This window comes from Diadema antillarum, unplaced genomic scaffold (genome assembly GCF_040938485.1).
Source record: "Diadema antillarum isolate AM-2024a unplaced genomic scaffold, OU_Dant_1.0 scf00000023, whole genome shotgun sequence".
NCBI lineage: Eukaryota > Metazoa > Echinodermata > Echinoidea > Diadematoida > Diadematidae > Diadema > Diadema antillarum.
Window position 1 is genome coordinate 36,599 of NW_027270912.1, and position 144,179 is coordinate 180,777.

At 38.4% G+C, this 144,179-nt stretch overlaps 3 protein-coding genes across 3 annotated transcripts in view; all 3 read left to right on the forward strand.

The window, feature by feature from the left end:
• The first annotated feature begins 27,217 nt into the window (after nt 1-27,217).
• LOC139731802 (guanine deaminase-like) lies at nt 27,218-80,220 on the forward strand. The gene is made up of 13 exons (XM_071642680.1): nt 27,218-27,450; nt 30,797-30,885; nt 38,811-38,982; nt 43,456-43,543; nt 44,513-44,615; nt 52,731-52,866; nt 54,741-54,848; nt 57,632-57,729; nt 60,559-60,626; nt 63,314-63,475; nt 73,304-73,434; nt 74,825-74,852; nt 79,958-80,220. The coding sequence occupies exons 1-13, from the start codon at nt 27,313-27,315 to the stop codon at nt 80,050-80,052; spliced, it is 1,416 nt and encodes a 471-aa protein (XP_071498781.1). The 5' UTR covers nt 27,218-27,312; the 3' UTR covers nt 80,053-80,220.
• A 23,079-nt stretch (nt 80,221-103,299) lies between these two features.
• On the forward strand, nt 103,300-109,808 carry LOC139732071 (uncharacterized). The gene is made up of 2 exons (XM_071642949.1): nt 103,300-103,957; nt 109,570-109,808. Exons 1-2 carry the CDS (start codon nt 103,300-103,302, stop codon nt 109,806-109,808), a joined length of 897 nt encoding a protein of 298 aa, XP_071499050.1.
• A 9,565-nt stretch (nt 109,809-119,373) lies between these two features.
• Nucleotides 119,374-144,179, forward strand: part of LOC139731811 (uncharacterized) — a 137,120-nt gene continuing 112,314 nt past the window's right edge. Inside the window, exons 1-2 of the mRNA XM_071642690.1 lie at nt 119,374-119,764; nt 132,179-132,276. Of these exons, the coding sequence (XP_071498791.1) occupies nt 119,410-119,764; nt 132,179-132,276 (453 nt within the window). The 5' untranslated portion in view covers nt 119,374-119,409. The remainder of the gene's footprint in view (nt 119,765-132,178; nt 132,277-144,179) is intronic.

The window sequence follows — 144,179 nt, forward strand, 5'->3', positions numbered from 1 at the left end:
CTTTGCAATTAATAAATGGTATCAATAAACATAAACAAGCGTTTATGATATTCAGTGTAAATAATAAACAACAGGAAGTTTATTTTGATGATACTATTTTATAGGCAAAATGTTCAATAGTAATCGACATCAAAATATACTGCTACCTTAATAAAACAAGTGCGACTGTTTCAAGTCGATAAAACAAGCAAAACATGCATCAAATTGCACCATTTACAACATCAAAATGCAAAAGGTTCTCACCGTGGGAGGGGGGACAACCCCCATCCCACACCCTCCCCCTTGCTCGCAGCAGTTCGATCGGGCTCGGTCGCTTAGCTCCGCTAGTATACTAACAGCCCCCCCCCCCCCCTCCCAAAAAAAAAAAAAAAATGAAATCCTAGCTACGCCGCACAGTGGGCCAGAATGAGCTCAAAGTGCGCCAAAATTATATCCCATGGTTTCTTTTTTCCCAAATTTGGTGTCATGGGGTAATTTGGGGCGTAGAATTGATTGAACATAATTTCAAACTCATATGACGTCACTGTAATGCTGATTTTTCATTGGCTACCAAAAATCGGTCTGTAAATGACGCATAAAGCAATGCAAATCTTAAGGTGTTTTATTTTCTTTAAAGATTAATTTGAAAAGGGGTTGATTTATCTTTCCACATTCACTGGCACTGCTTATCTACTACCACTGAATACAAGATGCTTACATATTATTATGACTCAGAAAGTGTATAAACATTCGGCAATTGAATTCATGCTGCGCTGGAAATTCCATAATTTACCCACGTACTGCAAAATCATACTGCTGTCCGTGTAAATTAGAATATAAGTTTATGATGTATGCTGTACTTTTGGGTGAATTTCTTCACTCTATTCTAGCAGGACATAAATGTGTGATATAAAATCATTTTCTCTACTTTATAACCTTAGGTCTCTGCCATATCAATTTATACAGGCGCAACACTCGAAACTTAACCATTTTGTCTAATTTTACTGGAAAGATAACAAATTGTGAAGTCAGTAATCAGGAAAATAAAAGTTTATGACTTAACAAATTGTGAAGTAAGTAATCAGGAAAATACAAGGTTATGACTTAGCAACTAAGAATGAGTCTGCCTTGTATGAAAGTTTACTTGAAAAAGCTATAATAACAGATTTTTTAATGAAAAATCTATCGGAATCACTATCATGTGAAATTATACATTCATCCCCGTTCCACAAGGATTTTTTTTTTCACATCAGTCAGTCGTCGGAAGCAAATTTTTTTGCTTCCGGCAAACCACCCAAGTATATGGGATCACAGTCCGATGAATCTGACTTGTGTAAGTCGTCTATCAGGTCAATGTCAGACAGGTCGGGCAAGATCCGATGAGGCAAGATCGTCCGATGAGGATCACGCGAACAATGTCTGACACTGACCTGACAGTCGGATTCATCAGACTGCGATCCGATACACTTTGGTGAGCAGTCGGATAGCAACAGACTTTGCTTCTAAAGAGTAACCGATGGGAATAAAATATCTGTGTGTAGGTGTATGACGTTCTATCTGCATATATTATGTCAAGAGTGGGATCGAAGTATTTAGGTGTCCATACAGTATGTATCGCAGAGGAAATAGCTTGTTTACAGTAGTGGCTATGACAATATGGACAATATGGCTATGACCTTGGCTATGTGCAGTTATGTACTCTTTTATCTTTGGAAGAGGGGTCTGTTAGGTGCCGGACCCTTACGAAAAAGTCCTGTGGTACTCCTGTGGTAATTACCACAGGACGGTACCACAGGACAGTACCACAGGACAGTACCACAGGAAAGTACCACAGGACAGTACCACAGGAATTGTCCTGTGGTATTTTGGGACATACCACAGGACAGTACCACAGGAATTCCTGTGGTATTTTGGGACGTACCACAGGGCAGTACCACAGGAAAGTACCACAGGACCGGTACCACAGGACAGTACCACAGGACAGTACCACAGGAATTCCTGTGGTATTTTGGGACGTACCACAGGGCAGTACCACAGAAATTCCTGTGGTATTTTGGCACGTACCACAGGGCAGTACCACAGGACTAGTACCACAGAACAGTACCACAGGAACTGTCCTGTGGTATTTTGGGACAGTACCACAGGGCAGAACCACAGGTCGATCATTACCACACAGCATTACCACAGGGCAGTACCACACAGCATTTCCATGGTACCACAGGAGAGTACCACACAGGATAGATCGAAAAAAAATCTGGGAAACTTTTAGCCACATATTTCAAGGAATATTCCTGATAGGTGAGTGATGGATTTCAGGACAAATGGTCCTACTTAATAACCTGTCCTACTCCTAGCATATAACCTCAAACGAGAGTCTAATGGCCAAGTGCCAATCTAGTCCTATAATAGATCTATATAGTCATATTCTATTCCGAGGTAGCCATCGACCCTATCAGTACATATATATATGGCCGTCTATCCGTAAAGCATTAAGGCATGGTTACTAACTCGATTATACTTTATTATCAAGATATGAAATTACACTTTCATAACAATATCTATGATATTGGGAATAACATAACATAATTAGACAATCTTTCATAAAGTTCAAAGTAAGTTCCATCATTAATACTTTGACTTTTTACCCACGCCGATGAAAATCGGCAGGGGGTTATGTAAAGGGTTCCGTATGTTTGTTTGTTTGTTTGTTTTTTGTTTGTTTGTTTGTTTGTTTGTTTGTTTGTTTGTGTACAAGATAACAAGAGAACGGGTAAACGGATTTGCACGAAATGTTCAGGGAATGTTTGGATAATGACAGGAAAGAATCGATTAGATTTTGGTGATAATCGGTTGACCCTTGCAAATTCTGTGTGACCTTGAAGTTTTGACCCCATGGTATAGTGACCATTCCGAAAATTTCCCGTTTCTCACTTTGCGATTTTCCGCTACCATACGAACACATAAACTCCCCAACGATCCGACTTCGCTGCTCAAATGTTCGTAAGAATTCCGAAATTTACGTTTAGGCCTATTTGAGGGACTATGTCCTTCTAGATTTATGAAAGTTCGTTCTCCGTCATCACAAACTGGCCCGTATTTTGATGATTTTTCAAATTAACATTGATTGTTTTTTTCGTTGGAGGAGCATTTTGCTCGGTCGCAGTCACACTGCACGATATGCGTGCTCAATGTCAATGCGTGTGCAAGGCCGCTGAAAATGCATCGCGCTCTACACTGTTGGTGCAAAATTGCACCGGGGACGTTGCGGCGCTCGTTGGTGGCCGAATACTGGTGCAGTAGACATTTGCATTCAACCCTTGCATTGAATAATTCCCGTAGACACTAATCATAGGGGTAATTGCCTAGGGGGTACGTAAATTTTGTTTTTCTTTTTTGCTTTTGTGGATACCATCAAAGATCGTACACTCATACGACCTTTGATATTTGATGATTTTTCAAATTAACATTGATTGTTTTTTTCGTTGGAGGAGCATTTTGCTCGGTCGCAGTCACATTGCACGATATGCGTGCTCAATGTCAATGCGTGTGCAAGGCCGCTGAAAATGCATCGCGCTCTACACTGTTGGTGCAAAATTGCACCGGGGACGTTGCGGCGCTCGTTGGTGGCCGAATACTGGTGCAGTAGACATTTGCATTCAGCCCTTGCATTGAATAATTCCCGTAGACACTAATCATAGGGGTAATTGCCTAGGGGGTACGTAAATTTTGTTTTTCTTTTTTGCTTTTGTGGATACCATCAAAGATCGTACACTCATACGACCTTTGATATTTGATGATTTTTCAAATTAACATTGATTGTTTTTTTCGTTGGAGGAGCATTTTGCTCGGTCGCAGTCACACTGCACGATATGAGTGCTCAATGTCAATGCGTGTGCAAGGCCGCTGAAAATGCATCGCGCTCTACACTGTTGGTGCAAAATTGCACCGGGGACGTTGCGGCGCTCGTTGGTGGCCGAATACTGGTGCAGTAGACATTTGCATTCAACCCTTGCATTGAATAATTCCCGTAGACACTAATCATAGGGGTAATTGCCTAGGGGGTACGTAAATTTTGTTTTTCTTTTTTGCTTTTGTGGATACCATCAAAGATCGTACACTCATACGACCTTTGATATTTGATGATTTTTCAAATTAACATTGATTGTTTTTTTCGTTGGAGGAGCATTTTGCTCGGTCGCAGTCACACTGCACGATATGCGTGCTCAATGTCAATGCGTGTGCAAGGCCGCTGAAAATGCATCGCGCTCTACACTGTTGGTGCAAAATTGCACCGGGGACGTTGCGGCGCTCGTTGGTGGCCGAATACTGGTGCAGTAGACATTTGCATTCAACCCTTGCATTGAATAATTCCCGTAGACACTAATCATAGGGGTAATTGCCTAGGGGGTACGTAAATTTTGTTTTTCTTTTTTGCTTTTGTGGATACCATCAAAGATCGTACACTCATACGACCTTTGATATTTGATGATTTTTCAAATTAACATTGATTGTTTTTTTCGTTGGAGGAGCATTTTGCTCGGTCGCAGTCACATTGCACGATATGCGTGCTCAATGTCAATGCGTGTGCAAGGCCGCTGAAAATGCATCGCGCTCTACACTGTTGGTGCAAAATTGCACCGGGGACGTTGCGGCGCTCGTTGGTGGCCGAATACTGGTGCAGTAGACATTTGCATTCAGCCCTTGCATTGAATAATTCCCGTAGACACTAATCATAGGGGTAATTGCCTAGGGGGTACGTAAATTTTGTTTTTCTTTTTTGCTTTTGTGGATACTATCAAAGATCGTACACTCATACGACCTTTGATATCATCACACTCTCGGCTTGCTATAATCAAAATATCCCGCAAGAAAACGGCGTATTTCTCGATTTTTAGCGCTTTTTCCGCGACCCGTCGCGTAGACAATACTCTTAAAACTGGACTTAATTCGCGCGCGCTTGGAAAAGTTCCGATTCTGCACTTTTGACGGTGGAATTTGGGATTTTCGATGGATTTTTGGAGGAGACTTAAGGACTTTCCTGTACGTGAATGAGTGTTAATACCGTATGTGTAATGATGTGATTTGCGTGTGATGTGACTGAACCAAAGATCGTACACTTCAGTGTACGATCTTTGGTAGAACTCACTGGCTGGTGATAAAGCACACTGGCAATTAAGTGGCCGAATTCTGGTAGATGACCGAATGCACATTATGTTTACCCCGACTTTGTACTTAGGCTTGGGTCTGCCGCCTTTGACGGCCCCTCTCTAGTTAAGTCATATATGTGTTTTCTAAAATCTAGAGTGCTTTTTATGAATATTCATGAGCTATGTAAAAATTTGTACCACAGGAGTACCACAGGAGTACCACAGGAGTACCACAGAAGTCCTTATGAAATTTCTCATGCTTTACATCAGCACTTTCACTAAATAGGTAATACTGTAGGAGTATAGGACAGGATAAGTAATGGCAAATCAATTGTTATAATTCACAGCATAACTCATCTATCAATTAATTGAGGAATATTAATATGTGCTTTTTTGTTTGTATTTTTGTTATAAATTTCAGTTGATTCTGCCTTACAATTTTCCTGTGTGGTGCTCCTGTGTGGTACTGCTGTTTGATATTCTCCTGATGTGATAGTCCTCTGGTATAAAATGTTTAGAAAAAAAAAAAGAATATCCTGTAGCATTTTTCTGTGGTACTTATGAATTTGATTTGCTGTGTGGTACTTCTGTGTGGAATAGCACCATATTATGATTTTCCTGTGGGATTTTGGACAGTTCCTGTGGTACTCTCCTGTGGTATACATCGAAAATTACCACAGGAATTCCTGTCGTACTGTCCTGTGGTACTGTCCCAAAATTCCACAGGACAATTCGTGTGGTACTGTCCTGTGGTACGTCCCAAAATACCACAGGACAAGTCATGTGGTACAGTCCTGTGGTACTATCCTGTGGTACTTTCTTGTGGTATTGTCCTGTGGTACTGCCCTGTGGTACTGTCCTGTGGTACGTCCCAAAATACCACAGGACAAGTCGTGTGGTACTGTCCTGTGGTACTATCCTGTGGTACTGTCCTGTGGTACGTCCCAAAATACCACAGGACAAGTCGTGTGGTACTGTCATGTGGTACTATCCTGTGGTACGTCCCAAAATACCACAGGACAAGTCGTGTGGTACTGTCCTGTGGTACTATCCTGTGGTACTTTCCTGTGGTACTGTCCTGTGGTACTGCCCTGTGGTATTGTCGTTTGGTACTGCCCTGTGGTACTATCCTGTGGTACGTTCCAAAATACCACAGGACAAGTCGTGAGGTACTGTCCTGTGGTACTATCCTGTGGTACTGTCCTGTGGTACTGTCCTGTGGTATGTCCCAAAATACCACAGGACAATTCCTGTGGTACTGTCCTGTGGTATATCCCAAAATACCACAGGACAAGTCGTGTGGTACTGTCCTGTGGTACTTTCCTGTGGTACTGCCCTGTGGTACGTCCCAAAATACCACAGGACAAGTCGTGAGGTACTGTCCTGTGGTACGTCCCAAAATACCACAGGACAATTTCTGTGGTACTGTCCTGTGGTACTATCCTGTGGTACTGCCCTGTGGTACTGTCCTGTGGTACGTCCAAAAATACCACAGGACGAGTCGTGTGGTACTGTCCTGTGGTACTATCCTGTGGTACTTTCCTGTGGTACTGTCCTGTGGTACTGTCCTGTGGTACTGTCCTGTGGTACGTCCCAAAATACCACAGGACAAGTCGTGAGGTACTGTCCTGTGGTACTATCCTGTGGTACTGTCCTGTGGTACATCCCAAAATGCCACAGGACAATTCCTGTGGTACTGTCCTGTGGTACTATCCTGTGGTACTTTCCTGTGGTACTGTCCTGTGGAACTGCCCTGTGGTACTGTCCTGTGGTACGTCCTAAAATACCACAGAACAAGTCGTGTGGTACTGTCCTGTGGTACTTTCCTGTTGTACTCTCCTGTGGTACGTCCCAAAATACCACAGGACAATTCATGTGGTACTGTCCTGTGGTACTGTTGTGTGGTATACGTCCCAAAATACCACAGGACAATTTGTGTGTATACTGTCTTGTGGTACTGTCCTGTGGAACTTTCCTGTGGTAATGTCCTGTGGTACTGCCCTGTGGTACATCCCAGAGTACCACACGAGCCTGTGAGACAGTACCACACAGTTCCTGTGTTAACATATATTTGTGTGGTACATTGTGTGGTACCAACCAGTACCACAGGGAGTACCACATGAGCCTGTAAAACAGTACCACACAGTTCCTATGGTAACATTTATTTATGTGGTACATTGTGTGGTACTGATAAATACTACAGGGAGTTACCCTACAAGCCTGTGGTACAGTACCACACAGTTCCTGTGGTAACATTACAAGTGTGTGGTACATTGTGTGGTACCGACAAGTACCACAGGGAGTACCACAGGACTTTTTTGTTAGGGGAACTAGCCCTATTCATGTATTTCATAACTCTGTTTACCTCTTATTCAGTGTTAATCATGTTTCTTGGCCTTTAACGTGCAAAAAAAAAAAATGATTTAAAATATAATGCCGCCCTCATGCGGCGCCGTATGATAACATAATTCCTGGTCCAGGTCCAAAATAGACGTAATGTGCCGCGGAAAATCAGCTCTAACACAAAAAGTGGCAAAAGGTGGCAGCCAAATCTGGTATCAGCTTAAAGCTGAGACTTCAGAGAATGTGGTGGTTATAGAATTTAGTTGGAAATCCGTGGCAATCTAAACTTTTCATTTGGATATATTAAAAAAGACAAATATTACCATCTTTTGAAGGATATTTACCAAAAAATATTCATGAAGATTAAGTTTCTTTGCATTTTTACGGCATTCATAACGTTAAATAAACTCTGAGAAATATGTGGGAAAAATTACAGGTTGATATCTCAAAAACTACATGTCGAAATTACTTATTTATTAAAGAGGTTGCAATTTGCTTTGAAACTCTTAAAATGTTGTATTTTGCTACTTCAGGTAGGAAATATATCCCTTTAATGTACATATCTGATTTAGATATTTTAAAGGGACACAGTCCTCACGAAATTAAAAAAAAATATGTTGTTGTTGGTACCTCCAATGAACTACTTTCACCAAAAACAAACTTTAAAATCACCAAATAAGCTCGTACATTTTGGTTGCAAAAGTGTGACTTTGCATGGTGAATATGCTAATGAGCAAGTCTTGGCGGAGAGTCATACGTCGTCGATGCACAACTCTTCCCAGCCGTGTTCTGCTCGTTATCCGTACGCTCCCTAGTTTACCCGGATGCATGAAGACGTCGGTGGCTACTCCGACTCGTATTTGACATTGTTTCTACGTTGTGTGTGTGTGTGTGTGTGTGTTTGTGTGTGTGTTTGTGTGTGTGTGTATGTATTGTGTATTATATTCGCACGTGTGGACGGTACAACTAGATGATAGATCTACGGTAGATACGCGTAGGTCCCTACGCACCCCGTACGCGGTTTGCCCTTCGCACTTTTCCAGTCTCAAGCGCAGCTGCAGCCCTACCTGTCGCCGCTCATGCATGTTCTATAGTACGTACAGAGTGTACATATTTGTAGGTAGAAACGATTCTACACAGGCCTGCTAGTACACTACAGGGGCGACCGCATTCAGCGTCGTCTGGTCAGGCTATCTTACATCAGTAGTTTTGCTCGAATCGTGCAGAAAATTTCCCAGGAAAATCCTTTTTTCCGTCCCAGACCAACAAAAGTATCGTGAAAGGTGAGCTGTATGGCTGGGAAATATCGGTACAACGATGCCGAACATAAGAAACTTAGGGCCTACAAAATCTCGAAATCGTGTTGTGACCTACCTGTGCGTGGACAATTTGTGAAGCGATGTTTTTACGTGGACCGGCAGGCTGTGGCCCTCGGTTATAAACCGAGAAAACTCCTGAAACCAGATGCAATCCTGACCATTTGCTCACATGAGTTATAAAACAGAAACACCTCGAGCATCGAATTCGAAGAGAACCGAAGGAAAAAAGCGTAGAGAGGTAAGGAAAGTGGCTAGCTATGTTTAATTGATAGATTAAACGAGAACTTACCTGTTTGTAGTTTGATCTCAATTATATGAGTAATATTACGGAAGGGATTACGTTGACAAGAGAGAGACCCGCTGACGCATGCGCAGATTCCCCAATATTCGTAGAAAACCGGTCATGGCTAACGAAAACATAGATCAACGAGAACTTTCCACTGTAGTTTGAATACACAGGGAGGGAAGGGAGGGACGTAATCCCTTCCGTAATATTACTCATATAATTGAGATCAAACTACAAACAGGTAAGTTCTCGTTTAATCTATCAATTATACTTCGTAATTCCGTCAGGGATTACGTTGACAAGAGATTTTAAAGCCGTTAGCCATGAACGGCCTATGTAAATTAATGGCTTATCTATGCAGTAGGTATTTACCTGCATTAAATGGCCCTGTAGTCAATGTGGGGCTGGCTGCCATTAATTCTGGTGGTACAGCTGTGGATTGCTTTTGCTCAGGATCACAGCTGCAGCATAACTTCTCCTCGTTTCCAGTGGTTTGTTGTAGAAATTTCTAAATGTCCTTTCTCCAGCCCAGCCTGCTTGTGCCAGAATTTGACTGATGGGCAAATCCGCACACCTTGCGGCTGATGTCGTAGCTGCTCGGGTAGAGTGGGCTGCGTAAACCTGAGTATTTATCCCTGCAGCTGAAAGCGTGCTCTTGATCCACCTGGCTATGGTTTGTGATGTCACGCGATGATGAGGCTTCTTGAAGCTAATGAACAGGTAGCGCTCCTTGCCTCGTAATGTGCTTGTTCGCTTGATGTAGTGCTGCAGATAGTTCACCACACACAGTCGTCTGTCTGGTGGGAAGGCCCTCATCGACAAATTGAGGTTAGCGTTTCCTGGCCTGCTGTGCTTTAAGAGGTCCTTGAAAACAAATTGCGCACCGCTGGTTTTTAGCTGCATGTGGTCGAGGTGAAGATTGTGCAGCGACTGTACTCTCTGCGCAGAAACTAAGGCCATTAATGTGCACAGTTTCCAGGTCAACACTTTCAAAGAAAGTGTCTTTGCAGGTGCCCACCTACGAAGTTTATTAAACACTATGTTCACATCCCAAATCTCACGATATCTGGGTAACGGTGGGCGAAGATGAATAACACCTTTAACGAAACGCGAAATGAGTGGATGTTTTCCAACTGGACAATTATCCTCCAATATCAAAAACGAAGAAAGTGCACTACGTGCACTGTTGATAACACTGTAACTACAACTTTCATCATAAAAAAGAACACTTAAAAATTCCAGCACGTCATTTGCTTGTGCTGTTAGATAGTTCAAACTACGCTTTGTACAAAAGGACTTCCATTTCCTGATGTAAACCCCATACTGCTTTTTTGTAGATTTTCGCCACGATGCTGCGATGATGTCAACTGTTCTTGAATTCAGTCCATCTCTGCTTAGGGGTTTTCGCAGCACCTGAAACAGAGCAGATCAAGTCTGTCATGCAGGGGGTGAGGTTCTCCCGTTCCCGGGAGCGTAAGCAACTCTGCACTATGTCTTAATAACATTGGTCTTTCAGTGGTCAGGGACATTAATACAGGGAACCATGGTTGGGTGGGCCAGTTTGGTACAACTACGATGCCTTTTGCTTTGTCCTGCCTAATTTTTTGTAGGCATCTTGAGATAAGACAGAAGGGAGGAAAGGCATAGAAATCCAATGGACCCCAATCGAGTGTGAAGGCATCTACATTTTCTGCCTCTGGGTCTGGCTGCCATGCTACATATCTTTCTACTTGTTTATTTAGCCTTGATGCAAACAAGTCGATTTCTGGGGTACCATAGTGACTGGCAATTTCCTGGAATTTTGCTGGATTTAGCATCCATTCAGACCCATCGTTAAACTGTCTTGACCTGTGGTCCGCTTCTACATTTAATTTTCCAGGAATGTGGGACGCAGTGATCCAAATGTGCTTATGTATGCACCATTTCCAAATTTCTTTTGCGGCATCATTACAGTTAGGGGACTTAACGCCTCCCATGTTGTTTAGATATGCTACAGCTGTAGTGTTGTCTACACGCAGCAAAACATGCACATCTCTTAGTTCTTTGCAGTACGACTTGAGACCATGCCCAGCCGCAACTAATTCAAGATAATTGATGCCACTATGCTTTGCATTATGTAGTTCCTTCTCACTCCATCTTCCCCCAGTACTACTGTGGAGGTTTGTGGCGCCCCATCCTGCCCCACTGGCATCTGAGCGCAATTCTAGATCTGCTTTCTTTCTTTGGATTGGTGCTAAGGCAGTGTGAATGTTCTCTACCCACCACTGAAGCTCCTGTTTTGCTTCGGTGGATAGTTCCATTTTTCTATCAAAGTGACCTTTGTTTGCCTTCAGAGCTTGAATTTTGTCTTTTTCCAGTTCACGATAGAACAATGGACCATACTGTACTGCCGGAAAGCTTGCTACAATCTTTCCGATCACTCGTGCTACTTGCCTAATTGAAGGTCTATTCATATGTAGCAAGTTAGCGCACAGATCTCTGATTTCTGTCATTTTTTCTTCTGGCAGACTGATAGACATTTCTACAGTGTCAAGCATAAAACCAAGGAATTTTATTTTCCTGGTCGGATAGAGCACTGATTTTTCTGGGTGCACCACAAACCCAAGATGTGTGAGAAGGCTTACTGTTGTAGCTATGGATTCCTTCAGTTTCGCTTCACTTTCACTGATCAGTATGGTATCGTCAAGATATCCAATAACGATGTGGCCCAATCTTCTCAGTGTTGCAAACACTGGTTTCAGTATTTTAGTGAACAAACGGGGGGCTGAGCTAAGCCCATTTGGCATTGCTTTGAATTGCCAACACTGGTCACTGAAAGTGAAACGTAGGAATTTTCTGTCTCCATCATGTACTGGGACTGAATAGTAGGCATCTCGAAGGTCGACTGAGGCTAAGAAATTGTTTGGAGATATCAATTCCAGTACTTTGTGAATATTGTCCATCTTGAAATGACGATACACAAGATACTTGTTTAACTCTGACAAGTCCAGAATTAACCGTATGCCCCCATTCTTTTTGGGGCGTGGGAATACATTGGAGATGAACTCTCCTTCCACATGACTGCATTGCTCAATAACATTTTTTGTCTGCAGATTTCTGATTTCTTCATGCACACGAGCATTGTGAATTGAATTTCTCCGAAAAGAGTGAGGATTTCTTGTGCTTGTAGGGGGGAATTTTCCCTCCTTAAATTCCAATTTCATGCCAGAAATTGAGTTCAGAATGAATTGATCATGTGTCACTGTCCTCCAGTTATTTCTAAATAGCCTCAGTCGACCTCCAATAGGCCTATCGTGTTTCAATGTACTAGATCTAGTGCCAAGTCTAGTGTGATTAGGTAAGCAGAGATTACTCACCGTTTCGGCGGTATCAGCTCCTACTCCTCCGATGGGAGTGCCCCCCTCGCTGGGCTGTCTGTTGAGTTGCCTGGCTCGACGAGCTCAGCGTTTGTGTGTGAGGTGGTGGCTGCCTGCCCCTCCTGTTGTAATTCTGGCCTAAAAAAGGTCCAGCAGTAGATCCAGCTACCGGTCTGTTATATGCAGCATGCTGAAAACCGCGTCCTCTCTGTGGATACGGCCTACTGAGCGAGCGCTGATACGCCGCGATTGGTCTCGCCCTCCCTTGCGATTTCATGACTCCAGCTGCCGCTAGCTGTTGATCTTTCAAGTCCTTGACTTGTTTTCCTAGATCGTCTCCAAACAGTAGACGGGTAGCAGGGAGTGATGGCTTACACAAATGTGCAAATCTAGAGTTTATGTCTGGTTTGATCAGCTCCTTACGGAGACAGTTGAGCTCGAAATTCGCGTTGCAAATCAGAGCGAGGGCATCTTGCTGCGTATCAGACACGCGACCTGCTGAGAGCGATCTTGTGAACGCATTTAATCCCTTTGTAAGCGATTTTTGCACCCGTTGTAGCTTTAAATCCCGACTCTTGGTCGCTGGTGGCAGAAAATCCCAGATAGGCGGATTCACTTTGGGCACATCGATGAGTTGACAATTGTTTGGAGAGGGATACTTTCCAACCACATCCTCCAGAACTTTCAGTTCGAGTTGGTGAGTCATGAGATAGGTAGTCGACTTTGCCACTTCATCGTCTATTGGATCCCCAATGTCAGTGGGCATCGCGAATTTAGCTGCTATGGTGGGGATCTCAAACTGTTCCACTTGGGACTGCGGGATCTGCTCTGCGTGGTCGAATCCAGACGCAGTATCGTCGTCATGATCTATCATGTACATATCCAGTTGCCCAGTGGGCGAGTTATCCGGCAAGTTCATGTCCGCGTGTGGCGCGGTTGGATAGTATGCACCCCGCGTACTCATATCTTGCTCGCCACTGCCCGTGGCGGTCGCCATGTTGGCCGGCGAACGCGATGAATTTGCGGTCGCTTGTGGTAGAGCTTCGATAACTTTGGAAAGCAAACTTTCCATTTTGTCAAGCCTTTCGGCGAATTCAGTCATATGAGCAGAAGTTTTTTGCTGTGAAGATCCCGCTACGGTTTTGGCAGCACCTTTCTTCACCTTCGTATTACTGACCGACGAAGCGATCGTCTTCTTCGCGGTGTTACTGATAGCTACTGCGGCCTTACCGCTTGCGTGTTTTTCTACCGGGATACCGACCTTGCCGGTGCCCGGAACCAGCGGGCCAGCTTTAGCGGGCGCCGCTGGGGTTTTGGGAGAGGCAGCCGTGCTCGCCTCCATACCGATCGTTAATTTTTTGATAACGGAAACGTGAAATATAGTCTCGAAAGTGACTTACACTTCGACTAAGAGACTTTAAGTTTCAATATTCCACTAAAGCGCTAACCTATTCTTGAGGATCGCGCCGATATTTTCAGGGGAAAAAACGGGCATCCGAAGCCGTGCTTCAGTGCAAATGCGCCGTCAACGAATTGGGGAATCTGCGCATGCGTCAGCGGGTCTCTCTCTTGTCAACGTAATCCCTGACGGAATTACGAAGTATAATTTACCGTGGGCCTGCAGCCGGGGTTGGACTGCAGTACAGTGCCACTGAGCTAGCTGCTGCCAGTGCCGACTGGACATGCACGGCAAAGTGGAGCGAAATCATATCCCTACGACCCCCTGTGTTTACCCTTCCCGGCTCACGTCATATTTTTTTTTCGAGGAAAGGCGATTATCTGACTACTTACAGAAATATTGAGATACAAACAATATTTTCTTTGAAGAATTCGACTCTCTCATGCGCAGGTTATCTTCGGTTTGAATGCCAAAATCGACTGGACGGAGTCGAGTCACTCGAGTGTACTGTGTATGTATACATTGGTATGGTAAGGATTTGCGCGCGAGAGTGGTTTCTACGCTAAGAAGTATACAACACGGACGGAAGCTAGAAAACGACCGTGCCTATTTGATGTCAAGTTCATGGTATATTTGGTTTAAAAATACATATAAATTTATGTTTACAATATTAATTTTTCGTAAATTATATATATCTAAGCTTGAAATATTTTGTTTGAAATTATAAAACCACAAACTTTCACATTATATGATAAAATTGCAACTAATCATTTGAACACTTAAATTGGTTTTTAGAGGCACGGCTGTCAACTTGGTGAGTAGGGCATGCACCACAGAACTCTTACACATAGAAGAATCACTCGCCACCCGTTTTGTCGCCGTCGCTCGACTCATTGTCACGTGACGTCCGCCATTTTGCTTAGCGGAACTTTTTTGCGTGCAAATCCCAGCAGACGCTATCCACATACAGTTACTGCATGTTGTACCGTGTTTTTCTGACGTTCCGAGACCCTGAGCGAGGCATTAAAATGCCATATTGTGCGGCTGTAAACTGCACAAATCACTTGACAAAAGGATTTGGAAATAGGTAAGTTTGACACCAAGCCATGATGAGAATAAGAAGTAAATTAATTCCCCAAGTAACGTTACAATTAGGCGGATCGGTCGTATGTTGGCTTTCTTGTGAGCGCAGTAGCAAAGGTAGTCCCAGACACTGGATTTTGTGTTTGCCGTCGACATATCTGTTTACCACCGAGTACTATGCAAAATAAAAAAGATCAAGTAGGCCTAATTTAGGCCCTGGGGCTATATTACACTCTGTACGTTATGTGTTGGGGCAACAGCTTTGTACATGAAAAAAAGTGTAAATTTATGTAAATTTGAGCTTAGGTGTAAACTTTACGCGTAAATTTATTCTTGTCTAGCTAGTTAGAGTCATAGTCATAGTACCAGTGGTGGGCCAGTGTCAGTGTCAGTGACAACACTACAGTCGTTTAGATACTAGATTGTCTAGACTGACTGTGTACTCTAGTATTAAAGTAACCCCGGGACATTGCTTTCGCAATATGCAATATTTGTCATACATGTATTTGCGAGACTTGTCTTGCCTACATATTGTTGCCACGTTAACATTTCGTACTATACCGGTACCATATAGTATGTTTTCACACTCATAAGGATTTCATTTTGAATTGTGCTTGAAGCGAACAAGTGCAAGTGAAATCTTGGATTATACAGTATTGCCTTTTATATTTTTTATATTCTTGCCAGTGTCCATTATTCATGGTTTTATTTTGCTGCCGTATTGTATGCTAAGTGATTGTACATGCATTTGCTTTCATGATATATAGGGACCTACAATACATGTAGTTGTCTTATTTGTGACGCTTGTTTTGCCTACATGTACATACTTTGAGATGCAGTGTAGTATGTTTTCACACTCTTTAGATTTCACTTTGAATTTCGTTTGAAGCAAATGGGTGCGTGTGAAATCTTGTATTATACAGATGTTCACGGATTGCCTTTAGTTGATATTGTTATGCCAAGAATGCATTTGATATTCTTGCCCGACAGTGTTCATTCTTATGAATCTTTATGGATTTTATGTTGTTGCTATATTGTATGATAGTTGATTATACAGGCATTTGCTTTCGTGATATACAACATTTGTTGTATATCTGTGATACTTGTTTTGCTTACATGTTGTTACCAAATTATGTTTTCATACTACACAGTGTATGGGATAGTGTTTGTTAAACTCATTACTAAGGATTTAATTTTGAATCATGCTGAGCTAAGTACAAGTGAAATCTTACATTTACAAATGTATTGCCTTTGTACTGTTGCCAGGAATGCCTTTGGTGTTCTTTTCAGTGTTTATAATTCGTAGATTTATATTGCCATAGTGTATGCGGATCAACACAATATGTTTTCATACTATACCATAGTGCGTTTTTACACTCATTAGGATTTTCTTTTTGAATCACGCTTGAAGCTATCAAGGGCAAGTGAAATTGTGCACTATATTGATGTATTGCCTTAGATAATCTTGCCAGACAGTGTTCATTATTCATGAATTTTATGTTGTTGCCCTATTGCATGTCCATTATAATTTATAGATATGCATTTGATTTTGTGATTACAATAGTTGTCACAAATTTGCGACACTGGTGGTCTTGCCTATCATTTGCATAATATGTTCCTGACGCATGTACTGCCTGTGATTATAGCCGCCATATTAGGTATGATAATGGTACGTGTACTTCAAGCAAATGGTATATCACTGTACTGTGGTTGATTCTCAGCAATCAACTTTGACCTTGATGAATGTCAAATAAATTGTAAAAAATCAGGAAAATTAACTCTGTCCAACTTAACTTTATGTTTTTTGTGGAAGACAATCTTGAAAGGAGTTCATGCTTGTAATGTGTGTGTGTGTGAGTGTGTGAATACATATATATGTATATATGTATATATATATATATACATAGATAATTATATATATATATATATATATATATATATATATATATATTGATTGAGTACCAGGTAGTCTACATGTTGGTGCAGCAATATCATGATATCGAAAGTAAAACAGAAACCAATTTCATGTTGATCACCAACAATTTATTTACAGCACACAAATTTGAGCGATTCGCTCTTTCTCAAGTGTTGTTGCAAATCGCTCAAAAATTGGTGTGGTGAAATAAATTGTCGGTGATTAGCATGAACTCGATTTCTGTTTTATTTCATGTATACAGATATACAGTGTATACATGCCTATAGGCATATTGCTTCCTATACCAATATGTGCAATAGTGGTAACTACATTGTACTACACACTACTAATGATAATGATAACAGCAGGAATATAGATAATTAAGGTGATGTTGTCTTCCAAATTTCTAATATGTTGAACGAGTGTCAGATGGGGAAGATGTATTACATGATCATATCCACAAATCATTGATTTTTACAACTGGACTGACTGGAAATTTAATTTGACCTGTTTAGTGGGAGAAAAATCAAAAGCACGAACACACATCTTCTTACAATATCATTGGAGGGGGGAAAATGCAAGACATAGGGGCCGGGTGAGAGGGGTATCAGAAAAATGGCAGGACACAGACAAGGACAGGCGCGCGTCTTTGATTATTTTATACCAAAGCAGATCACGTCTCCGAAGTCAAATAGATCTATCCGAAAGGTGAAAAAACACCTGTTTCAATACAGACAACTTTCAGAGAAGAGTGTGAAATAAATAACATAAATGAGTACATGAATCTGTGGTCAACGCTGGATTGAGAAGTACCAGTTTGACAGTTTACAAGTTCAAGTAAATATCAAGGGCTATAGCGGCTGTCATACTGTCCGATCAGTGAGTTGACCGTACCGTACTCGCGAGGAGCTGCGGAGGTACCGCTAAGCAACATGGCGGCGTGTGCACTGAGGCGTCACATCCGGGGTGCGCGGTGGCGACACCGAGCTCAGCGGGTTGTGAATGGGTATGATTCTTCTATGTGTAAGAGTTCTGTGGCATGCACTACGTAGCATCTTTTTGCCGGCTCTTTCACGATCGCTTGCAGGAATTATTTTTCAAAAATCGCGTACGGAGACAATTTTTGATGTCCAAGCGTATAAATTGGTGAACGTTTATATTTTTTACTCTTCTTAATTATCAGTACAGTGAAAATCTCAGGACTGCTTCCCTTTAAGGAAATATTCTTCAAAGTATTTCCTCTCAATAGCGCATGTCAAAAATTTAAAAATCCCAAGTGCCCAAAATGACTTTTGGCGCACTTTGGTATCTCTCTGGCCCACTGTGCGCCGGTGCCCTTTCCCTGCTTGGTTTCCCTAAAACCCCTAAAAGTCTGGGGATTGAGAGCTTCCTGAATTCCCAATGTCTGTCCAAAATATCTCGTTACGTTAGTGTCAAAACGCACCCCCCCCCCCCCTTGAAAAAAAAAGCTGGTGACGCCCCTGTATCTGGCAATACGAATAAACACATGTTTTAATGCATTCAATACAAAACAAAGAAATGGATGCTTCCCCCGAGGGTTGTTTGACGGACCATTCTGGTCACCGTGATCTCACTATCATTGTTGTTTGACACGAATTCCATAAATTGTTACCATTGTCATGGCAAACTTACCGGTACGCATTATGTTGCTCTGAATACGAGTGAACAGCCTAACCATCTGAGAATAAAGAAAGGTCATTTGTACCAACGTGCACATGAGGTAATTGCGAACTGGCTTATTCTACAAGCTTAACTTCCCAATTGATCCTTATCCAGTCTTAAATATATAAGATATAATTTCCTTTAACGGACTTACATACAATGTAATTTTGTTTACTTGTTGGGGCATCAGTAATGTTTGTTGTAGATTAGTGATGGTTTTCTTCGACTTGCAAGAAAAAGTATATATAATATATATATATGATTACCATCCTCTGGTTAGCTGAGAAATAGAATTTCCGTCCTGATGCTACAGATTTGCATATTGGAACAATACAATAATTGCATATGAACAAAATGGCACTGATCGATGACATTTTCCACCCCCCCCCCCCATTAAAAATTGGAGTCATGATTCGCGTAGAGAGAGTTTTCATCAATTCGTTTTGTGCATGTCGATGTACTAAAACATATTTTCATTAACAATTTTATGGCAATATTGAAGCTATTTTGTATGTATTAAGCAAAGTTGATCAAGGCACATGTTGAATAGATGTGATAGATTAGATGTTTTTATGAATGGTAAACCAGTACAACAAGTAGACCATGTTAAATACCTCGGTTTCATTGTTGATAATACATTGAAATGGGATGTTCATATCGAGAATTTATGTAAAAAAGCAGGGAAATTAGTGAAGTATTTAGGCAGACTTCGTCATTTCATCAATGAATCCAATCTGAAATTGATTTACCAGTCGATTATCTTACCACTTTTTGATTATGCTGATATTATATTTGAGTCAAGTTATAAAAAGTATCCTTCAAAATTGCGCTGGGCGAATTATCATGAAAACAAACCCTTATGAACATGTGTCTAATTTACAAATTCATTCTTGTTTTAAATTGGTCTTCTCTTGAATCCAGACGTAGGAAGCATTTCAACATGTTTGTATTTAAATCAACTCATAATATGTTATCCTTATCTATGAATGATATATTCCAGCCTTCCCGTTACTCATTTATCTTCGTAACGCAGGTAACATATTCTTCTCCCAAAGCCTCGTACTGATTATTGTAAAAGAACAACACATTTTATAGGGGATCGATGCAATACAATGCACTGCCTTATGCCTTGAAATTGACCTCAAGTCCAGATATATCTTTAAAGGGATTAGAAAATTGCGTTTCTCATTTTACTTGATTATTGTTTATGTAACGTGTAGATGTATATTCCGCATTCAGTTTCGTTCTCTGTTGAATGTACGTTGATGTCTGGTCTTTTTTTGTGCGTGTGTGTATGTGTGTTTATATTTCATCATCGAAGTTTATCATTGTATATAATTCACAGCTGAAATACTTCTCTGAATTTCTGTATTTTCTTCTTACAAATAACTGCGTAGATGCCTGTTTTTTGTGTTTATATATTTACCATCGAAGTTTATAATTGTATATAATTCACAGCTGATATATTTCTCTGAATGTTTGTATTTTCTTCCTATGTAAGGGACCCCTCTGTAAAACAGCGCTGTTACGATAACAGAGCTGAGTAGGGTCATCCCTCCGTTGAAGGTCTGTTTTATGTAATATATCTTTGTTTTGTATATCTTTTTAATGACGGAAAATAAATACAATACAATACAATACCCGCTGTATGCTAAAGGATTAGAACCAACGCTTGCTGTCGGGCGAAAGCTCGGTGGTCTAGTGGAAATGACGCCTGTCCGGTGATCGGGAGGTCGTAGGTTCGAATCCTGCTCGAGTATGTACGCCCATGATTTTTTTATCATGGCTGCTACTAAAACACTGATCAATTCAGTGCATATTTACGTCGATCGCATATTTACGTCGATCCGTTGACATTTATATACTTTGTCATTACTTTTGCCGATTTGGAACGTTGTGCTTTTGCATTCGTCGCAGCTGAATACCAAAATTCAGAGCGTTATGTAACTGACCCGGTGTGAAACTCATTGTTTTGTACAAGTCTACTTTTAAGTTCAGGCCTGTGGCCTTGCATTCGGCTCGGTTCATGCTACCGATTTGACTCGGTCTTGATAAATGTCATTATGGATTCCAACAGCTCTCTTTATGACCATAATTATTATTTGCAGAATGTTGAGCTGTCACGGATGTGTACTATGTATTCATTGTTCATTTAAAACATAGCTCTGGGATCGCCACTCTGGTTTCCCTCACGGTATTCCTATTATCCAGGGCTCGACACTAACAGTGGCCCGGTGGCCCGGGGCCACCAAAAATGAAAGTCGGGCAACCAAATTTCAAAAAAGGGCAAATTTGGTGGCCCGCCTCGGGCCACCAAATTTTTTTGAAAAGTATATGTCAATAAATTCGTAACTTTTTGCACCGGAAATTAGCAGTTAAATTTGTTCATTAAGGATGGATGAAAAGGACTGAATGAATGCCTGAGAGTTAGTGTTGCAAGTTTGTTGAAGTTTATTTATGAGTAGATATGTCCAACTTCTAATTCTTACTATCATAAATCTTAAATATTTGACTCATTAAAAAAAAGGACTTTTAATGTTTTTTATTGGGTTTTTGAAAAATTTGAAATTTAGGATTTTGGTGGCCCCATCGGGCCACCAAACAAAAAAGTTAGTGTCGAGCCATGTATTATCGATTTGTTATGTTTGCTGTGGAGCCATCTGGCATATTCTAATTAAGTATCTGTCGTCCCCTCGCTGGTTTTAATTTGTCACATGTTTGTTGGGGGTTTTTTTATCATTAAATGTACGCTCATTATGTGATCGTGTTTGTGTATAATGCAAATAAGTCAAACATCATATGGTAATTTCTGTGAAATTCTGCATAAATTTATAACATAGTGCGAGGGATCTCGTGAGACAATCCTGTGTATCAGCATTATACCCTGTTCAGTCCGACATTGTTTGCATTGTTTGGATTGTCTACACATGCTATTGTTATCATTTCGGAAGCCCACTGAGACACTTCATGTATCCTTGTCTACTTGTTGTGTGTGTTCCATGTTTGTCTTCTTCAATGTTACTGAGTCTTCTCGTCTACTTTCGGCGTGTTATTAATGAAGAGAAGATTAATGTTTTTAAGCAAAAGTTATCTGACGTTAATTGGTCTTGTTTGTATGATTTGTATGATGCTAATGACTCTTATGAACAGTTTATTAATACTTTTTTAATACTATATGATTCAGTTTTTCCTTTAGTTGAGAAGAAGTCAAAGAAAAAATGCAGAAAACCATGGATTACCCCAGGCCTCCTGAAATCTATTTATCAGAAGCATAAGTTGTACTCTAGGTTTATTAAAGATCGAAGTGATGCAAACTTTAAAAAGTATGTGGTATATAAAAATTTGTTGACTTCTGCTGTCCGACAGAGCAAAAAGAGGTATTATGATAATGTTTTTCGGTCTACTCAATATGATATCAAGAAGACATGGTATCACATAAATGAATTATTAGGGAGAGGGAAGAAACCATTAATTCCGAGTGAAATGTACCATAATGGCATTACACTTCAGTCAGATTTACATAAAGCTGAATATTTTAATAAATATTTTATTGATTTGCCCTCAAAGATAACCAATGATATACCCGCTGCCAAAAGTTTAATTCTAGAATATTTATCTGTGCAAAGTCACTCCTCATCATTGTATTTTACTCCAACATCTGTTCATGAAATTATAAAATTTGCTACTGCCCTAAACCCATCAAAATCATGTGGGTCAGATGATGTATCTCCAATGGTTGTAAAGAGTTGTATACATTATATTGCTGATCCCTTGTGTGATATTTTCAACAAGTCTCTTTCACAAGGAATTGTTCCACAAAAATTGAAATTAGCAAATGTAATCCCTGTATTTAAAAAGAATGATAACAAATGTATAGAAAATTATAGACCAATTGCTTTGTTGCCCATTTTCTCAAAGATCCTTGAAAAAATTGTGTATAAAAGATTGGATGATTATCTTCAATCATATAGTGTTTTGATTCCACAGCAATTTGGTTTTCGGAAAAAATGTTCCACGAGCATGGGTGTCTTGAATTTAGTGAATACTGTCGTTAATGCTATTGATAGTGGCAGGTATTGTATTGGTATATTTTTAGATTTGTCGAAGGCTTTTGATACTATTGACCATTCGATACTCCTGTGTTAGCTTGAGCATTATGGTATTCGTGGGGTAGCTCTAGCTTGGTTTAAAGATTACTTGCAAAATAGACAGCAATGTGTAACGGTAAATGGAGTTAAATCACAGTCGAGGCAAGTAACATGTGGTGTTCCACAGGGCTCAGTCCTAGGCCCTTTATTGTTCCTTATTTATATTAATGACATTATCAATTCATCTAGCTTGTTTACTTATTCGCTTTTTGCAGATGACACTTGCTTACTTGCCCACCACAACTACAGTCAAACCTGTCTATAGCGGCCACCCGAGGGATACGGAAAAAGTGGCCGTTATAGACAGGTGGCCGCTATAGACAGGTAATCCAACTTTGTGTGCATTGCCTACATGTACATGTATCATCGTTGTATATACATGTACATTTATGTGTGTACGTATGCACACGTGTGTATCATGCATATCTAGAACAATGCCGGTGTTTATGAAATTGTTGCACAGTACACTAGATGTAGCATGTGCACAGTCATGAATTAGTGCATTATTGTGACTGAATAAGTGATGAATGCAACGGTGGCGATCACTGAATGTTGCCCAGAAATGACTGGCACGGCTAAAAAGCAGAATTATCAGCTCGGCTACGGCTCCATCGGGTTTTTGGCCGCTATAGACAGGTTAAAATCTACCGCGGGAAACAAAATTTGTGGCCGCTGGCCGCGTTAGACAGGTGGCCGCTATACACAGGGTCTTTAACATGGCTTTTCTCTCGGGGGGATTTTTCAGTGGCCGCTATAGACAGGTGGCCGCTATAGAGAGGTGGCCGCTAAGGCAGGTTTGACTGTATTTGTTACCCTTAATAAACTCTGTAAATGATGAAATTGGTAATATATTTGAATGGTTTTGTTGTAATAAACTATTATTGAATACTAGCAAATCTCAATATGTTGTATTTAGATTAAGAGGGAAAAGAATCCAAAATGACATTGTTCCACTGGTTATAGGCGGTAACCAGATTGATCGAAGCCAAAATGTACGATTCCTAGGCGTTAAAGTCGATGAATATTTATCGTGGAAAGACCACGTCAGTTACGTCTGTACTAAAGTTTCTCGTAGTGTTGGTATCATATCCAAGTTACGTCTCTATTTACCAAAAGAAACCTTAATTACTCTGTATAATGCCATAGTTATGCCTCATTTAATGTAATATTTATACTGTAATGTAGCTTGGGGAAATACTTATAAGACTCATATAGATAAGTTGATTGTTCTTCAGAAAAACGCTGTAAGGTATATTACAAATTCAAACTATAGAAGTCCAAGTTTGCCATTGTTTATTCAACTTCATATTTTGCCATTTGAAAAATTAGTTATCTTGAGTTGCTTGATTTTTATGTTTAAGACACAAGGTGATCCGAAATCTTTCATGAAGGATGCGTTTGTGTTAAATTCTACCGTTCATGCTTATAATATACGCGTAAAAGTAATCTCATTCATCAACCCTTTGCAAGAACTCAAACTGCCCAAAATTCATTTGTATATGTTTGTATCAGAGAATGGAATAATTTGCCATTGAGAATTAGGTCAGCCTCATCACTATCCAACTTTAAACGTACATGTCGCATCTATCTTGAGGGAAATTTGTAAAACAAGAATTGATCAGGGAAGCTTAATTTAAAAGTATAGTAAAATAGAAAGTATCTTTCTGCAATTTCATGTGAATTATATGTATGTGCATGAGCGTTTTTGTGACGCGTGTTTGTGTGATTGAATGTGTGCGCGCGTGTGTGTGTGTGTGTGCTTGTGTTGCATCTGTCCCATGTAAATATGTTACTATTATACTTCTTGTTAATATGTTTAAAACTTTAGTACACATGTTTTGCTTTGTTTTATATGTTTATCCGGGACCCCTTTTTAACAAGCTCTGCTTCTTTTGGGGTCCCAAACCATTCATTATTCTTAATGCTGTATCCTTTTGTAAAATGTCAAATGTTTAATGAATTGGTTAAATAAACTTGAACTTGAACTTGAAACTTGAACTCTTTTCCATTTTTCCGTTCTACTCCGCAGGGTTAGCTTGTTCTGATTCTGACGCCGTTCATGTCCGTCAATTTCTCTCGTATTCTGCCACATTTCTTTGGCTGGTTATTTCCTCTTATCACGAATTGATTCATGTCACTATAGTTTTATATGTAAAGCTGATTCTAATACATTTCCCCCCGCATCTTTAATGGCTGATTTATATGACATGAATGCGCCGTTTCATTCCGTTTCAAATAATGACCTCTTTGAACTATTTAGGCATACAATGTCTGAATCTGGTTCATTTAGTGGGACAGATAGTACACGAATTACCCCTTATGATAAACTTGTCGCTGATAATTGTGACCGTGCACCTCAAAACGAACATAAAGTCACACACACTGATTTTGCGTGAGGACTGAAAATAAGTGAAATGGGTCAACCTAGCCGAACTTGACTTTTTCATATTTTCTGAAAGAGCGGGTCTTCTTTTACATTATGCTAAACTTTGGTATCATAAAACGGGCAGGAAAGTGTGTTTTTTTAGCAATTTATCTCTAACATTTTTGGTAGAATAGTGTGATTAGGTGTGTCTTTAGAATCCCCTTTTCATTTCTGAAAAACCTTGTCCACATTCTTCACTTTCAACTCTAATAACTTTTGAAAAGATAGTGCTACTGCTTTGAAAGTTGGCATTAATTATAGACAGAATGTGTTAATGAGGCATGCTTAATTTCAGTTTAATCTCATAATCTCTTCATTGTTGTTACTCTGGTGGTTAACTTCCTGTTTTTTTGTCCCATTCATCGCACAGCTAGCACGGTTTGGTAAGGCGCTTGAATAGACACTGTACTTCAGAGCCTCTTTTCTCAGTTCACACTTTTCCTGAGTTTGTGCTTTCTTTCCAATATTTAAATAGGTTAGGAGAGTCCATTTGATTTGAGTTATACAACATTTTAAAGCTTAAGGTCTGCTCTTTCAGAATATGGTCTTAACTAGATATTCATGTCTGGCGACTTTTTGTTTGTTTTGAGGTGCAGGGTCACAATTTGAATTCTGATTTAACTCAGAACGTTTTGTGTAATTATATCACTGTGAACCAATGTAAAGATAATTATGTACACTAATTTTTTTCTAAAGATACGTTTTCCTTGCTGCATTTGAATATAAGGGGTATAAGTAAGCATTTCGATGAGTTTAGATTTTTACTGGAATCTGATATGAATCAGCCATTTTTAGTCATTGGACTAAGTGAAACTTGGTTAACTTCTAATTCTGGAAATTCTTTTGCAGTTGATGGGAATAGCGCTGATAGCGACCCGGGCTGGCCAGAAAATACGCAAAAACGGCCCATGTTGATGATGGGTGATGACCAAAGAAGTTCTAGAACCTCTTTGGTGATGACAGTCTGTTTCAGAATCTCCAAAATTGCGGCAATATATAATGCAGCGATTTTTTTTCTCCCTTATTATTTGAATTTGCGTTCTTCAAAGAAAAAAAAAGATATTAGTAGGACCCTATAAATTTCAGTAGGTATTTTAGGCGTAAATATTCACAACTGAATGACACACGCCTTAAAAAAATCAAAATAATAACAACAACAACAAACGCGGACTGAACTGACCCCGCGACGAAGGCAAAGGCTCTGCAGGACAAAATAGGCGTAAATATTCATTACTGAATGATACACACGCCTAAAATTAAGATAAGAACAAAAAAAAAACAACAACAACAACAACAAAGAATTCCGTGTGTAGAGTTCTGTGGACACAAAACTACAATTGTATGTTCGATGTTGACGCCGTCAATATCCAGATGAATAGCGAAATACTGAGTAGTACGGGCAGAGTGTCTGGAAGCCAGACTATTTTTAGCCGGCATTTAATTTAAATTAACAACAACAACAACAACAAACGACGGCCAGGATGGCATAGGCATGCATGCAGGAGACGACTCTCCTCCCCTGATACTTTAATACCTACTGTACAATAAAAGTGATCTAGATCGTACGTGCATTTTTACGCACGAGTTCCCTGGTATCCGGCCTTGTCCTTGATTGTCGCAAGGTTGTGGTTTTCTTCTATAATCTGCTTTAGTTTTGATTACAATGGTACAGGGTACACTAGTTATGTTGTAGCATACTCTTGCCTGCGGTATCTCTACAGACTAGGAGGATAGCAGTAGACAGTTCGCCTCGCTCCGCAGCAATTTTAGCAGGTCGCGCGGTATTGTACCACGGACTCGACTCGACTCTGCACGTTGCACTCATCTCAGCGTATTGAATTTGCTGCTCCTCAGTGCAGATCCTGTGTGCAGATCTCGTGCGGGTGCGTGCGTGGATGCGGCAGACCAGAAACGTTATCACATGGGATAAGATCTAATGTCATGAGTAATGGAGGCGTCTGACCTCCCTGGTCTTTGTCTAACACCGAACAGCCAACAAGCTTTCTTCAACGCTATATAATAAAAAGAACAGAACAAACGCCATTTGCCATTGACACTGACAGGCCGCATTCATCGAAATACAGTGTAGCACGTACCGTCGATGAAGACCGGATTTCGTCTGCTGCGTCCAACCTGCTACAGCATCCTGACGGTGGATCAGCCGGACGGTTACGGGCCGGGCAAGCGTGCGTACGAGCTACGGTCGGCCGATCGGTGAGACAAGTCTACATGAACATGGCAGACACAGGCCATGCCAATACTAACGCCACCACAGTGTTTTGTGGCACTCTGGTCCACTCAACTGCCTCCAAACCACTGGACGTTCTGGGTAATTTCGCCATCGGTTTTGAACATCGAAATGGCAAGGTAAAAAAACAAACAAACAAACAAACAAAAACGATTCTGTCTATCGCATTGGGATTGCCCGATCGGTCACTACCACTGCACATGCACTGTCTATCCTAAACTGCAACCATGACCAGCCGGCCCTATATAACGCGAGGTGCTCCCCCCCCCCCCCTCCCCCGGGGCCTATGGGGGTTATAACTTACCATATTACTTGACTATACAGTGCACTCCCGTTATAACGAAAATGCTAGGGACCGGCAGTTTTCTTTCGTTACAACGAAATTTTGTTATAACCGAACAAATACAATATATAACAAAAACAAGGAATCTGTTCTCTGAATACTCATCATACACTGGAAAGCTCTAGTTCTATAACGTGATGGGATAACTGTATACACTTTACAGTAATAAACCCATCAAGTTCCCCTCAGAAACTGTGCGTGACACAAGGAGGGAACACACAATGGTGTGAAGCGTTCACCCATGCAGAGACGCTATAAATGCTTGTTCCGCTACGTATTTTCGAAAGCAATTCGCATTTCGTTATATTTAAACGGAGCACATTTCTTTTGTTTTTCCTTGTCTGTGGCACTCGGAAAAGACTTTGTTATACAAATGTAATGGAAATTTCGCTATAACCGTGTTCGTTATAAGCAAATTTTGCGCCATAGACTTTAATGGTAATATTAACATTTTGGGACCAGAAGATTTACTTCGTTATAACGAAATTTCGTTATAACCGTAATGGGAGTGCACTGTAGTATGTCTACCCGTTCATTAACCCCGTCGCGGGGCGCTGTAACACAGTACGTATTTGTCCGTATGGGGTCGCTGCTGCGGTTACCCGTTCATGGGATCTACTGTAGTATACAATTAATAATGAATGGTCACAAGTGCAATGGTACCACTACCACTACCAGATTTCGCAAGAGGTGAAAGATAGAGGCGCTCTATTCAACGAGGCGAAGCCGAGTTGAATAGTGCACCTCATCTTTCACCAAGTGTGAAATCTGGTTCCATTGCACGCGTATAGACCATACACTACAGTCAAACCTGCCTTAGCGGCCACCTGTCTATAGCGGCCACTGAAAAATTCCCCTGGAGAAAAGCCCTGTTGAAGACCCTGTGTATAGCGGCCACCTGTCTAACGCGGCCAGCGGCCACAAATTTTGTTTCCCGCAGTAGATTTTAACCTGTCTATATAGCGGCCAAAAACCCAATGGTGCCGTAGCCGAGCCGATAATTCAGGGGTTGATGTTTTTCTGTTTTGTAGCCGTGCGGGGCAGTAACGTTCAGTGATCACCACCACTACATTCATCCCTCATTCAGTCATAATTTAATGCACTAGTGTCAAGCTTTCTTCACAACAATACACATACTGTGCAACAATTTCATATACTCCGGCATGGTTAAATGCATGAAACACACGGTGTGTGCATACGTACACACATACAATTACATGTAAGGATACAATGTGATACATAGTAGGACCTACATGTGAGCAATGCGCACAAAGTTGGATTACCTGTCTATAGCAGCCACCTTTCTATAACGGCCACTTTTTCCGTCTCCCTTGGGTGGCCGCTATAGACAGGTTTGACTGTATTTGTTTTATACAACACCTCGAACGTCAACAGATTTTGGTACCGGTACTCACAGATTCTTGAATTTAGCACAGAAATGGCAACCATTTTCCGTGAAAGACGAATGAGTAGCCTCACAGTTGCAGTCACTGTATAACACTACATGAGTTGTTCGTACAATGCGAAACGAAGTTGTTTACAAAAATGAGTGACAAAAGTACGCGCTTGTAAGCGCACTTGTAATTGTTGAGTGCACGTGGCACATGTTTATTTATTGTGACATCAGAGCGCGTGCAATAGAACATTTTGGTCGAATCATAATTGCACGGTTTAGACAGCCGGAGCGTGTAATAGAACCTTTCACTAAATGTCACGTGATGGGCAATCGACCAATCGGATAGCTACACTCTAAATAGGTGTTGTATGATATAAGTACTAGCCTACTCAAGTCGAACTTAAAATTTACAATTGGCTAATGGTACGCTGTGTGTGTCTTCGCTGTTGCTCAACTTTCGTTCTTATGAAAATGAAGATTTTTTTAGACTTCTTTCATGTTGCCGTCATCACGATTACTAGTACTGTTAGGCCTAATACAAGATAAAATATATAAAGACAATCAATGGAATTATTGTATGTGTTTTGTGGACTTTGAAACTGTATTACAATGAAAAATTGTTGATCAGAGCTGGTAGTTGATACAATATATTACATTGTAAAACTGCAATTCATTTGAGACATATGACATGATAATTTGGTACAACAACAAATCTCTTGATCATTATTTTACCAAAGTTCAGCTACAAATACATTAAGTTGGCAAGTGGTTTCACTAGTTTACCAGTACATTCTAATCTTACAAAGTAATAAGCACATTATTCATTGACTTGATTTTGTACCCATGGTTTAACAAGTGAGCACATGAATGAGTCTGTGGTGCAGAGTGTATTCCCCATGCTGACCCGGTATGTACATGTACTACACAATCAGTGGTATGGCCGAGAGCTGAAACAAAAACCTTTACATAGTCTCTTGCTATCAAAAGAAAATACATAAAAGATGATTATAAAGACATTTACAATGTATGAGAAGAATTGCCTTATCCACAGTTCTGCAGTTCATGTGTCTTGCAAAAAAAAAGAAGAAAAGAAAGAAGAATGTAAGCATTGTGATGTTGGACAGATTAGCATTGTATTGAAACACAAAGTCTTGCAAAGCTTGCACTTGTAGACATAATATCCTTGGCTTCTCAAAAGTGTCCAAACAGAAATGGTGTTGAACAAATACAACATCTACAATATTATGGCAGAAATTAAGTCACAGCAGAACTGCAGTCTATTATTTTGTAGATTACTGCTCAGTGTATAAAACTATGCTGTGTAGACATTGTGTTGCTATTAAACATCATCAATATTACAGATACTTGTCATAGTGACACAAAAAACAACAACAACAACAGAACCAAGAATTATTGTGTACATGAATTGAGCTCAGTTTTGTGCTGATCCACTCAAGGGCAAGCAACATGGAGATCAAACAGTCAATACTTAAATGGCATCATCATAACATACTGATGTTTTGCAGTTGTACACTCCCTCATGACACCATTAGGTTTTCTTTTGTAATACGTAGTACTCATTGTTATCTCTGAAAGTTAGTTACCAATGAACAGAGACAGTCTTATCCCTCTCATCTCAGATTATACATAAAAGTAAAATATTTTGCCTAATCTGCCTATGAACACTGTCAAAGTTTGTTTTCATATTTGTTGTTTTGTTTTACAGATTCTGTTCATTACACCAGAGAGTGATCTCGATGAAGAACTCAGAACAAGGTGTCTTTCAGCTGATTGTGTCACATACTTGACAGATTTGTAAGTTTGGATTGGCAAGGAGGTCCATCATAAATCTATTTACACAGTTTAGTTTACAATCTCATATAATGTTGAGTGAAATGTGTAGAGATTTTATGATCAGTATCAGATTAGACCTTTTTTTTGACAATGGCAGACAGTCATGTACTTTGTGCCTACACTCAATAGGATTTTTAAAGGATTTCATAAGTGACTTTATTCCAATTTAAAGATTTGTGGTTTATGCTGAAGTTCATAGTAATTTATTAACACAGGTACAATGTATATGGGTCATTCTTCGCTAAGTGTAAATTTTTGGCCTTACATATTATTGAAGGAAAAAGTGTCTCAGAAATTATGGAAACTCTTTCAAAAAGTTTGAAAATCATGATGAATGTTGACTTCAGTAAATACAGGTGCAATCTTTATGAGGTGTTTCTTCACTTAAGATAAGGGCAAGTCCAAGATAACACGCGCGTTACGTATGGGACATTCAGAGACTTTTATGACCTGAAAAATAGTGTTAATGGCTTTTGATCATATTAAACTTTATCACGGTGATTGATATCTAGGAGAAGTATAATCATGCAAAAAATGGAGAAAAATGACCTTCACAATTATATTCTGGAAGAGAAAATAAGTGCCGTTACGTATGGGACCAGAAAAATTTTGTTTTTTTGAACATTTTTTTCAACCTCAAAACTCTCTGAAAGTATTTCATTCTACAACTTGTAACTCACTGTGATGAAAGTCACAACACTCAAGATTATCACAGGTAAGTTTCGTGTCATTAGGTAAAAAGCTCTAATTACAGGTTCTAATTAAAGACAGACATGACGTATTACGTATGGGACAGTTACGTATGGGACAGTTTGTCCCCCATTCATTTAGTGTGTGAAGAACCATGTTTATGGGTATTTTGCATAATTATTGAAGTAAAATCAGTTGAAACTACTCAAATACTGATCCAGATTGTCAAGGAAACAATATTCCCCAAATATTCACCATCCTAATCATATTCAATCATATTTTTATATTTTTATGACCAACCTGAGTATGCATGCCCTTTGTCCCCCATTCGTTTAGTGTGTGGAGAGACATGTTTATGGGTATTTTGCAAAATAATTTTGCAAAATACCCATATAATTTTTTTTTGCATAATTATTGAAATGGAATCAGTTGAAACTACTCAAATACTGATTCAGATTGACAAGGGAACAATATTCCCCAAATATTTACCATCATAGTCATATTTAATCATATTCTATATTTTTATGACCAACCGGAGTATGTACACGTGTATGCCCTATTTCTATCAGGATAGTTACTATTGAAAAATTGAATAGTTTAAAGTGTTTACTTCCATTGATGATGGGCAGTTTGCCATTTCGTTTCAATAAAAAGCAACTTGACACAAGAAATATTAATTTTTATAAATAAGCAATACCTGCTGCGTGGAACCTCAGTGATCGAGTAGATATATGATGTCTGTCTAGCAGTCAGGTCATTGATTCGAGTCACACCTCAGTATGTATACCCATGAATTTTGTCGTGGCTATTATTGAAACCTGAATAAGGACAATTTTTGTATCACTTGCAATAAAAAAAAAATCATTTTACTTTATATTTTTTTAAAATATTTATATCACAACCATTTCAAATTGGATCTCCATCACTAAACTTTGAATTCCTCTTGTCTTAGGATTGTATGCTCTTTAGTAATTCATATAATTGGTTTCCAATCATCTCAGTAAATGTTGAAAACTGAATCCCCGTTTCTACAAAAAACTATACCATCCCTTTAATGCTGATTTTTCATTGTGTATTTTGCCATTTTCCACTCCCCCTTTCTGAAAATTGATCAGTCAAGTACATGTATTGTTTAAAGTGTCTATAACTCAAAAAGCAGTTACAATGTTGGGATGCTTTCTTCAGGATGATTGACCATTTGTGTACTGAGAGAAATTCCCAGCTAGCTACATGCATTCACATGCATTATGTATGAGGATGTCCCATACGTAACGCATTTGTCCCATACGTAACATTATTTCAATGCCTCATAAAAAATATTCCTTTTGCTGTTTTTTCTTTTTTCTCTGGTATTTAATTTCTCTAAACAATAAATTAGAACTTTCCAAAAGGGCATTAATATAACCTTAGCAATTTCAGAAAAAACCTAAAAAAATGACCTCAATTTGTTACGTATGGGACATCTCATGATAGGACACGAGCTAATTTGCATAATCATTTGCATAATCCCTAAATTTTCATACAAAGTTAAACTATTTGATCAACTTCTTATGTCCACATATTAATCAAATATCATTTGCTTTCCGTTTAATTAATATGAATTTTTATAAATGTCCCATACGTAACGCTGTGTTTCACAATTATGCAAATGAAGCCCTTGAAATTTGCATAAATTTACGTAATATAATTTTTTCCTCCATGGAAATCAAAACTTCAACTCATAAGCTTCAAAATGAAACCAAACATGTCAATATTGAGCAAAGATGAATTTTTGCCTTCTGAGGGGACCTTATCTTGGACTTGCCCATAACTATCAATTTTTAGCACTGCAGTAGTGAATAACAAATGCAAAATCTAACGTGGCAAAATCTAACGTGGCGGAGATGACGTGATGGAGATGACATTTTGTAATCTAATATAGCATTAAACAAATTTAGAGTTAGATTTTATATTTAATGCAACTGAACATAAGATAAACAGAGTGCTCAGTTATTAAAGGACTTCCAATATGATTAACACCATGCATTTTTGTTATCACTTTATTGTTATTTTAGAAAATGAATAAATTCCGTCAACGTCATCTCCATCACTTTTCATGACGAAGATGATGGGCCCAACGATTAATGGCCTCATATCATCTTCCTAATCCATTCACCTGCTGTAAGAACCATGTGTGCTGATAGAGGGTGCTATGATCTTCTCTCTTGTTACACATTTATGCCACCAAAATTAAAGATTGATTTGATTTGATACAATGTAATTTTGAGCGGTCGGAGATGACACTGAGTGAAGCTATGACCTGGCTCCCCCAAAATTATAACTCTCTGGATTAAAATACAATGTATGGGGAAAACAAGGTGAGTCACCTTCAGCGTATAACTGTCATACATGTAGAACTAAAATCGATACCTAGGTTACCCAACACTTTTTGTTAGTGGCGCCCTAAATGTTCATGACTGAGATGACGCAAAATTGCGGGACACACAATTTTTAGTTTTGAATTTAATTTTTACTTAAATAGTTTGATATTGGTATATCTTGTGCTAACAATGTAATACATGCTTGTGTTTATAGTTACTCTTTGAAATTACATGTAATTCAAAAAGCATTCCAAAACGTTTCAACATGCTTCAATCTTGAAATACAACGCTAGAATTCTTGTTTGTGACCCTGCACCACAAAACCAACAAAAAGTTACCAGTACATGGATTTTTAGTTAAGGGTAGATTCTGAAAGAGCGGACTCTAAGCTTTAAAATGGGTCTAGGGCAATTACCCCCTGGGCAATTACCCCGCACCCTTTCCCTGGCCCTAATCCTAATCCTAATCCTGAACCTAACCCTAACCCTAACCCTATTCCAAGCTCCTAACCTAAACCTAACTCTAACCCTAATCTTTACTCTAACCTTACCACTAACCAGTATTTGGCCGGGGGGTAATTGTCCTCTGGGGGTAATTGCCCAGATACGTTTAAAATGATGTACAGCGTAACTGAAATGGACTCCCCTAACCTACATGTATCTACATACTGGAAAGAAAGCACACACTCTGGTAAAGTGTGAACTGAGAAAAGAGGCTCTGAAGTACAGGGTCTATTCAAGTGCTTAATCTTTATCAAACTGTGCTAGCTGACCTGTGCGATGAATGGAACAAAAAAACAGGGTGTAAACCACTGGAGCAACAACAATGAAGAGATTATCAGATTAGGCTGAAATTAATGCTTTATTAACACATTCTAGCCATGATTACTGTTCACTTTCAAAACAGTTAGCATTATTCCTTCAAAAGTTATTAGACTTGAGAGTGAAGAATGGGCAAAGGGTTTCAAGAAATGAAATGGGGACTCTTTAAAGACATACCTGATCTCACCACTCTACAAAAAAGGGGTTGTAGAAAAACTGCTGAAAATGCACTTTCCCATTCATTTTATGATCCCAAACTTCAATATTAAATGGAGAAGAAGGATAGCTCTTTCAGAAAATACGAAAAACCCAATATTGACTTGGTTAACCTGTTTCACCTCATGTAAAATTAAGGGGTGTGACTTTTTGTTCGTTTTGTGATGCACGGTCACATTTGTAGTATCACCGGGACGTGGGGTTTTTAGTGGTACAGATCCAGAAAATTAAAAAATAAGTCAGGATGAACAATTCATCCCCTTTTTTGTATGTTATCCTAATTACAGGAATGAAAGTCATCATAAACAGAATAGAAAGTAATGAAATGACCTTTTTTATTTGCATACTGTAAAAGTGGATGTTTTCGCGCTACCTACTCATTTTTCGCGCTTGGCCGGGTGAAAAAAGTTTCGCGTGTTCTTAATTCTGCAGAATCAAGACATGGAGTACAAGAACATACGGCAAGCAAAAATATTTGCATGCTTTTATTTTCGAGCTAGTTTGTGGTTGCGCGAAATGCGCAAAAATTTCAACACTGCGAAAATTTCCACTTATACAGTATTACGTTAAAAATAGAGGGATACAGAAATATACACTTAGCGAAAAATGACCCATATATCATATTGGAAGTGATATATAACAATCAGGGTACTAGTATGCAAATGCATAATATCGGAAAAATGAGAAACATGGTGAAGATGTGTTTTTTATGCCTACGCCACGAAGTGTCGCCGGAGGCATTATGTTTTGGGATTGTCCGTCCATCCGTCCTTCCGTCCATCTTTCTGTCTGTCCTTCCGTCCGTAATCAATTTTGTGGATAGCGTAACTAAAAAAAAACGTTTGAGATATCGTAATGAAACTTGGCATGTATTAGTGGGCAAAGTTGAGCCTATCAATTCTTTGGTGCCCATGCTCAAGGTCAAAGGTCAAAAGGTCAGGGTCAAATACTGAAAATTTCACTAATTCCTCCATATCTATGCAATGCCTGAAGGTATTTTCTTGAAACTTACATGTACTACCACATAAAGATTACCCAGAGAGAGTTTTGGGTCATGAGGTCAAAGGTCACGTGAAAAAGTTAAACTTTCACTTTATTTTTCTCCATATCTTTCCAATTGATTGTTCTTTGGTATCTCCATGGAACTTGGTACATGTGCGTGTTGATACTGCTTGGTAGTGATTGTCAAGAGAATTTCGGGGTCAGAGGCCAGGGTCAAAGGTCATGGTCAGCTCCTCAAAATTTCACTACCGTGGTATTTCCCTGATATTCATGCAATGCCAGCAGGATTTTTCTTCAAACTTGATGTACTATGCATGTATTATACCCAGTAGAGATTTCAGGGAAGTTTCATGCCAAAAGGGGAGACTACTGTAGGTGAAAAGGTCACAGCTCAAGTGGAAGAGCTAAATTTCACTTTTTCCTTATTCAAGGAAAGTGAACATTCAACACGTTTGTGACAAACCTGTCTTTTCAATATTTTGCCGATTATGTGAAACTGTCATCCCACATTGTCAAGACATTGTCCTATAGACCTATAGGAGAACCATGCATCATGGCGGAGGCATATCAGTCACCATAGTGACATTTCTAGTTGCTGTTTGTTTTAGCGGAGTGTGCAAATATTCATTTCATGTTAAAGAAAAGAGTCAAAATTTTACATTAAAATGAACATAGATTACAATGTAGCATTGTAATTACTTAAGGGTGTCAAATAACATTAAAATGACTAATATGTATGGTACAAATAATTAAAAAAGAGAAATTTGGTGGGGTTTTTTTTCGTACTGATATTGCCGTTAGATGTTCCTGATAAATACCCCTTTCATTTGCCACGATATAAGCACATAACCATGACATATCACTAAGTATGAATTAATGTCATATTTTGGTGATCAATTTCATAGGCATTACTTTAAATTCATATAAAACCACTTTCATATCAAAAATAATATCACTTTTGCCAAAGAGTGAAGGAGATGAAACTTTCAGGAATCCATGTACGTAAGAGACATACATTGTATACTGGTCATTATTAAAAAGTTTTATGAAAATAGGGCTGGTATGTTGAAAGATATGATATTTTTCATGAAAAATTTATCTTTGCAGTTTTACCTTGAGTATTCATACATGTGCACTTAGTGTTTAGATCCATTCTTACGTATTTGTAAACACAGATGGAGTAATGAATGTGAGATTTATGTCGACTTGAGTTGATATCCAAGCGGTGACACTCAAACAATGGTGTATTAAGCCAAAATACTATGTTTTTTGCTTAAATGATACCTTTAAAAAAGGAAAAAAACATTGAAATAAGACACTAAACACTCATCATAATGACCTTGATGCAGTAGAAAGTGGGCATGGATCATTTTTATTCTTTCTTGCAGCAATTTGTTAATATATAAAAATGTAAGTTCTTATTGCTCAAATTTGCTAAAATTTTCACAAAATAAATTACTACAAATGTACAATTCAGGGCTAAAAACCAATGATATTCAAGAAAGAAACAAATTCTCTAAAGTTGTCAAATTAGGATATACCTTCATGAAAATACTAAAAATGGCTGCACTTATTTTCCTCAGTGTTTGAAGATGGCTCAATACTCAAAACTAGGTGAACCTTCATTGGCAAACTGCACACTACGTACATTGTAGTGTATCTTCAGTACTTTCAGGAAAAGCAGTAAAATGAGCTGTTTCTCCATTTACAACATGGGTTGAAAGGTCACAATATCACAGAAATAAGCCAGCATTATACCTATGATATCATAACAGGACTTTGGACCTTCTAACTTTCTCCAGCAGAAAGGACCACTGTTTTTTCTTTTATTGCATGCAAGCAATGGCAGGAAAAAAAAACCAAACAAACAAATGCGTCAATTTGATACCAAACACTTCGAGGTAGACTTAGAATTTGTACCTCAAATCTTGATTTTACATTTAAAAGTAGTGAAATGTTGGGGGTTTTTTCTCTTTTGTTTTACACATAATAAGGGTTTGGGGGACTTTTTGGTAATTAATCTTCAGTAATTAACAGTAAATGAGAGGAAATTAGCTTGATGCATTGCATTGGTTTGAGGGACTTTGTGGTACAGTAATTGATCTTCAGTAATTAACAGTAAATGAAAGGAAATTATCTGTTGTATTACCACATGTGATTTTTTTATGTCTACGTATGCCTCGTGTGAATTTTGTTGTCAGTTGGTGCATTCTTTAGCAAGAAGTTTCAACAGTTGAAAGTGAGAAAACCATGATTGCATACCCTGTTTGTGCTTATAAACAAGCCATGAAGTTCAGCTGAGTGATATTGTACTTTTCCTTTCAACAACAACAGAATAAAGTAATGGCTTTTTTGACATGGGAAAAGATAAGAACAGTTTTCCAAAGTTGTAACAATTGTAATGTTTGTTGTAATTTGTTTGAATTAGAGAAGAATATTCTCATTTTTGCATAATATCTGCAATAGTCTATCCTACACATTGTTCAAACATACTTTGTAATGTCCAAATTAACGAAAAAAAGCAATACCGGTACTCGGTCTGAAAGTTGCTCTTTTATCCCTAACTTTGTAGTTCCAAGCAAATGCTCTAATCATAAGTCTTTCTGGTAATTGAAGACTGCAAACATGTGGAACATCATAAAAGGTGGACAAAAAATGAATAATCAGCATCTGGTTGTCAAGTTACTGTTGGATGCTTCATGTCAAAATGATAATTTTTACTTCTCTCAATGTATCAATGTTTTTAACTTCTCTTTTTTTTTACATTTTTTTTTCACAATTTGTGCATACCTTGCAGCCAGTTTCTAATGCCTGGCCTGGTTGATACCCACATCCATGCACCACAGTATGTCTATGCAGGCACGGCTTTAGACCTTCCTCTACTCGACTGGCTCAATAAGTACACCTTTCCTGTAGAAGCCCAATACAAGGACATCAAATTTGCATCAGAAGCCTACAGGAGAGTTGTTGTAAGATGTTTGTCAATTGTTAAGCTTGACACATTCAAATTAACCATTATAATAACTGGCAAAGACTCTGTCAAGTGTAATCTTCAACTTTCTGGTTGTTTCTTTTTATTTGTGTGTAATTGTCTTCCTCCCCTTTTTTTAATGCCTCTACCATGAAATGTTGTTTTGGGGGTGTCTATGTGGGGCCGGGATTTGTAAGAATGCCAGATTTTGTAAAAAAGCAGAGAAATGTAAACATTTCTCACCGGGAAATGTAAGAATGCTGTTGGGAGATGTAAAAATCATGTACTAATTTCAATGGTATTACCTACCCATATGAACTCAATGTCTAACTTTACCATTTTCATTTCCTTGTAAACTCCACAATAGATCATCACTTGCCAGATAGCATGTTTATGGTGATGTGAAAACCATTTGAGGTATCGTAATGCAATTTGTGATGTGTGTCTTTCCATCGGCTTGCATTGGGGCACAAAACATAGCATCTTGGTCAAAATTTCAACATGAGTTTATTCAACTCAAATTGAGTCCTTGGAATCATTAGTCATTCTAAATATTAATTTCAAGTGAATTTCAAACAACATACTTCATTTTGGAGTTTATGGCTAAATATTGAAATTCATGAATACCTGTATGGGGACACTATTTTTGTCGAGCCCACCAGAGGTGAGGGGAGACTAAGGGATCGCCTGCGGTGTCTGTCTGTCCGTCGTCCTTCCATCCGTTGTCCGTCGTCTGTCCGTAACGCTACAAAAACTTCAATAACTCTTTGCTCTGGGCTTCAATTGCAATCAAACTTCGAGGGAAGAGGGGTCATACAAAGTTTCACATTTTGCCATATATGAAGGTCACCTCAAGGTCAAAGCTCACAGGCAGGGGTCAATGAACTTTAGGGCCCAATGTTAAGTTTTTATGGCGCATTTCTATTTTGGAACATAACTTTTGATCCATAACTCCATTTGTGACTAAACTTGGGTGGTAGATGTCCTTTGGGGAGTCACGGAGTGGATGGTCACCATAAGGTCAATGGTTACAAGCATGGGTCAATGAACTTTTAGAGCCCAATGTTAAGTTTTTATGGCGCGTTTCTATTATGGGTCATAACTTTTGATCCATAATTCAATTTGTGACTAAGCTTGGATGGTAGATGTCCCTTGGGGAGTGGATAATCACCACAAGGTCAAAGGTCACAAGCAGGGGTCAACAAACTTTTAGAGCCTAATGTCAAGTTTTTATGGCGCGTTTCTATTTTGGGTCATAACTTTTTATCAATAGGTCCGTTTGTGACCAAACTTGGATGGTACAGTCTGTAGATGTCCCTTGGTGAGTGGATTGTCACCACAAGGTCAATGGTCACAGACAGCCCTGGGTCAACAAACTTTACGGGCCCAATGTTAAGTTTTTATGGCATGTTTCTTTTTTGCCATAAATTTTTACCTTTTTATATCTCTTTTTGTCTGTTATATCTTTTTTTTTATCTCTTATATCGCATTCGAGTACAATTTCTTGTACGCGAATTTGTGAGACACATTATGGCACTTGCCCTGTTTTAACTCTTGAGGGATTATTTGGTGAGAATTCCAAATGAAATTGATTAGAACATTATGTCCGCAGAAATGCAAGTTAATATAATGTACATAGCATTTCAATGTGATGCAGTTTTCAAGACTGACTTCTTTATTTTTCATGAAATACTGAGATGAACATGTCAGGGTAGTATCACTAAGTGCTCTTCAAATTCACTATCAAACTTTAATAAGTAGGAATGAAAAAACAAAATGGTTTGTTATAATTTTCCTCTGCATATATTTTGCATGAACCAAAATGGAAAAATTTCAATTATGCAAGTTTTTGATAAAGATGATTTTGGTTCATTAGTCCTTTTTATAGTAAATGGATATGAAGTGAAGGTTACCTATGTGATGTGGACACCGTGTCTGCATCACATAGGTACAATTGTTCAGAGAAGAATTTCATAGTTAACAAAATCTTACTGTTTCAGCAGCTATGCATTCTTAACCCTAAAAAGACTGGGCTATTTTGATGCCTCGCAGGACTGAGGAGAGAGGATCTTGGCCGTTGACCGCGTGATCGCAATGAAAATCGCACGCGCGTTCCACACAAGGTAATCTACCAATTGAATAGGAATTAATTCACAATTATTCAAATTTATTTTTGATAGACTGATTATGCTAATTTATGCATTAAATTTTTTTTAAATGGTTGTAAATCTGTGATTAAAGGTCAAAAACTGCTAATTTTTGGTCTAGGTACTCTTTGTAGGATTCTTATGAATGTATATTAAAAAAAAAGGAGGTATCAAATTTTTTATGCCTCCGCCAACGAAATGGCCGGAGGCATTATTTTCTTATATTTTTTTTTTCATTTCTTATGTATTTCCTTGTTTTCGACTTTCTGTTTTTTATTGTTTTTTTCTGATGGAAATCATTGGCAAAACTATTCCGATCATAAACAACATGAAATTAATTGATTTTGATCAGTAAAAGTAAAAATAATGATCGCTCAATACCTTTAATATGAATTTTGGTCAGCAACAGAATTTGCATTGGATTTGTACATGAAATCACGTTTTTGAGCAATTTCGGGTCTGACATGCACTTACAAAATATTGCATGATTTCAGAACCGTGTACCCGGGTGTCGCGAATGTGGTCTCAAAAGTTGCGCAAGACTTAAAAGAAAAATAGTAATAAAACGTTGCAGCGCAAGATTATCGTTTAAAGGGTTATCGTGAAAAATATCGAGGGGGAGCCCAAAAAGCCCCCCCCCCCCCCCCCAGTCTTTTTAGTCTTTTTAAATAGAAGTGACATTGTGCAAAGAGTCATGAATAGAACTTAAATGTATCACTGTCACAGTGGTGAGTTGACCAATGACATTTTGGTGGATTGTGTCTACATCACATAGGTACTGATTTCAGGTGGAAGGAGGTCAAAGGAGATCTACAAATGGTCTTTTGAGATATGTAGAATAAAGTGATCCTAATGAAAAGTGTGACCCACTTTTCATTAGGGTCGTTTTGTTTTGATTTCATTGTTGTTTGATATCTCAGCCATTTCAAAACTGATTTTTATCAAATAAACTTTGAATTCTTCTAAGAATTGTATGCTTTTTAACATTTGTGTCCCGCGACAACAGTTTCAGGCAAAAGTCGCAAGAGCAAATTCCCTCCTTTGTGGGGTTCAAGGATTTTGATCATTATTTTTGTTGATTTAGTTTTTTTGCAGAAATGGAATCTTCAATAATCTACATCTACACTAAATTTCATAGCATAAGACTATTAAGTTTTTCCTGTATCGAAAATGTAATTTTTAACACCCTAAGTTGGATCGTGGGATCTTGGCCATTGACAACATGATCGCAATGAAAATTAGCATGTGCGTCCCCCACAAGGTTATCTACAAAACTGAATGGGTAATTATTTCACAATTATTCAAATTTATTTTTAGTAAATTAATTATGTTCATTTATGAATTAAATTTTAAAAGCTGGCTGTAAATCTGTAATTAAAGGTCCAAAACTGCTAATTTTTGGTCTAGGTACATGTACTCTCTGTAGAATTCTTACTGAATGTACATACAAAAAAGGCAGTATCAAAATTTTTCCCTTATGTATTTTATTGTTTTTTAAATTTCTTATGTATTTCATTGTTTTCGACTTTCTGTTTTTTTATTTTTTTTTATGGAAATTATTGACGTCACTATTCCAATCATAAACAACATTAAATTGTTTTTGATCAGTAGAAGCCAAAATAATGATACCTTTATGAATTTTGGTCAGCAACAGAATTTGGATTGGATTTGTACACGTTCTTTAGCAATTTTGGGTCTGACATACACTTACAAAATATTGCGTGATTTCAGAACTGTGTACCTGGGCGTCACAAATTCTGCCTCAAAAGTTGCGCAAGACTTAAAAGAAAAAAGTAATAAAACATTGTGGCGCGAGATTAACGTTACAGAGTTATCGTGAAAAATGTCGAGGGGGGCCCCAACCCCCCCCCCCCCCCCCCCCAGTCTTTTTAGGGTTAAAGATTTAGATAGAAGTGACATTGTGCAAAGAGTCATGAATAGAACTTAAATGCATCACTGTCACAATGGTGAGTTGACCAATGGTGTCTACATCACATAGGTACTGATTTCAGGTTGAAGGAGGTCAAAGGAGACCTACAAATGGCCTTTTGAGATATCCTATAAATAAAGTGATCCTAATGAAAGGTGTGACCCACTTTTCATTAGGATCGCTTTGTTTTGCTGTCATTGTTTTTTGATATCTCAGCCATTTCAAAACTGATTTTTATCAAATAAACTTTGAATTCTTCTGAGAATTGTATGCTTTTTAACATTTATGAAGTAGTTTCTAATTATCGTGCAAAAATTTAAAAAATTTACTTCCCACCTCATTCCAATACTATACCATCCCTTTAATTTCACTGACATTTTAAATCCTTGCACAGAAACGAACTTTGGCAAGCGGCACTACCACAGCGTTGTATTTTGCAACTCTTCACAAGGAGGCTTCGCTGAAATTGGCTGAGATTGCAGGTGCCATAATTTCGTTTCATAGACTGATATATCAGGAATTTTCAATTGTTGTTTCTGTCTCTCTCTCTTTCTCTCTCTCTCTCATACTTCTGTCTAAAGGGTTTACTGTCAACATTTTGGCAGTGGCATGACTATTAGGAGCATAATATTTTTAGGTGTGCTGAATGAGGCCATTTTAAACATGTTTTTATTAAGTCTCTCCTGTCACTGCGGACATTCAAGTACAGTAAGCATGTCTGGTTGGTAACTCCATAATCGTTTAAGTTCTGAATTATAAAAATCAGTGAGAGAGAATATGGTACATTTATGTTGTTATTTGTGTTTGCAGTGTTGTTGAAATATTAGCAGACACAATTTGTGTGATATCAGGCCTTTCCTATAAAATGCTCTGTGGTCCACTTTGTACGACTGTTTCATTATTCATGTAGACTTATCGCAGGGCACAAGAAATTATGCAGTGTTTATACCTTAACATGCCATGTCTGTATATGTCTGACAAGCACTAGAGTGCCAGGTATCATTATCAACACATGGCATAGCCCCACCTTCATGTTGTCTTGTAAACTGCTTGCATTGTTAAGCTTAGTGATCTTTGCAGGTCTGATTTTGATGAATATCATTTGATTGAAGTGTACATGTATATATGAAGTGATGCCCAAGAGTCCTACATGTAGTTTACTTGTTTGCCTGTTGATGTGTCATTGCCAGAGGCAGTTGCCATCATTTCTCCCAAGTCATCAGGTAATTCTGGTACTGGAGGACTTAATTTTCTTCAGCACTTCATGTTACTTGGTGCTTTTGGGTACAGTGATTAATTTGTTTGTGTGATGTTTATTATCTGACATACAAGATTTGTACTTATCTGTCAGACATGCCATGTAATAGTTTTCTGGAATCTCTGTTGCTCAAATTTAATAATTTTTTTTCATACCCAGCATCTACTGTTCTATTTTCATTTCATCTATGCAGTTGAACTGGGTCAAAGGGCTTTTGTAGGTAAGGTGAATATGGACCAGAATTCACCTGATTACTATGTAGAAACCACCGAGCAGTCACTCAAAGACACAGAGTGGTAAGGACACTGACTAAGATGTTGTTATTTGTATTCGTAAAGATTGAAATATTGTTGCTGCTAAAGTTATCTTCTCTTTAAGTTCAAGAACAATTATGGGGCCCAATGGTCACATTTTCAGGTTTTTTTTGAAAACCCCATGGTGAATTTTTTACCAGAAGTAAATGTGACCGTGAATTACAAAATGAACAAAAAGTTGCAAACACTGCTTTTGTGTGAGGACTGAAAATTGGTGAAATGGGTAAACCTAAATCAATCTTGACTTTTTCTGAAAGAGCGAGTCCTCTTCTACATTATGCTAAAATTTGGGATCATAAAACAAACAGGAACATGTGTTTTTAGCAGTTGATCTTGAAAACTTTTGTTTTAGAACAGTGTTATTAGGTGTGTCTTTAGAGTCCACTTTTCATTTCCTGAAAATCTGTGTTACGGCACAAATTGTCGCCCCTCCATGATTTGTCGCCTGGCGATCAATTTTACTGCTTGTGCAGTTCCTAATTTTTGACCTCGATAGGGACAATTTGTGCTGTCAAATTGAAGCGTAGCTGCACAAATCGTCGTCGGCCATTATGGTTGGGATGGTTGGGTGGAGTGGGTGGTAAGATGTGCTTGTGTCTGTGTGGGTGGGGGCTGCATGGTACAAAATGTATGTGCTGTGTATGATTTGTAGGTGCATATTATGTGACTTGTGTATGCGTGAACTTGCGCATAGCTGTGTGTGTGTGTTTGGAGTATAATAATACAAAGTGTATGTGGAAACTGTGCATGTGTGGTGGTTTGCTTCTCTGTGTATACGTGTGCCTGTGTGCGTACGAAGTGTCTGTGTTTGTGTTTTGATGTTTGTGCGAACTAATTTTTGGACGGCAGCAGACACTACTGTGGCACTGGAAATGCCTTCAACGTGTATGAGCACGTGTTTATATAAGAGTTCACAGCAGCGTTGATTTCAAAATAGTATGGGTGTGTCAATTTCAGTGGTGAGGCGGGCTAGGAGAGAGAGACTGAGAGAAAAGGCATACGAGGGAGGTACCCTCCCTAAATGTTATCTGTCTTTCATTTTTTTTTCACTGTATTTATATTCTTCCATCAGTATTAACTTCAACTTCCATATCACTATATTCTTTGTACCAGAATAAGTTTGGCATACTTTATGCATGAGCGAATAATTTGAACCTCAACACACATTCTTCCATAATATGCAATAACACTCGCACACACACACGATAGAACACTTGCAGTTATTATGTGCGCGCGCATATACATGTACACACTTCCTTGAAACCTCACCGTGACTTTTTACATGGCTTGTTTGCATGGATATAGCCATGTAAGTTATGTGTGTGGCAATTCAATGACCATAGTCAAGGCGCAGGGACCCAGAAAAAATGACTTTGTTCAACCCAACCAGCAGAAAAGGTTTGACTGCATGGGGTGGCTGGTTGGACCCTCTGGAACACCCCTAGGTAGTATGTGATGCTAAATTGTGGTATCAATAAAATTTTACTGGCCATTTTAGTTGCGACAAGTGCTTATTGTTTGAAAAAGGGTCTGCGCATGCCAAGACTACTACACGCAATACTGCTACAGGCGCTAGGCACCAGTGCTAGTGGTGCGCATAGTAGTCTTAGCGCATGCAGACTTTTTCTTCGACAAACAAGGGGTTTTTTTTGCCTGCAACCTTACTTTTCATGCCAAGCTGGGGTCAGTGTAGTATAGTTTCTAGATGTATTTATTACGTCTGATGCCCGAACCGTTTTTTTGTTCGTTTTTTTTTTGGGGCGTCGCAATCACTGGGTATGGGCCAGCGGGCTTCTGCACATACATGTACACAAGGTGCAAGAGAGAAATAAAGACGAAATAAAAATGGCTAGAAACTAGACTAGGGCCGATGACGCTCGTCGCTATAAAATGACAAAATAATCAAAATTTTTACATAAATATTACTTCATGAAGAATTCATCAAAACTCCATTAAAGCATATATGTACATGTTGCTAGAGATGTCAGCAATACAATGGGCTACATTGTAAGTTAATATTGTGCATGGTTACCATGGTAACCAGATGCCTACAGGTGATTGGTAACCCCAAAATGCCTACTGCTGCAAACTTTGGTATTTTTGTTCATATTTTTTGATAGATGCAATGAAAAAAAGCTGATGTTTTTAATGATTAAAATGTAAACAAAAAAAAATCCTGTTGCAATGGCTACCAGTACTATCCAATCAGCTCTCAATAACTTACAAACTAAAGCCCATAATTTCAGAAAGCTTGATAAGCATGTCCTTCTGCATAAGTGTACCGCATATGGAATGAAATTATTGAAGCATTTTCAAGTTACAGCAAAATTTCTAAACAAAGTCATATGAAAAAAAAACATTTTGAGTAAACGGCCATTGAAAGGAAGATATCATTTTTGAATAGTAAAATGCATGAAAAAGTTGTATCCGCCGTACATTCAACACAAATTTGACTTCAAAGTACACGCAAATGTCGTTTTTAGCAATGTATGGACACAAATTTCCCTCAAAAATATTATGTGAATACAGAGAGCAATTGAGCCAATGATATTCTAATGTTAGCTCTTTTGAGTATTTACAGAGCGATGGTTATTCGAAACAACCTTGGAAAAGAGCAGAGGAAAGGTCCCTGCAGATAACCCGCACATGACAGTACCTAGTATGAATCTCGCCCGTAGTTACCCGGAGATGCGCACGCAAGTCCCATTTTCCCGCAGTCAAGTTGAGGCCCTGTCACCTTTCCGGGCAAGCTACGCGGGCTTGTTACGTGTGGGGATTTTCCTGCATGCAGGACAATTTTTGCGGGCGGACAAGGTTTTGGGCGAGTTTCATGTGCGTCCTACATACATGCTGGTCAGACCCATGCAACTTACGTTCGTCTTAAGCAAGTGCATTTTCATGTGACCTGCGTGTCAGGCGCATGGGTGGCAAATGAGGGCTGACAACTTGGTGAAGGAATCCTTCTAAAGGAATTTGATCTGCATAGATTCACAGGCAACTTACGTACTTCAAGTGGATCAACTGCTTGCGACTTGCGGCAGCTACGGGCCTCCTACTAGTGTTCTGCAGGCAATCTCCGCGATTCACTCAGAAAATGTTTTGGTCATGCTCAAAACTTGGCTGCGGGTGAATGTATCGGATTAGCGTCCGCACCTCGGGGCAAATACGGGCAAGATACCAGATAAATACTGCCAGGTGCGGGCCAACTGCGGGGAGCTCCGGATAGCTTTTTTTCCCCGCAAGTCAACTCGCAAGGCTTCTCCAGGCACGGTTTGACAAGGTCTTGAGCATGCTCAAAACTTGTTGCGGGTGAGTCGCGGGGGTTTGCCCGCAGAGTTACACGCAGAACACAAGTAAGAGGTCCTTACTTGCAGACCTCACAGGCGACTCCAACGCAGGTACTTTGCAGTCCCCGTATGTCGCTCGTAACTGAAGAAGGGTCGGTTTCGAAGCTTTTATGCAGGTCACACGGAATACACTCAAGTAACAGGTAAGTAGCACGTGTCTAGTAGGTAAGACACAAGTACGGAACTCGCCAACACCCTTGTCCGCCCGCAGAAAATTCTTCTGCTTGCTGGAAAATCCCTACTCGTTATAAGCCGGCGTAGCTTATCCGGAAAGGTGTGACAACTCCGTATAGTTTGCAGGCACAAACCTTTTTTTTTTGTCGAAAAAAGCCTGCGTCAAGACTACTACACGCGCCACTGGCACTGTGCGTCCCATAGAGCTTCCTGCAAGTGCCCGTGGTGCGTGTAGCAGTCTTGGCGTACGCAGCCTTTTTAACGTTTGTTCCAACATATAATGATGAAAAGTGGCCTGTAAAATTTTAATGATACCACAATTTGGAATCACATACTACCTGGGATGTTCATGGAGGTCCCATCTACCTCTCTGTGTGGTCAAACCTTTTCTGCGGGGTGGGTTGAACGAACTCCTTTATTAACCCGGAGGACGAGTCCCGAGTATACTGGGGCAGGTGTCTATGGGAAATGCTTGTTGTACTAGCAAAATCAAACTTTCCTCAACACTACTGGTTAAGCCCCTTATAGGAATTAGCGCCTTGACTACTATGTCAAAAATGATATTACCAGCCAAAATGTGCTTCGAGGGTGGGTGACAATTTGTGCCGTCAGCTCCATGCACAAATTGTCACCTGTTTCAGGGGGCAACAATTTTTGACGGGGTGACAATTTGTGTTGCAACACCCTGTCCACACTCTTCAATTTCAACTCTAATAACTTCAGAAAGGATGATGCTACTGCTTTGGAAGTTGGCATGAATCATGGACAGAATGTGTTAATAAAACATGCTCAATTACAGCTTAATCTAGTAATCCCTTCATTGTTGTCATTCCAGTGATTTACATCTTAATGTTTGTCCTATTAATCGCACAGCTAGCACATAGTAAAGATTAAGCGCTTGAATAGACCCTGTACTTCAAAGCCTCTTTTCTCAGTTCAGACTTTTCCAGAGTACTTGCTTTCTTTCCAGTATTTAGGTAGGTTAGGGGAGTCCATTTGTATTGAGTTATATATCATTTTAAAGCTTTGAGTCTGCTCTTTCAGGATATGCTCTTAACTAAAATCCATGTCAGGCAACTTTTTGTTGATTTGTGATGCAGGGTCACATATTGTAGCATCCCCAGGGTGATATTTTTGTTGAAATTAGTTGAAACAGATACAATGCTACCCCCCCCCCCCCCCCCCCCCCCCCCGCCCTGGTTCTCCTGGAACTAGAAGTGATAGAGCTATATACTATTCTGTAATTACATTGATGACATTATTTTCAAGTTTGTTCATGATGGGTTTTGTGGTGCAGCTTCTTAAAAATGAATTAAAAAATATATGTCATGATGGATATTCACCAAATATGACATGTAAAATCCCTAGGGTGATAGCACCTTTTTTTTTTTTTCAAATTGGTCCCATACCCAGCCCCCCCCCCCCCCCCATCCTGTGGACTAGGGGCCCAAATACCCAATTTAATTTAGCTTTAGTGCTGTCATTGGTGACTGTAGCATCAAGCTTGTTCATGATGGATATTGGGGTACCCCCTCTGGGGCAATTTTATCTTCTCCTTTAAAAATACATGGTCAAAGTTTAACCAAACTTTGCAAGAATTTGTCCCTGTTGGCATTGTGCCACATAATACCCAAGTTTGAGAATCTTTAAAAGAGTCGCTGTCTATAAAACCAAAAATGCTGAGAGTAAATACAATTTACATTGATGTAGTGAATGTACAATTTACTTTTGAATACGAGCGTATGTTTATGGCAGATCCTGGGGTGGCCTCCTTGGGGTCAGGACCAAATTTGGGACCCCTTTTTACATTTTGCTCTTCTTTTTGAACACACATGGTCAAACTTTCTGCAAATTTGGCAGGTTTTATTGTCAGTATGATATAGGTTTTAAGGTCCAATATCGACAATATCAGAGCAAGGGTAACATGAGGAATTCTGGGGGGCATTTCATGAAAGGTCTTGTCGGATAAAATATCTGACAAGTTAATTATATCCGACAAGTTTTGAAAAATTCTCTAGTCTGATTGGCTGATTTCTCTGAACTTGTCGGATATAATTGACTTGTCAGATATTTTATCCGACAAGACCTTTCATGAAATGCCCCCCAGATGTCAATAGGGAAATGAAATGCCCCCCTAGAAAAACCGATATCCATTCAAGTAAATGAGATATACATGGCTAAGCCAAATATCCACATAATAAAAATGGTTGTGTGATTTCAGGTTAATGAGAATATCTCATCAGTCATAGGTAATTCAACTGTCACGTAGGTACTTCAAATATCAGTTGACTCCAAAACACAGGAAAGGTGAAAAGAAAAAAAAAAGAAAAAAAAAGATGAGCACTGATAAGCATTTTATCAAATGACGACGGTGACATTATAATGCAGAGACAAGCTCTGATGACTTATGTAACAGAAATGACCAAGTTTTTCTTTTGCTTTTTTTCGTTTTTTTTTAGAGAACACAAAAGGGTTCATGATTAAATATTTGTTAGAAATCTGAAACTTGAGAAATAATTTTGTATTTTTCACAAAAATGGCAGATATGTATTTATTTATAACCTGCAACCAAATGACCAAAAGAGTACAAGAATCTTTTTATACTCTATAGGATGATGCAAAAGAGGTAGGCATCAGTCTCAAGAAAAATTAATTCTTCGTATGTTTTTCAGATAAAGAAAATGAATAGCCACAAGGGGAGTTAAATATCTATTTGTGTGAAACATTGCATGTTTGGAAGTCATATTGTACTATATATTCATAGAAGTGATTTGATTATTTGTACAGTGTGCATTTATGCAAAGATTTTAAGGAATTTCATATTTCTTGCCACCGTAGTCTGGTGTTTGATGTATGGGGCTGTTTACATGCAAGAAAATTCTCAACAATATTATGTTTGTCAGATGTATGCACTGTTTAAGACTGGACATTTGAGATCATTAATTGACTTGATTTTCCTGTTAATTGGACATTGCTGAACCATGTTTTATGTTTATTTGGCTATGCAATATTTCAGCTGCCTATTCTGATATTTGATATATACCGCACTCTCCTTGGCCACACTCCAAGTTCGGGGTGTGAAAAAAAAAAGAAGCTATTGTCATATTCCTCAACCGCGCACACATGCACAGTAATGGGACAAAAGGCATATTCCAGGGAGGTTGCCGTGAGATCACAAAGAGGTCGCACAGTGGGCATTGAAGAGATCACATCCATAATGAGATCGTGCCAACTTGCGGCAATCTGCTGCGAGCTCAATGTCAATTTCAGCTTGTGCCAGATCGCAGGCTTAGGTCGCAACAGTGGGCATTAGGCTTTAGATGGAATGCAATGAGTGGAAAGTACGATGTCGGCTGCTGTAGTGAGCAGGCCTGCAAGTCTTTCATTTCAATGTAATCTATTTGTGACCGTGCATCACGAAACGAACAAAAAGTCGCAACCCTTGATTTTACGTGACGCCTCAAGAAAGATGACACGGGTCAACTAAGACTCAATATTTGGTCATCCATACTTTCTGAAAGAGCTACCCTTCTACATTATTCGTAATTTTGGGATCATAAAATGAATAGGAAAGTGCATTTTCAGCAGTTTTTCTACAACTCTTCTTTTTTAGTAGAGTAGGGAGATCAGGTATATTTTGGAGGCCCCTTTTCATTTCTTAGTAACCCTTTTTAATACACACTTTCAAGTCTAGTAATTTGTGAAGGGATGCTGCTACTGCTTTGAAGTGGCATTAATCGTGAACAGAATGTGTGTTTATAGAGCATGTATAATTTCAGCATAATCTGATAATCTCTTCATTGTTGTTGCTCAAGTGGTTTACACCCATGTTTTTGTCCCATTCATCACACATCTAACACACTTTGGTGGAACATTAAGCGCTTGAATAGACCCTGTACTTCAGAGCCTCTTTTCTCGGTTCACACTTCTCCAGAGTGTGTGCTTTCTTTCCAATATTTAGATAGATTAGGAGTGTCCATTTCAGTTGAGCTATACATCATTTAAAAGCATAGAGTCTGCTCTTCAGAATCTGCTGTAAACTAAAAATCTGTGTCTAGTGACTTTTTGTTGGTTTTGTGATGCAGGGTCACATTTGGAGCGCAGATCAAGATAGACACTTTTCCGGTATTTGGTTATCAAAGCTACCTACACTGAAAGGTGACAAATTTCATACCCTGGTAACATAGTGAGGGTTGGGCTCATCTGTGAAACAGAAACTACAGTTTACATGTAACCTTATGTCTGTTTAGTACCGGTACTCACATTAGAAAAATGCTTATGCAGAGAATATGTGGCACAAATTCTTAGAGAACATTTCATTTAAGAAACAGAGACAAAGGGGGAAGGTTTTGCTCACTATAGCTGTGCTATTGCCCACAATGTGAGTCCACCGATGTTAGTTTATAGCACTTTGGGTATTTCATCCAAGAAGAACGTGGGTTATTTGTAGCAACAACTGATATTGTGATCCATTGTTAGTTGTCAGGTGGGCATAATATTTCATCATCACAGACAGAATCCTATGTGGGCTTCTATAATTTGTGTCATTATGTTCCATTATATGCATGTTTTGAAGGTTTGTAAAGCAAGTGCAAGCTCTTCAAAATCCTCTCGTCCAGCCAGTGGTAACCCCTCGCTTTGCTCCTTCGTGCTCTTCGACACTCATGAAGGGCCTTGCTGACATTGCCAAGAAACATCAACTCCATGTGCAGGTTGGTGACAACAAAAAAAGTAATAAGATGTAAAGAAAATAAAAGACTCAGAAAGAAAAGTACATTTAATATGTACATTTTTTTTTTTTCATATTACATGTGTACTTCATCCCACTGAGGCAATTCAGATGGCATTTGTGTTTTGCTGATCTTGTAACTACTTTGTTGTGTATATAATTTCAGACTCTCAGGTTCTATGTATAGTTATAATTACCTCACATCAGTACACCTCTCCTGTACATCAAATATTGCATACAGTACATATCCCTCTTGCCAGCACTTATTTCAACAATCAAGTAAAGTGGTTAGTGGTCATATGGTGTTAAAATTCTGCAGGTTATGTTTTCTTCTTTATTGGTATTCCCATGCCTCCATCCCAGGGATATGAAGCTAACCACTAATTACATACAATACTTAGAGATCTTTTTACCTAGGAATGATCAGAATCTTGGCAATGTTTAGTACCGGTTTGTGGGCATTTCCACAGTAAAAGGTTACTTTTCAGGGGTGTCTCTTTATTTTCTGTTTCCAATGTGCAGTACCCCCGAATACAATCTGATCTTCCAGAACATAATAAAAGATAACTTCGCCCCAAAATTGCTTCAAACTGTTAGAATTTATGCCAACATGAAAAATTTTGGGTGAAAACGTGTGATGCTGGACAGAAATCTTATGTTCTAACATATGAAGGTCACATTATGAATGTTCATTTAAACTCTGCTGTTTTTCAATTGAATGGCTTAATTTTGATGAGAGAAGATAATAACAGGTGTAAAAGTGTATCGAACCTTGTGTTTTTTACCATTTCTAGACTTAGTGGTGAATGCACGTAACATGGACAGACCAAAATGCGACAAGTCCAAGCAAGGAAAAAATAGACTTCAGCGCAATTTTCTGGTGCCAGAAAATTCACCCGTTGAGGACAAGTCCTAAGTATACTCGGGCAGGTGTCTATTGTTGGTATAAGTTTGATACAGAGGAAATTGCACAGACAATAAAATACAAACGAAGCAATTTGAGTACAGCCATTTTTTAAATGTTCTATCACAGTGTTAAACCTTGTTGCAGTACTTTTTTTCCACTGAAAATCCTGTGGCTTACATGAGCATACAGTGCACTCCCGTTATAACGAAGACGGTTATAACAAAATTCCGGTTACATCAAAATAAATATCCAGGTCGCAAAATTATCAGCTCTATGACTTTTTATTGTTTATTTGTTAGGTTATAATGAAATTACAATAAAGCGAAAGAAATCTGCCGGTCCCGAGGAATTTGTTATAAGTATGATGGGAGTCCTCTGTATTAGACCAAAATACCAATTTTGTGCATGATTTTGTTTGATTATTAAATCAATTACTAATTAACCAGTAGAGGGTGAATCCCGAGTATACTCATGCAGGGGTCTATGGGAAATGCGTATGTACTGTAGCAAAATCAGTTCGTCCTCAACGGGTTAAAAATGAATTCATTTCTGAATATTGTAGACTACATTTCAGGCAGTATGCGTTCCAAATTTGACGGCTGTAGCGCTGAGATCTCAGGGATCCTTCGTCACCCCCCCTCCCCCCAATAGCATACCAGGCAGCCAAAACTAGCCTATTCAATTCATGACATACACGACTGCGCCATCAAGGTGTACCACAGAAAGGTATAAGTTTGCAACAAGTTCAGATCTATTTTGAAGGCTAGATGCATGTTAAGCCTCAAAGCTGTTGTCATTTTTTACAGAGCCCTATGCAATAAATAATTGCATTGGGCTCACTTTGCTGATGCCATATTGCCTGTAACAGTTGTAATTGTTGTTTTTCTCTTTGTCATCCACAGAAAGAGAATCATGTTGTAATCTTTATTTTTTGTTTATGCCCCACTCAGAGTCACATATCAGAAAACATTGATGAGGTGGAATGGGTTAAAGAATTGTTCCCACAGTGTGAGAACTACACAGATGTTTATGACAAACATGGACTCATGACTGACAAGGTTAGTGTTTAATTCACTCTAAACTTTCGAATGAATTAAAGTCAACAAAAAGGAATGCATACTGCTGCATAGAGTGTAGGCTGTCTCATATGTGATCAAGCTGGTTCCTTTCCCCAGTTTTGTCTCTCTTTCTCTTTATTTATGCCTGCGCCACGTAGTGTCATCAGAGGCATTCATGTTTTCAGGTTGTTCCGTCCATGTGTAATCAATTTTGTGGACAGCATAACTAAAAAAATGTTTGAGGTATCCTAATGAAACTTGGCATGTACATGTATGTATGAGTGGGCGAAGTTGTGCCTATCAACATTTTGGTGCACATGCTCAAAGTCAAAGGTCAAATGCTCAAAATTTCACTGTTCCCCCCATATCTGTGCAATACCTGAAGGTATTTTCATAAAACGTAGTGTATATTATTATTATTATTATTAATGATATCTTTATTCAACAAATTATTGATTGCAGCCAGAGGCTGAATTACAAATGACTTTACTAAAATGAGAAATATACATGTACATGTACAGTATTACATAAATACAAATGTAAAATTACATAATCAAGATAACATGCAGGCTCATACCAAAAAAAAAAAACAACAACCTCTGGCACTGCATACATATTAGGGAAATAATGAAAGATTGAGTTGACCTTTGACCTTGACCTTTGACCTTTGACCTTAAAGTTCCCAAGACAATCACTGCCAATCAGTACATGCATATTCATTAAGTTCTTCTATAAATGAACCTTGAACCATTTCTGAGATATGAAAAAAAAATGAAATTTTAACATGACTTTGTACTTTAACATATAAGCCTACATGTACATACAGTATATGTGTACTACCAAATAAAGATTATCCAGAGAGAGTTTTGGGTCATGAGGTAAAAAGTCAAGTGAAAATTTCACTTTTTTTCTCCACACGTTTCTCACAAATGGTTCAAGGCACCTTCATGGAGACTTTACGGTTGTAATGCATGTACTGACTGTCAGTGATTATCTAGGGAATTTGGAGATCATGGTTTAAAGTTCAGGGGTCAAAGGTCAAGGTCAACTCCTCAAAATTTCACTATTTCCCTCATATCTATGCAATGCCTGCAGGTTTTTTCTTGAAACTAAATACATGTATTACACAATAGAGATTCTCTGGGAAGTTTCTTCCCAAACAGTCAAATGTCAGGTGAAAGTGCTAAATTTCACTTCGTCCTCCATATGTATCTCAAAAGTGATTCAAAGTATCATTATGAAACTCAGTACATATTTATGTATGTTCTACTTGATGGTGATTCTCTTTGGAGTCTTAGGGTCATAAGGTCAAGGGTCAGAGCCTGGTTAAAATACTAATATTTTGCTATTTGATACTGAAATTGCACTTTTTCTCCATTCCTTGAAAAAAATTACCCAATGCTAAAATTATACGTAAAAGGGTCAAAAGTAAAAAACTCTTCAAATCCTGCAATACTTGCACTCTTAGACAACATTGCCATTTATCCAATTAAACCTAGTTCAAGGAAAGTGAACATTCAACACATTTGTGACAAACCTGTCATTTTAGTATTTTGCCATTCATGTGAAACTGTCATCACACATTGTCAAGACATTGTACTGTAGACTTAAAATGTATTAGGAGAACCATTCATTATGGGGAGGCATATCAGACGCCATAGCGACATAAGAGTGATTGATTTTTCATGAAATTTGATACATGTAATATGCTTTTTGTCAAATATGCAACATTATTTGTTTGTGCAAAATGTACTAGCAGTTTATTGAGTAGTGTTTGTGTAGAAAAGCAGACTCTGATAAGCAGCATTGTGAATCTTTAGACCTGTAATGTTTGCATTAACTCTTTATGTGCCATGGTGTAAACCCTCTGTGTGCCACATTATTCTGAGAATGCAACGTACAATGTACCTAGTCATACTTTGGCAAAGTGTTCTGTTTTTCAAGTCTACGTAACTTTTAATAGATTTTTATACCCTGGTCGTGTAATGAGCGAAGTTGTGGAGAATATGCCCAGCTTTTCTTCAATGTAAATTGTATGACAAATCTATGATTGTTTTTCATTCAAATGACCAGTAGCTACATTATTGTAGAGGCATGACTTTTGCACTCAGAACAGTTAACAGAAACCTAGAATTTATTTGCAAATCCAGTAGGGAAAATCCTTTGATAGTCAATCGCCGCATAAAATGCAAGCTACATGTGACAGGGATAGAATCACAAGAAAGACTTTCATTGTGCTGTGGCATTTGGCAATTTATCAATCAGTTTGGGTGGGTTTGTGCGTTTGAGCAGAATATGTGAGTTGGCGCACCGCCAGGCGTTTGAACACAACACACAAAGAGTTAATGAACAGGTTGGAATGTAGAAGCCATTCAGTAGATCACATAATTATTAGTTTATGCTTTGAGACTACAGTAGAGGTTTATATGTGAATTTGAAGCATGAGGTGCTCATTCTCTGACAGCTGTTGTTCTTGTTGGGGTCTTCAAGGGGTCTTGTGGACCTTTTCAAGTAAACTTAGCACTGGCCGCCTGATGCTATGGTGTTCAAACACAGATGGACACTTCTTGTGAGAATGACATTACAGATGTAAAATTTGGCAATAATTGTGAAATTTTTGTGAGATGACAAAATATTGCATTGTGTTTTTTGACAGAGTAAAATCTAAATTATGATACACTTGCCTCAAGTCATGAAATAATCATAGATCTGACTCATTTTTCAAGATATCTTTTCTGGAAACTAAGGTGAGAATTTTTGTTTTAAATTTCTTTGCAATGGAGACTGTGATGGCGCACTGCATTTACCTGGACGATGGAGAAATTGATGTGTTCAAGAATCACGGCACGGCCATGTCTCATTGTCCTTGCTCAAATTTCTCGTAAGTGGATAACATTTTGAAATTCATATGGGCTTGGTGTTTGGGCTGTTGTTTTTTGTTTATTTGTTTTTTCTTCTCTTTTTTTGCTTGATTAATCTGCACACTAGTCTTTGTGGTTTCTGTCACATATTTTGCCAGTGGAAATTTAGAACTTGAAGAATTTCTCTAATGAAATGACTTTCCAGTTTTTAGGAGAGACAAGGTACACACATGCCTGTAGGTGCAGGTGGCATAGTCTACATCTCTGCTTCTTGATTAGTTTTTGTATTGTGCATACATGTACACTGTGTATACATGTATTCATCTATATTTACCGGTACTCCAGTATTCATGCATAAAATGCCTTCATTTTTCAGTTAGTGATGAATCATTAACCATGCTAAGTGTGATTGAAAGTTGTCCAATGAGAACACAAAGAAAAGTGTAATTTGGAAGTCAAGCAGTCAAGTATACTTCAAACTCAACAATGAATACACTACAATTAAATGATAGAGAGATTCAAGGAGTTAGCTGCAGATGTATTGAAACAAAACAGAAAAAATCTCATTTACATGGATATGGTGCTTGATTTCCAAGTGTTTTTGATTCCTTTTTCCCTCGTTTTAGAAGGGGGCAGGAGTGAATGAATTGTTTTGACCAATGTCAGTGACTGTTGTAGTCAAACTTTGATGTGAGAAAAGGGGGAAATCATGGACCAATGTGACTTCCAGTTTCTGAAAGAACTGAGAACTTTACTGAGATTTTTTTGTTACTGATGCTTCCCATACAATGCGTCATTGTCCATTGCTTTGTGAGCCCAAAGCTCTTCTTCAAAGCTACAGAAGTATTCCTGTTGAAACCAGAAAATGCCCTCCTTTTAACACTCTTCCTATCTCAACCAACAAGTGTTCCCTTTCAAGGCTCTCCCTATCTACACACACACACACACACACACACAAATTTCCCCCTTCGAGGCCCGCATTGTCGAGATTGGAATTTGCCCACCTTTAAGGCTAACCTTTGAATATCTACATCAGAAAATGTCCCCCTTTAAGGCTCAATTAGAAAATTTCTTTTGAATGCCCACCTTATGTACATCAAACTCAGGAAATTTCTCCTTTCAAGACCCTTGTTAACTACATCAGAAAATGTCCTCCTTCAAGATTTTTCCTACAAGCTTGTTTCTATTAGGAAAAAAAAAAATCTTCGCTACAAAGCTCTTCCTAACTATGCCAGAAAATTACCCCACTTCGAAGCTCTCTGTATCTACATCAGAAAATGTTCTCCTTCAAGATTATGCCTCTCTAAATCAGAAAATGTGCTCCTTCAATATTATGCCTCTCTTAATCAGAAAATGTGCTCCTTCAAGATTATGCCTCTCTAAATCAGAAAATGTGCTCCTTCAAGATTATGCCTCTCTAAATCAGAAAATGTGCTCCTTCAAGATTATGCCTCTCTAAGTCAGAAAATGTTCTCCTTCAAGATTATGCCTCTCTAAATCAGAAAATGTGCTCCTTCAAGATTATGCCTCTCTAAGTCAGAAAATGTTCTCCTTCAAGATTATGCCTCTCTAAATCAGAAAATGTGCTCCTTCAAGATTATGCCTCTCTAAATCAGAAAATGTGCTCCTTCAAGAGTATGCCTCTCTAAATCAGAAAATGTTCTCCTTCAAGATTATGCCTCTCTAAATCAGAAAATGTTCTCCTTCAAGATTATGCCTCTCTAAATCAGAAAATGTGCTCCTTCAAGATTATGCCTCTCTAAATCAGAAAATGTGCTCCTTCAAGGCTCTTTCTATCTGCACTACAAAAAAACAAACATAAAACAAAAAACCCCAAATCACAGAAATTCCACAGAATCAAAACATAGAATAGTTTTACAGTCATGTACCAAGCCAAAACATTCACTGTACTTTAATTTTTGTGCTATTTTCTTGTCTTGAGAAATGCACAAAAATCTCTGACACTGCAAAAATTTCCACTTTTGCAGTATTTTTCTTTTAATCACATGACTATAAAATCAGGAATAACTCAATCTACATATTTATGTCCACCACAAAAGCACTAATATGGTCTTAGTTCAATTACAAAGTATTGCATTGCCATTTTCCCTTTTTGCAAACAGTCTCACAAATATTTCTTTATATTTTATTTTTTTTATTACAAATGAATGCTTCCTCCTTGAATCTATTTTCTCATTACAAATGACATGATGGGACATTTGGCATGTTTACAAAATCATCAGAGCAAACTGCCATGGTCAAAGCTGCTCCAGTTCTTACAAATTGCATTAATTAGCAAGTATATACAACTTATATCATACATAGAAGTATACATGTTGTTTTCCTGTTTCTATGAATCAAACTGACTTCTTACCAGCATTCTTGCTGTACAACTGAAGACAGGATGCAATGTTAGTTCAGGGCTCACTTTTACATGTACAGCTGTACCAGGTAGTTGACTGTTAGTCATTGATGTGTAGCAGGGTTGTATGGATGTAGGAAGAAGCTCTTTAGAAAACACTCTTACTGTTTGTGGCTCTATAAGTTCTTCTTTCAGTGAATGTATGCCTTTCCATGAAAGCAGTTTGCACTATTGATATCTGAGCACATGAAAAAGTCTGTGTTTTAGCTTCATTCTTGTAGGTATTGGGTGCATCTCATCTGATGTTCAGCCTGACTCATTGGACAATGTACAGATGCATCCTGCCATTATCATCCAAGTCTTCCATGTAATTACTAAGTCCATTAATCTCATATTACATATAGAAGAAGTCAAGATGATTGAAAGTGGTAAAAATAGAGTAGTACAAATAATGCATTTTTCACCCTTCATTTCAAATATGACACAGGTTGCGAAGCGGAGTCATGGACAGCAGGAAAATGATTGATCATGGAGTGAAAGTAGGCCTTGGAACAGGTTAGCAAGCTCTTTTTCGGTTGACTTTATGAGAAGGTATTGGCAGGGGATGTGAAACTTAAACCAAGAGCTACATTTTGTGACCAATATTATTGCACATAGATACATTCCCTGTTTTGCACTTTTCTGTAACACATTGCTTTGTTGTTGTTGTTCTTTTCCTAGGCAGTGAACTCTCCAATCATACAGTATGTAATCTATATTACTCTTTCAGTGAAATACTGTCATAATGATCAAAACTGGCCATGTGATGGGCTGAATATTTAACAGTATCTTCTGAGACCTTCCCCTAATCAGTGTACTAATTCTCTCTCCTAATCGTCCCTCTATTTATATCCACATCAGTTCATGTATCTGCATCCATCCCTTCTTTTCCTAGTAATCTAGTATCCAGCCTTATGAATACAGCAGTCATGTACCAATAACAAACAGGAAATTGTGTTTTTAACAGGTTTCCTTGAACACTTTTTGTATGTAGTGTGATTAGTTGTGTCATAAAGAGTTCCCTTTTCATCTCTTAAAAACCCTGTATGCACTCTTCACTTTCCACTCTAGTGACTTTAGAAAGAATGATGCTTCTGCTTTGAAAGTTGGCATTAATCATGGACAGAATGTGTTAATTAATTATGCTTAATTTCAGCTTAATCACATTATCCCTTCATTGTTGTTGCTCTGGTGGTTTACATTCATTTTTTTGTCCCATTCATAGCACAGCTAGCACGGCTTAGTAGAAAGATTATACCCATTGAGCATGGACTGATTTTGCTACAACACGTATTTCCCATTGACACCTGCCCGAAATGCGTGTTGTAGCAAAATCAAACCGTCCTCAACGGGTTAAGATACTTCAGAGCCGCTTTTCTCAGTTCACACTTTTCCGGAGTGTTTGCTTTCTTTCCAATATTTAGATAGGTTAAGAAAGTCCATAATTTGAATTGAGTTTAATATATCTCATTTTACAGCTCAAAGTCTGCCCTTTCAGAATCTGTCCTTAACTAAAAATCCATGTCTGGCAACTTTTTGTTGGTTTTGTGAATGTTTGTCTGTTTGCAAAATAACTCAAAAAATTGTGAAGGGATTTGGCGGACATGTACAGGCAAATTTGAAAATTTTGGTAGTTATGTGAGAATTTTTTATGAATTTTTGAAGGTATTTTTTTTTTCTTTTGACAAATAGGGTCAATGAACTTGGGAGTTCAAGCTGGGCATATTTAAGATTTGCATACGCGCATGTGTGCTGTGCTCTAGGCGCCAAGCAGTGGGAAAGCTGATGAGGTACTGTAAACACAAGGCTCCTTCATCTTGTTGTTTTGTTTTTTGTTTTTTTTCCCAGGGGAGGGGGGAATTTGTGCAATTATGGCACGTGTGTATGAGTGGAAAATCAGCTCCTTGGCGGAGGTCTGTACTCTCTTAGTGCTTTTCTAGTTGATACTGTGAGCACGAGATTGTTAGCATTGAATGTACATTCAAGTACTGTATCTGTACCAGTAATCCACACAAACACCTAGATAAGATTCACAGATACCTTGGTCATGCTACAGAAACTTCATTGGCAAAGTGTGTTTAAAGCAAAGAGAGATTTTAAAACAAAAATCTTCCTTATGCTAGCAGTCCCATATGAAACTAGAGAAGCACTGTGAAAGTGCAGACCTCCGACAGGAGGTCATTTCAACTAATGATCTTGTTTTTCCATAGAGATCAGTGACCCATATGTACATGCACACTGAAAATCGTCCGATTTCCCAAGATAGAAGCTTTTTGTTACATCATCGACTCTCAGCTGTGCAGCGGACGTCGCCCTAACAGAAACTACAGCACGCACTTTAGTGCACATATACAAAAACCTCAAAAAATGTGTAGCTTGAACCTCAAAGATCATTGACCCTACCTGCTAAAATATGGAAAATCCTTCATAAATCAATAAAAATTCCCGCATCACTACCAAAATTCAATCATCTGTTCTTTGTGTCATTCTTAACCTTTCTTGCAAGTTTCATCAAAATCCATTCACAACTTTTGTAGTTATTTTGCACACGGACAAATTAACCAACAAATGAACAAACCATGATAGAAACATAACCTCCTCCCTTGGCGGAGGTAACTACCAGTCACCAATTGCTGATGCATTTCTACTGAAAAAATATATACAGTTCGACCTCAATTATCTGGCCTCCTTTTATCCGGAAATCTCTGTTATCCGGACGCGTTCACGCAGTGAAGGACTTTTTTTTCCATCTAAAAATTGAGAAAAAACAGTGACTTTAAACTCAGTTAAAACTTCTACAAAACTCACATGATTTACTTACAATATTCCCGACAGAACTAACATAAATTCACACCACGTTATCATCGTAAAAGAAGGGACTACAATTTTGTGCAGGCTAGCGTAGATTACACCACTGTTGCGGGGTACGCTACCTGCCTAGCTGCCAGTGCACTGGGACGGCAGCTTGGACGGCAGCTACATGTATATATACATTAACAATGTGTCTCCTACTCTGTATATTCGGCCAATTCGCTTAATAATGTCCAGAGGAGTGCCGGTCCCGACATGGCCGGATAATCGGGGTCGAACTGTACACCTGTATCTCCTGTGCTAGGGTGTTTATTGATTGATTTGACAAAATCACTGGTCTACATATACTTTCCTTGATTGCAAAGCTCTTTCTTCCCTCTTTGTACATGTAGATGTTTCTGGCGGTTACAGTCCTTCAATGTTGAACGCCATTCAAAATTGTGTCACCGCATCTAATACCATAAGTATCATGGAGCAGCTGAAGCAGAGGAAAAACTATCAACATTTACAGTTTGCAGAGGCCTTCAAATTGGCAACACTTGGTGGTTGTGAAGGTGAGTCTGATAGACAGAAATGATGGTATAATTCGCAAATCTCTCCACATCCTGAAAAAGAAATATCAAAGCCTCCCTGAATTTGAAAATAAGTATAGTATGCAAGCACCTCCTTGAAAGCTTTCTGAATCTTCTTTAGAACCAGAACTGTTAGAGCTATTAAAAAGTTTAATGGTGTTTTGAGGAATGACATTGGTGATTATAGAATAAGTCAAGAAAATTTGGCAATCTCATGGGTCGAGAGGTGTCTGTGGAGTCTTATTGGCAGCAGATGTTGCTAGATGTTTATTTCATAACAGAATTGTTGATATTTAGTATTGTGATACAGTCATTTGTTGGCAGAAGAAAATGATGTGTGACCATGCACCACAAAACCAACAAAAAGTCGCCCAGACATGGATTTTTAGTTTGGTACAGATTATGAAAGAGCCAACTTTAAAAGCACATGGTCCCAGTGATTTAGTCAAATGTGTACGCGGGCGCACAGCACAAGTTTCCTATAGAGAGCTACGCTATAGACTCCCCTTTAGCGCTTACGCTGTGACCCATTCCCCAGTCCGAAGAAGTCCTATCCACTGTAGTCAGTGGTCCGATCACAGTTCGGCTCATGATTCAGCTGAAGGGGATGACAGCTTTAGCAAACTTCTTTTGTGATGTCATAATAACAAGGTGATTATGCACGCACCCTGGCATTACTACAGACTGCATGATGCGCAGAGAAGACAACGAAGGCAACGTTACCTAGCAACACCTACATGCTTTACTCTTGATGACAGCTCAACTTTTCCAATCTTCGTATCAATAGGTATCAATACTAACGGTGATCGGCAGTATCATCAACAGCGCCCTCTACACAACAGGGACTATGTGCCTTTAAACTTTAAAATGATATATACTTGTACCTTAATTCAAACTGGTTTTCCTAACCTATATAAATTTTGGAAAGCAAGCCCACACTCTGGAAAAGTTTGAACTGAGAAAAGAGGCTGTGAAGTTCAGGGTCTATTCAAGCATTTAATCTTCACTAAGCTGGAGGTGCCATGAATGAGGAAAAAAATATGTAAACCACTGTAGCAACAACAATGAAGGGATTATCAGATTAAGCTGAAATTGAGCATGCTCTATCAACACATTCTGTCTATGATCAATGTCAACTTTCAAAGCAGTAGCATCATCCTTTCAAAAGTTATTATACGAAAATGAAGAGTGTGCAAAGGATTTTCAAGAACTGTATGAGAAGCAAGTTTGGTCCAAGCTTCAAAGAATCATGCATGATTTCTCACATCCCCTTAATCATCTATTTAAGTATAACCGGTCAGGCATTCGTTTGAGTGTTCCTAAAACAGTACGTTCTAGATTCAGACAGTCTTTTGTTCCGAATGCTATCCACATCTTCAATGGTTCTGTCAAACGGTAAAGGACATTATGTGTCTTTGCATGTACCCGACACTCCCTAGTTCCTGCTAATTATTCTCTCTATCAGTACTTTTTTTCCTGATTCCTCTTACTCTACTCTACAAATTCTGTTCTCTGGAACAGAGCAGGAGGCATTCCATCAAAAGTGTCAATTACTGACTGTAATAAAGGTGTATGTGTGTAATTCCAATAGCCTATTTGTTTTGATAGATTTGGATTTAATCTGGAAAGTTTGTTATAATACGGTATCTATATTGTACAAATGCCTTTTATGATAATTATGTTGCATGTGTGCCCGCACGTGTAGTTCTACGGAAGCTCTCAACCCTTTTCTTCTATCTTCTGTTTTCCTCTCTCTCTCTCTCTCTCTTTCTTTCCTCTCTTGGTTCCTACTTGTGGGCGCACATGCAGTGTGATACATGTATATGGCGATTGTGCCTTATTACTGTTTTTCATCGTTGAATTATAAGGCTGTTTCGTGAACGACATTAGAATGTTATTCATTCATGCATTCCAACTGCATTTACATGGTATGCTGCATTCTTTGTGAGTTTTGATAAACATCTCTCTTAAGAGGACTACTCCTTTCTTCCCTTTCCCCATTTCTCTTCTTTCCCTCGGATCCTGTGCTATTTTCTTCATGGTTTATGCTTTTTCTGGGCACTTATTGAGTGCAACTAATGCAATTTTATTATTATTATAGGATAACACTGTTGTATTGACAGGTTTTCAACACAGCTCACCATGTATAAGTGTGCAATTCTATGTGTTTTTATAGAGATGTCTCATTACGCAAGTTATTTACAGCCCTTTGTGAATTGACTAATTTGAATCTTGATATATGTATTTATGTAAGGCATATCACATTGTATGTGTGCCCACATAGGCAGCTTTTCCTGGAAATCCCTCCCCCTCCCATCTATCTTCTGCTCCCTTCCCTCTATCTTTTCTATTTTGCTTCCTGGGCACACATGGACTGTGATTTACTTTTGCATTATGCAGCATTCATTGGTGCACTCTGCTATGCTATTTTATTGGAATGACCACGGAATGTTTTCGCATACGTGTGCATGCATACTTGCGTAGCAACACTGTATTACAATGTGTGCCCATAGAGGCAGCTGTTCTCTGGAACTCTTTCCATCCTTTCCACTTCTATTCTTTTCTTCTTATCCCTACTCTTCTTGGGCACACATGTGACACGCGATCCCTGGGTTCTGTATAATGTACACTATGTACATTACACATGTTTCACTCCCAACAACATATTAGGGCCTGTGCAATTTTGTATTTATGACTTTGCATTTTTGATATATACAGTCAAACCTGCCTTAGCGGCCACCTGTCTATAGCGACCACCTGTCTATAGCGGCCGCTGAAAAATCCCCCCAAGAGAAAATCCCTGTTAAAGACCCTGTGTATAGCGGCCACCTGTCTAACGCGGCCAGCGGCCACAGATTTTGTTTCCCACGGTAGATTTTAACCCGTCTATAGCGGCCAAAACCCCAATGGAGCCGTAGCCGAGCCGATATTTCTGCTGTTTTTCTGCTTTGTAGCCGTGCGGACAACGTTCAGTGATCGCCGCAGCTGCATTAATCCCTCATTCAGTCATAATAATGCACTAGTTTTAAGCTTTCTAAACGACCATACACATACTATTGTGCAACAATTTCATATACTAGTACACCGGCATGGTCAAATGCATGAAACATACGGTGTGTGCATACGTACACACATACATGTACATGTAAGGATACAACGATGATACATGTACATGTAAGCAATGCACACAAAGCTGGTTTACCTGTCTATAGCGACCACCTGTCTATAACGGCCACTTTTCCTGTCTCCCTTGGGTGGCCGCTATAGACAGGTTTGACTGTATTTGTCATAGTCAGACGTCAGCATGTTGGAAAGATTCAATGCATCAATAGTATATTTTAATATCTTATTGTTATAGTCTCAAACTTACCTTTTCATTTCACTAGTATTTCAGTCTAATTAGTTACAATGTACTGTTTGGTGATGTGTCGAATTGTTAATTGATTATCATGTATTTATATGTGCCTGTGCATTTATATGTGATCTGTTTGTTATTCTTGTCGTGTTATGTCTGTATCTTGCCAGTGGAGGAAGATTTTCTGTATTGTTTAAATCAGACAATAATGATTGAATCTGAATCTTTGAATCTGAATCTGAAATGAAAAGGGGCTTCTAAGAAAAGTCTGATCACACTACTCTACCAAAACAGGGGTTGTAGAAAAACTGTTGAAACCCACTTTCCCATGCAATTTATGATCCCAAACTCAAGAATAATGTAGAAGAAGAAAAGCTCTTTCAGGAAATATAATAGAAAACTCAAAATTGACTTAGTTGACCCGTTTCACCCTTCTTAAGTCCTCATGTAAGATCAAGGGGTCCGACTTGTTTGCTTTGTGATGCATGGTCACATATCATATCAGCAGTGTATCACAGAAAGAATGCACGGAAGATGAAGTTACAGTACTTAGACAGGTGAGCACTAGACCCCTGGGTTCCTTGTTTCTTTCACCATGCGTGCCTGGGGATGTAGGCTCAAAGCTTTGCATGTACTGGCTGCTGCCAACCAACCATATCATCATAAGACTTATGATGTTGTATACTTCCAAGTTGTACAAGACCCAAAACAGTGCTTAGGTTCACAAAGTTAATAAATGCAAAATGGATGAGAGAGGTGTTAAAGTAGGAAGTTGTACATCAGAGAGTGATGGAAGGCTGAATTTTATTGACAAAGACATAGGATGAGTTTGCAGATAGCAGATAGAAAGAATTGTACATACAGTGTAAGGAGAATGAATGAGATGAGAGGGTGGAAGTTGTTATGGTAAAGGAGCTAGTATCTAGAGAAGGTTGGTTAGGAAGATGTAGTGGTTTCAAAGTTTCAAAGTTTCAAAGTGACCCCAGTTTTTACGTAGCTCCTCTTTTCCCCCTTTTCTATGAAATTGCACCTCTTAATTTTCCTATTTCAATAACTTTTTGAATGAATTAGGAGGGTCTGATTTTAACAAACTATTGTAAGCTTGGTGTTGACTCTTTTGAACTATGTTAATAAGTGGATATTCAATTTGGCCTACTTTTTGTGGGTTTTGAGCAGTGATATATGGAGATTGATATTGTATGTGGATGACTAGGTTTTGTTGAGCAAGACAATAGAGGAATTGAGGGAGAAGTTTCAGAAGTGGAAGGTGGCCTTTGAGAGTAAGGGGCTGAAGGTAAGCCTCAAGAAGACAAAAGTGATGGTGAGAAGATTGGAAGAAGTGTCATGAGTATTAGATCCATATGTGACCCTGCACCTCAAAACAAACAAAAAGTCGCCAGACATGAATTTTTAGTTAAGACCATATTCTGAAAGAGCAGACTTTAAGCTTTAAAATGATGTATAACTCAAATCAATTGGACTCTCCTAACCTACCTAAATATTGGAAAGAAAGCACAAACTGAGGAAAAGCGTGAACTGAGAAAAGAGGCTCTGAAGCACAAGTGTATATTCAAGTGCTTAATCTTTACCAAACCTTGCTGGCTGTGCGATGAATGGGACAAAAAACAGGAAGTAAACCACCAGAGTAACAACAATGAAGGGATTATCAGATTAAACTGAAATTAAGCATGCCTCATTAACACATTCTGTCCATAATTAATGCTAACTTTCAAAGCAGTAGCACTATCCTTTCAAAAGTTTACTAGAGTTGAAAGTGAAGAGTGTGGACAAGGTTTTTCTGAAATGAAAAAGGCTTTCTAAAGACACACCTAATCACACTATTCTACCACAAATGTTAGAGATAAACTGCTAAAAAACACGCTTTCCTGCCCGTTTTATGATACCAAATTTTAGCATAATGTAAAAGAAGACCCGCTCTTTCAGAAAGTATGAAAAAGTCAAGTTCGGCTAGGTTGACCCATTTCACTTATTTTCAGTCCTCACGCAAAATCAGTATGTGCGACTTTATGTTCGTTTTGAGGTGCACGGTCACATATGGTGTTTGTGGATAGAGGGAAATGGCAAATTTGATGTTTGATATGTGGGGAATGGTCTCATGGCAGATGTGCCAAAATGGAGAAGGTGGCCACAAGACTGGCAAGAGATGTATGTGGAAGATACGAGAAGAGAGTTAAATAAAGCTGGTAAAACTGATGGAAATGGTATGTAATGAGATCAAAATAGTAAGAGGGTTAGCTATTTTGCGGGTAGGGAGCCTCAGAGTAAATACAGGTGGTGGCTGTGAAGTACAAGTTGTACATGTAGCTGTGACAGCCAGAACAAAATATGGCTGGGAAAGTTTAGGGAGTGTGTAGAGTTGTTATCTGAAAATAGGCTCTCTGTGAAGATATAAGGGAGAGTTTATCAGTGTTGTGCAAGGTCTGCAAATCATAAAATAGCAATTTTGAGAAGAATTGAGAAAAGCAATGGTGATAACGATGTTTGTTGTAAAACTAATGGAAACAAGGAAGACTGAGGGTTGAAGGAATCAGTGGAACACCTGGCAGGGGGAAGTGGAATGCAGTGGTAAAGGCATGTGTTGATGAAGGATGATGATCATGTCCTGAGCAAAGTGCTAGATTTAAAGTGAATGAGATGCAAAAGGGAGGACAACAGAAGATGTGGAATACACAGGTGGAGGAGCTGTGGAAGGTGTGCATGAAGAGAGGAGGATGCACCATATTGGGTGAGATGGGGAGATGGTGCTGCGTAGTGCAATTGGTCTTTACAGAGTACTTGAAAGATAAATCTGGCCAACTTTGTTAACACAGAAATCCAGTTTGGATGATGATGATGATCAAAATTTTGGAGTTGACTCTTAAAGAAAGAAGCTAAACAAACTTTAGAGAGCCAAGCTCCAGAGATAGAATGGTTGTAGTGTAATTATGTCACATAGCTGCTGCACAAACAGTCTGTTTTTTCCATATAATGATCCCCATAAACATGAAAAAGTTGCAGTGAATGATGAGAACCTCATGTTACAGGGAGCAGGGAGAAGTGTAGGTATGAACCAGACACAATAACAGGCTCTAATTATGATGGCTGGCATGAGCTGACATTACGACTCATATTTTTCATGATACATAAAAAACAATGACTGTAACAGGAGAATCACACAAAAGCTGAGTAGATAGTTTGACAGTTCCCAGCTGAGTGAATGGACATTGATGTGGTGAAGTTATTTTTGTCCCCGCCAAACGAGTTTGAGCAGGGGACTATGAAACGGACTCCGAACGTGTGTGTGTGTCCGTGTGTCCGTCCGTCTGTCTGTCCGTCTGTCCGCCCGTCCGTCCGTCCGTCTGTGCGTCCGTGTGTGATCAAAATGTTCAATTTGCTACTTCTCTGTCATTTATGAGCCAATTTTGATTCTGTTTGCTTTATATGATAACACTACATGGGAGCTTTGAAACTTCTACACAGAATTTCAGTTGTGACCTTTGACCTTGACCTTTGACCTATATTGTACATTTTGCTTCAAAATGCTACTCCTTCGCCATTTCTAACCCGATTTCGATTCCGTTTGCTTTATGTGATGGCACTAGGTGAGGGCTTCAAAACTTCTACACAGAATTTTGACCTTTGACTTCTTTGACCTTTGACCTTGATTTTTATGCCTCCGCCACGAAGTGGTGCCGGAGGCATTATGTTTTCGGGTTGTCCGTCCGTCCGTCCGTCCGTCCGTCCGTCCTTCCGTCCGTCCGTCCGTCCGTCTTTCCGTCCGTCCGTAATGAATTTTGTGGACAAGGTAACTATCAAAAGCTGTTGAGGTATCCTAATGAAACTTGGCATGTATGTGTATTAGGGGGTGAAGTTGTGCCTATCAACTTTTGGGTGCACGTGCTCAAGGTCAAAGGTCAAAAGGTCAAGGTCAAATACATAAAATTTCACTATTTCCACCATATCTATGCAATGTCTGAAGATATTTTCTTGAAACTTAGTGTATACATGTATTACCCAATTTAGATTCTCTGGTGAAAGTTTGGGTCATGAGGTCAAAGGTCAAAGGTCAAAAGGTCGAGTAAAAGTATTAAAACTTCTTTTTTTTCTCTGTAAATTGGAAAATTGTTCAAGGTATCTTCATGGAACATAGTATATATACATGTACTGACTGGCAGTGATTATCTAGAGAATGTAGGGTTCATGGGGTCAAAGGTCAGGGGTCAAAGGTCAAGTGCAACACTTCAAAATTTTACTATTTCCCTCATGTTCATGCAATGCCAGCAGGATTAGTATTTTTTTTTTTTTACACTTGGTGTATGCATGTGTAACCTAATAGAAATTCTCTGGAGAGTTTTTTTTTCTTTTTCTTTTTTTATTGCCTCAAAGGTCAAAAGGTCAAAGATCAAGTGAAAGTGCTTAACTAACTTTTTCCTCCATATCTCGGAAGTGGCTCAATTTATCGTGAAACCTACTGCATATCTATGAATGTTCTACCTGAAAGTGATTATCTTATGAATTTTAGGGTCTAAGGTCAGATGAACATGGTAACAATTTACTATTCAGTACAGAAATTGCACTTTTTCTCCATACCGGTACCATGAAAATTACTCAATGCATAAATGTATGAATGGGTCAAAGTCAAGTTAAAGTCCTTAAATCCCCAAATACATGCTCTCCTATTCATCAAATTAAACCAAGTTCAAGGAAGGTGAACATTCAACACATTTCTGACAAACTTGTCATTTCAATATTTTGCCAGTTTTGTGAAAATGTAATCACACATTGTCCACATGTACTATCTAGACCTATTAGGAGAATCATGCATTATGGCGGAGGCATACCAGTCGCCATAGCGACATTTGTAGTTGACCTATATTGTACATTTTGCTACAAAATGCTACTCCTTCGCCATTTCTTACCTGATTTCGATTCCGTTTGCTTTATGTGATGGCACTAGGTGAGGGCTTCAAAACTTCTACACAGAATTTTGACCTTTGACTTCTTCGACCTTTGACCTTGATTTTTTACCTATATTGTACATTTTGCTTCAAAATGCTACTCCTTCGCCATTTCTAACCCAGATTTCGATTCCGTTTGCTTTATGTGATGGCACTAGGTGAGGGCTTCAAAACTTCTACACAGAATTTTGACCTTGACTTCTTTGACCTTTGACCTTGATTTTTGACCTATATTGTACATTTTGCTACAAAATGCTACTCCTTCGCCATTTGTAACCCGATTTCAATTCCGTTTGCTTTAAGTGATGGCACTAGATGAGGGCTTCAAAACTTCTACACAGAATTTTGACCTTTGACTTCTTTGACCTTTGACCTTGATTTTTGACCTGTATTGTACATTTTGCTACCAAATGCTACTCCTTCACCATTTCTAACCCGATGTCGATTCCGTTTGCTTTATGTGATGGCACTAGGTGAGGGCTTCAAAACTTCTACACAGAATTTTGACCTTTGACTTCTTTGACCTTTAACCTTGATTTTTGACCTATATTGTAAGTTGGCTACAAAATGCTATTCCTTCGCCATTTCTAACCTGATTTCGATTCCGTTTGCTTTATGTGATGGCACTATGAGGGCTTCAAAACTTCAACACAGAATTTTGACCTTTGACTTCTTTGACCTTTGACCTTGATCTTTTCACCTATATTGTACATTTTGCTACTGAATGCTACTTCCGGCGGGGACATATATTACGCACCGCGTAATTTCTACTTTTCCTTGTTAACCATTGCAACTGATTGACAAATTACTCTGCATCAATGTACATTGTAAATAGGTTCAGAATTGATAAGTGTTTTAGAAGAAGCCATGACAGACTAAATCATTGGCATACACACTCAAGCAGGATTCAAACCTACGACCTCCTGATCCCGGACTGGCGTCTTACCCACTAGACCACCGAGCATGCAGCAGGAACTGCATAGTTATTCAAATTGATGAAATTCTTCCATCCAGTTGTCTTTATTGCACCTGACTGACAAATTGCCCTACAGTGACATAAAGAAGCACTGAATTGATTAGTGTTTTAGTAGGAGCCATGACGATTTACTCAAGGAGTATTTGAACCTATAACCTGATCATCTCAGATGGTTGTCTGGTAATTAATCATCAATCAGTTGCAGTAAAAACTTGATGGAAGAAATGTATCAATTTGAACTTTTAACCACAAAGCATCTAAACTGCCTACATCAGCACAAGACCCACATGTGTTTGTGTTTATGTGTGCAGGTGTTTGAAAACGTCAATTTCTCTAGATCATCCTGTATAACTAGTATGCTACCCCAACAAGGTATATTCAACAGTGTTTGATAAGAACTGTGTTTCCTAGTGAGATGTTAATAAGTGTACATGATAGATGTATTGCAAAATAATTCTATGTGCACACAGGTTGATAATAAAAGTTATACCAACTCTGTGATTTTCTCCTTGTCATTACAGCACTAGGGATCAGTGACACTGTGGGTAATTTTGAAGTTGGAAAGGAGTTTGATGCACTGCTAGTCAACTTGAAGCCTTCTGACAGTCCTCTGGATGTCTTTCAAACAGAGCAGTACTCTGATTCCAAAGAGGTGAGGAGATGGATAGTGCCATGATACTTTTTGATACATCTTTGTGCAGTAATGCAGAGAAGCAAAATGTGAGAAACGGGGTCAATTCTAATCATCATTTCAAGAGTTTCATTTCTTCTTCTTCTTCTTCTTCTTCATGGATACTGTCCAACATCCCAATATACCCATGGGCCAACCAGAACGGGTGTGTGCCCATGTTGATGGTGCAGAGAGAGAAATTAGAAGTGAATTGTTTTGCTCATGAATGCTGCGGAGAACTGCTGTTTTGAGAGTATCTTTGTTTTTGACATCTGTGATTGCCGATGGCAGCACTCATATATTTTTAGATGAGTAAGATTATTTTGGTTAAAATTTTATATTGTTCTTTACAAAATTGATGTTGCAAAAGTTGTTGAAAAGTGTTCCACATCTTGATGAGCAGATTGCACAATGTAATGTGTACTTTGCATCAAAAATTCCCCCAGAATTATAACTTGTTTGGAGCACTGATCTTTCATTGATGGCTAATTGGTTTTTGCACAACCATTTGATATCAAATGTGTAGAAATGTATACATGATGTTAGGATCACAAGCAAGATTAACACCCTATTCCAGTTTGAATATGTACATAATACAGGTAATGCAGACCTCGAAAGAGTTTATGAATGTGAATACCTTGGTGTCATTATCAATTGCTATCAAATTTGTTCTCAGCAAATTGAAAGGCTTAGTGTAAGACTTGCAGCCATACAAGTTGACTTTTTAATTGATCGTTGGAAAAAGCAAGCATTAATTCTCATCTTCAAACTGCTCAACAATTGTTTTTACCAGAATGATATGTGAATGTGTAGAGAAGAGAGTAAGTCACTATGATTTATGTAGCCATTAAGATATCCTTAATCTAATAAAGTCAGAATAAAATATTCTTTCTTAAAAATAACACTCTATATTCAGCATTAAGATTATTCAATACATTACCAACAGAAACAATTACCTTAAGTTTGCAAATTGATTTACTTGATTGTGTCATTTTTCTTTTATTCCCAAATGTCTGTAATTATCGTCTCCCAGTGTAGACTTGTCAATTATGTAATTTGTTTGTTTTTTTCATCTACCTGCACTTGTATTAGATGACTCTTTATCTCTTTTTTTTAAATGATTTTGAGTTCCTTGTTTGTTTGTAGGCATTCTTTTCATTGTATGATTTCTGTGTTGTATTTTTGTTACATAATATGTTATCACTTCACAGCCTCGCTGAAAAATAGCTTATGGCCGATAGCAAGCTTTTTTTTTTTACCGTGGTAAAATAAATGAATTGAATTCATCTCAACTCAGTATGATTTAGACTGCTTTGAATTGACATGCATACTGCTATTAGTTATTTTCTTGTTCTCGTAATTGATATTTCAGGATATGATCCAGAAGTTCATCTTCCTGGGTAAGTGAATTGAGGGTCTTAGAATACCACCAGCACCACAACAGATCCAGCTTTGAATGCCACACATTGTCAATAATGTTCTCCACCTGGGTATCCCCTCTCCACGGTCAATTGTATGTGCCATCAAACAGTGCAAAATATCAGTCGAACTTCAGATATGAATAAAGAATGTGCTGGGCTCTTTTGTATATACTAAATTGGCATTCTCATGGAGTCAGCGAAAGTCAAAATCTTTTAGTGAGCTCAGCCTTGATCGCTACGTAAGTCTTCATACAAGTTTTGTAGCAAGACAAGTGCAGTACTACGCTGGAAGAATGTAAATTAGACCAAAATACACACAGTTTTGATTGAGAAAAAGAATAGATGTTGATAAAAGAAGCTCTACTCTTTTGATAATAGTAGTTTTTCTGGTGAGCACAACAGAAATAAACATCAATGACTTTAGGCTTGAATTGTAGGCATAATTTTCTATACTTAATAAGAACTTGGTATATTAGGTTCCCGTATATGAGTTGATGCTTTAGGAACCTGTTAAGATTGATGCTGCTGAAAAAGAAAGAAAATTATATATGATATGAATGTATGTATAAATTGTAGTAATAGCTTCATTTTTTTTTTAATGTATCAAGTGAGGTATCGTTGCAGAGATGACCTTACCTTTAAAAAAAAATGATAATAATGTTAAAAAAAAATTAAATTAAAAAAAAATGGAAAAGGTGCTAATAGACTTTTACATTCAAACTCTATCATCAATGCACTATACTGGCAGACTGCCAGATTAAATTGATAGTTATTTTACCCACTGGTCTTAGCATATGATTTTACAGGGAATACATCCTGCAAAGAAATCTTTGTAATTCTTTTGTTTGTTTGTTTGTTTGTTTGTTTGCTTGCTTGCTTGCTTGTTTGTATTTTACTGTAATGGAAGAATTTCCCAAGGAACACAATTTCTACCAGCTCTACCAGCCAAGCAGTTCTAGTGGCGTGCCTCGGGGCAGCATTCTCGGGTCGTTGTTTATTTACACTAAATGACATAGCCATAAATCTGTTAAGAAGTGTTCCCTTCCACTCTACGGGAATGACACTTGTTTATATTGTGCCATCAAAGACCGAAGAGTATTAGAAAAGGTTATCAATGATGATGTCAAATGGTTCTTGGATAATAATTTTCTTCTTAATATAGAAAAATGTCATTTTATGTTGGTCGGTTCAAATGGATTGTTATGCAAGTTTGAAAATGTGCATCTTTCCATTCAAAACAGTAAATTGCAAAGAGTTTCCCCAGTGCAAATATCTTGGAGTTATCCTTGGCAGCAGTTTAACGTGGACACCCCAAATAGAAGAAGTGAAGAAAAAGACTCTGAAAATGTTTCACTCGGTAAAACGTGTCCATCAGTACCTCGTCAAGAGAACCTCATTGATTCTTTATGATTCAGCCACAGTTGGACTATTGTAGTATGGTTTGGATGAATGGTCATGCTTCCCAACTAGCAAAGCTTCAAACATTACAAAACAGGTGTCTCCGCTTAATCCTGGGAGTTGATGGCCATTTCAATAGAGAAGCTCTGTATAGTACCTCGGATGTCAAACCATTGAAAAATCGACGGGAGATTTAGGCCTTGACAATCACTTTAAATTGCTCCATAACCTTGCCTCTGATTCACTGTCTTCCAGGATTCAGTTTAGATCTCAGTTTTATTACAATCTCTGCAACGATAACACCACTGTTGTTCTCCCAAAACCATGATCCAATTTTCTAAGAAAAAGCACCCTTCATTCAGCTTCTAAGCTCTTTAATGATCTCCTTATAAGTCTTAGGACAATTAATGATATCAAATTATTGATAACAGAAGTAAGACTTGTATGATTGTAGCAATTTATATTCAACTTATATCCAAGTGTTAATTTTGTACATTCAAATATTTGCTTACAGAACAGGTCTGTCAATTCATTTGACCCCCCCCCCCCCCCCGTCTCGTTAAAAGCTCGTCTGTCATTTCGAAACGTCTTAGTTTGTTTTCACTGTGATATTATGATTGTCAATTTTTCAAACATTTGTGTATTTCTGTATAATTTTTTTCCTCAGTTTCATTATGATTTCTAATGTTTGTTGTATATACATTTTATGTTACACTTTTCATGTTACACTTTGTATTCTTTGTGACTTTTTCACTCTTTCCTATTTTAGTGTTCGTTTGTAATGATTATTACATGTTCTTATTTGCATCCTCTTCATTGTATGATTTCTATGTTTTGTTATCATTTCACGGCCTTGCTGAAAAAACAGTTTTTAGCTGATAGCAATTTTTTACCGTGATTAGATAATCTCAAACTCAAACTCACAATCTGCAGTGTATTCAAAAGATGCTATTCGATAGTCATCTCTAGAGACAGGAGTAGGTTAGTTGCTGTACACAGGCTCTGAATTAATGATTTTATACTTTGTATTGGGTACAAAGCTAAGTACAATATGAAAGAGCCCACACAGGCTGGTGTTTTGATAGTGTTAAGCTCACCCAAGTCAAGAATTCAAGTGAAGTCCAAGAATGGTTGCAATGCAAAGATCTTCATCAGATCCAGCTGTACAGTAGTAGAACCAAGGTGATGTGTGATACCTCCTTGAAAGAAATTAAAGTCATTGTGATTGCATGTAGATACTCTATGAAAGATGAAGAATGTGTTTATGACTGTAGTGGCGGTGGCCTTTCAAGACACTTTCTAGGGTTACAAGTTTGGATAAAGTGTGCCATAGTAGAAATCAACATTTTCAATTCCTCTTATCAGTATGTATTATCAGATGATCAGCAAGCAGGACCCCACAGCCAATTATGAATTTTTTGTATCATCTTCTAAATTTTTCCCTATTTTTCAGATCCACCTGTAGCACAGTGAAGTCTGTTATGGGTTTAGATAGTATACGAGCTGGACACATTTTGTTCTGTTTTGTTCTGTTTTCCAGAACAAAGGCAGTGGTGTCCCATAAAGTCTTTTATGTGAATGCCATGTTAAGTCAACTGTTCACCTGTTCCTTACGGGAACCATCTCGTAGACAGGAGTGTCTGCATTCATTGCTTAAGAACAAGTCCACCTTCATATACATGTGGATTGAGTGAATGCAGCAATATTTGTAGAACACATCAGTGAAAGTTTGGGGAAAATCAGACAATGCGTTCAAAATTTTATGAATTTTTAAAGTATCTGCACAGTCATTGCTGCATGAGAAGACTAGAGTGTATGATGTCACATGTATACAAGGTTATAAGGAAAATATAGAGAAATTCACAAAATGTTACTTTTCGAAAAAAAAGTGCATATTTCCTTGACTTATTCCCCTTGCCGTCTGAAAGAGGGAAGTCAATTGTTTTTTTATTATGTGAAAAAAGTGAAAATATCTTGAATTTTCCTTTTAATATACTTTCTTGATATAGTTGTACACATGTGACATCACAATCTGTTGTAGTCTTCTCATCCAGCCTTGATTAAAGGGGATTGCTAGTAACCGATCAGTGGGAATCGGTGGGAATGCTGAGGGATGATTGTTCCAATCCTTGTGGGATTCATTTAATAGAACATTATATATCTACTGTTGTGTGAAAATTATTTGCTTCAGAATGGTCTCATATTCAAGTAATGTGCAGATTAATGCCCCGTCACTGACCAGGCACGCTAACCTGGAAACATTGAACTGCACATTACTTGAAAATTATACCATTCTGAAGCAAACAATGTTCACACAACAATAGATATATATAATGTACTCTTAAATGAATCCCACAATGATTGGAACAATCATCCTCCAGCATTCCCACTGATTCCCACTGATCACTTACTAGCCATCCCCTTTAAGGAGAAACTTCAAAAATCCATAACTTTTAAACTTATTGTCCAATTACCTCAAACTCTTGCTGATGTGTTCTATTAGTATTGCTGCATTCACTCAATCCACATGTCTATGAAGGTGAACTTGTCCTTTAAATTCATGTTTATTTATGTTATGCTGACCAGAAAAAATTTTATCAAAATATTAGCCTTTTTTCTATCAATACCTGTTCTCTTTTACACTCTATCAAAACTGTATGTATTTTTGTCTGATTCATCTTTTTCCCATGTAGTAGTGCATGTGATTTGCTATAGAATTCGTATGAAGACGTACATAGACATCAAGGCTGAACTCACTTGATTTTGACTTTTGCTGACCCCATTTGGGTGCCTTTATAGTGTATAACAAGACTCTACGAGCCCGTCAGTGGATGCTGTATCAATAATCTGCTGTCCAATAAATATTTTGCATTGTTCAATGGCACATGCAGTTGACCATGGAGAAGGGATACATGTACCACTTGACTGCTTTCGCACAGGCAAATTGATACCAAAATGTTCGTTCTTTGTTGACTGGCAAAAAAAAAAAAAAAAAAAAAAAAAAAAAATATATATATATATATATATATATATATATATATATATATATATATATTGGTGACATTGAAGGCTCTCAGAGAATTGGGGGAGAAACAGGTTATTCAAACTGAAGCATGTCCCGATGTTAGCCAATAAGTAGGGATACTGAGGGCTAGAATGTGGAGAATTTCAGTCATTTTTCTATTCAGTGAAATACAAATGTAGCTACACAGTGGACTCCCGTAAATCTCCCGAGCAAATAAACAACAAAAAACATAGAGCTGGTATTGTTGCGATCTGAATTTTTACTTCGTTGTAGCCACAATTTTGTTTTAACTGTATACGTAATAACAGGAGTGCACTGTATTTGCCTCATAAGTTCCTTTGCTGCAGTATTTCCTCTTGATATGCCTTACCATGTAAAAATGTTTTCAAAACTCTCTCCATGACTGATTCTTTTCATTTTCTTTTTCTTTCCCTTTTTCTTTTTTAACTGCCAGTGAGACACAATTCGATTCACTGATAATTGAAGGAGATTTGTGTCACAGAATGGCAGAGTTACACCTGTGAAACTTGGTATCAGAAAGACAATATATTGCTCTCTTTTTTTAACAGGAGATCATCATGACTGAACAGGTACCACCATCAATACAATCTGTTAAATTTCATTCTCTCTCTTTTTCACAATATCTTTTCTAAACATGTAGGAGATGATCGGAACATACAGGAAGTGTATGTTAAGGGAAGGAGGGTCAAGCCATTTTCTGATGATGCAGCGAATGGAACAGCAAAGAAAGTGTGAAGAAATACATACCAGATGACAGATTATGAAGAACATGGATATTGTGCTGTTGTACCTCTTGCATCGTGCTTACTGACATCTTGAATGGGGTGAAATAATGCTGAACTTTTTTGTAAAGACGATTATTCTTGAATGGCGATTTGTATTTTTTCTACGGGCTCTAAAAGCATATAGGCAAGTAATAGTGCAGCTTATCCTCCGTGTGCTATGGTATTACTTTATGTGGTTTATTAGTTACTCCATTCAATTTAAGTGGAGAAAGAGAATAACCAGTGGTAAATTGATATAAATAATTTGGGTTTTGTATATGGTCAGAATGCCCTAACTTTGCTGTCGCTGCTATTTCGTATACAGATTATTAAAGTGCAATGCATTTTTAGTCTGAGAACTCAATAAATTGTTCAGCTGATGCTGCTGTCAGCCATTGAGGCTGTGATTGGTCAGCTGCTGTCAGCCATTGAGGCTGTGATTGGTCAGCTACCGTCAGCCAGTGAGGCTGTGATTGGTCAGTGTTTGAAAATTGCCAAGTCCAGCCCATGCTTAATCAATAATTGATTCTCTTTTCCTAGTGAGTAAGGGATGTGAATATATCTACTACACAGAGTATACAGATATTTGTATAGCCAACTGTATCTTTAGAATGTCATAAGATGAATGCTTGTCCCTTTCATTAATTTTGCATGCATTTCCATCCACTCTCCTCACACTCTAGGCAACTAGAGGGTTTACATTTCATGTTTGTCTGTATGATCTCTTATACCAGTTTTATATAGTTGTAGGCATGTTAGCTGGTTGAAACCAATTACATTCCTCGGCAATACGGACATTGCAATCTTGAAACTAGCTGTGGTACCGAAAGAACAGTTCTACCTGATACCGTATCATACACTGAGTATGTAGGTCCACAGGTTTATCTCAATGGCATTGTCATTTTGAAACATAAACAACACAGTATTATCACATAGATTACGTGTACATGTAAATTAAAAACTGTCACATCATGTGTGTATCTGCCTCTTTCAAACAACATGAACCAGTGTGCTCAAGGACAATCTCTGATCTGTCGTCAAGGTCAATGGACTTCATCGAGATGTGCGTATAGGGCCAGTATTTATGGCAGTTATAGAAATTGGGTGAGAAATGGAGGGATCGTAGTCTACAGTGTGCATCAGTGGAAGTGCTCTAATTATCAAATTCATGTTTAACCTGTATAGATCTCCTCAGGAGGTGTAACTAATGAACTGAAATAGAGTTGTTTGCTAGGTGGGTCAGGTTAACTTCAATGTGGTTCACCATGCTTGTATGATGCAGCCAATGCTTTCAGACACTTAAAGATGAATTAAGATGATGGTGACTACATGTGCTCTATAATAGTTTGTTGTGGTTGCACTGCACTTGAGGGTACAGTGTATTGCTGTGTATTTATAACATGGGTGTTGAATGCATATTGTCTCACATTCAGAGAAGTGTTGGACAGAATGCAGGCTGTGGTTTTGATTTTTGCTTATCACGGGGCTGCCAACATTGGAAACTACTTGAGAGTGAGACTCCCATAGGTCAATGCTATAATTTAGGAGTCAAAATGAGCGAGATCAATAGAAATGCATGCAAATGAAATAAAGTTTTAGAGTGAGAAAGGACCAAAATGAGTGAGTCTCACTCTCAGTGAGTGAGAGTTGGCAGCCCTGCTATCAACTGATATGTTTATGAACAAATTAAAAATTGGATTGGGTGAACTCTTGCATTATGGGAGTATGTATATCATTAATAAATTTTTACCCTGAAAGGGTGCAATAATTTCTACTTTTTACTTGCCATATTGATTGCCATGAAGAATGTGGTAATTTGTATTTTATGATCTTGACACTCATCCATATCGATGCTTGTTTATTGTTGTTGTTGTTTTCTGCCTCTGCCACAAATTGTTACAGGAGGTGCCTTGTTTTGAGTGTTCGTCCGTCTGTATGTAATAGATTTCGTGGACAACGTAACATAACATTATTTGAGGTATCCAAATGAAACTTTGCATATGAGTGAACTATGAGTGGACGAAGCATTGCCTATCAACTTTTGGGTGCACACGCTCAAGGTCAAAGGTCATGAGTAAGGTTTGAATTCTAAAATGTCACTATTTCCGCTCCACATGTTTACAATGCCTGAAGGTATCTTCATGAATCTTCGTGTATAACAGGTAAAGATTTGCTAGAAAATGTTTAGGCCATGAGGTCAAAGCAGCTGAAAGGTCAAGTGAAGATGCTGAAATTTCACTTTTTTCCTCAATATCTTGGAAATTGTTCAAGGTAACTTCATGAAATGCAGTACATCTACATGTAATGTCTGACTGTGATTCACTGGAGGTTATGTGTCATGAGGGTGAAGGTCAAGGGTCAGGGTCAGAGATGTACCTTAGAAATAACTAAGTGTATACACCTAATGAAATGTGTATGTACTGGATAATTATTCTGTAGGGAAAGATTTGGCATATGTGGTCAGAGCTTACTTTAAAGAGCAAGGACACCTTCATATACATGTGGATAGAGTGAATGCAGCAATATTTGTAGAACACAGTGAAAGTTTGGGGGAATCGGACAATCCGTTCAAAAGTTATGAATTTTTAAAGTATCTGCACAGTCTCTGCTGGATGAAAAGACTACTAGAGTGTATGATGTCACATGCGTACAACGTTATAAGGAAAATATAAAGAGAATTTCACAAAATGCTACTTTTTGAAAAAAAAAGTGCACATTTCCTCGACTCATCACTGATGTACAGTTGTATGTTACGGATAATATTATTTCCCTTGCCTTCTGAAAGAGGGAAGTCAAGTGTCCTTTTATTATGCGAGAAAAGTGAAAATATCTTGAATTTTCCTTGTACTTTCTTTATATACAGTAGTTGTACACATGTGACATCACAAGCTGTAGTAGTCTTCTCATCCAGCAGTGACTAAGCAGAAACTTCAAAAATTCACAACTTTTAAACGAATTGTCCAATTTTCCTCAAACTCTTGCTGATGTGTTCTATTAATATTGTTGCATTCACTCAATCCACATGTCTATGAAGGTGAACTTGTCCTTTAAGAGAAAATTTCACTGTTTTTGTTTATGCAACTGTATTTTGAAAATGGCTCAAAGTATTTTCATGAAAATTAGTGAATACAGAAAGTGATCATTTGTTGATCATAATTATGAAACCATCATTTCACATTGGCAAGATGTTCTTTAGACCTGTTGGGAAAGTAGTGTGAAATAGTGGAGGCATACCAGTCGCCACATTTCTGTCTTAGTTATGTGTAATACTGGAGAAAACCATACACATATAGCATGGCTCGACACTAATTTTTTTTGTCTGGTGGCCCGATGGGGCCACCAAAATCCTAAATTTCAAATTTTTGGTGGCCCGAGAGAAAAATTTGGTGTCCCGAAAAAAAAACCAATAAAAAACATTAAAAGTCCTGTTTTTTTTAATGAGTCAAATATTTAAGTTTTATGATAGTAAGAATTAGAAGTTGGACATATCTACTCATAATAAACTTCAACAAACTTGCAACACTCACTCTCAGGCACTCATTCAGTCCTGTTCATCCATCCTGTAAACAAATTTAACTGCTAATTTCCGGCGCAAAAAGTTACGAATTTATTGACATACTTTTCAAAAAAAAATTGGTGGCCCGAGGCGGGCCACCAAATTTGCACTTGTTTTGAAATTTGGTGGCCCGACTTTCATTTTTGGTGGCCCCGGGCCACCGGGCCACCGTTAGTGTCGAGCCCTGCATATAGCACGGACGTACAATGTATTTCCCTCTGTGCAAGGTCATTTGGAGTGACTAGATAACCCCTCAAAGATTATGGCAAGCAGGTAAAACATTCTGTAGTTTTGTTTCATTGTGTGAGAATCGTAGTCGGAAACACTTTGTAAGCAGAGATGGGAGCTAGAACCTCAAGTGGGGAAATACGTTTTAGAAAACTTTGATATGTATGTATTTTTCTTTCATAATGTTACATGTATTAGTAATGCACATGTTAATCATTTTAATCAATGTCTTCTAGTGTGATGTAATAACAAAACAAAGCAACACACTTCTAAATACAACTTTAATGCTGTCACAGATTGTGTACATCTAATTTGAGTGGGCATTAAATTTCTTATGTAATCACATTGTTTTGCACTCATGACTTTCCTTCTTTCTCTCGATTTCGATATCAAAGTGTGTTTATACTGGTTCCTTCCATCGCAGTGTCCATATAACACACCGCAAATTGACAGCTACTTGATACATGTACTTCAAGTTGGAGATGAGATACATGTACTTCAAGTTGGTCTGTACAGTAGCAAAACGTAATTACATTGCACTTTCTTACTGGTAGCGAGATGCCAGTCTACACATGGTTTGAAGTCGTAACGTAATGCACGTAAATGCACAACAGGCCAGAACACCTGACAGTCAGCATGATACATTTCTTGAGTTCTGTTCTATCTTTAACATAAAAATATAACAGGTTTTCCCGTTCATTTTCAAACTTTTTTTCATTCAGTTCAAGACATTTGTAGTTCAATATCGCCTCGAGAAATCTGGAATATGCCAATCCTAGTGTCAAATTTGCCCTTCGTTGATCATCTTTTTAACAAAGTCTATTCAATTTAGTCATTTGTCACACATTCTCGTAATTTACAATTCAAATTCGTCCGTCACACTCGCTGCACACATAACAGCAAAAGCAATTTCGTCTTTTAGCGATCAATATTTGTCAAACTATCGTCCCATATCTTTTCTGTTCTGATTTCTTGATTATTTCATTTTCCTGCAACCATTCACTTTTTCCCACATTTTATAGGAGTAGCATAATATCCACCCACACAACATATACACGCCCTAATCAGAGTACACACTGGGACAAACATGTTTGTCGCACAAACGAAAACAGTGATCCACGATTTCCAGGCACATTGTGGTGAAAGACAATTTTACATGTATACTGCCCTAGAAAAAAAAAAGACTGTGTGTGTGTGTGTGTGTGTGTATGTGTGTGTGTGTGTGTGTGTGTGTGTGTGTGTGTGTGTGTGTGTGTGTGTGTGTGTGTGTGTTTTGTGGTTGTTTTGGGTTTGTTTGTTTTTTGTTTGGTGGGGGTGGCCGTTTTCCATGTTGAATAAAGTTTGCTTCATACATAAGATGCAATAACATAAAATTAGACAAATAAAAGAGCTCAATTCCAAATATTGTCACGACATGAATTAAAGACTGTAGGCCCTACTGTTAAAAATGCCGAATACCGAGGAAAAGTGAGAAAATGCGGGCTTAGAATTGGTTCACCCTCGCAAGAAAAGACCGCAATACCAACTGACTACATGTAATTTCTTTGAAAAAAAAAATGAAATTGTGCGAACAAAGACGATTCTCACATTCTTCAGTCGACGGGCGGCGTGGACGACTTTAAATGACAAACAAATGGACGATTTTGAATGCGATGTCTTTGAAAATGGTTGACGAAAAACGAATTGCAATGACATTTGAGTAAATTGAAGTTAGGATTTGCATTCTGTGTGCTTCTCGGGACGAATTAGATTTTTTTTTTAAATCTTTGAAATTTATCTTTAAAAGTACGAAAATGGACGGAAAGTTCTAAATATGTATATGTAAATGTACAACGACCCCTGCTTCTTCGTCGTTCTCCTCCATTGGGTCGGAGATGTTTTCTCTATACAACTGTACGTGTATCTCGGAAATGGTTCAATTCGGAGGAATCTTCATGAATCCTAGTACATTTGTACATGTATACATGTACATATGCATGCACTGCCTATCAGTGATTCTCATGGGACATTCTGGTCATGAGGGCAAAGGGCAAGGGTCAAAGGTCAAATAAAAATGCTTGAATCCCATACCTACTCTCTCGTTAAAGGGGAAATCTAGTCCAAATATAAGTTAATGTAATAAAAAAGAGTAAACTCTTACGAGTTCAACGGTAAAAAGTTGACTGAAATGGGATGAAAATCAAGAAAGTTATGACATGTTGAAGTTTTGCTAATTTCTGCTAAACAGTTCTTGTTCTGTGGATATGAATATGCAAATGAGTGAACTAACTATGTCATTACCTCACAATTTTCCATTGATCGTTTAAAAAAAAGACGAAAATTCAATGTTTCTGTCATTGAAGTCTGAAACATGATGTTATTCCTGGTTGAACAACTTCAGAATACAAATGTAGTATCAGTTACATATACAATACCAGGATTCGAGCCTCGGGCGTAATTACGTTTGAATGAAAAACTGGAAGTTTCAAAATTGTATGTAAACAATATATGAGAAGTGGTGAAGGGATGACATGTTCACTTTGCCATTTGCATATTCATATTGACCGTTCAAGAACTGTTCCCTGAAAAATTAGCGAATCTTCAAAATGTCATAACTTCCATATTTTTCACCCGATTTCGATCAAAATTTTACTGTTGAACTCGTAATATTTTTCCCCTTCCTATAAGACTGACTTATATTTGGACCGGATTTCCCCTTTTACAATTTAGCCATCCATCCAAATGAAACCTACTTTAAGGAAAGTAAACACTCAACACATTTGTGACAAACATGTCATTTCATTTTATTTTATTTTATATTACTTAATTTCATTTTTTGCCAGTGAAGTGAAATTGCCGCCTCAACATTGTCAAGACGTATTATGGAGACCTATTTGAAGAACATTGCATGAAGGTAGAGGCCTATACCAGCCCCCATAGCGACTTTTGTAGTTGGTTAATTTCTTTGACAGACATGTCTCACATTTTGTTAAATGATTGTGACAAAATAATTGCATCACTGTAATACAGTAATCATCACTCCCTTTGCTGCCGTTTTATCTTTTTTTTTTTATTGCTCTCATTGTCTGATGGTCGACTTTTAATACTCCATAATGTTTTTAAATGGCGTTGGGCACATTTTCGCCTTCAATCTCTTCATTCTTATTTCATTTAATTTTTACTCATTCCATATGAAAGTACAGCTGTAGATGAATTGAGTGGAACGCTTTGCATAAAACAAGCCTGTATGTTCTGGCTAGATACACGTTTACTTTTTACTTTTGCGTGCACAAGATGAGTCAATGGTAGTCTCTAGATAGCATGTTGCATGATCCACTGATTGTCGATACACATTTTGGAAAGTGTCTTGATAATCTAAGCTGAACTTTCTCTGCTCTTTTTTTTTTTGGGGGGGGGGGGGGAGGACACCAGCCATGCCAGTTACTTTACTGTACAGATAATGTTTTAGGTATGAAATTTCATCAAGTTTTGCTGTGACCGTATTTGACAGAAAAGAAATGATGACTGTTATGTGGTGATAAACTCCTTTTATACATCATGTATTGTGTTTTATTTTTTTTCCCCAAATGCATGGAGCCACTCACCCATATTTTGTGAATGAGATGAACCTCGAATATATATTATGTTGTGCATTCAGCCTTGTTAACTTTCTGAAGGTCTGGATGTAGATAAGAGGAAAATGACCACTACACAGACCAGTTACACAAAGGGGCAATGATGGATAAAAGATTTATGCAAGACGTGGACATGAGACACGTAGGTGGACATTCAAATTATGCATTTCCGAATTCACATTGCCGGCGCCATATGTTTTCAAAAGTGGGGGTGGGGGGGGGGGGGGTGGGGCACTCCAAAAAGGTCTTCAGAACAAAAACAAAGGCCTTACCGCGCTCAGAAGTGATCATTTTTTCTTTTTTTCTAGTGCCACTTCCGGGGTTTAAAAAAAAAAAAAAAAAAAAAAAGGGGGGGGGGGTGACGCCCTATGTATTCCTATGTACGGATGCAAAAAAAAAAAAAGTGGCTGAACAAATTATACAGAAGTGAAATGCATTTCTTTTTATAGCGTATTATAACCAATCTAAAAGTTAAATGCCTAGGTAATTTGCACGTGCGTTGCGTTGTCGACAATTAGATCTGAGATGGCGCTCTGTACGTGCGCGAGGCAGCCGTTTTCTTTGTTCAAGGCCGGGAGGCGAAGTAATTAGTCGTCTTAGCGTTCGCGTCGCAGAATGAGGAGCTTTAGTTTTGCGGCGCGGATGTTTAGACAACGATTGCTTGTAAGTGGCCGTTCTCTTACGTCGTGTTGCAAAGAAGCTTTAGATTACGCGAAAACGAAAATGCAGCCTGCACAAAGTAAAAAAACGCTCCTACAGGATCATTGCATCAAGTATCTCTCTTATGAATTTGAACAGACGCAAAAATGGCCCAGATCCGATCAGAAAACTCAGACGTCACTAGGTCCATTTTAATAAGCGATTTTGAGCGGGTTTTTGTTTGTTTTTTTTTCGTTTTTTTTTCCTTTTTCCTCTCTCTCTCTCTCTCTCTCTCTCTCTCTCTCTACCGTCCGCGTTGCGAAAAGGCTGTAAGCAATATGAGCGCAATTTTATTGCGAGCAATGTTGACGTATACCATAGTGTATACTGAAGACATGCATTATTGTACAATTTGTTCAGCCATTGTCAACCAAGGCCTTGATGAAGGGGAGGCCCCCGAAAATCTGGCAAACGTTTTGGGTGAAATGCCTTGTTATTCATTTTTCTCTCGGACTAGCAATATGTAAATGCCAATACGTTGATAATTAATATCAACATGATGTAGGGCCTACATATCTAACCATGTATACATAATTGTATATAGTGAATAGTGACAAAATCTAAAATTGGCAATTAAACGCTCCATTCATGTGCTTCCCCCGCAGGATTGAGCGTTGAATTGCCAAGTTATTTTTTTAATCATATTATATTTATAAAACACGCACATTTTTGTATTTAATGTCTTGATGTATCGTATAATAATTATGCGTGTGTATTTGCGGGTTGTTTTTTTTTTCTTCTTCTTCTTTCACTGGCTGCCTGGACGTATGTCATAATCCATGTTTTATTAAGGTGTACATGTCGGGAACGTTGGTGCATGCCAACCTGAAGAACACGCCAAGTGATATATACATATCTATATAACATTTAAGTGGTCAGCATTGTTTGTACAAGTAGATGGGTCGTCCTCAGCACAAACCTTTTCACCATATTGTCTTGGAACATATATAGAATAATTTTATTTCATTATTTGTTAGTTATTCAAATTGACACAACGTAAATTTACTTAACAAAAGGAAAGCTATTATCAAAACATGAATCAAGATTTTGTTTCCTATGAAATGTGCACTTCTTTGTCGGAACAAATCGAATATTATCTTCAACAAGCGCACGTTTTATACGCCAAACAACATCTCCAACAGTGCTGCAGTTGTTGACATTAAAGCGTGTACTAAGGATTTTGGTTCAAATTGAGCCGTACCTTTAATAAGGGGTACAAACGAGTGCGCCACGCCACTTCCGCGTCGGAATCTGCTTGAATTCGCCTACACTAATTACGTCTATTCGAATTCTCTCCTGCTTCCATGTACGGGCACCAATCATCATTATGGTCGTTTTGCAGATAATTGTGTCGTAAGTTCCCCCCAACCACCTGCCGCGCCAGCCGCCTGAGGGACTCGCCTGGACGAACAAGTGCAAAGACCCGCCGACATTTCACCAACCTTTTCTGTTCCATGAATATGGCGCAGTCACGCGAATGGCGGGGCATTTTAGTATTAAAGTGTGCTCTGCAGTCAGACAGGAATGACAGACTACAAAATATTAATCGCTCGTGCTAAATCTTCATTCCCTTGTTACACTCTCGTTGTTTTTCATTTCTGTTTTGCTCGATCAAATGTAGTGGCAGTTCGCATCTCACAAGAATAAGAAAATGTGATTTACTTATTCCATACAAAAGTATCGATTAGCAATTTATAGATGTACGACTGTAACGAACAGACTGTTAACAGTGTTTTCCACTTGATAGCAATTTTTTAGCATCCTTATGACTGATGTGCAATACAACTTAACGAAATTATTTCAGAATATTTTCCATTCTCAAAAACATGCTTCAAAACAACGCCAACATAATGGCCGGGCGTTTTCATTGTCCCGGATATGCAAATGAAGCAATGAGGAAATGAGCTGGTCGAATGAGTGATGGTCTAGCGGCATGTAACGTCCATCGGAAGGCGATCCATCAGTTCCGTTAGCTCCCTGGCTTCTCTATCAATCTCATACCGCTACTGCCTTAATAATTGAACTTAACTCGATCTCCTTTGCTCGCAACCCTACTCACACGGCACTAAACTGTTTAAATGGATGAAGAATTTAAACACAAGGCAGCATACATAATATATACACACACTTCATCATTCTAAACATCAAGCTAAATTGGGAATGACCACGTTGTGTTAACATTTCATAATTATGATTTTACTAATGGCTGAGATAAGTTCTTGCTGATTCCACAATGTAAAGCAGATTAGTCATAAAAGAAGATAGTTAAGTCACTGAGGAATGAAAGTCATGTGCGTCTCAATCATTAGATAGCAAATCTGAAATGGAAAGATGTTGACTTTATGTAATGTTGCACTCTTCAAAAAAATACCTCTAGCATGTAAATTTAGAGCAGCTGCTTGTTCTCTGTACTGGCGCACGGTGAAACGTTCTACTCTACACCCGTCCGCATCAGATGCTGACGTCATGGAAATCAATGATCATGGTTGTTCTTAATTCTCATCATACGTTAATTGCATTCATCAGTAGTTGAGAAAATTTTATATGAAGAACAGAAAATAATCGAATATTTTCAACTTCAATCTATTTCTGCAACTTTTTTTTTCAAAAACACGGTGTGCAAACAAAAAGTACAATAACAATGATTTTGGTTAAATTACATTTTCTAAGGAAGATCAAGCGTTCAAACAAAATTTAGTCATTTATAGAAATATTTTCACTTTCATGGCCTGCTCCAGGTTGCAAGGCCGTCAAAAAAAAAAATACTTAATGATGTTTGACGAGATGACAGCCCTTTTCCTGATAGAACGACTAGAAAACTATTCTTGAGGATTTACTTCCCATAAGAAGGGGTGTATATGAAAAAGTACAAGTATTGGGTGGGATACGAATAGCCAAGTTTGTTTGTATTTTACTTGAATAGAGTGGAAAGTACAATAAATTAACATGACTTTACAAATCTTTTGCAAGTATCGATACTGCGCTATCTTTAAATGTATTCTATCATAATTTTTCTAATTCACAATTCAAGGACAAAATTTATCACCATTAACTTTCTTTTTCTTTTTAATACACGTTTTTTATTCTTTTTTTTTTAAGATGTGAACTGCTTCAGATGATTAGGGAGAGCATTCCATATGTGAGATCCATAATGTATTACGGATTTATCGACCCCCAGAATTCGTGGGTTATCTACAGATGAATATTAATGTATGTAGGGTTGGAAATGAATGAATATTTTTGTTGTATGTAAAGTTACTATCAAAAGCTTTAGGTAACATGTTTTTGGTATATTTAAACATGAATGTTACTGTTTGAAAGGCATTGATATATCTTTTTGAGGACTGTCTTATGAACTAAAGGATCAGTATGTGCTATGAAGGTTAAATTTGTACACATTCTCACGGCTTCCTTTCGCAACATTTTAGAGACAAAAATATTTTACCCTGCACAATATTCCTATTCTTGTAACTAACTCTGAAGATATATTAGCTGCAATTCCAGGTTAAATGATTATCATATATTACTCCTAAAAATTCAATATAATCCATTTTATTTAATGATAAATCGTCAACCTGTATATATCGTCAACAATTTACTGAATAACATTGGAGTACCTATAAAATTTGAAAATGCATGAAATTTGTTTTACCAATATTCAGCGATAATTCATTACATTTAAATCAAAATGATATTCTCTGCAATTCTAAATGCAATTACTGAATCGGGTTGTGATGATTCTTATGGGATTAAGCAGTAGTGTCATCCGCGAAAAAAATTAAACTTAAAAAGGTCAGTGAATCTTGTTACAAGTATCAAAAACAAGGGCCAAGTATCTAGCATTGAGAGACTTCATGTCATATCCCGTGGTTCACTGGACCCAATTACATGTACCTATACGAGTTAATCATCCCTTTCGTAACGACAAAGATGATGATTATTTGCCAGTCCTTGCACAATCATGTGCGCACTCTCTTCCATCCGTTCTCACACGCTTTACCACCTCACCAATATGACTGTATGCACAAAAATCGGACACACATTTTGCACGATTTTTCCATTAATGTAGCCTGCAGAAAAAGATCAACTTTACAGATCAAGTCTGCCAGTTCTTTAAATTAGGAAAAACAATTAATAACAAAGTTGGTGTAATGAGTTGGAAGCGTCAATATAATGTATTAATTTGTAGAAAAAAAAATATTAATTTAAAAAAGCGTATATAGTCATTCATATTGGATGTACACTAGTACAGCAAACACTTCGAATAAAACGTTAAGAAACTAATAAGAAATGCAGAAATCTATTTTCATATTATGCCGGGTTCCACCACGAAGATGGCCCCTTGTAATTTTGCAGCATAAAAATAGGCTGTCATAGTACACAACAGTCATGATAAATCTTGCCACTCTCTGACTAAACAGCAATCACGCTGATTGATAAAAGAACAACTTAATAAAGAAGACGTAAAAAGTTATATGCAGTCATGTGATTTAAGCTACGTTCAGAAAGTTGTTGCTGCCCACACTTCACAGAAATGTCTAGGAATGAGTTGTATGACTGTAATATTATGCAGTCGGCATACAGAACACATCGCAGCACTGCCATCAGTACGAAGCTACAAAATGACATCCAAGCCTTTGATTTGCGTCAGGGTGTTTTAGTTGTATTGGATCTCACAGATGCTTTTGACACTGTTGACCATATATAAGGGGTTTTCTATGTTCGTGTGTTTTTGTTTTCTTATTCTACAATAATATCGATTCTGCCTTTCTGGTATTGTTCTCAAGTAGAGAGCTGGATATCGCGTGTCAGCATTCAAGGAAACCTTTCTTAAAGTAGTAGGCCCTATGTGATAGATTCACAAGGTTCATTGTTAGGTCCCTTTCTTTTCAGTGCATGTCTCGTCAAAACTCCAACTTCATACGATTCAAAGAAAACATTGACCTTTGTTACATATATGCAGATGATACAAATCTACACTGGCGTATGATATTCGCTCTCGAAAAGATATCAAAAAGCACTTTCTTGCATCTCACCGTGTACTTTGCTGATCTATGTAAGTGACTGGATGTCTGCCAACTTAACGCAACCTACAGAACAGAACTCCGCCTTCGATAGCTCTTCAGTAATCTGCACCATCTCCTTACCTTAAATTTGTTAAAGGACAAGTCCACCTTCATATACATGTGGATTGAGTGAATGCAGCGATATTAGTAGAACACATCAGTAAACGTTTGGGGAAAATCGGACAATCCGTTCAAAAGTTACGAATTTTTAAAGTATCTGCGCAGTCACTGCTGGATGAGAAGACTGTACTACAGTGTATGATGTCATATGCGTACAACGATGTAAAGAAAATAAAAAGAGAATTTCACAAAACTTCACTTTTTTAATAAAGTGCACATTTCTTGAACTTGTTACTGACATATGTTAAGGGTAATATTATTCCCCCTACTTTCTGAAAGAGAGAAAGTTAAGTGTTCTTTTGTTATGCGAGAAAAGTGAAAATATATTTAATTTTCATTATTCTTTCTTTATATCGTTGTACACATGTGACATCACAAGCTATAGTAGCCTTCTCATCCAGCCAAATTGAGTGAGCAGAAACTTCAAAAATTCATAACTTTTGAACGGATTGTCCAATTTTCCTCAAACTCTCACGGATGTGTTCCACTAATATTGCTGCATTCACTCAACCCACATGCTATGAAGGTCGACGTTTCCTTTAAATGGGACGAAAACAGTTCAAGCCATCCCCTTATTAGTCTGGCTTCCAGACCCTCTGCTTGTACTATTCTGCTGTACAGAATATTAACGCCCTCAACGTCGAAAACTGGAGGAGGTTAAGGTGGATTTGTCCTGCAGAGGCAAAGACGGGGGCAGAGGGCACATTTTTGGGAAGGGACTACAGGGCAAAGGGTCTGGAAACCAGACTATCCCCTTCTCTATAATTATACTGAAGTCACCGGTGACGAGCTTGGGTGTGCACTTGGATTCTTACGATATCATCAACGTGCAGCACATTGTTCCCCTTGTAATTTTTTATTTCAAAGTTTCTGTAAGAAGCGCTGTCTTTGCCAACGTTGGTTAATGTGTATGAATTCCAGGTTGAATACTAATGATTTTACGTCAGTGTCCATCTTTTCATTATATATTCAAGTGATCAGCGTTTATTAGATATACATTATTACACTAGATTCTGCATGGGTAGCTTCTCTGGCTTTTCTCCCTATACATTTTCGTGTGTACTCGAGCTCATTCCCTTCATGCTCTTATGAAAGATGACACCTAACCAAAATTACTAACACTGGGAATAGCATTAAATGCTGGATGTAAAGAGAAAAACCTTCTCCTTCCATGTAATTACAGAGTAGATCTTTTCTCATGGATACCACTTGTAGCGAACATATAGTAGGTCTACAAGAGTCTCATAGTGTTTTTTTTTTTTTTTTGGGGGGGGGGGGGGGGGGGAATCAAGCACAAATTTCCTGTACCTGGAGGTTCGTTAATCCGAAAATGAAAAAGGGTTCGTTAATCCGAACATTTGTGGCGTTATTCCAAAGGTTCGTTATTCCGAAGGTTCGTTAATCCGAAAATGAAATAGGGTTTGCTATTCCGAAGGTTCGTTTATCCGAAAATGAAATAGGGTTCGTTACTATGAAGATTCGTTAATCCGACAATGAAATAGGGTTCGTTATTTGGAAGGTTCGTTGATCCGAAGTGATATAGGGTCCGTAACGAACCTTCGGAACAACGAGCTTTGTTTCATTTTTGGATTAACGAACCTTCGGAATAACGAACGTTATTTCATTTTCGGATGAACGAACCTTCGGAATAGCGAATCTTCGGAATAACGAACCTTCGGAATAACGAACCTTCGGACTAAAAAAACCTTCGGAATAACAAACCTTCGGAATAACGAACCTTCGGAATAACGAGCTGTAACCATCAAGCTGATAAGGGGCTCCTAATAAAGGGGGGGGGGTAACTCTGTGAAATGCTATAGGTAAATGAATTGATATGTAATCAAAAATAGACAGAAAATGAAATGTATATCTCATCGCCTCAGTGCTTTTTTATTTTATTCATGTTTTCTTTTTAAAAAATACAAAGCAGGCACACTCAGTTTGTTAACTGCTTTACAATGGCGCCCTGTCTATACACAAAATATAAAGTTACAATACATTCATAGTAACATGATTCACACAATTACAGATCAGTGGCAGAAACAAACAAGCAAACAAAAAAACTTAACTACATTTCTGTTACGTATGATACTAAATATATCAAAGGTTATACGGCCTAAGCAATTTGGAAAAGGGGAGAGTACCATAAACAAAACAAAACGAAATGTCTAATGGGTGTGACAACGAGAAAGAAAAATAGAGAAATACATCTTGCTGGATTCACGAGAGAAAAAAAATAAAGCATGCGGATAAATCTTGAATAATTTGTTTTGAATATATTCAGAGACGAAAACAATTGTACTGTAATTGGGAGTTTGTTGAAAATAGAGCTACCGGTGTACGAAAAGGAACGTTTCTTACATTGTTCTGATTCTCATTAGTAACCAAACCTTTATACTAGTGATTTTCTTGTTGATGTAAGGTTTATTGACAACACAAGTAGGGCTGCCTTCCTTACTTGCGTGTTAATGCAAATGTCTCATACATGTAGCTGACTATTCTATCTTGCATGTCGCATTTATCGTGTTCTGTTCCATTTTATTTGCTCAGGCAGTATACAGTACAGGGGTGGATCCAGGAATTCCGTAAAGGGGAGGTGCCTTTACAAAATTAAAGGAGGAGCACGCGCACTCCCATCCCCCCCCCGTTTTTTTTCTTTTGTTTTAAAAAGAAATAAAGAGGGGTACGCCCCCCTATATGGACCCGCCACTACATTATGTATACACAGTTGGTGCAACGAAATAATTATACAGCTAGCTTGCAACCTCTTTCTTGCACAGGTTGAACAGGTGATGCCCCATCACTTTAGCAGCGCAGGAAACACCCGCCCGAAATACTACACGTCTTTTAGGTGTAGACCGGTCAAAGCTCTTTTAGGTTACCAGCATCAAAGCGCCTTAGTTTGCACAGGCTTGCAGGTCGTGCAACGGCGAAACAATGCAGAAATCGCTTCATTTTCTAGGACAAGTATTTTCTTTTATATGAACGCATTCTGAAATCAAAACATACCGAAGCATTGTTAAAAGTGTCGGGTCAGATTTCCCTGTTCGTCTCGTTTGATGACTACTTAAAGTGAGTTGATATAAAAGCGGCTCATTGTGTTAACAGAGTAATAATCAATTTGTGTGAGGCTTGTTTTTTGTTTTTGTTTTGTTTTTTTTTACCAATCGTTGCAAGGCGTCGCAATGAAATTTAGGTTGCCGCGATCTGAATGATATTACGATTGCACTATTGCTGACCCGCAAACATTCTCTAGATTATGACAATGTGTTAATGCGATTGTGCTGTGCTGACACTATGTACAATGGTATCACATAACAAAGCACAAGAAAAAAAGGCTATGTTTAAAAGTTCATCCCTTGAAGCAGGCGCTAAAATTCTCTTCAGCTCCATCGACATATTTAGACAGAGTGCACGAGACAGGTGTTGGTCAATATAACATCCGACCAATATACTTTCCAGAATGCCGCGGGGATTAACATGATGGATTACCCCAAATTCTACCTTTCAAGCAGCTGGTTGATAATTATAAAACTGCAGATCAAGTATCCCAATTCGTTTTCTTGAGGCGACACAGATTGAATAACAAGTATACAGTAGGCCTATCTACTGTCAGTTTCTAAGACGGTGTTTATGGATGTGACAATAGTATCTACAAAAAAAAAAACCTTATAGAAATGGGAAATAAACAAGATAATGATCATGATGATAGCGTGATATTATTGCAATTAACTCGCAAAGTAAAACCTGTATAAAGTAATGTTTTCGTTAACTGCTGTAATAAGATTCATACGTTTAATAGACATTAATTAACTTTTCAAAATCGTGTTGAGAGAATCAAATACAAATCCTTTCTGTTCTATAAAATTTCTATAATTATAATAATAATGATAATGATAATAATGATAATAATAATAATAATAATAACAATAATAATAATATTGATAATAATAATAATAATTAATTCTATAAAACTTATGTTTCCTCATTGTTTCGCGTCATTATGGGTTTGTATATGGAAATAACAGACCAAATTTGTTGAAGTGTTGTAGTGTAAATCTATCTAAGCACATATTTTCAATTTCATCAACAACACCATGGTGCCACTTTCGAAATGCACACACACCATTGCACTGTTACGTACGTCTGAAAAGTAATCGGTATAAGCCATGAACAAAGGCGTAATTCGTTGATTTAATCGCCATGAAACATTCATGCTGGCATGTCTGTATTACATTTTTAGGTCTACACGTTTTGAATTACCCTGAATGTCCGATCAATACTTTCAGCAAAAGAAAAGATCATTGAAGGGATTATTCATTATGGATTAGAATGTTTAATTAGTGAAGTTCGATCGGGAACTTGTGTTAGGGAATGACCGTACCAGAGTGCTTGCTGTCGGTAGCATGTGTTTTACACTGAGGACCTTTTTTTCTTTTTTTCTTTTTTTTTTTGCTTGTCAGCTAAAAAAAAAAAAAAAAAAACGGAAATGGAAGGGGAGAGATGAACTGAGGATTTGCTTGTCAGCTGAAGAAATCCGGAAATGGAAGGGGAGAGATGAGCTGAGGACCTTTTTTTTTTTTTTGCTGGTCAGCACATGAAACCCGGAAGTGGGCCCCCACACTTTTGAAAACGCTCCGCCGGCCCTGGGTATAGGGCCTAATGATATGAATAATCGAGAGTATCAATGAAATCTAAAGCATATCTGCATGGTATTTTGCTATGAGCAAAACATATTTGGGTCATATCCAGAGATATTGGTTGGTTTTTTTTTTTTCTTTTCAAATATTGGTCATCCACCTGTAGCAGCCAGGCACTGGAGTGATCGACAGTCAAGTGACGACTATTGTAGAATAGGAGCTTCAAAGTGACCATCATTAGGAAGTAGAATAGGAGTTTCAAAGTGACCATCATTAGGAAGTATATAGCTCAATTCATGTCAAATTTACAACATTTACTGTTCCCCAAGAATTGCCTCTACCATAATTATATATCATGATCTTATCTTGAGACATTACTCCATCATCTCATGTGATTAACACATAGAAGGAACAGTGTAAACATGAACTCACTCCTCCCCTTTCCATAAAGATAATAATTATTGTAGTTATTTCCATCTCATTATTGGCTCCGCCCGATTCGACCAAGTCATGTTCGTAAACTTATTTCTGTTTCTGCTTCGTCGTCGCGAACATTACAAAATGTAGTTGCCCTTCGCAGAATTTTTATCATGCATCATTTTGGTTCAAAGTCATTTATAATATCCACTATCACAAAGTAATCAGTGAACTGAGCTAAAATTCCTTTGATTTTGCCACTGACATCACAGAAGTAAATTGCTGAAATCCATTTTAAGGCAAGGGACTCTGCTACCATGGCTACGGATTAGTAGCAGGTCATTACGGCCACTTAACTATATCATTATGATAATAATCAATTAAAATCAACGAGAATGTTACACCAGCAAGCCTTCTATGTCCTAAAAGAATGTTAAAAACATTTTGTACACTCCCATGCAATCAATAGTTAGCGGCAATTGATGGCAGGCCGAGTTAATGTGAGATGCTCTGCCAGGCGGCGCCAAGCATCAGGGCTGCTCTTTCTTGTCAGGTGGAGAATATAGGTAAACACACACACACACACACACACACACACACACACACACACACACACATATATATATATATATATATATATATATATATATATATACATACACACACACACACACACACACACACACACACATACACACACACACAAACAAACAAACAAACAAACACACAAACAAACAAACTCACATACAAATACACATACCTACACGCACGCACAGACATACAACACCAACTAACATACCTAGGCCTGTACTGTGTTTGGAGTTCATGGAGATATAACATTATTACGATTTCCCGACAGCTTCAGTTTTAGTTTAAATTTCACTTAAACAGAACATCAGTCTTTAGTTCTGACATCTGAAGTGGTAATTTATACAACTGGAGTTACATATCGCCATGTCTCGTCAAGGGAAAAAAAAAAAATGTATACAGCCATCACTCTTAGATGTAATCCTATGTGTGGATATTCAGCAAAATTAATGTAGACCTAAAGTTCAACATTATCAAACTTGCAATAGTATTGGGGTTTCCTCATGGGATGTCAATTAGCATGGAATCACGAAGACGGTGATGTGTTTAATATGATTTAGAATCACTAGTGTGCAAACAAGAAATGCGTACATTACACATTCAAAACATAAATTGTAGACTTTAGGTCTATGTGTGATTTAAAGGACAAGAACAGGAAAATGGCATCGATCGCCCCTCTGGCCTTAGTCCCGTTCTTTATCTTTATGCAACTTTCGATTGCTTTCAAAATGATACATCATTCACGCGATCATCAGTGCATTTATTTTGGTCGGGGGATATGTCTAATAATGATTCGATAACAAATGAGGATAGACAGAAATGCTGAGACATGCAAAGTAATGAAGCAACAAAATGAATCTTATAAGTCAAGTGCCTAAAATAGGACTCATATTAAAAAAAAATGATCACGCTACGGTCGACCATCTCTTCTCTCAACCGCCACTGATCAACTCCACATGTCATCAATCCTAATCCTGCAAACCACTCGACCCTCTTTCGATCATTATGGCATAGTTGAATTGGCGTGATTTCAATTAGTGATCATATCTGTCCTTGTGGTGTGAACGACACCAAAGCTATTAGATCGATATCTCCTCAGATTTTGCACACCGTCTGACATCGATCGGACCATGGTATGTTTGGAGGGTCACCTAACGTCTGTGGCGGCATACAAATAGAAAAGGTGGATGGAAAATCACTCCTCATCGGATAATTATTTTCACTTCTTCACCGATATGATATTTGAATTTAATAGAGACATACAAACAGTGTGGCTCTCTTTTTTTCTCTCTCTCTCTCTCTCTTTTTTTCCAATAATATTGATAAAAATGGTAGCTCATAATCAACAAAAACATTGCCTTGCATTGCCTCTAAAAAGTTCCGAATACTTGTCATTGCTGTGATTTGAATACAGCATATTTGTTGCTCAATCATAAAGACGACAGAAAGGAAATCACGTCATATACATTAGGTCATAAATCTAGTTTGCACTACATCTCGGTATCTAAATACATTATAGATTTCATATCCCACGATGATACAAGCAAAAAGGTAAAACGGGATTCATGGCGAAGAAATGTCATTCTAGATCAGTCTATGGCATCTTACGGTACGGTATACGGTATGTTTGATCCTTGTGATTATAGGGAGCGAAACACAGTTCGTGAAATAATGTAAGGAATATATTACATGATTTCAGGAAAGTATATGCCATCTGAGATCTATGGACTTCGAAGTCAATCTTTTTTCGTTAATTCTAAACAATTTGTGTTCTCCATTCCTTTCAAATCTAGAGAAACTGTCGTATGACATGATATTCTACTGTCGATTAAGTCTAGGGTTTTATCTGAATTATCTGTATTTTAGACTTGACTACCACGATCGCATTTGTATTATGTAGCAATCAAATTTATACTGAGGCAAAATTGCCTTGAAATTCAAGGAGAAGCCACCTTATTGACTTTGATTCCATCCATGGGGGTTTAGGAGCATTGGGTTTTAGTAAACACAAGTCTTCCGTATTTTTTGTTTTACAAACCATCATTTTAATGGCAAGAGGCTTCGATAAGCCAATAGAGAAGATGTTTAAAAAGATTTAAAAAAAAACTCATGATCTCATTCAGTCCGTCTGGCAGTCATTACACGTGTACATACTGTGCAATCAGGGCAGAAGAAACGGCTTGTCGACATTGACCAAAATTACATTGCAAGGTAACATACGTGCTTTTGATTCATGATAAATGTATACCTTTCTTCTTTTCCTTCATAATCCTGTGGCTAATGTTCATAGTTTAATCACACAAATATTAAAGGTTTAGTCTGTAACATTGCATTAAAACATACAATTCTGAAAGTTTCCCAGCGCTTCATCGTGATGTGCACTTTTCTTCTTTTATTTTCAGTGGCTGCATTCAGTCCATGTTTAACAAAACACTGATATAGGAACTTCGTTAAGTTAAAAATACTCCGTATCATGGTTGATGCCACATAGGCTTTAAAAGTGCAAAGGTCTATTTTTTTCAAATAGATATTTCCAGTCACGCTCATGGGTTCATCCAATTCAACCGATTGACGAAATGAACCTAAATTATGCCTGTGGCTATAACATGCTGTATACCAAGTGAACACACTAAAATAGAATGAAATATTGAATTAGACCCATTACCCCATTACGTGTCTAGTAACGGTGAGTCCTTCATCCAGTTCAAAATTGAACCTAAAGTAACATGAGAAACATTGAACAAGAAATTATGTAAATAAGAGTGGACACAGAAAGAGAGAGAGAGAATAATAAATAAAACACTCTGATATACCTATCATAATTCAAATTGCAATAATTCATTATGTATTTATTATATGTACATATGTATATATATATTCATACATGCATATCAATGTGTGTGTGTATGTGTGTGTGTGTGTGTGTGTGTGTGTGTGTGTGTACTTGAACCATCACGTGGACTAAAATCCCGATCAGAAATGAAACATTTTATATAGTGCAGTATTGTAAGTTTGTGAAAATAGAAACATACCAAAACATTTCATTTGGGAGAAGCGCTTTTTTTAAAACTAAACTGTTACATTTTACACGAAGTTTATTATTCATTATTATTTTTTTTTTTTTTTTGCATAAGCACCAAGTTTCTGTTCCACTGGACATCATATGCTTAGTGTAGTTTTCTGTTTTCGTGATTCTTGTCATCATCTGTTGTATTGTCTAACACTTTTCCACTTCTGTACGCCAATCTATTCCAACATATATGTTGATTTTGCTGAAACACTTCGGGATGGCTCCTGCGAAGAAAACCCCTGGAGGTTCTCTGCGTGAACTTCAACTCGTTTCCGCTAGTTCTGGGTAACTTGCACTTTCGCAGGTAGCCACCAGAAAATCAGAACCGTCCCGTCAATGACAAAGTTAACTCGTATTTTCCAAGACTTCAACAAATAGTTCTCCTCGCCGCGAAAGAAAAAAAAATAAGGGAAAAATCATTACACCGCTGGTGATGTCGGGGGATGTGGACTAATTCAGGGAGAAGAGGATTCTGAAGGTAGAGTTAAGGGTTGAGAACTGCCGAAGGGCAATCACGCCAATGGCTAGGTGATCAGAACACCTGCCCCTACTGAGAGCGGCTCGAGAACAGTAGTGTGCGTGGTGATTTCACACTCTACGACAATCGACTGACTCTTGTTCTTCTCCCTCCGCCTCCTCTTCTCTCTCTATACATTCAGCCTCCTCTCGTCTCGCGCGATTTTAACGCGTACTAATAACGGTCGTCGATCAAAAGCGGGTCTTCTATGTTAATTGGATTGATAGTTGGGTATCGATTATTCCCAAATGGCTGTTTGACACCTCCCCCAATGATGGCTTACATTATTGCTGTGACGTACTGCTAACTAGCTAGCCAAGATAGCTTGTCGTGCGCGTTGTGGCGGGACGGACGGGCGCACCCTTGCTGACAACGCTATCGTCTGCTCCGAGTCACAGAATGTGGAACAGATAGTTAATTTTTACTCTAGCGTCCACTTACACTGTCACGGACCTTTGGCCATACCTGCCGCCTGATATATTGAGCTAAGTCTGGTGAATGTTGTCTAACTCATTTGCTGTTGTGAGAATATTTTAGAAATACTTTCATCAGTAGCAAACCTATAGTAATCTTAGCTAGTCAGCGGACATTTGACCTTGTTTCATGATATTCAATCTTCATACTTGAAGTTTTAACGTGGTATTAACTTATTGCCGCTTTGAAACTCAACTTCCAAAGAAAAAAACACGAAAGTTAAAACAAAATGTCCGTGGTCCCTCCAGAAGATACAGATATAGAACTTCACAGTCAAAATGAACGAAATACTCCTCCATCGACAAGCTCACCTTCCATCAATACTCCTAGATTTGACAGAGATACTAACTCTTCTCAGACTGATAATAAGGACAGTGATTCTACGACCGAATGCAATAGCAACAATCTGTCAACTTCAACCGTGACCTCCTCGCCGGCCTCCCCCATCTCCCTCTCTCATCTCGTCGGTTCGTGGTCCCATGGTTGCGGGGCTCGTCTCTCGGCATTTACAGCCGTCAGCTCGAGTCCACAGTCAAGTCAACTACTAGATTTCCACACAAACGGACATAGGCTTACGTCAGAAGTCCTTTCTCAAAACGACGATAACATCTCAGCTGCTGCTATCGCAACATCAACGTCGTCGACGCCCGTAAGCCCGGTGTCATCGGCTCTCACAGTTCCGAACCTAGCCACGTACCACCACCACATGAGCGCGGCCCACCATCCCGGCGCCGGACTTCGGCTGTACTCCAAGCTAGACTCTGCTGGTGAGCCCCCTCCTCCTCCCCCAATCTCCTTGGGCGGGCCAGCTTTCCCGTTCGCCGGTCTTCATCGCTTGTCCTTTTCTGCTGGAGCAAGGCTACCGCTTGGGCCCCCTGGCGCATTACGTAAGTAGAAATGGATGAGGAAAAATTCCAAACATGAAGTGAGAGAGCAGTATAAATCTAAATTGATAACGATATGATTTGATATCATGATGCATGCTGTTGCGCATTTATTTGTATGACCCGACTTGATGAGGATGGTGCGATGAATCGGCTGGTATTTGATTGTCTACAAAGTTTCGTTTGTTCCAGTGCTTGCGATATGTATAGCTATCCATATTTATATATGTGACCTGAGTGTCTTTTGTGATGAATAGGGACCTTCCACAGACTGTATATAATTTGCAACGTGCCAATCAAAATGGAATGAACCTCGTATGATTAGTCTTTCACACGTAGATATTTTGATATCAAATGAACACATTCACCATTTTCATAGATAGCATTGATGTTAATCGTTTACGATGCATGATAAACGTTTGAATAGGAAAATGTACAGTTTGATTATGTGCATAATATTTATTGAGCACTGCTAAAACAAAACTTACGTTTAATTGTTCAGACCATGTTGACACAATGTTTTTTCTCGTAGTTAGCCGCACAAATAGGATTCCATCAGTGACCCTTTTCAGATTTAAACAATATTACTTATATCAGCGAATATGTTGCTCCATTTTGTTTCTTTTTCAACGTGTTATCCTAGTTCTACCATGTCTACGATTATGTTGTGTTTTTTCTGAATAATATGTGGTCCATTACTGTTGGAATCTGATAGAATTATGAGGTTTCATTTACTGTCGTCCTCGTCCAGTAGGTTGATAAAACAGAAAATTTCATTTCATTTCATTAATTGTTTCCTGCGTGATGGTATACAAATCAACAAATCACTTAATAAAACATACACATTAATTCATGATTCATTATAGCTAACTTCGCAACAGTAGTTAGAATGAAATCACAGTGGCTTTTATGCTATATGGGTAGCTGGAATACTGAATATGGATATATCACTGCATAAAGAAAAGATGGTCACCTCCAAAAGCTGAGGAATAAATTACACATCACACTGAAACACCTCAAATAATTCAAATTGAAGGATTTCAATCGATGACTACAAATATCCCCAAATCAGGTGACACTGGTAAAGAAGGACAATAATGCAGGAGAAGTCAAGAATCAGAAACGTTTTATTACAATAAGAACTTTGAATATATGTTACAGTTTTCCCGACACCCGTAGGCCTCGTGGTACATTGTCTGGCATACTATACGCCTTGTTGGTAATTGGCCTCTGAACACCTGACGGTGAAACTTTCTGGTGCATCACGTACAGTATTCAGGCCTGTACTACCTTCCTTTTCATATAACTCTTCAAAAAAGTCCTGCAATTCCAATTTGATGTGTCATGTTTCTCTTAAAACTACATCATTTCATTCAAATGTGACATCAAAAGAAAGCCTGATTAATTTTCTTTACAACGACAACTCGCTTGTTTACATTATGCATTCCTGGAATGCACAGTACGACTGAGTATGAGAAAAGGTCAAATGTGAAATGTTGCAAAATAGAGCAAACGTGTTATGTCAAACAGTGTAATTCCCATTTGCTTTGTCAATTCAGGGAAGGAATGTGCTTGAAAAGAATGCATTGTGAGATTATCATTAGATTTTAGGCCTCATCCATGAATCAAAAACTGTACCTACAGATTAAAATTAAACATAAAGGTTGACCAAACAGTCATCTCAAGTCTAGAAAATGGGAGTTTTTGAAAGTGCTCTCATTTCAGCATTGCTTATTCCAGTGGCCTTTTTTCATCAAAACTGTACGTTATCAATAGCAGAATTGTTGCGACTTTTCACTTTTGATCTGTCGCCATACTCAGCTGTTTTGCACATTCCAAGAACACCCAATCATAGCAAGTGAGGTATCATTTTAAAGATGATTAATCAGGCTTTCTTATGATGTCATATGTAATGAAGATAACGCCGGGATAAGAGAAATATGATATATCAAACTTTAATTGCAGAACTTATTTTGAGGAGTTTATACCGAAAGGCCACTACTATTGCCAAATATTTCGAATGATGACAACCGTAACGACAATAAACCTGTAGAGCTGAGGGATTCCTTGTAAACTAGCGATGGGGAAACTCGAGGGGTATTTCCTGCTCACTGTGCCAACTTAGATAAACACATTGATTATTTTGATAATTACCGTATCAACTTCATTTATCAATTGATCGACGCTCTTATTGTGAAGCATTACAGGATGATGTTAATAGCAGAAAAACTTGTTAAAGGAAAACGTGTTATGACCAAACGGACGAACTTTGGGTAGGCGAGAGAACGAAGCAAACGATCTGTAAGGTTATGTGTTTATGCACGATTAAAAAGGCTGTTCTAATAGTCTGAAAGTGCGGCCGTGGTGGTATAGCGTTGTTATCGCCCCTACCCACCCCATATCACCCCACATACACACACACACACACACACACACACACACACACACACACACACACACACACATACACACGTTATATAAACAACAACAATACACTACAGCTGATGTCCTGCACTTCAACCAATATCTACAAGTAAAAGAAAAATATGTCCTTCATAGAGTGGCCTGTTAAGTCAATATCAGCGCTCCTTCAAGCACCGTTTTGACAAAACGTTACATGTCTTCCCCTCACTCTCACATAGCTGGTCCTTATCTAATTTTGTAAAACAGCTTACATCATGCGTTATTTCCATTGCTGAATTCTCTCGTTTTTCTCTTTACTCGTATATGACTTGGTGGGGTTTTTTTATGATGCTCTTGTGGTCTTGGATTCCAATTTATCTTTTTACTCAATGACATTGCTCAGAATGCACAATAGGTGTTTAAAGTGGATGGCGGTACGGATCACACTCTTCACTTTCAGTCGGAAGTCCCAAGTCTGAACCCCAACAAGTGCCTTGGACAAGATGATTTTTTATCCGCCACATTAGTATGTGCCTCTCAAAACGGGTGTATAACTTTTCATGGGTACCTGACAACGCTACAGAGTATAGATAACGGCAGTCCCATGATATAGGGCCTCTGGTGGGGAAGTGAAAACACTAGGCACTAGGCTACCCCGAATGGAGAAGACCATCATGTTGGTTGTTGTTGTGTGGTGTTTTTTTTTTTTTTTTTTTTTTTGGGGGGGGGGGGGGGGATAACATGCACATTCGAATTCTGGTAATGATTTGAATTACACAGACTTCTTTGTAAGATGTTTATGCTAAGTAATATATCTTGGCTTGTTCTGAAACTATTGTGGTAAGATCGTTGAGAAAAAAAGGATTAGTCATTCATTACACAATACTCATACGACTTCATCACTCCTGTGCTCATGGCTGTAACATTGCTTGACTTAACAAGAAAAAAATAACGATACTTAGAGAAGCAACGTGATATCCCTCTTGAGTCTGGAGACTCTTCATTTATCAATCGCCCATGTCAGGGACACCAGATAAAAAAATCATTCTTTACTTCAATGGGGTTTTGTGTGTGTGTGTGTGTGTGTGTGTGTGTGAGTGTGAGTGTGTGTGTGTGTGTGTGTGTGTGTGTGTGTGTGTGTGTTTTGTACCGTATTACTTGTGATTCGAAAAAAAATATGATATAACGAAGAATTTTGAAAATCATTTTTATTACTTGAAAACGGGTGGGGAAAAGAGGGATTTTTTCAAAATATTTCTACATCGATAAAGGTTTCATGGGTTATGATTGGCCAAATTGTAGGCTTAATAGAGCATTAACGTCAGTATAATGGGTTTAGAGTGAAGTTGAGGAAAGAATGAGTCCACAATCAAAGTCTTCTTGGTATTCCCGCCGGAAAAAAAGACATTGAAAAAAAAAAAGAATCCCCCTTTGATCGCTGAGGCGTTTCCTGTGAGTAATGAAGATTCAATTATCTTGTTGCACCCAGAATTATTTCTCTGCCTTGTTTTATATCAGATTGCTCAGAACAGGTGTTTTCGAGCCTCTCTTAATCGAAAAACGATAACCATTTGCTTCTAATCCTGACAAGTAATTTCGTCTTTCAAAGCGACCTCTGGGTAATCTACCCTGCAGGCGCCAGAGAGAGAGAGAGAGAGAGAGAGAGAGAGAGAGAAGGGGGAGGAGGGGGTGATACAGGGGATAGAGGGGGAGAGATAGAAGACACAAGATGAAAAAAAAAACACAATACACAAACACTTACATGCTCTATGATGTTTGCCCGTTTAAGGCCAGTTAAGATTTTGTCATATTTGCAAAAGACATTGCCGATGGCTACAGCAAAGGGCAGAAAGGGGTGGGGGAGGAGGGGGAGGTCGCACAATTCCTGCAAGCAAGGATATCACCCTTTATTTTGTGTGTGTGCGTGTGTGTCAATCGCAAATCATCTAATTGAAAATGATTAATTGATTGGAATAACAATCTGCTTTTATAAAGCGTAATTGATTGTTGAGGACGAGATGATGCACATTGAACATGTTTCGTCTGATCAAGCTTTTTCTTCCTTCAGGCAATTAGAGCGACGTACGCTTTAGCCCTGATCCATATTTAATCATTCTCTCTAGGCCATTCGTAGCTGTCTAGAAATAGGAGACATCAATTAGTTATTTCTAGGTTCAGTTTCTTCAAAGGGAACAAAAAGCGTTGAGTTCTCTGGTCGTATTTTATCCGGCAATTAGAAAGTAAATGAATATGACTGGATCCCATTTATTTACAGGATCACCTGCACTCCAGTACAATAACTTGCTCTTGGGGGAAACAGGCAGGTAGCTGAGCAATTATTTATAGTCGTGCGCCTTTGTATCTGTCCTTGCTTAGAGTTTGAAGACCCTTTTCAGATCAGACGACCGTCAAACGTAGTTATTAATCCCGTTTCTGCTTCGCAAATCCTAAAACTAATGTAAGCTTTCTTTCCTAATAAACCAAGTGATTTGTCATCACCTGTTGTTAACATCTATCGAGTGGAAATAAGAATGCAAAAAGTGCGATGGAAAAAGTGAAACAAACAATTAATCGAGAATGAAACCAAAATATAAAATGTGAAATGAGGGAATGCAGCAGTGCTGGTTGAAAGCACCTGTGAAATTCGAGGATAATCAGACATTCCGTCTAAAAAAGTTATGAATTTGTAAAGTTTGGTGCGGCCATCGTTGGATGAGAAGGCAACAGCACTTTGTGACGTCACGTATGGAACATGAAATAAGAAAATATAAAAATAGACATATTTTTCACTCTTCTTGCATAATGAAAAAGCACTTGACTTATCTCTTTCAGAATCCAAAGGAAATAGATCGGTAAGAAGTTGAGGGAATGCACTTTTCTGAAGTGTTGTTGAATTTCCTTTATTCTCTTTATGTCTATTTACATACGTGGCATTAAAAATTGTAGTAGTCTTCTCATTCAGCAATGGCTCCACCAAAACTTCAAAATTTGTAACTCTCTAACGATTTTCCTCAAACTTTAATGATGTTTGCTAATGATAGTGCTGCATTCACTTAATGCACCTGCATATTTTTAGGTTTCATTCCCCTTTAACTTTCTGACCTCCACTACCTGTAATCTAATATTCTTATGAAAAAAATCATATGAAATCGATTAGAATGACCAACCTCAGTATTGTAAGATTCTCGTTTATTTTACAACTTTGATCACAGTTGGAAGAAAGAGACGAAAGGAAAACCGGCAGCGGCGGCAGCGAACAACTTTCACCAGTGACCAAACCATCAAACTGGAGATGGAGTACCATAGGACGGAGTACATCACGCGCATGCGCAGAGTAGAACTCGCTGAAATGCTGAGCCTGACTGAGACACAGATAAAGATCTGGTTTCAGAACAGAAGGGCAAAGGACAAGCGAATTGAAAAAGCTCAGATCGACCAACAATACAGGTGAGGAGATTACGAAGGGAAATATATGAAAAGATCTACAGGGGAAATACAAGACTCATTAAACCCATGAAATTTATGATCGTCATTATAATGATAAAAATTGTGCGGTCTTACTTATGTAGCTTCTTCAGTGTACGAAATGTTCTGCCAAAGGAGCCCTGCCATTGTTATTACCTCCAGCATTGGCAGGTATTCATTTTCACACCTGGGTCGAGAGGGACATTATGGGATAAAGACAAAAAATCTTGTCTAAGGACGTCAAGCACTCGGCAGGTCTCGAACTAAGGACCTTCCATATCAAAGTCAAGAGCCTTATCCACTGTATACCAAAGATTGAATATCTTCTATTTGCTTTTAATTCCTTTACCTTACCTTGAATACCTTACATTTATCTACATGACTTTTCTTCAGTAGACATAAAAGAACCACAATAATTATTAAAAGAACTACGTTCTTGTTGATTGTACTCATAAAAAAAAAACCAATCGCATTTCTCTAGAGTAGGAATAACTTTTTACACGGCGTCTTCACTAAAGCTTTTTATGTATCATATAACACGGGTGTGGACAAGCACAGAAGGTATATCTACATGTACGTGATACATCACCTGGATGAAATAAAAAAAATAACTCTTTTTGGAAAGATGTAATTGTCATAATGTAATTGGTCTCGTACACATATATCTCACGTATTGAAACTAGGTGAACACTTGGGGTTAGATCAAATATTCTTGGAGGTTACATGCAGGGGCATTTACTGGTAGAATGTATATGGAAGATAATTGTAAGAATGACTGACATAGAGTACTATCCTCTTTGTTATCTCACCTTGTATCGAGTCGATTGACACTATGACGAGAATCCGTCCAATCCCTGGGGTCTAGTCCTTATAAACGGCATCATGATCTCCTGCCGTAATCCGAGAGGTGCATGCTTTACAGCAATACCGCATCCATTTGTTGGTTGACTTTTTTTTATTCAATCATCCGATAAGTATAAGACAACGACCTTATTTTTCTGTATGACTATAATGGCGAAGGAAACAATCATTCCCTCGAAATACGCATGCGTCTTCAAATCCTCAACCCCGCTCCTCTCACACGTATCCTTGAACATAGGCGTACCCAGGATTTTTTGGAGGGGGGTGTTCAGTGGCGTACCGTGGGTCAAGACATTGGGGGGGGGGGGGGCGCACCTCATGGAAGCAACATCAGAATTGCATAACTGTACAATTAAATGCGAGCAAGCGGAGCGAGCGAGCTTGAAAATTTTGACATTTTACAGCCCCAAACTGCCGTTTGTAGCTATATATAATAATATATGTATTTGCTTTGGAAATTAAGGGGGTTGCACCGGGTGCAACTGCTGGCAGTTGCTGGCAGTAACATCAGGAGAATGGCATAACGATTAAATGCGAGCGATCAAAGCGAGCGAGCTTGAAAATTTTGACATTTTAAGTCCCCAAACTGCCGTTGGCAGCTATATTTTTTCGCTTTAGAAATTAAGGGGAGGGGGCGCACCGGGCGCAACTGCTGGCAATTACTGACAGCAACATCAGGACAATTGCATAACGATTAAATGCGAGCGAGCGAAGCGAGCGAGCTTGAAAATTTTGACATTTTACAGTCCCCAAACTACCGTTTGTAGCTATATTTGTTCGCCTTAGAAATTAAGGGGAGGGGGCGCACCGGGTGCAACTGCTGGCAATTACTGACAGCAAAATCAGGAGAATTGCATAACGATAAAATGCGAGCGAGCAAAGCGAGCGAGCTTGAAAATTTTGACATTTTACAGTCCCCAAACTGCCGTTTGTAGCTAATTTTTTTCGCTTTAGAAATTAAGGGGAGGGGGCGCACCGGGCGCTACTGCTGGCAATTACTGACAGCAACATTAGGAGAATTGCATATAACGATTAAATGCGAGCGAGCGAAGCGAGCGAGCTTGAAAATTTTGACATTTTACAGTCCTCAAACTGCCGTTTGTAGCTATATTTTGTCGCTTTAGAAATTAAGGGGAGGGGGCGCACCGGGCGCAACTGCTGGCAATTACTGACAGCAACATCACAAGAATTGCATATAACGATTAAATGCGAGCGAGCGAAGCAAGCGAGCTTGAAAATTTTGACATTTTACAGTCCCAAAACTGCCGTTTGTAGCTATATTTTTTCGATTTGGAAATTAAGGGGAGGGGGCGCACCGGGCGCAACTGCTGGCAATTACTGACAGCAACATCAGGAGAATTGCATAACGATTAAATGCGAGCGAGCGAAGCGAGCGAGCTTGAAAATTTTGGCATTGTACAGTCCCCAAACTGCCGTTTGTAGCTATATTTTTTCGCTTTGGAAATTCAGGAGAATGGGGGGGGGGGGGGGGGGGGCGCACCGGGCGCAACTGCTGGCAATTACTGGCAGTAACATCAGGAGAATGGCATATAACGGTTAAATGCGAGCGAGCGAAGCGAGCGAGCTTGAAAATTTTGACATTTTACCGTCCAAAAACTGTCGTTTGTAGCTACATGTATATTTTTTTCGCATTGGAGGGAGGGGGCGCCCAGTGCGCCCCCTGGATCCGCCACTGGTAGTCAAGGGTGTCGGTTTATGTTCATGATTGGGGGAGGTATGACCAGCGAGGGGGCGTCGAAGTGACCAAGCGGGAGAAGGATGTCCAAAATCTGCACTTTATACAGAGCATCCCCTAATTTGTTTGTGTTTGTGTGTGTGTTTCATATAGATGGAAAAGTTAGGAAATAGCCAAGGTCAAGTCTTATTATTGGCAATGCAAGGCATTTTAATATAGACTAGTATGTAAAGCAACACTGCAAAATCAATGATCAAGCTTTGATAGCAAATGTGTACAACCTATCAAACATTGCGCAACATTGCAGCGACTCTTTTTGTTATTCCGATATTCTGAGTACACTGCGCACATCCTGCTTGTATTCAAAATGCCAACCAGGAATCACGCTGAATCACAATCTTTTGTCGTCTCCGGGCTTTTTGAACAATGTTATACCTCTTTAATTATAATATGGTTAAAAGAAATCTTAGAAAAATATCTTTTTTTCTTGATCATCCTTTCATGTCGATTTCAAAAGCAGTTTACTAACCTTTGAATTACCATTTTCGTAGGTTTTTTTTTCTTTTTTTTTCCTTTTTTCTTCTTTTTTTTCTTTTTTTTTTAATCAGCGGATGCGGATGCTCCATGCCCCCGTAGTTACGCCACTGTTCCTAGACCTAGATATCTAATGAATTTTAGACGCAATAAAGTCATCCAACCACAATTTGTAGACTCACACTCAGTTATTTTTCAGTTTTAACTTTCAGTCATTGAAAAAATTCATATCTACTATTACTAAAGATTACCAAGTCCATGTGCTATTACTAATTACATTGAGTAGCTAGTAACTTGCTACTCCCAGAGCTTCCAGAGCTTGCTGCTTCCAGTAGGCCATTATACTGACTTTACTTGGTAGTCAGTGGCGTATCTAGGGAAAACGGCGCCCGTGGCAAGCGCGAAAATTGCGCCCCTAATTTCTGAAAAAGTGTTCAACCCCAACCCCATCCCGGTAGGGACTTAAAAAAAGTCCTCATGATATGCTTTTTGAAGCACTTAAGAGGGGTCTTTTGAGGGTGATTTAAATGTAAATAGGCAACCCTAAATTTTGATGTGTTTTGGCGAGCGAGCGCAGCAAGCGAGCCGAAAATTTTTATATTTCAGCTTTATACATAACATGGAATTCTTGTCATTTTTGGTTATCAAATCTTCGAATTACAATTCTAATCATAGTGACGGCCTTATAGATAACGATTTGTACCAACAGTGTCCAACCCCATCCCGGTAGGGACTTAAAAAAAGTTCACATGATGTGCTTTTTCAAGCACTTATAGAAGGGGTCTTATGAGGGTGTTTTAAATGTAATAGATATTGAAGATTTTGGCGAGCGAGTGCAGCGAGCGAGCCGAAAATTTTTGTATTTCAGCTTACAAAACATGGAATTCTTGTCATTTTTGGTTATTAAATCTTCGAATGACCATTCTAATCAAGATATAGTGACGGTCTTATAGATAACGATTTATACCAACAGTGTTCAACCCCAATCCCATCCCGGTAGGGACTTAAAAAAAGTCCACTTGATATGCTTTTTCGAGCACTTAAAAGGGTTTTTTTGAGGGTGATATCAAATCTGATAAATTTTGATAAATTTTGGTGAGCGAGCGCAGCGAGCGAGCCGACAATTTTTGTATTTCACCTTACAAAACCTGGAATTCTTGTCATTTTTTGGTTGTTAAATCTTACAATTCTAATCAAGATATAGTGACAGCTTCATAGATAACGATTTATGCCAACAAACTAAGGACTTGGAAAAATACTCTGAATTACTACGAGTGAGTGAGCCGAAATTTTTATATTTCCACGTCATCATTACGTTTTGCTCTTCTTACTTTTTTTTTTGGGATAAATTTTGGCGAGTGGGCGCAGCGAGCGAGCCGAAAATTTTTATATTTCAGCGTTACAAAACATGGAATTCATGTTTTGTTTTTATCTTGTTTGATTTGGTTTTCTGCCCCCCCCCCCCCCCCCCCCATTCTCCTTCCCCCCGTCCGGGCGAGGTTTTTTTTTTTTTTCTTCTTCTTCTTTTTTTCACGTGCCCCCTTGCCCCCCCCCCCCCTAGATACGCCACTGTTGGTAGTTGATACTACTGACTTAGCATGCAATGTGCCTATAATAGGCTGCAGCGCAGCATGCATTGTACACACATAATATTATGCATCATACACAATTTACGGTACCGAGTACAGTATAATACCGGTAAACGGTGAACACTATCGCAATGTATCTTCGCGATTCGGTCAGAAAGCAAAGCAGGGATCGGGAATGTCTACTGTTTGCGCGTCAGCTTCGCGCGCGGTGCAGTAACGTAGTATTAACGCGTACTGTACACGAGTTCTTTAGTGCGTATAATATTATGTAACTCCATAATGTATCATCATCCACACAAACATAAAAACAAGGAAGAGAGAGAGAGAGAGAAAATGAACGCAAAAGAAAGGAAAGGCGGAATTCAAAACCGAAATAAAAGCGGTAAAGACAGCTTTTGTTTCATTTGTCAACATCTAAGCATTGCTGAAGAGGGGTGTTGAATAGCTCAAACACCTCCCTTTTGCCCAAGGGGGGTGTTTGAACACCTTAAACACCCCCCTTTTGGCAAAGGGGGGTGTTTGAACACCCAAAACACCCCCCCTCGGTACGCCCTTGACTTTGAGGCACTAGCAACGCGCCACTTGTCCTCAGAGGGAGGACACCCTTCAATTACTAGGCTCAGTGCCTCAAGAGAGTCTTGCCAACTGCTAAATTGGACGCCATGTTGTTACTCAGCGCATTACGTGTTAGAGGGTTAGCGTGTACACTCAGACGTCATAATGAAAGAGAAGCGAGCAAAATAAAGGGTAGCTAACAATGGGCACTGCATGTGAGTGAAGTTTGGTAAGGACATGTCTCCACGAAGATTACAGGACCAGCTTTGATCAATCGCAGGCTTCAAAACTCATAAGCTGAAAACTAAGTTGGCCAGACTCTCTCTTATACTATATAGACTATAGATCTCTACACAATACGGCACGGACTAGGCTGCGTGACGTCATATGCAGAGGCTTATCCAGGTTATAAACAGATAAAGGGGGTGGCGTGCAAAAATATATTTTGGTGACACTTTCGAATTTGTTCAGCTGACAAGCAAAAAAAAAAGTTTCTCGTGCAATTTTTTGTTTCTTGTGCCACTTCCAGGTTTCGTCTTCCCCCTTTCATTTTTTTATTTTTTTTTATTAAAAAAAAAATGAAAAAAAAGGGGGGCAGTGCATCCCCTGGATCCACCACTGTATTGAGGTCTACACACAATACTCAATAGACTTGTGAGGATATGTCAGACAATAGCGACAGTGATATTCGGTATCGTAGAGGCACGATCGGCGCTTTGAATTATGGTTGACATCGTGACTGCTTGTCGTTTGAAGTTCCTGGATAAGGCTGAGCTTGGCCTACTGGCCTCTCTGACTCTGGCTCTGTTAAGAAAAATCCAGTTGTTTCTGTACACTTCTTGTTTGCAGAGAGCGTCCCTCTTCAGACTTGTGTTGTTATTACTTACTGTACACCTTACTTTTAATTTACTCTTAACACCCCACTGGCACAATCACAAGGCCACCAAAAAGTTGATAACACACTTAGAATTAGACTCTACACAGATTTAGATCTAGAAAAAACAATATTATCACAATTATTTCTACTGACCAGAGCAGACTAATATGTTGTTAAACTAGCAATTTATTGTTTGTTAATTTAGATTAAATTATTCATTGCTACTGCAGTGTGACGTGTCGTAATGCTGGCTACTGACTGGTAGTGGAACTGCCTTTGACCGCTGATGATACAGATTCCAGATGTCTAGATCTTTCAATGTTAAACTTATATATCAAATCTATACCAGGCCAGCGTATGTTATCAACAGGAAAAAAAAAATCAGAAGTAGGCCCTAGACTGACTGTAGATAGAGCTAGATCTAGAGCTTAACCTACACTGTACCTCCCTCTCTACTTTACTACTCAGGCATTGTCATAATAGTCATATATTACTCTTATCAAACTAATACTGAATAGTAATAGATAAAGAGCACACAGCTCGATTAGATACTGTTCCCTCAGAGACCGCTATCAACGTTGAGTGATGTTCCAGATGCGTATGGAGCTTTTCAACCGTGCCGTGGCCGTGCACGGCCGTGATACCGTGAAGCTTGACCGAAAGATCGATCGGTCTGCGTCTGTATCTGGTCGTCGGGGAAATGTTCCGCGGAGACTGCGTCTGGCTTCCCGGATCCCCTCCTTTACGGAGGAGAGCGATAACGTCAAATATATATATATATATATATATATATATATATATATATTAAAGACTCCTCCGGACAGACGGATCTTTCAGTCAAACAAATAGGGCCTACGTGAAACCGTGAATCCACTTTACGGAATTTTATGTAGAACCTACAAGTACTACAATATGTGGGACTACGATACACGCTAAGACCATGCGTACACACATGTCATGATCATGTCACTTACATTCTTGGATCTCTGAGAGATATCATGCGCTTCATAGCAGCAAACTTCCTCGTTCTCTTGTCCTTTCCCTGTGAATAACGGAACATATAAAACGTATTAAATTATGTCACACAGTTAATTATTCACATGAAAATAGTCGAAGTTCGCACGCGCGTTTTCTTACCATTTTTGTCTCCTTCGGTTCACGAATCTTTCTCGCTCTTGATCTTTAGTAGTTTACTAAGTATTGCGCAAGGCGTTTGCAGCGTGTGATGGTGCTGTGGTACATGGTTTACACACACTGACCCATGACACACACACCCATACCAGTACCACAGAAGAGTTCTGTGACACATACACGCGCACCGCACACACAGACTAGACACGTCGAGCGAGCTCGTGCCGACATATTTATGCAGCGGTCGGTACGTTGGCACTGCATGAACGACCTGCGATCCGACGCGACTCGACCGCGCGAGTATGAACCACTGAACGCGACGCGCGACTCGACTCGCCTTGTGATGTGCCAAACACCATCTGCACGTACGTCCACACAGTGTTGAGCAACCGCGAACCGAACCAGTGCATCTATGTGAATCACAAGACCTTCTCCAAGCTCACGATCGCAGGCTCTGGCTCGCTCGTCTCGTGTGTACGTGTGTGTATGTATGTTTCGCTAGCCCTCGGCCTCTCGAAATAGGCGTTGATACTGTTCCCTGTAATCGACATGACCACCTATTATTGTCAACAAACATGGCGAGAATTTTTGGAATCTCCAGTTGAGTGGCGTTAAATATTGAGAAGTATTTCTACCTTTGCATCTGTCTTTCTTTAGCTCTATTAACGGCGCTAGTGTACTTTCGCACCTGTTTGTCAAATGACCTCCAAACATGCACAAACTCACCCTAGTTATTCAGTAACCTAAATACTTGCATCTGAGTGAGATTTAAGTCCAGTAGAAATGGAATTTTCACCATTTTGTCACTTATATCCTTGTCGGAATAATCTCGATCGCAGCTACTCGCTCGGCGATAACTGCGTTGCACAGGAGCAGACAGCACAGCACGATGTACAAAACACACGGCGGCAATGCAGCAGCGAGCACCGCGATTAATCTGAATGTAACTATCTCACAGTGACCACGGCAAGTTTTTCTATGGTGTCTTTAAAAAGATAATACTTTTCCATCTTTCTATTGGCTTCTACCGAGTCGCGGCATAGCGATTTAGGATTTGGGTTGTTCATATTGTGTGTGTGTTTGTGTTTGTGTTTTGTTTTATATACAAAATTCTTCATTTACCTTGATTTACCATGATGTTGAATCAAGGTAAATCAAGAATTTTTTATTTGATATTGACAATGTAGAATTTTTATGTTGCTATAATTTAGTATACTAGTATTAGTGTTATTTGGCAATGAAATAATTTGTATATTAATGTTTATATGAAAAAGAAAGAAAAATAAAAGATTGACAAAGACAAAAAAAGGTGTGTGTGTGTGTGTGTATGTTAATTGATGTGAATGAAAGAAGATTGTGAAAATGTGATAAGACAAGGGTGAAGAATATAAGGGAAAGGCTAGGAAAAGGGGGAAAGGAAATAAAAGAAAAAATACACTAGCAGGCTAGTGTATCAAAAAGTTAAAAAAAAAATAAAACGAAAGGTTTACAAAATGGAGAGTTCATTAAAAGAAAAGAGGAAAGCAATTACTACAAAGAAATCCAAATTAAAAACAAATATGAATCAAACCTGGATGAGAGCAAAGATGAATATGAAGACAAGAAAGAATTAAACAGATTGAAAAGGAAATAAAGGGAAAAAAAGAATTATTAGCACGACATGTAAGAAAAAGATTGGAGAGGATAGAGAGGAAAGGCCCTCGTAGTTGGGGGGAAAACAACCCATGAAGGAAACAAAAAAACAGGCAGAAAGTAGATCTATACAGTTGAGTTAAAAAGGAAATTGAGAAAAATAGAGAAAAGAAAAATCACAAAGAAATGATTGCTAGGAAGGAAGGGGGAATACATTCTACCTGAAAATAAAAGAAGAAAAGAGAGAAAAGAAAGAGAAAGATATAAGTGACAGCATACACTCGCGCATGCGCTCATTCAACCGCCGCCATGAAGCTACAACCGCTAACGGAAGACTTGGCCGAGGACAAGGAAAAAAAAAATTAGCTTTTCAACGACACCATACAAAAAGCCGCTGTGTCGCTACATTCAGATCAATTCGTAATTGTGCTTGTGTACAGAGCAGAGCAGCAATTCCAGCGAATAGCGATCAAGATTTTCCAATGATTTTCCGACACTTATAAACGCTAAAAGTGTAAAAACTTAACGTATATTCGACTTTGGAGACTCAGATGGAAGTATTTTAGGTTACTGAATAACAAGGGTGAGTTTGTGCATGTTTTGAGGTCGTTTTACAAACAGGTGCGAAAGTACACTAGCGCCCTATTAACTATTATGATTGTGCAGTGAGACGAAAAGCAATTTGGTATTTCCTTGGTTATCCTCACATAAAATGGACGATAATAGAACCACAGAAGAAGGAGTACGCGACGACGTGGAACTGAGGTCCATCTCGGCAGCTGACCAACGCTGTAGTGCTCCGGGACGAAATAGCGCAGACCCGTCTCGTGTACCCGCTATGCCGCCAGCAAGAGTGGATCATACAGCGGCGAACGCTGGCGCTGGTGCGGTCGCAGGAGGTGTGTCCGAGGTGGTGCGCCAGTCCGCTGCTGCTGCAGCAGCGGCTGGACAGGGAGAACGAAAGAACAGTCCATCAGCTAATGGGAAGGGTGCTGGTAGAAGGGTATGGTTTCCGGAAGGGAGCCTTGTTACTCTGGAGATAGATCCCCCAAACCCGTGGATTAATGGTAAGTTATTTTCTGAACCCAAATACTTTCCCCCTTTCACGTTGTCTCTTTCTCTCTCCCTGTCTTGTTCCAAGGAATTCCACTGGCCACGTTAGACAGGTGGTCGCTACAGACAGGTGGCTGGTATATAATTATAAATTAAAAGGCAGGTTTGACTGAACTCCAAAACAACTCATTATCCTGGCAAATCGGGTTTGTCAGACAAGTTTCGGACCCAAATTTCTTGGTAATTGGTGCACATGGTGGATTCTTTTACTTTTTGTTCTGTATGCCTATTCTTTTTACTGCAAGCAAATTCCAAATTGTGGAAGATGTATTTTGAGCCCTTCTCAGTGGCGGATCCAGGCAGGGGTGCACCGGGCACATGCCCCCCCCCCCCCTTTAATTTCGTAAAGGCACTCCCTCGATTTATGGAATTCCTGGATCCGCCCCTGCTTCTGAGAATTTTGGAGTGTATGTTTTACCTTTAACTTAAGTCCAAAGATGACAAAAAAAGACAAGTGTAATGTATTTTCAACTGTTTTAGCATTCTAACAAATCAATAGAGACTCTTGTTAAATCTGCCAAGGCTAAAACAATGTGATTAGCATTGAAACCAATTGTAATGTAAATGTTCAGTAATATTCTCTTGGCCTATCCAGACAGATGGTGCACAAAAAAAGAAAAGAAAAAAGGAGATGGATGATACAGAAAAATGAAAGATATCCAGGATGTAGGCCTACAGTATCCCTACCTAATACACCTGTAACTATGGCAATGTAGGCTGCAAGCATATTGTGCGAGACATAAAGATCCTCAGACACAATGTGCAGAATGTTGTCATTTCAAAACAGCACATACATTTGTAATGGGTTCCTCTGAGTAATAGTTGAATTACAGGTAAACATCTTTATTATTGTTGTTTTTGCTTCCTATCAAAATACCAGCGGACATGACTTGAAATCAAAGTCTACTCAAAATCTGTGGTCAAGGAGTCATATTTGTCATGGATGTTGTGGGACAAAAATTTATTTGGCAGATGTAGGGAGTGCCTACTTCTTTCTTCATTTTTACCAAGTGGATTATTCCATGGATTATTTTCAGACCAGGGCAGAGGTTTAACCACATGTGGTATAACTATCATTCAAAAGTGTATAGATTAGCACTTTTTTGTGCCCTTACTTTGATACAGGGGAATCCCATTATAACGAGATCGGATACAACGAGAATCCGCTTATAACGAGATAAATCGTCTGGTCCCAAATAAATTTGCGTGTTAGCCAATGGGGAATCGGAGTTCCGGTTATTGCAAGATAATTTTCGGGCCTGAAAACAAAGAAAAACAAAGATGAATTTGTGCAGATATAACAACTTTTTTTTTTAAACCGAACTAAACAACGGGCAAAATTACGCACTATTTCAAAACCAGAAAAGGTTAATTCTCCATGAATTGTCTGAATTATCGTTGCGTGCAAGCAAAGACTAACATCTGCCAGTGCCAAACAGAACGAAGTCAAGGTGACGCGCCGCAAGTTCATATAGTCTCTTTCCGAGGGCCGTGATGGAACAGCATCGGAATATTTAGAAGCTATAGCCTTCGCTATTTATGCCGAAATGTTATCACAAATGCTACAATTCAAATTAACATTCTTTAATGGCTTAAACAAGAAAAAATTGTGTACATGTATTTATGTATCCAAAATGTTTCCAAAGATACGTAACGGGAGTATAAACTGTGAGCAGCGAACACAGCGAATTGTAAGTTTTGGGAGAAATTTTGCCCATGTTCAAAAATCCTTTGCGATGAGAAAAACTGGTTGTAATTTAAATGAAAACTGTTTTTTTAGTTTGATCGCATCTGTTACCGAGCCCTGACGAAAGTTAGAATCTGCTATTATTCGCTGCTTTCGCAGACATTAGCAGCTCACTTAGATACCCATTTACGTAACTTTGACTATAAGATAAATTGAATTAGATGTCAAAATTAAAATACGATTGGGTCGTATGCTAAAATTTTGATTAACTCAACTTTAGCTCATCGAAATACTGTACAAGTACTATTTCAGTCTATTTTGCAATCCACTGTTACCCAGTACTGGTTTTTTGTTTTCGTAAACGGCATTCACCCGTCAATCTCGTCGGATAAAACTTTCACGCAAAGCACGCATTCAACCTGATGCATCGCAACAAGCTGGAAGCACATGGCGCTCTTGCGGTAAAAAGTAGCATGCGTTTCACTCATCGCACTGTACAGTAATAGCTAGAGAATGAATAGGATGTTGGGCACGGTTTCCGTGGAGGAAATAATGAACGAGAGTATAAATTATGGTGTAAACTTTCACCGTAATACACATGGTTTATATCAATAATTTGTCATAGAATGAACGATAAATGTGGATTTTACTCACAGCTTTCATCCATGCGAGTTACGCTAAACGCAGCGTTGATAGCGTGATTACCTTACCTTTACTTAGTTACATAAATTTTGCTTCATCTCTCTCTCTTCTCAGAAGTGCAGATTAATTAGCATGTGGATAACAAAAGGCAGGTCCAATCTATGACATGATTATATGATTTGTCAAATCTGAAATATTCAATAACAAGCGTCGAGAAAAAAAGATAATTGTAATTATCGAGAGAATGTCAAATTCCAGCAAAAGATTCCAGTTCAATCCACCACCTTATTAATCAGTTTAGAGACCAAGGGGGCATGCATGAGTGTAAATTTGTTTCCTTCAAACATTCAAGGTGTCAAGTACAGGTCTACAATGTATCCTGTTCATACAACTACATGCAACTTGTAGACAATTACTGTGTAAGGATTGCTGACTGAATAAAGAAAACATAGAGCAACCTACTTAGAATTGCACAAAATTGGAGGAATACACCTGCATCAGATAGAACATGCTCACATGTAAAGAGCATAGAAGGTGCCAGCTACGGTGTATATCGTAGACATCAACAGTGATGCAGATTTATGCAATGTACATACTGTATGTGTACAAAGTTAATATTGCACCAGCTGTTACATGAATTTTGAGCAGTCATTGAAAATCACAACAAAAACACTTCTCACATGCGTGCACCTCCCACATGACATTCTCTTGGACCCCATTTACAGTGCAGGACCGGGCTTGGCCGTGGCCGAGCCGCGGCCGAGCCTGGCCTCAATTGCGCGGCCGAGCCTCGCAATTTTGTCCGTTTACACTGCTGGGCTCGGCCGCGCTTTTGATTCAAACCTTTCAATATTTTGTCGTAGTGGCGCTCTGCTTGTAAACATATGCAATTTGGTATTGTCTGGTTTTCAGACCCTTTGCCAAATGAATTCCGTGGCGACGAAGTTGACGTTCGGGCAAAGGCCTTTGCCGAAGGAAAAAATCCTTTGCAGGAGAAAAACCACCTTAAACTATACTAGGTTTCGACGTTTAGGGGGTTAATATCCTGAACAGCAAAATAGTACAGGCAGAGGGTTTGGAAGCCAGACTAAAACTGGCCGCGCATTTGGCCCAGTTTGCGTTTACACTGAGTAAAGGCCGGGCTCGGCCGCGGCCGAGCCTTGCACTGTAAACGGGGTCTCACTCTCTCCCTCTCCATATCACATAGTCACACACACACACGCACATCAAATTATTCCAGTTGAGACCATTTGAGCAGAAGAAGCAAGTGGACCCAAACTGTCCACTGGATTCTGTGTTAATGGTTGATGAAAGACTATTGAAGCAAAACAACAAAATGAAACAACTTTGATTTTTTTGTTTTGTTTGACTAATTCACTTCAAACTCAGTATCATACAAGTACAATTTTGTATTCTTTAAGACAGGAACACTATACAAATCCTTTCTGAAATGGACATTGATTCTGTGACACCAAATTGTGTTATCAGGATGTGTAATGATTGCCAGCAAGGAAACACTGAAGTAGATTTGGAATATCCTGCAGGTTTCCTTCAAAACAAATATTCGAAATTACTTTATCTATCCAGGCCGTTTCCCTGATCACTTTGATATGACCTTTGTGAAATGCCAAGAACAATTCATTTATTATTCAGTCAATGGCTTTAGACTAGACATTGGTATTTTCAGAATTCCAGTCCAATATGAATCTTGACACAGTATGTGTAGATATCCACTTAAAAAAGCTGAAAACTGCAGTCTCAGTAGAAAAATCAGTTCTGCATAAAGACACTTTACATATTGTGTGTCAATTTTCATGTAGTTGACCAGGTCAAAAACTTTGTAGTTTTTAATATATGTAATGATTATGTACCCTTAACCAGCATCTAACATACAATGTATAGTACTGAATGCTTATGGGCAAGTCCAAGATAAGGTCCCCTCAGAAGGCTAAATTTCATCTTTGCTCAATATTGACATGTTTGGTATCATTTTGAAGCTTATGAGTTGAAGTTTTGATTTCCGTGGAGGAAAAAATGATATTATGTAAATTTATGCAAATTTCAAGGGCTTCATTTGCATAAATGTGAAACACAGCGTTACGTATGGGACATTTATAAAAATTCATATTAATTCAAAGGAAAGCAAATTATATTTGATTAATATGTGGACATAAGAAGTTCATCACATAGTTTAACTTGGTATGAAAATTTAGGGATTATGCAAATGATTATGCAAATTAGCTCGTGTCCTATCATGAGATGTCCCATACGTAACAAAATGAGGTCATTTTTTTAGGTTTTTTCTGAAATTGCTAAGGTTATTTTAATGCCCTTTTGGAAACTTCTAATTTATTGTTTAGAGAAATTAAATACCAGAGAAAAAAGAAAAAAAAAGTAAAAGAATTTTTTTTTATTAGGCATTGAAATAATGTTACGTATGGGACAAATGCGTTACGTATGGGACATTCTCATACATATTGCATGTGAATGCATGTAGCTAGCTGGGAAGGTCTCTCAGTATACAAATGGTCAATCATCCTGAAGAAAGTATCCCAACATTGTAGCTACTTTTTGAGTTATAGACACTTGAAACAATACATGAACTTGACTGAACAATTTTCAGAAAGGGGGAGGGGAAAATGGCAAAATACACAATGAAAAATCATCATTAAAGGGATGGTATAGTTTTTTGTAGAAATGGGGATTCAGTCTTCAACATTTAAAGAGATGATTGGAAACCAATTATATGAATTACTTATTAGAGCATAAAATCCTAAGACTAGAGGAATTCAAAGTTTATGTGATGGAGATCCAATTTGAAATGGTTGTGATATATATAATAGAAAAAAAAAGTAAAATGATTTTTTTTTTAAATATTGCAAGTGATACACAAATTGTCCTTATTCACTTTTCAGTAGTAGCCACAACAAAATTCATGGGTATACATACTGAGGTGTGACTCGAATCAATGACCTGACTGATAGACAGACATCATATGTCTACTCGATCACTGGGGTTCCATGCAGCAGGTATTGCTTATTTATTAAACTTAATATTTCTTGTGTCAAGTTGTTTTTTATTGAAACTAAATGGCAAACTGCCCTTCATCAATGGAAGTAAACACTTTAAACTATTCAATTTTTCAGAAGTAACTATCCTGATAAAAATAGGGCATACATACTCAGGTTGGTCATAAAAAATATGGAATATGATTGAATGTGATTATGATGGTAAATATCTGGGGAATAGTGTTCCCTTGTCAATCTGGATCAGTATTTGAGTAATTTCAACTGATTCCACCTCAATAATTATGCAAAAATTTGTTTATGGGTATCTTGCAAAATTATTTTGCAAAATACCCATAAACATGGTTCTCCACACACTAAACGAATGGGGGACAAAGGGCATGAATACCCAGGTTGGTCATAAAAATATAAAGATATGATTGAATATGATTATGATGATGAATATTTGGGGAATATTGTTTCCTTGACAATCTGGATCAGTACTTGAGTAGTTTCAACTGATTTTACTTCAATAAATATGCAAAATACCCATAAAGATGGTTCTTCACACACTAAATGAATGGGGGACAAACTGTCCCATACGTAACTGTCCCATACGTAACACGTCGAGTCTGTCGTTAATTAGAACCTGTAATTAGAGCTTTTTGCCTCATGACATGAAACTTACCTGTGATAATCTTGAGTGTTGTGACTTTCATCACAGTGAGTTACAAGTTGTAGAATGATATACTTTCAGAGAGTTTTGAGGTTGAAAAAAATGTTCAAAAAAACAAAATTTTTCTGGTCCCATACGTAACGGCACTTATTTTCTCTTCTAGAATATAATTGTGACGGTCATTTTTCTCCATTTTTTACATGATTATACTTCTTCTAGATATCAGTCACCATGATGAAGTTCAATATGATCAAAGGCCATTAACACTATTTTTCAGGTCATAAAAGTCTCTGAATGTCCCATACGTAACGTGCGCGTTATCTTGGACTTGCCCTTATGACAATGTATTTTGTGAATATCAGTTCATCTTTTTTTTTCCTGTTGGGAACTGCGACAAAAATGCTCAATTTACCTACGTGTACATTTGTACTTGTTAATGTGCAAATACCGTAAGGTATTTCAATACTTCCCACTTTTGTATGCGGTATAAGGTACGGTACACTGTATGTTTCAATACTTTCAGAATTTTTATGCATTGGTTGGTGATGAATGCTCATTACATATCTTCCATGAAGCAATGTGATTTTGAGGTTCGAGTGTATTTCAATAATAATCAAAAAGTCAAGTTCATTCACATTTACAGATAATCACAGTTTGATTCATTGTGTTATTACAGGGCATTGCTATTACACTCAGTTGTAGAATATGTTACATAGCGATAATTACTGTTTGGCATTGTAATTGGCATTGATGAAATTCCTCGTATTGCATTGATAGCGATCAAGGTTTCTGTGTGGCAGTGCAATTTTGTGTATGATTTTATCTTTTGTACATGGCCCATATGAATAGTGTGTTTCATTAGTGCATGATTTATGAGTATAAGTGTATGTACATACATTCTAACTGCAAGACTGGGTATACTCATGGAGGTAAAAAGAACTGCCTCCATGATACTGTACATATTTGTTCACAGCATACAGGTTGTATGTGTCAGCTATTGATCACTAAAAATTGTCCATTGCATACAATGTATTATCTGTCAATTTGAGAGACTGCAGTGATACAGTCATGTTCTATTCAGTCATGAAATATTTCAGCAGAGATGTCCCAACATGTAAATAGTTTTACACAACCATGAATTCAAATCAATCATACACTTTTGCAGTTCATCATACAGAATGTCTACTTTTCTTATTTTTAGTGCAAATGTCAGTAAGCATGCCTTTTTATTTTTATATACAATTTTTTTTACATTTTATTGCAATGATTTCATTCATTTAGTGTAAAAGTCATACCTACTCTCCAAGTTCAATGTACGTAAGTATTATCACATTGCTATTAACCACAATGCATGGGCATGAGAAACCAAAAGGGCCCAATTTGTTTTCTGTAGTTTATGAGTGTAGATCACAAGGCATTACCAGACTCATTTACATTGTACATCCTTTGTGGTACCCTGATTATTAGTCATTAGTGAAGCGCCTATTAAAACTGTTATTCAGAATATGATGCCAGACTGATACGTTGTAGATATCATGTAAAGTACAAGTACAATTACACTACTCTGATGTCTGTAATGAAGCATATTGCTTGTGTACCAGGTAATGTTCTGCTTTGAGGGATAAGTACAGTCATATTCTAGTGGGTGGCATACATCATAAGTTACATTCATATTTAACTGTGCGAAATTGTAGTCCCAATGTTTCAGGCACTTTTCACGAGAGACTTGAATTGTGCTTGTAAATATTCATATAATGTACATTTGTGTGTATCTCACAGATGTACTGTATGCAAGTGAAATCGTAGACAAAAGAATGAAGTGAGCAAACCAGAAAAGTATTGCAGTATCTGGGCACATTTATGCTTAATTTGTGAAGGCAGAATCAGCATTTTGAAATGGTGAATCAAAATGTTGCTCCAAAATGCCGTTCGTGGAGGTATTAAAGTGCTATCTTTTTTCTTTTCTTTTTTAAGCTTGAGAAAGAGCGATTACGTTTGCTACATTGATCTAAGTGGGCAGATCAAATTGGGGCATGCGCTTTCTCAGAAGTTCTGAATTGAGTGTGTGCATTGTTCATGTTTCGACTGGTTACATGATTAGCATGGCTATAATCCATAACAGTTCTGGTCGAGGTGTAGATAGCTTTTAACATTTTGCGAGATATTCAGAAACCACTCTATGAGATGTCAAAGAGCATGCAGTTCTAAGGGGTATGAAAGGTTTATTAGATGAAAATCGGTTTTGAAATGGCTGAGATATCCAAAAACAAGGTGAAACAAAGAGATCCTAATAAGGTTGGGGCATGTCACCTTTTATTATTTAGCACTTTTTGGGATATCTCAGCCATTTGAAAACCAATTTTCATCAAATAAACATTGACTCCTTCTTAAAATTACATGCTCTTTCATATTTCATAAGAGGCTTTTCATTATCTCACTTTAAGGAAGGTGTTCAAAACACAAATCCCTACCTCAACCAGTACTGTACAGTCCCTTTAACATAATTTTGATTATTTACAAGGACACCTGTGTGGGCTTCAGACAATAATTACTGATGATAGGAAATACAAGTTTTTATTTTGTCGACAATTGTTCAAAAAATTATATTGTATTGTAGCAAGCTGTTAATGCATTATTAAATGTGTCTGTTTACACACAGTACCAATATATGGAGCTTGAGATACTGTACATTGTACTAGAAAGCATAACATGCACAAATTGTACATCATTGTACAATATTCAAAAGGGGGGCTGGCCAGGCAGCAGTGAACCGGAAAGGCGTGGAGATGACGTCATTTAAAACGTCAAGTTATACAATGTGTTTCCTGTTTCCCATGTAAATGTTATTCAAGACAGAAATGCCAATTGTAAATGCATAAATGTGTGCATTTAGAATCAGCATTTTGAAATGCTGTTTATGTTGAGGTGAGTCGGGATGCAACTGTGTTTTGCTGTAATTACGTTTCAAAATGCTGATTATGGCCCTGAAAAGTTGAGCATAAATGCACCCTCTGTTTTCGTGCATGACTCTCTAAACTCCCATGAAGGGGAAAATTCCTTTTCAGAGCCTCTCCTGCTTGATTTTCCAATGCAGTTTAGCAGAGAAATTTATTGTAATATGAAGTCATTGTTTATCTCATTGTGAAACCTCTCGTTTCATAAACGGTGGTAGGATGGCAAATTCTTGCCAGAATAGCAACTTCTCAATTCCTCTCTGCCAAATTTTAAATGTGAAGATTTTTAACAACCCAAATGGACCACCAGAGAAAAAAAGTTAGTGTGGAGCCCAGATTTTGATATTATTGTTGTTGTTTTTGCTGTTCTGTATGGGTTGGAAGTGATGGCGTTATTTCCCAGATGCTACTGTATGTGTTATTGATACTAAAATGTCAAGAGATGTTGGATTGGATGTAGGGTGACTCATGCCACTTCAGGAAGACGGAGAAGGAGAAAGAGAAGAATATTGCACTGCTCGGCCAGACTTTCAGACTTTTGCTAATAACTGTGGGAATTCCAAACAGCACTGATCGATTTCGCATTGTCCACAGTAATGGAGTTGAACTTAAAGAGGACAATTTTCTGGGTTGTATAGATGTCATGCTTACGACTTTTTTTTTTCTTGTTCTTTTTTTTCCAGGAAAAAAAAAAGTCGTTTTGCAGAGATCTTGAGAGGAAGCCTTTTTGTTCAATTTGCTTCACTTTGTGCCATTAAAAGCCATTCTTAGAGGTCTTTAAGTGCCTTTCTAATGTTTCATAGAAGGCTAGGGACAAATTGGGCTTGGACACTTGGTAAATTAAATTTAGAGGGAATGACATTCTAGTTATTTCATCAAGCTTTTAGGATTTTTTTTTTCCTTTCTGAACCTCCGTAAGGCTGTGTACTTGCAGATCTTGGTTCCTCGTAGTGGCAAGCTCTCTTATGTATGCATGATGTCCAGAAAGTTACTTTGGATATAAAACTATAAAATTTAGAGCCTTGGAAAAGTGCTGACAATTTATGTGATGTACCTGTATTCATCATCATGAACTACAATTGTACACAATGCCCACCAAATTTTACTGCAAGTCACTATAAAAGCAGACAAGTTTTGTGTGGTTATTCATGATATTGAAAAACTTGTTAACAGAGAGAGTTTTCAATTTGATGAATTCTTGCTTTTAGTTTGTTTTATTGCAACTGATTGACAGATTGCCCTACATTGTCTTTAATCAGAAAGCAACCATATTGCTTTTATTAGATATGAGCAGTGCTTTCGACACCATAGATCATTCTCGCTTAGTGGAATCATTGAATACTTGCTTTGGCATTGATGGTGTTATTCTGAAATGGACCAAGTCATACTTAGCAGATAGATATCAACAGATCGATATTGATGGTACTGTTTCTGATTTTTTCCCAGTGCCTTCTGGAGTCCCACAGGGGTCTCGGCTGGGCCCTCTGTTCTTTACTTTATACACCAGCAATCTGATCAAAAATATGTATGATAAGTTTCCTGGTGTATCCTGTCACTGCTACGCAGATTACACACAGATGTATTTGTCGTTCACACCTGACGCACTTGCTCAGCAGCAAAGTATCGTTCACATGGAAACATGTGTCAATTATGTGCGTGAATGGATGCTGCAAAACAAACTCAATGCTAAATGACAGTAAGACTGAACTGTTATTGATTGGCACATCCAAGCAAATATCTAAACTTTCTTTTGATGGGATATCAGTTGGAAGTACTGTCATAAAGTTATCTGTCATTGTTAGGAATCTTGGAATGTGCTTTGACACACATCTAAACATGGAAGCACACATCACAAATGTGTGTAAATTCTCAAGTTTGGCGCCTGCAGCGAGTCCAAAACTCCTGCACAAGGTTTATCTGTAACAAACCCAGATTCTCAAGGAGGACTCCTCTTCTGAAAGATTTACACTGGCTTCCGATTCGTAAACGAATATTGTTTAAGATTTTGTTGATTGTATATAAGTCACTCATCGGTCAAGCCCCCAGTGACATATCCAAATTATTAGTATTTAAATCTCATAGACATACTCATAATCTGCGCAGTTTCAAGGACACTCTTCTCCAATTCCAACATGTAAAACAAAAGTAACATTGGGAGACAGAGCATTTGCCTGTGCAGCTTCCAAACTCTGGAATGATCTACCATTAGAAGTCTGGAAATCCCCAACTGTAGCAGTCTTTAAATCACAACTCAAAACACATCTTTTCATTTAAAGCCCAAACAAAGTTCTGGTACGCCTGCAAAAGTTGTCAAATCTCGCTCCCAAATGTGAACGTATGCTTAGGAAATGTGCAGGATAACGATGTTATTACAAGATATTCGATGGGTAACGACGAAAATGCGAAATATTAACCAAAAAGGTTCAGTCTCAGTACTTACCCGACCGGGGTCAGGCTAAACTCGGACTCGGGGATAACTCGGCTTCGCTTTGACGGCGGGATGAGTTGTAATGGTTGTCCCTCTGATTGTACAGTGTTGTCCTATGGGAGCGGCCTGTATAAACTAGCGCTTCGTGTTCTGGCTACTCGCAGTTACCGTGGTCCGAGTTGTTACAATGCGCGCATCACAAACCTCTTTTGCGCACATGCAAAATTAGTGTGCGCCTATCAAGCACCTCTAAAACAATCAAAGGCACTTGATAAACAACAACAAAAACTCCAAAGACCGCGCGTCTCAGCAACTGAGGACCGCGCGCTGTCATTTTTGTTTTGTTTTGTACAGGATTACGTTAGCATGCACTTTCCTGTCCATTCAGTTAGGCCTCATTTGGTATTATGCAGTGGCCAGTAGAATGTGGCGATCACTTACTGCGTGTGAATTGTCTGAAGTAGGGTCGAATTTTTCCCGAGACCGAGTTAGTCTGGAGCCTTCTGGAATAAAAGTCGGTTTTCCTACTATTATTATTTTTCTCAAAATACTCCAAACCGACTCATCATTCCGGCAAACCGCGTCAGCCAGGTACGTTTCTTAGTGGACTCTTTCGATATATTGCAAGCAAAAATGATATGGCGCTAGACGGGTTCTCAAGCACTTACCGAAACTTAGTTTTCACTTTAACTGTTCATTATCATCAAGCACATCAGAAGCTTTTGCAGCACAGAAGAATATATGTCTATAGGTTTTGCGCTTTATAAATTGATATGTTATTATTGTTATTTACATCAATGTAGGGCAGTTTGTTTTCAAACATGACCTTTCCCTGAAATGAAGAGGCACAATCTTGAGACGTGCTAAATTATTCTAAGGAGAACACATTTAAGAGATTTTATATATATGTGAATGAGATATATATCAAAAGATGATTCGTTAATTGGCATGATTTTTTATTCCCTTTTCTCCGCAGCAAAAGAGACATGTACAGAGGAGCTGTGTGCTGCCTATCAGGCCGGCTGTGCCCAGATGAACCTCAAACCAAGCCAAAACATCATCCATCAGTTACAGGTAATGATTGCTCTGAACGGCAGATGCACTTCTTGAAATTCTTGCTCGTCTTACTTAACGGTACCTACTTATCACTCATTATGCCTCTGGGCACGTACGGCAGCAACGGGAGACTCTACACGCGTGGCGATCATGGGCTGTGTCTTGAACACTTTTCCAGGCGAGATTTGTAAATTCGTTTCTCCTCTTCCACAGTCCCTTGCAAGGTGGTTGTGGATCTTCTATCTAGAATCTACAGTTTGTAGTATCCAATGTCTGTCTACATCATGGTGTCTACTTGTGGACATTGTATGCATGCAGCGTACTGCAAAGCAAGAACTTTTCACACCATGAAATTTTCGCCAATTGGAGCTAATGGCCTTTGTAGTGGCATGAAATTTTTGCGAATTGCCACTGGAATTCAACGCATATAGTGTAGAGAAGAATTCATGTACGTGTGCATTTTAATTTTGTGAATCTTAGCTCTTGAAAAATTTGTGAAATTAGAATGCATGCGAACATTTCTGAGCCTACTGTACATACTGTTGGAATACTGTTTTTCTTTTCCTATGTGTTGCCTGTTTGCAGAAGAGTTTGGCGTGTGTATAATATGCTTTTTGCCTTTCTTTTTTTTTTTTGGGGGGGGGGGGGGCAAATAGCACAGGCAGACCTGTAAAATTGATGCATGACATGCAATGTTAAGGCTAGGAAAATAAAACTGCATTGAATTCACAGTGACCTTATGGAATCACAAAAGGCACGCCCAGGGGCGGATCCAGGAATTCTGTAAAGGGGGGCGCAACTAATATTTCTGGTGCCACTTCCGGGTTTCATTTCATTTTTTTCTTTTTATTTCTTTTGTTTTTAACGAAAGATAAAGGGGGGGGGGGGCGTTCGCCCGTTGCGCCCCACTCTGGATCCGCCACTGCACACCTACAGTCATAACGGCATGAGATTGGCAGAGAAGATATTTGTTCACCTATAGAGAATATCGTAGAGTAGGTGATACTGCAATGCCCTTATCATTGTTTGTCTTGGGTTTGGCATTTGATAATAGTGCAGGAATTCTTTTTTGCTGTACAGTATACACACATAAATCACATTTCATTATTTCATGCATTTTGGCCAGGATACCATTATAAGCTCAGAGCCTAGCCTTTTAGATAAAAATGTGTAATCAATTACTGGTACACTGAGGAATGAAAAAAAATACACACTGTGTATGTGTGTGTGTGTGCAGTGTTTTCAACACACAGTTCTAAAGATTGTTCTCTTGGATAAACTTACATCTACATTACCTTTTGTAAGAGTATGTGTGTGTACAATTGTATATATTGGTTCAGCATCATTCAACCAAGCAGACGTGTATTGTTAATGTCAAAAAGAAAAAGAATAGGAAATACCTTTCTCTTTTTCTTTTTCTTTTATGCTGGTAGGGTAGGCAGCATAGACATCTGGAACAAAAAAAAAAAAAAAAAAAAAAAAATGCAGCCTTCTATCTGACTCTGTGCAGGTCTTAATTGTTACAGGAGTTATGCTCCCCTGCTCAGACCTGTTTAATGCCAGTATGGTTTATTATCAGGGCAGAACAACAGCCCAGTAATTTTATATAAACATTATTGGGTAATATTGTATCCTACATAGTGGGTGTACATGATGATTGAGGCAGAATTGCAGATGTGGTGCTCTTCGCGACTTGTATTTCATTTTGATGCACATGATGTCACATGGTCGTCACGTACGCTTCTCCTGTAGACGTGTCACGTTGCCATAGTCACGGACAATGCCCTTCCTGAGTGGTTATTGTCCGAAGCCCATGCCTGTGACTCTGGTCAAAGGACTACTTTAGGAAAGCTTTCATTTTGCACGTCCTGTGCCTTCCTGTTTTGCCAGAATTTGCCCTTAAATGACAAGTCTGCCTTCATAAACATGTGGGTTGAGTGAATGCAGCAATATCTGTATAACACATCAGTGAAAGTTTGAGGATGATCAGAAAAATCCTTTCGAAAGTTATGAATTGTTGAAGTTCTGCTCAGTCACTGCTGGATGAGAAGACTTCTACAGCTTTTGACATCACATGTGTATGATGATATAAAGAAAATAAAGAAAATTCAACATATTTTCACTTTTCTCGCATAATAGAAGAACGCCTGATCTGCCTTTTTCAGAAGGCAGGGGGAATAATATTACATAAGTGACAAGTCCAGGAGATTCTTCTGTGCACTTTAAATGAAAATACAAGTTTGTGAAATTCTCTTTAAATTTTCTATATCGTTCTACGCATGTGACATCATACACTTTTGTAGTCTTCTCATCCAGTAGTGACTTAACAGAAAATTTTGAAATTCATAACTTTTGAATGGTTTGTCTGATTTTCCTTAAACTTTCAGTAATGTATTCTACTAATATTGCGGCATTCACTCAATCCTCATGAAGGTGAACTTGTCCTTTAATACTCTGCAAAAACTTACATCAGATAATGAATGCTGGCACACAAGACCTTTATAGGGAAAAGAAGGGAAATTCCAGGTGATTTTATATGATTTAACATCATGTAGTATAAATCAATAGTGTCATGTATAGATTTGTGGAATATATTGTTGTCTTTTGAGCAGATATACCACTACTCTGAAAAACCCAAAACATAATACATTGAACAAGGATGATGACAAAAGGGGCTCACATATTCCAGTAATGCAGCAATGTAAATTCATTGCGATACAACTACAGCTCCACCTGTGTAGAATGTATGCATGCTTTATAAATTAGTTCTGCTAGCTTGGAGCACCCATCATACATTCTTATGTGAAGCTTCTATGTCACTATCCTCAGTCAGTGTGATATGTAATAAATTTTGAAAACATTCTTATAATAATAATAGCTGGTTTTTATATAGCGCATTTCACACACTTCAGGGTTTCAATGCGCTTTACAGACTATTATTACCCCGGTCACTGGATACATTATTTCCAACCAGCACTAACAGTGCTCATTCTCCACTCCCTGGGGAGCATTCCAGCCAGTCGCAGCCATTTTACAGGCGCGCACATGCTGATCAACCAACATAAGCTTTCTCATCCTACCGGGTACCCATTTATACTCCTGGGTGGAGAGCAGCAATGTGGATAAAGTGCCTTGCTGAAGGGCAAACGTGTCGGGCTTGGCATGGGCTCGAACCCACGAACCATACCACGCTCATGTCGTTCACAGACGAGCGCTCTTATCCACTCAGCCATGACACCTCCATTCTTATTCCTGTTATTCATATTCAAGCAACACATCTTTATTCCTCATCGAATTACTATAAATTCTGAAAGTGCACCCAGATGACCAAATTAGCAAGGTAATGATGTCATGCTCTTACAATTTCTTATTCATTTCATCTACGGAAATAAAAATTTCAGCTGTATGAAAATAAAACTTGACTTAAAACTACTAAGAATGAAAAAGAACAAATGTTATGACTGGGATATTTTGGTGTGGAAATATGCTTTTACCTGTATCAGCTAGAAATAATATTTTATCTGAATTTCATTATAGATAAAACATAAGAAATTGTTGGAGCATGACATCAACTTGCTCATTTGAATATTCATATAGGACTGGTGAAGAAATGTTTTCTGAAAAAATTGTGAAATTTCAAAATGTCATATCTTCCTTATTCCTCATCCAATTTTTGTCATTTGTGGAACATGCTGTAGGTTTTTTCTCTTTCTTTTGGATTTTATTCATATTTTAGTTGGATTTCCTCTTTGTGAGCAAAAAGTAGGAAGATTTGCAGAAATTGGCGTCGATTGGTTCCATTGTTCTGTTTATGGTGATGTTCACTTCAAATGATTAGTTTGGCTGTAAATAAAACCTTCTTCGAAAGATGGATAGATTTAAAAGTCACATGTAGATGCAGTTCGGACTGCGAAAAGCAATTGTCTGTAAAGATGTTTAAAAAATGTTTTAGAAATAGCTACGGTAATTAGGCTGTTTTTGTGCATCTGATAGCCAACTGGAATCACGTTTCTTTATAATTTTTCCCAAACCTTGTTTGGCAGATTGTGTAGAGGTATTTTCCAACTGACTTTAATAAGCTAGTGGAACTTTGCTTGACCTCTTCTTCTTTTTCTTTACCTTTGCCAGTATAAATGTTGCATGATTGGATGAATATTTGCTACCTATTCAGTATATGTATGTAAAGTACTCTGGTACTCTGGTACTCTGCTGCTTGTTTCATTGACAGGTCATGGGATATATGATAAACTCACAGCTATTTTGTGGAACCCTGCTTGCAGTTTGTGGCTAGCAAGCAAGTACTGTACTCATTCTAGAGCCTGACCAACTTGGTGTTCATTCATGCAGTTCAACGAAAATGTTTCAAAGAAAATGAGAAGTTTTATTCTATACTTTTTTCCATCCAATATTCATAGAGACGTTAACGTATTTTTTTAAACGTGTGCTACAGAGTATATAAAAATGGTTCATTAGTATCATTATCATAATTATTTACATACTGTAAAACGAGGAATGTTTGCATGCATTTTAATTTCACGAATTTCGTGAGAGCCAAGATTCACGAAATTAAAGATAAAATGCATGTGAAAGTTCTTGTCTACACTATACGTATTGAATGTTAGAGGCAACTTTTCTCCTTCCTTTCATCCTATTCTCCTTCCGACGTACATTATAATATTATGTTATGCTACGGGGGCTGCACGCAAATCAAGCTACGCTTATGCTGTAGCCCCTCTGTATTATTCATTGTAGTATATATGTTTTGTTGTACTTTTGCTGTACATTGTACACAGGCAATGAACAAGAAAATACTTATATATATTATCATATTTATGTTTGTACATGAATTTGTATATGTACAATGATGATACAGAAACCAATAAATCAAATCAAATCCAATCAAATCAAATCAAACTTGCGAAAATTTTATGCCACGAAAAAGGTCTTTGGCTCCAATTCGCAAAAATTTCATGTCGCGAAAATATCGTGTTTTACAGTAGTTACATTCAGATGTCCTTGATGCTGGTGAAGATTTAGTATATCATTATCAGAATAATGTGCATTCCTAAATTTTTTTACAATTTTTTTTTTTAGTTAAAAAAAGATTTAGAATCTTTAAACTCTTTTGAAACAATAAATTTCTACCTGAAAAAAAAAAGCATATTAATGGTACTGATGCTTTATGTGAGACATTTTCAGTAGTCTTATCCATGCTATTCAAATGTCTATCCATCCAAACCACTGATATGAATTTGAAAAAGAGGGAAAAAGCTCTCCATCATGTAATGCATAAAGGGTATTAAATATAATTGAAACAACTTTGCTACTTCTAAAAGATGACTATTCATTGACCATTTGTTACTATACCCTGCACATACTGCCGAGGGTATAAAAAGCAAATTAATCCTACCAGGCTGGTACTGTTCATTAATGAAACACCTCCCTCCTTCCCTGTCACTTACCCACCCACCCACCATTTCTAAACCTGCACCGTCCACGATCTATATGGAATGAGGCTTTCCCCACAGCGCCGCATAATGCGTCCAAATTGAAGCCCGACAATCAGGGGCAGAAATGCAGGAATTATGTTTCCCAGCAGACGTATGAAATATTATACAGCCCGTGGCATGTGCGCCCGGGCACACTCAGGCTGCACAAAGCCTAATTGCAGTCTGCATTTCATAAGCTGAAGGTATACCTGAGTACAATTCTCTCCCCCTAACCACCCCCCCCCCACACACACACACACACACTGGCAATGCCACATTCTTTTGTCATTTCACAAGTACAGGAAATGATAAACGACAAATCCCACATGACTTTTGAGCTGGATGCAAATTGCTAGCAAGTAAGCCAGGCACTGTAGTATACCAACTACCAGACTGTTGATGAAGAAAAGCCAATGCCGAGTACAATACTGTATTAAAATCTGTCAGGATCTTTATTCATCTGATTAGATGTGTAGATGGATATATGTATGCTGCATATGAATGTAGACCTATGTATGTCATGTCTGCCTGAATGTATGCGTGTGATTTAAAGTAGAAAGGCAAAAATATGCACTGTATGGGTACCAATCTATGCAGATGTATAATTCATGGTGCCATTATTCCAAGTATATAGTGCATAGATGGGACTAACAGAGACTCTAACTTCCCCGCTTTCGACGGGAGATCTCCCGCCGAAAGCCCATTTTTGCAGAATCTCCTGTTCTCCTGCTTGAAATGATTTCTTACTTATTTTCATTGTATGTTGAAAATAGCCTTAGATACCGTAGCGCGAGAGAGCATCTAGAACCCTAGGCCGCAAGGAACTTCGCGCTCGTGGTGTGCGCTTCGCGCTCGTGGTGTGCGCTTCGCGCACATCAAGTTAGAGTCTCCCGTTTGATAGGGGTTTCAGGCAGGAGAATCTCCAGATCAGAAGGTGCTTGGGGTTGGAGTCTCTGGACCAATCGTCTGGTAGGCCATATGATAAGTAGCCAGGCGCATTCATTAATTTCCTTTGAAACTATGAAACTGTATTATCTACCAAAAGATAGTCAATACATTGTATATTCTCGATACTGAAGATAACATGCATTGGTTGTTGCTAGCTATGTCTGGCAAGTCTTGGGCATTTTTTTTTTTTTTTTTTTTTTGGTGATAGCAACCATAATTATAGAGCCGGTACTTATACATGTATACAGCTGTATATCAAAACATGCCAGTTTGTGTTGTTTGGAGGTTGCGTCTTGCAAAGTTGAGATTGGCGATTGCGAATAACGGTCTATTGCAATCATCCTTACAATCAGTGTACACATATGCAATGTATATATGACAGTATAGGCCTACTTGCTGTCTCCTCTCTCCAAGGTAAACAATCTGTCAAGCTGCAGTATCGGTGTGGTTTCAGTAAGAGAAGAAAATGAACTTGTCAGTGGACATGCCTTTGCTTCTGAGAATTCTCTTTGTGCTCGTAAAAGTCCCCAGGCAGGACGTCTGGCAGTAAGGAATATACTGGCTGAAGTGTACACGTACCAGTGCCATGGAGACCATTGCGCAGCACTACCTTGGCCACATTATTCACTGTATGCATTATAACATTGGAACTCAATTGTAACAGTTAAGGATATCATGTGAGAAACAGAATGGAGAGTGATGGGGGGGGGGGGGGGGAGGAGGATGAGTTAGGGTTGATTTGGCAAACAGAAACAGGCCATTCAAACCACAAAAGGATTATTCTGTGTACTCAGTGACAACTTCCAAAAAGCCAATCCCAATTAAAACAGAGGTAGGCAACTTGATCATCCAGGTACTGATAACCACTGTGGCCGGTGAAATTTGTGCTTTTGTTTTCTGATTAGCACGTCAGGTAGTGTGCTCTGCTGGTCCATCAGTGGAGATTATCCCGAATCTAACTGTCGATGATTAGGAATTGTGTAATCCTTTTAATTGCTACAGTGCTGCAATGTTGTACATGTCGGACTCTCACACACTACAACAGTATGTCACCTGTGTGGTTTGAGTATAAACATAGACTTAGCTTTCAAAGTTGGTGGAAATGAACAGAATACAAGTTGAAGAACCACTTAATTGAGTTACTGCAAAGTGCATCTATAGGCACTTTCAAAAATAAAAGTGATAATTTGAATTCTGTGAATACTTTTATCAAAAACTCTTATGGGGAAATTTCATTGTACCTCCCTCAATTGGCATCAGATTCACATTCTATTTTTATCGTACCCGACGTCTTGAGCCAGACAGTACTGAGTACAGAAAAGTACTGACCTTCAGTACACCACAGCTGAACAATGATGTTGTAGCCAATGATCTTTATGTAGCACCTCGTTCACGATTTCAGTTGGGTAGGTTTGATCTGAAGGTGGCTGGATGTTACGACAAGGATTCCAAGAAAGCAGAGGGTAGCTCCAAGAATTGGTTTTGCTGAGTGCCTGTCTCATTCCTTAACAAGTTCTTGCAGCTGGATCTACAAACGTAATCCCTGCTCCTCTTTTGGGAGGCAGATAGTGTATTGATCGAAGAAATATGATTGAGGGTGGAAGAGGTAGCTTTTAATTATGATGCAGACCATGTAGGCTACTCACTAGCAACTTCCCACTGTCAAGTACACAGGGATGGACTGACTCTCTAGAAGGAGACAGCAGGTTTAACCCTTCCGGGACCATTGGCTAAAAAATGCCATTGACATTGCATGTGAACATGTTGTCAACAGCAGTGACATTGTTAAGGGCAATTCCACGGTAACTCGCGTTACAAATAATGGGTACATTTATGGGATAATGTGCCAATATCTTTGTAATTGGTAGGATCTACAAGTTACTTTTTTCATCATGGGTTAAGTAGACATACACCAACTAAATGAATCCAAAAAGAAAAATAAAGGACAAACATGTTGGGATTCTTGGATCATTTGATTTCGGTAACTCGCGTTACACAAAAAGGACATGGTCAATTCTATGAAGACCTCTTTTTGGAAAGTCTCCTCATACTAGACAATCTTGATAAAAGTTTTCCTACCTTGAATTGATAGTGGGTTAGGACTCATAAATTAACGATATCAAAGTTGAGTAACAATGACCTGGAAAAATGTAGGGAGCCTTTATGTCGGTAACTCGCGTTACGGTAACTCGCGTTACATTATGTCCACTAAACACAGGGTGACTCAAATTGATGACATACAATTGTTATGATGGCACTGAATCTTGTGTTGAATATTCTGAGAGATGCTTATTTGTGTAGATAGTAAAATGAATAAAAGTTAAACAAATATTTTACTAATGAACCCAATAGAAGAGTGTGTTTAAGACTAATAAGAGCTTCACTCCTCATAGAGACCTTGAATATATTTGAATATCTAGATGATTTAGGTGTATTAAAGTGCATTGTAAGTTTCAGAGTGTAAAGATGAAAAATGTTGAAAGTCTTTTTAAAACAAAACATAAAAGTATCAAACCCTATCTACAAGTTTACAAAAAAGCTTACAATCTTTCAAAAATTCAAATCCTATCTTTGTGAGGAGTGAAAACTACACTTTGTAGTACATTTCTTTGCGACTGATTGACAAAAAGACCAGTTCGTAAATCCACTTTGTGCGTGAACAAAAAAAGGTCATTTGTACCAGCAGGCATTTTGGTTTGTAAATTCACTGAGATAAGCATCTGTGATGCGATGATTATTCATGCGATCCCTATAAACTGTATCTAAATGATGCTTGCCAGCACATTCACCTCACAGCAAGAATGGTACATTATGTATTTTGCAATATAAAAGGAAATAAGCTGTTACTGCATTCAATACAAAACAATGAAATGGATGCCTGCTAAATTATATACTGATGGGAGTATTCTGATCCCCTGATCTAAATGCAAGTTCATTCTTTTTTTGAACATACACGTGTAAAAGTTCCATAAATCGTTATGTCGTGCAAGCTTAAATGCATTATGCTGCTTTGAAAACAAGTGAAGTGCCAAACCAACTGAGAAAAAACAAAGGTCATTTGTACCAATGTGTACATGAGCTACAGTGTAATTACAAACTGGCTTATTACCCTACATCGACGTAAATAAGCACTGAATTGATCAGTGTTTTAGTAGTAGCCATGATAAAAAAAAGTCATGGGCGTACATACTCAAGCAATATTCGAACTTACGACCTCCTGATCACCGGACAGGCGTCATCTCTACTAGACCACTGTGCTTTCGCCCGACAGCAAGTGCTGGTTCTAATCCTTATAGCATGCAGTGGGTACTGCGTAATTATTCAAATTCATGAAATTCTTCCGTTGAGATGTTTTCATTGCAACTGATTGACAAATTGCCCTACATCATCTTTAATAAGCTCCCTGAATTGATCAGTGTTTTATTAGTAGCCATGATAAAAAATCATGGACATACATACTTGAGCAGGATTCGAACCCACAACCTCCTGATCTCGGGACAGGTGTCATCTTCAGTAGACCACCGAACAAGGATTAGAACCAACACTTGCTGTGCTTTATAGCATTCTGTAATAAAAATTCTGTAATACTGATGCAGGAAATTCAAAAGATAAATTGAACGGTCTCATTCACTGCTGGATACATTGTACACATGCAGTGAAAGCCTGGCTAGACTCCTCAATGTGGCATGTGATCAGTGGCCTTGATGCTAATCACAGTTTATTAGGCTGCCCTCCTTTGTTTCAGTCCAGCATAGTGTGTATAACACTGCATTTGATTGTTTTCACCACAATCTAGCTCAATTAAGTGCTAAAATTTGCTTATGTTGGGGAAAACTTGTGTTTATAGTTGGTAACTCGCGTTACATGCCGGTAACTCGCATTACATGGTAACTCGCGTTACACTTTTCATTGACATTCTTTAAGGTGATAACAGTGTTTATTCAAGTCAGCATCATGTGTACAGTATCAGGGTGTGATGAATTTAGAAAATTATGATTCCCAACAAATTACCTCCACTGCTTCCTTCAGAATGAAAAATATTTCTTGTTTCGGTAACTCGCGTTACATGGCTCAAGGGCTGAACTTTCATGTGGTGATTAGAATTTTTTGAAGGTGGCATAAAAATTTCCTCATGGGAGACTGAAGTAGAACCAAGTTGCTTCTTTAAAATAAATTAATTGAAGTGCTAGCAGAATTTTTCTATGAAAAAAAATTTATATTAAGTTAAGCATGCATTTTAGCAATTTGGATGACTGAAAAATTGTCTTCAACATTTGTAGCTGTTTCTCGGGAAATATTTGACCGATTGATATAATTCTTTGAGTTTCTTTAACTTCAATATATGGGTAATACATAATGAGTAATTCTTTTGCATTGTGATAAAGTTGAAATTTTAGTGCCATGTCCACATTCCCATGGAATTGCCCTTAAACAGAAAATCCATTCTAATAGAATGTTGCTTTTTTATGTACACAGAAAAATCAGAGGAGTCAATCAGTGAAAATGTGGAGAAAAAAAATCATACACATGAAAAAAAATAATGAATGTTAAAAGTTTAGAGAATATGATGAATTGGCTGTTCTTTGTTTGATTTAGCAAATTAGGTGTTCAGCATTCAGCTCTCCATTCAGTATAATTTTACACAAAGATAGACCTATTCTCATTTTTCTGATGAGATAAAATTGGGTGAGACCTGGGGGGTGTTTCATCAACATTTATCAGCGCTGACAATTTCAGCAAAATCCTTGGTTTTGATTGGATGAGATGCTCTGGTCACTGACTGTTACTATGGTGATTGTCAGCACTGACAAACGTTGATGAAACACCCCCCCCCCCCTGTTCTTGGCATGTAATTAGAGCACTATGTCCTTTTGTGTCCCCCTCAGCAAATAAGGTCTGTCTGTGCCCAAATGCATGTGTACATCAGGGGACCGTTTCATGAAACTTTTTGTCAGTGATTTACACTGACAACTGTTAAAAGCTACTGAAATCCTTGCGTCTGATTGGCTGATAGCAAATTTGTCGGTGAAAACCTCCGACGAACTCATTGATGAAACGCCCCCCTGGAAACTGAAATCAGTGAAATTTTGTGTGTAAAACAAACGGAGAGGTGTTCAACACCTCGATCATACAGAATTGCCTACTAGATTTGTCTCTCTAAAGTTTCTGTTTATGCCTTTGTGTATGTGTTTTGCTTTTTTTCCCCCCAAATTTTAAATGATCCACTTTTTTCAGACTTTGGTTTTATCATACAAAGCAAGATGTTATCAGGATGGAATTTCCCATTAACCCATTGAAGACTAGTCATGAGTATACCTGTGCAGGTGTGTCTTTGAAAAAGGCAAAATGAGCTCATTCTCAATGGGTTAAAGTGAAAACTAAGTTTCGGTAAGTGCTTGAGAACCCGTCTAGCACCATTTCATTTTTGCTTGCAATATATCGAAAGAGTCCACTAAGAAACTTACCTGGCTGACGCGGTTTGCC

Coding starts and splice junctions, on each gene's coding strand:
- LOC139732071 (XM_071642949.1), top strand. CDS start 103,300: ATGTCCGTGGTCCCTCCAGAAGATACAGATATAGAACTTCACAGTCAA. Junction 103,958..109,569: donor TGGGCCCCCTGGCGCATTAC/GTAAGTAGAAAT, acceptor CTTTGATCACAG/TTGGAAGAAAGAGACGAAAG.
- LOC139731802 (XM_071642680.1), top strand. CDS start 27,313: ATGAACATGGCAGACACAGGCCATGCCAATACTAACGCCACCACAGTG. Junction 57,730..60,558: donor TGTCCTTGCTCAAATTTCTC/GTAAGTGGATAA, acceptor AATATGACACAG/GTTGCGAAGCGGAGTCATGG. Junction 74,853..79,957: donor CCAGAAGTTCATCTTCCTGG/GTAAGTGAATTG, acceptor CTAAACATGTAG/GAGATGATCGGAACATACAG.